The sequence below is a fragment of the Equus caballus genome, chromosome 11, assembly GCF_041296265.1.
Source record: "Equus caballus isolate H_3958 breed thoroughbred chromosome 11, TB-T2T, whole genome shotgun sequence".
In the NCBI taxonomy this organism is placed as follows: Eukaryota; Metazoa; Chordata; class Mammalia; order Perissodactyla; family Equidae; genus Equus; species Equus caballus.
The window spans coordinates 25,579,879-25,721,178 of record NC_091694.1 but is presented as its reverse complement, the minus strand read 5'-3'; the positions used below and the strand labels follow the sequence as shown (position 1 = coordinate 25,721,178).

General features: G+C 46.9%; 4 protein-coding genes and 1 long non-coding RNA gene across 14 annotated transcripts; 3 read left to right on the top strand and 2 right to left on the bottom strand.

Moving 5' to 3' along the window:
• The first annotated feature begins 15,526 nt into the window (after positions 1-15,526).
• TAC4 (tachykinin precursor 4) lies at positions 15,527-23,664 on the top strand. 5 transcript variants are annotated; one of them, XM_070225747.1, is made up of 5 exons: positions 15,527-16,034; positions 19,027-19,120; positions 20,776-20,808; positions 22,040-22,099; positions 23,273-23,652. In XM_070225747.1, the coding sequence occupies exons 1-5, from the start codon at positions 15,567-15,569 to the stop codon at positions 23,320-23,322; spliced, it is 705 nt and encodes a 234-aa protein (XP_070081848.1). In that variant the 5' UTR covers positions 15,527-15,566; the 3' UTR covers positions 23,323-23,652. The 5 variants fall into 5 exon arrangements, with proteins under 5 accessions (XP_070081848.1, XP_070081847.1, XP_070081849.1 ...); XM_070225746.1 differs by having other exon boundaries at positions 15,528-16,034; positions 23,385-23,652; XM_070225748.1 differs by having other exon boundaries at positions 15,532-15,993; positions 23,385-23,652.
• Positions 16,303-18,547, bottom strand: LOC138916150 (uncharacterized). The gene is made up of 2 exons (XR_011422953.1): positions 17,564-18,547; positions 16,303-17,026 (listed from the first exon to the last, which is right to left on the bottom strand). It is a non-coding gene; the product is annotated as an uncharacterized lncRNA (long non-coding RNA).
• Positions 23,665-31,308: 7,644 nt separating the features above from the next.
• Positions 31,309-61,689, bottom strand: KAT7 (lysine acetyltransferase 7). 3 transcript variants are annotated; one of them, XM_001502506.7, is made up of 15 exons: positions 61,453-61,689; positions 58,842-58,989; positions 56,353-56,529; positions 54,435-54,674; positions 50,503-50,585; positions 46,882-46,971; positions 45,357-45,455; positions 42,642-42,752; positions 40,951-41,142; positions 38,485-38,574; positions 38,111-38,251; positions 36,912-37,005; positions 34,748-34,894; positions 33,639-33,745; positions 31,309-32,991 (listed from the first exon to the last, which is right to left on the bottom strand). In XM_001502506.7, exons 1-15 carry the CDS (start codon positions 61,465-61,467, stop codon positions 32,890-32,892), a joined length of 1,836 nt encoding a protein of 611 aa, XP_001502556.1. In that variant the 5' UTR covers positions 61,468-61,689; the 3' UTR covers positions 31,309-32,889. The 3 variants fall into 3 exon arrangements, with proteins under 3 accessions (XP_001502556.1, XP_023508467.1, XP_003362448.1); XM_023652699.2 differs by lacking the exon at positions 61,453-61,689 and adding an exon at positions 60,316-61,115 and having other exon boundaries at positions 58,842-58,937; XM_003362400.5 differs by lacking the exon at positions 46,882-46,971 and having other exon boundaries at positions 61,453-61,586.
• FAM117A (family with sequence similarity 117 member A) lies at positions 61,157-118,664 on the top strand. Of its 4 annotated transcripts, none has more exons than XM_070226275.1 (9): positions 61,669-61,804; positions 101,003-101,172; positions 107,428-107,519; positions 109,452-109,547; positions 110,993-111,103; positions 111,545-111,679; positions 112,797-112,998; positions 114,186-114,336; positions 117,430-118,664. In XM_070226275.1, the coding sequence occupies exons 3-9, from the start codon at positions 107,484-107,486 to the stop codon at positions 117,728-117,730; spliced, it is 1,032 nt and encodes a 343-aa protein (XP_070082376.1). In that variant the 5' UTR covers positions 61,669-61,804; positions 101,003-101,172; positions 107,428-107,483; the 3' UTR covers positions 117,731-118,664. The 4 variants fall into 4 exon arrangements, with proteins under 4 accessions (XP_070082378.1, XP_070082376.1, XP_023508468.1 ...); XM_070226276.1 differs by lacking the exon at positions 61,669-61,804 and adding an exon at positions 77,101-77,164; XM_070226277.1 differs by lacking the exon at positions 107,428-107,519 and having other exon boundaries at positions 61,157-61,804.
• Positions 118,665-120,838: 2,174 nt separating this feature from the next.
• On the top strand, positions 120,839-127,594 carry SLC35B1 (solute carrier family 35 member B1). Its single transcript, XM_001502482.5, has 9 exons — positions 120,839-121,330; positions 121,986-122,089; positions 122,681-122,811; positions 123,101-123,131; positions 123,720-123,877; positions 125,102-125,228; positions 126,002-126,108; positions 126,263-126,416; positions 126,982-127,594. Exons 1-9 carry the CDS (start codon positions 121,122-121,124, stop codon positions 127,032-127,034), a joined length of 1,074 nt encoding a protein of 357 aa, XP_001502532.3. The 5' UTR covers positions 120,839-121,121; the 3' UTR covers positions 127,035-127,594.
• The last annotated feature ends 13,706 nt before the right edge of the window (positions 127,595-141,300 follow it).

Genomic DNA, 141,300 nt, shown 5'->3' with positions numbered 1-141,300 from the left:
ATACTCCCCACCTTGAAAGGATATTGGGAGAATTAAATTGATGATGTATGTGAAGTGCCTGGCATCCAGCAGGTCCTCAGTGCATGATGCTCCTATAATTGTCACGGAAAGCAGGCCATCCAGAGAACATGTGGGCCAGCGAAGATTTTCCCCAAGAGAAGGGCAAGAGAGTCCTCTTGAAGCAGAGAACATGCCTGGCACCTGGGAAGGGACAGAGAAACGATTCTTCAGGCCACCCCACCCATCTCCCACCATCTAACCTCCACAGGTCTTGTTACAGCTTCTGTTTGTGTCCTCTCATTTGAGGGAGCAGGTCAGGGTGTTTTTGACAGTGTCCACACTCTGTTGGTGTCACTATCAATTTCTTGTCAGCATGGCACCACCTGGCAGATGCCAGGCTAATCTCTGTGATTCTGGGCCCCTCCAGCGCTGACTAAATCTCAAGGAAAACTGAAGGAACAGCCCTAGACCCTCAGCAAGTCCAGGAACTTTTCCCTGACCCTAGGGGAGGAAGGGGCCTGCCAGAGAGCTGCAGGAGGATCCCACCCACTCTGTCTGCACTCTGTAACCACTGGGAGGGGAGATGCTGTCCTTCCCAGCATGGGAGGAAGGAAGACGATGGCAGGCAGAGAGGAGAGTCAGAGCTGAACTCCCAAGATGAGCCATCCCTGTGTGTATGACTGACATGTCCCCTCAGACTTCATAGGGGAGAGCCAAAACCTACCCCTGAATGTGACATAAATTGGGCTGCAACCAGCCAGAGTCTTCTAGATTTTTCCAAAGTATGGTGTCTCTTCATCAGTTCAGATGACAGAGCTGATCAAAACCAAGGTAGTCATGAAAAACTCATTCCCTATGTACAGCCTGTCTTCTAAAGCTCCTCCAGGCTCCCAAATCTCTGCCATAAATCCACTCACACACCTATCCATCCAATCTCCCATCCGTCTCCACCCTTCCATCTATCCATCTGTCCTTCCATCCATCCACTCTTCCATCCATCTATCCATCCATCCACCCATCCATCCTCCATTCACCTAATAATCTATCCATTCAACCATTCACCCATAGATCCACTTATCTAAATACCCACCCCCCTCATTCATCCAAACACCAACCACTCACCCATCCACACATCCCACCTGCTCACTTAACCATCCATCTATTCGCTCACTAACCCATACATGCATCCCCCAACCGCTCACCTATGCATTCACCCTCTTTTATATATTCATGCCCCCACTTACCACCGTATGTCCGTCTACATGGATTGATCATCTCTTACATTGAAGGCACAGAGCCAGATCTCTAACCTCCATGGCCTCTCCCAGTTATTGGGAAAGCTCAGCTTCCTTCTTGACTGCACACTCCCATGCAAGGGAGGGCCAGACCCTCACTGCCTGCACTGAAGACCAAATAAAAGGACACAAGCCTCACTTGCAGCAGGAGGGGACGAAACCTATAGAATAACATTTTGATAGAAAAGAATATGGAGGGGTCTTTAAGAACAAAGTAGATCCCAACCCATTTGGCAAGAAGAAGGGAGTTTCCATAAATACCTCCAAAAAGCACGGGATGGACTTCAAGAACTGTTCATGGCATGGGGCCCCAATTGCTTAAGGATGGGGTGTGACTCAGGGAGGGGCCAGGTCATCTCACCCAGCTCCCACTGGCCTGTCTCCATTCCAGAGTTTCCCAAGACAGCAGCCTCCTCAGGGGTGGTAGGGACAGGGTACTGAGGAGACAGGCCGGGCCACAGGAATTACCAGGGCTCCAAAGGGCCTCTCTGGACACTTACAGAAAAAGGCCCTGAGCTTCATCCTGGCTCTGTTGCTCACCAGTTATGTGACTTTGGGTAAATCCTTTACCTTGAAATGGGAAAAGTAGCAATACCTGCCCCATCTGTTGAGAAAATCCAACCAGAGGAAACGTGAAAGAACTTTGAGCATCATCTCTGGTTTGGCACAATACAAAGAAAGTGCTAGACTGAAAGCCTCAAAGGCATGAGGTAGCTCTCCACGAACAGCCTCCACTGAGCTCCACCCCTCCTGACCCCACACATCGCCTCTCTAGGGTGGGCTGAGCCCCCTACTTCCTTCTCTTTTTCTTTCTTTCTTTTTTTTTTTTTGAGGAAGATTAGCCCTGAGCTAACTGCTGCTGATCCTCCTCTTTGCTGAGGAAGACCGGCCCTGAGCTAACATCTGTGCCCATCTTCCTCTGTGTTATATGTGGGACGCCTACCACAGCATGGCTTGCCAAGCGGTGCCATGCCCGCACCCAGGATCCGAACCAGCGAACCAGCCCCCTTCTCTCTTGCTCTCAGTGCGCACCGGCCTAATCATGCCCTCCCCCAGGAATGCAAAGAGGAAGCAAGGAAGCTGCCATTAACAGTGGGGGAGGGGTGCAAGGGCCCAGAGAGAGATTCAGAGACCTCAGAGTGCCAACAAAGATGCACCTCAGCACACGCTGGAGAGACAGGGAAAGAGAAACCAAGGGAGACTGGGCCAGGCCAGCGGAGGAAGGTGTGTGCCTCAGGACCCACTTCTCAGTGGGCTGCACCTCTGCTTCCAACGTAGTGCTGAGGGCACGACACACACACACACACACACACACACACTCCGGAGCTGGAGAGGCTGTGGTGAGGGCGCCGCCCCGGGCTCCAAGGTGTTGGTGCCAGCCGGGTGGGCTGGCACGGGGTGGGGAGAGGGCGGCGCGGGCAGCTAATCCCCCCAGCGTCTCCCAGACGCCCACAGAGACCAGGGTGAGCTCTTTGTCTGAGCGCTGAGACGACAGAGGGGCGGCGGGCGGGCGGGCGGGCTCCCCTTGCTCTCCCCTGCCTCCCGCCCCAGGCAGGTAGAAGCCTGCCGTCTGTGGGGATGGTCGGAGAGAGTGGGGGGAGAGGATTAGGGGAGAGACAGGCACTAACAACTTGTAGGGCTCCCTCCCTCAGGCCCAGAGGGCCTGCGGCTTTGGGGTGGGGGTCCCCGGAAGGGCAATGGGGCGTGACCCTCCGCGGGAGCAGGTCTTGTTTGCAGCGGGAAGCTGGCAGGTGGCTGATAGCCCAGCTACACATTCACACACCCAGTCACACCCAGAATGACAATCCACACACACAGCCCAAACTCTGCATCCACACGTGTGTTTACTCGCAATCTCACACACAGAGACCAACGTCCAGGGGGATAATTACACAACCCCAAAGATCACAGCTGCACAGCTTAACACAGCTCCAGTCCCTCATCTCCCACCATACTCAGAGGCCGCCCCCCAGAGACATCATGATGGGGTCACATGCTGTCCTAGTCACTCACAATGGGGCAATGCCACGGTCACCCGTGGGTCGTCTCACACCCACAGACCACCAGAACCCAGCAACACATCACCCACACCGCACAGGGTCCCAGCCCACCAGCCGCCTCCCACCGTGCTCAGTGAGTGCCCCCTGCCCAGAGCATGAGGCGCTGAGTCAGCCCCGCGGGCACCTTCCGCAGACCCGAACACACCACGTAGCACCACTTGGCACCACGTGGTTGCCTCTCTGTGCTCCTGTTTCTTTTTCTCTTGCACGCATATACCTGCTCCTAACCCTCCCACCTTCTCCAAACATCGACGCCCAAACATGTCAGTCTCCTTAGAATAGAAAGGCCACCCCCCTTCCTATTCCTTGAACTCTGCCCCCTGCCCGCCCCTCCTGACTAACAACAGGCCCCCAGACTCCCAGGCAGTTGCTGAGACCCCAAGAATAAGCCCCATGCCATGGACATGCAAGGCTTAGGCTGGGCCTGGGCCCGAGAGGGCAGAGAGCAGGTCTCCCCCTGGGCCTGCCCTCCGATACCCATAGGAGCCCTCGAGCCTATAGAGACACACCCCGAGTGTGGCAGTCAGACCTCAGTTGCCCTGGCTGGCATCACCACTTTCCCCCTGCAGCCCCAGAGGTGGGCACAGTCACGTTTGCCCCTTCTCCTCCCTGACCCCACTCCCTGCCTGTCGCCTACAGCCCCTGAGCCCAGCATTGGCAAGCTGAGTCCCACTGTGGCCAGTGCCTCCAAGGATCAAAGACCTCTGGCTCCTCCAGAAACCAGGGCTAAATATACCCCTCGCCAGCTTTCTTGTGCCTAACTGGAAACAGCTGGGCAAGACCCGCCCTTCCGCCTGCAGGACAGGCCAGGGACCATCAGACAATGGACAGGCAGATCGTCCCCAGTTGGCTGCCTGGGAGCCAGGCCTGACAGAGTGTTAGGATCGGCACAGTAGAGCCTGGAAGTAGATGGTGAAGACAGCCATGTCTCTTGGCCTCCCTCTCCCCAACCCTGCATCAAAGAGACAAGGATGTTCCCTGAAAGCAGGCCGTGTGAGACCAAGTCTGGCGCATGAAAAATGGGCTACTCTGAGCCTCAGTTTTCCTATCTGTAAAATAGGGATAAAAGAGCACTGACCTTATAGTGTTGTACACAGTAAATGAATTAATACAGTAAAGTGCAGGGACAGTACTGGCACACAGTAAGTACTCAATAAATGCTGATCGTTATTATGAACATTCTGGGCACCCCTCTTGGGGTGACACTGTCCTGAAGGTGCTGGGGTTGCACAATCTTGGACACACAGAGGGATTTAGGCCTAGGGCTAACTGCATCAAATCAGGAGGGCTGGGGGCCCAGGGCAGAGGGATGGGCCAGCATGGGGCTGATCAGCAAGGGGCCCAGGGAGGGGTCAGAGGAGCCAAGACACGCCCCACCCCGTGCTGCCCCAGGCCTGGCCACGTCCTGGGCTCGCCTCCCCCCAGGACTCCGCCTCGGGCTGTGGTCTGCGTTGTGGCTGCAGCTCCCACGCTGTGGCCCGGTTTAGCGGCTCCAGCCCTCGGGCCCCAGGACAGCCCACTCTCCAGCCCAGTCCAGAGGCCTGAAATAGGAAGGAAGAGGGGCCTAAAAATAGCCCTAATTACAGAGGGGCCCAAGGGGGTGGGGGGTGGCGGCTCCTCTCTGGCTCCTGGGCACTGCCACAGCCGGCTCAGGATCCTGCTCAGGCCCTGGGGAAGGGACCCCACCCTGGGCCTCCTGTCCCCAGCCCACAGGCGGCCTCCCAGTGGGACAGAGTGAGGAGGCGGGGTGGGGGATGGGTCAGTAGGGGAGCTTAGCCCAAGTCGGGGCCAACAAGGTCCACTCCCCTGACTCCAGAGCTGAAATACGCACCCACTCTGCTCCCCACGCATGAGGATCACTGAGCAGCTCCTAGCCTGATAGCTGCCACAGCAGGCATGGCCCTTACTCAGCCTACCTTCCCCTAGTCCTGGCCCTGCCTCCTCCAGGAAGCCTGCCTTGACTACCTTCACCTGGCTGTGGCTCAGTACCAGTAGGGGCTCCCAGAAGGCTGCGTCTCTGTCTCCCCCATTCAGTTGGCTCCTGGGACAGGGTTGTGTTTCGCCATCAGCCTGGGGGCTCCCATAAGGCAGAGAGGGGCTGCTGCTTCTACATTTCAGCCTCACTGAAGAAACAGAGCATGAAGATTCATAGGAAGACCAACGGGGAAAAGGGAAACCAGTTTGAATAAAGATGCCTAAATTCGGAAAAGGCCCAGGCACTAAGGTAATCATGGGCATCTCCCTGGGCAAAGGAGCAATTTGAGTCTGGTTTGAAAGAAATGAACCAAGAGACATCCCAGGGACAGTGGTGGGGCCTTAGCATGGGAGAAAGTGCTCAAGTGCCCACCTGCCTGGGACTCCTGCCCCACCCCCTTCCTGCCCCAGAACCCAGGGTGGGTTTTGGAACCTAAAGCTTGGGTCTGAGTTCCTTTCCCCTACACATTTGCTGTCCCAACTTGGGCAAGTGACTTTGTTTCTCTGGGTTTCGTCCTCTTGTGTATGAAGTGGGGATGCTCAGTAGGACCTCACAGGTTTCGAGAGGTAAATGCTGTAACATGAGCCGATCCGCTCTGCGTGGTGGATAGTAGAGCACCTCCTGGCCCCCACCCCCGCCTTGCTCATATTTTGCTACTTCTGTTTTCCTCCCTGTCTAAGGCTCCAGGAAGGCGTGGACAGGGTGTGGGTGTTGTGAAGGAAGGGTTAAGGGCTGTTAATCATCCCCCGCTAGTTGGGGGGCAGGGGCAGTACCCCCAGCAAAGAGGGGACATGTGATGTGCTGGTGCCATCTGGTGGCTACAAATAGCAATGCTAGTTACCTGGGTTGCGAAGAGAGAGGGAGGAAAGATGGGGAAAGCGGGTGCAAAAGGGAAGGAGGGAGACAGAGACAAGCATGAGGGAGAAAGGGACGGGAGGAGAGGAGAAGGGACCGGGAGGCTCACAGCAAGAGGGGAGGTGCTGAAGCCTGGGCCTGGCAGGCTGGGGTGACAGCCCAAGAACATTTGTCTGCAGCCTCTCAGAGGCCGTTAGGGACCCCCCAGCACATGGGTGTGAGCCATGAGGCCTGAAAGCCAGGATGCCAAGATCCAGCAGGTCGAACCAGGTGTTGCTCAGACCCAGCCTTCAACTGTGGGCCCTAGACACCAGGGATGGGGTGAGATGGTCCCCATGAGCCGGGGCCAACCTGGTCCCTGGAAAAGGTAGGCCACTACTCCCCCAAAGACGTGTGTGAAGGTAAACACACTTCCGCACACATGACTCAGGTGCAAGAGTACAGCACATCCCCGGCAGGCCCCGTGGACACCTATGACATGCACCTGTGTTATGCAGATGGCTTGGGCTGGGCGGAGTGTTTGGGGGCCCCCACCTCCCCCTCTTCACCGCTTCCTCCCAGGCAGGAGGCAGAGGGTGAACTTGTTTACCACTTCTGCTCCGGGCAGTGGTGATGAGCTCAGACTGGCCCATTGCCCTCCACGGGCAGGGCCAGGCCTGAGTCATGGGGGTCAGATGACTGTGGAGGCTAAATGGGTCCCATCCTGCAGCCCCCAGGAGCTGCCGGACACCCCACCCTTCCCCCCGATGGTGGGCCGCCCATCCAAAGCAGTCAGGCACTCCCAGACAAACAGGGGGCGGGGAGGGTCCCAAGGTTCAGGCCACCACTGGCCCCTCCCGCCACCAGAGGACAACAGGGCAGATCCCCACCCCTCCATCTCTGCCCAGCCAGGCCCACTCCCCTGAGCGTCCATCTAGGAGCATTTCCTGCCCTCTGGGGCATCCTAGCTCAGGCCAACGCCTTCCCAGAATGCCAAGCACTCCTTCAGTCACATGCAAGGCCCCAAACACATCTTGGAAATAAATGAAAAGTTGAAAAAATGGTTGTGTTGGAGGTTATGTTACTTGTCCCTGGGCCTCAGTCAGTGCCACTGTAAAACGAGGACAGGGGATCCATCCACGTCCCCCAGGGGCACTTCCCAGTTGACCTCTGCTTATGTGTTCTCAGGGCTGCAGCTGATGAAAGCTAAGAGAAAGCCCTTGGCTCTGTCCCCCAACAGACACACAGGCCTCGGCATTATCTGCCGATCAGAAGATCCATGCTCTGACCCCCCGGAACAACTGAGGAACCAAGGTCAGCTTCAGACACACAGCAATAATCCACCTTCATGGTATATTTTTGTCTTTCAAAGTCTTTCCTAACGTACCGTGGGACATTTGATTTCCACTGAAAATAAATTCTTAATGGACTGAAATGCCTCTCCACTTTTTGGAGCTCCGCCAAAGCTACAGTTCCCATAGGACCTCTTCTCCCAAAGGCCCCAACTCACAGGAGGTCCACTCCACTGTTGCCCATGCAGATTTCCCCAGTGGTGTTACTGATGGCTGGGTTTGCATGTGTTTGGCCTCGTCTCCCCAACAAGACCACTGGCTCCCTTGGTCAAGACTGGAGCCCTTTGCTATTGGCAACCCCTCACCTCCCAGTTCCCCACCATACACCCCTCAGGTGTGGCACAGACATGGACACACAGGCAGGTTCAGTCCAGGTCCTGTCACTAGACTCACTGGGTGGCCTTGGAAAGACCAGTCCCCCACTGTGGGCATCATTGTCCCCACCTGCACAAAGAAGCGATTGGAAAAGGTGACCCCAAAGGGCCCTCTGAACCCTGAAACTCTAGGGTTTTACAGCTCACCAACAGAGGCATCTGTTCTTGTTTCAAAACACAGTGAGACCTGGGGAAAGAATAAGCACCAGGGCTGGGCTCCCTCGTCCCCCTAGTCCCAAGCTGGCACTGACTCCTTCCCATTGCTCCTTTGGCACTACCCACTTCCTCCCGGCCACCCCCTGGCTTCACTGATCCTCTAGACTCTGCTCCACCGCCACCCTGCCCCTGGTGGCCTCCAGCTTCAAGCCCTGACAGTGCCCTGGCCCTCCCCCATCCGCTCCTCTGATCTCCAGCCCTGGCTGCCCCCCTCCCCAGCTGGCACTGCATCTTTCAGCCACTGTCTGCCAAGCCTGGGCATCGCCCACTCTCCATGCCTGGGCACCGGGGTTTGGCTTTTGCCTCCCCAAAACTTCAAGCCTCAACACTGCCCTCGCCCACCTGCCCCCTGGGCGCCAGAGACTTGCTGACTCCTGCGGAAATCAGCATGGTCATCCCCCTGCCTCAGGGCCAATCAGTGCCTCCAGCAACTCTGATGGCAGGGCCACTGTCGCCCTTTCGGGTCCTCAAAGGAGTCTCTCCCAGGGTGACAACTCTATTTACTCTTTGGGGAGAGATGAGGACAGCTTCACTGTATCGTCATTAGCAACAGCAAAGACCCACTGTGCTCCCTCACAAGTCTCAAAGGAGGTGGGGGCCCAGACACAGTGGGAAATCCTCAGGGGGGCCCCTGGCTGGTAGTGGGGTTTTAGAGCTCTCCATCAGGACTCTCAGCAGGAAAACTGAAGCAGACCCTCTGCCTGTGGGCCCCGAACACTGGCGGGCACTCTCCTACCCCGGGGCATCCCAGCTCCTGCCCCAGCCCTGACTTCACTGCAGGACTTGCTGCCTCATTTCACACTGCTGACTTTCCCTCTTTCTTAAAACCCCTCTCCCCCAGGGTTTTTCAGATTTCTCTTCTAGTCTTCCTTTTTCAAAATGCATTAATTATATCAGGCACATAAAAATATCTAGATGATAGTAGAGCAAGCCTGAATGCTCATTACCCAGCTTAAGAAAGGAATCAAGGTAAGTTCTCTCCTGAATTTACCAATTATTCCCATGAGTATCATATACATTCACCACATGTGTCTGTATCCTTTTATAATATGGATATATGTTGTTCATGGTTTTCAATTCTACAGAGATGTAATCATACTGTAGTTATTCTGCTGCAAATTGCTTTTTTGCTCAACATTTTATGAGTTTTATCCACACCGATACACACAATCATTCATCCATTTTCATTGCTGTGTAGTATTCCACTGCCATGCCTGATTTATCCATTCTCCTGTTGGTGGACATTTAGGATACTTCTTATCTTGTTTTAAACTGTGAAAGTAATACATACACATATTCTCATTGTAAAATTTTTAAATAATATAGGATATTGAATAGATGACAGAAACCTCCCTCTACCTACCGCCATCTCCGAAGTAGCCTGTGTATTCTGCAGTCCTTTTTCTAGGCGTTAACACAGACGTGTCCGTTTATATACAAAAATATCTTTTCTCAGCACCTCCCACCTCCAGGTCTGCACCTCTCCTCTCTCCTGATGTGCCCATCCTTCCAATTTCTCCTTTTCAATCTCTCTCACTCCACCCTATTATCCATCACCTGCCTCCTAAATATTGAGGCTGCTCAGCTTTCCAGCTTCAGCCCTTTTATTCTCAACTCCCCTGGGCTATCTTGAGTCCCCTACCTTCCCCAGCCTGCTACACTGACCTTAAAGCTCCACCACCTCGTCCCCTGACCTCCGAGCACCTCCCGGTCCACCCCTTGGACAGTCACAGACATTTCAAACTGTCAGATTGTCCAAATTGACACTCACCAGCTCCTCCCCACCCTCTGGGAGTCTGCTCTTCTTCCTCTTCATCCCAGGCCTCCCTCTCTCTGTCCCTCCAGATCTCAGACCTGCTGTCACCCTCTGCAGTGACATCAACCCTGCCTCTTCTCCCCAGCCTCAGGCCCACCATGTCTCCTCTCGACTATCACAATTACCTCCTCAAAGGCTTTCCTGTCTCCAGCTCCGCCCCACTTCCAGCCCCTCCTCCTCATCACCTTGTTGAGGGGAGGAGGGTTTGGGAAACCATGAAGGGATAAAAACCAAAATCCCACATAACTCCTAAAACCTTGAGTGACTCCCCCGTGTCTGCTGGATAAAATCCACACTCCCCAGGCCGGCATTCAAGGCTCATCTCTCCCTCTCTAATTCCTAGGCACAGGCTTTTGCTGAACTCAGCATTCCTCCGGGAGCTCCGTCAGCCCAGGTGTTCCAGACAGGGGTCAGGGAGAGCAGGATGGGGGCTCGCTCCTGAGCCGCATGCCGAGCCCCAGCCAGCCAAGTTACCCAACCCGTGGGTGCTGTCTCCGAGTGGCTGGCTCCGGAGTCCTCCCCGACACAAGAAACAAACTGTTCTGCAGACAGTGGGGTCTGGAGGCTCCAGTTGGTAGACAAAGGACAGTGCATTATAATTATATTTTCAATTAGCCGGTCGCTTTTCTCCCACACTAGCTAACCAAGATCCAGGAAGGAAAGGCCCATCTGAATCATGAGCTTGTCTTCTCCCGCTAATGGGGTCAGACTCTGGGTGCCTTTATTGTACATAGGCTCGGAGAGAAGCAAGCACTCAGAAGAGACATTTCTTCACGGTCACGTTGGAGGCAGGGGAGGGCCAGAACCCACATCCCCCAAAACGGGGCTTTGCATGCTTCCCTCAGCCCTCAGGCCTGAAGCCTCTGACCCCTACCTACAAGGTCCAGCACACTGAACCTTGTCTAAGAGACCTGGCTGCAGGGAGCTCCTAGTCTGACAGGAAAGACCCAGTTTCTGTCCTTAGAAACTCTCACCCTGATGGCAAAATATCAGAGAATGCCTAAAATGACTTTCCTTAATCTGGGCTTTCCCGTAAAATATGGATGAGTGCTATTGTTTAATTATACTATTAATAGCGATAATAATTGGTACCGTTTATTAAGACCCACAGTGTGCCAGAGGCTGCATGAAGTTCTCTTATGCATTGTCTCATTCAAATGTCTCAAAGACCTTTTGAAGTGAGTATATTATTATCCCCATCTTATGGATAAGGTAAGTGAAGTTCAGAAAGGTTAAATAACTTGCCCAAGGTCACACAGATGCTAAGTGCTGGGGTCAGAATTGAAATGTGGAGTCTCATTCTTAACGACTCTGCTGTGCACTGCTTCTACTCTTGACTGAAATCCTTGAGGACAAATACCCCTAACTGTGCACGCTTGTCTTTCCTTATAGAGCCTAATTGCAAAAAAGACGTGGGTGAGCGGGTCCCAGGATGCTTTGGAGAAGGGTGATGGAGAAGGAAGGGAGACAGGCAGAGAAGCTCCCGGGGCCTGGGCCCCTGGCCAGAATGCGCCTTTGATGGTGGGGGAGGTGCCTGATGACAAGGGCAACATTAGCGACTGTTTTGAATCATTCTTAGGACTCTGAGAATTTCTTTCTGAAACTGGGCAGTACCTTCAGGCCCTTCCAGAGACACTAGGGGCACAGCTGAGAGGCTAGGAAAGCCAAAAGCAAGGCAGGCTTGGGCCCCATTGTCTGCCATGACTGTGGGCAGAGCACTCTGCCCACACAACCCCTGGGCACAGAGGGCAATGGCTGTTTGCTCCATCTGTGCTCTGGGGGTAGAGACCTGCTTTTCCAAAGCTGAAGTGTTCTGTCTGGGACAAGTGTCCAAAGTGTACCCACGCTATAAATGTGGGTAAAGGGAGTCCAGGATTCTTCATTTCTCCCCAAATGCCCCTGCCAAGGCACTTTTCACCCTCCTTAAAATAGAATGCTTGGTCTGATTCTTTTACCCCTGTTCTGAGGCAGCTCCCATGTTGTAAGGTGCTCCATAAATCCAGAGTCAATGGATGAATACATGAATGTAACCTCAAAGACTTGGGGGAGAATTGCCTTTTTCAGAGGTCTTAAGCCATTGCAGCTACAAGTACAGGGTGCAGACTATTGTCCCAATCAGGCACTCCAAGCGACTTTTACCCACTACCCTCCCCAGCCATTGGAAGGACCGCGCTGCCCGCCTCGAGGAGACTCCCCCCCCTCCCTCTGGCGGCCCAACACCTCCTTTACCTCCTGTCCCTCTATCTAAGGGACAGGCCGTCGAGTCCAGCTCTTGCCCCGCCTGGATCCGCCAACTCGGCGTTCTAGAGCGGAGATCAGGATTGAGAAGAAGCTTCCACATGGGGGCGCTGAAACGGCGCGGGAAAGCCTGAAGCAGGGCCCCCGCGGCGTCCTCTAGGGTGGCGGAACCCAGATCGCCAGCTGGCCCGCGGCGACCCCTCGCTGGAGCCCCTCCCTCCGGCCTCCCCTCCCAGCTCCGCTTCTTTCTGTCACCCGCCACGACACCCCTCTCCCGTTCCCGTTTGCGTTCTCGGTCAAGGTGAAGAACCTCGCAGGTGGGAGTCAGATCAGGCTCGAATCCCGCCTCTGCAGCTCCGCAGCTGGCGGCCTTCCCCGAGGCACCCAGCCTCCCCCAGCGGGCGGTGACATGGGGCCAGTCACCCCACCTACTTTGGACGGAGTGGGCGCCCAGGAAACGTCAGCTTCCTGCCCGCAACCCGCCTTCATCTCGTGTTTCCCTCTTCTCTGTTCTCCCTCCGCTTTCGCTTTTTTTTTTTTTTTTAAATCCCTCCCTCCTGCGCCCTTTCTCTTCTTGGCTCCGCAATCTTAGCCAAACCGCAGCTTTTAGCAATACTGCGCGCCCACCCGGCGCCCAGGGAGCCTCGCCACGGCAGCGACCCACCCCGCGGCCAGACCGCCACCTTGCCCAGCCCACCCGGGGGCGCCCCCCGTCTCGACATCCCTCGCCCGCCCCCAGCCCACCCGGAGGCGCCCCCAGCCTCGACGTCCCTCGCCCACCCCCAGACCACCCGGGGGCGCCCCCTGCCTCGACGTCCCTCGCCCGCCCGCAGCCAGCGAAGGGTCGCGCCCTGCCCCGCTCCCGTCTGCCTGGCTTCGTCCTTCCTCTGGCTGCGGAGCCCCAACCCGTCCGCCAGCAGGGCCGCGAGGACAGGGTGAGGCAGGGCGCGCGGCCAGGGCCGTGCCCGGGTGGCCGAGGGCATCGGGCGGGGCGGCGGGCCCGGCCGCCAGGTCTGCGAGCGCCAGCCCGACCGCAGCCCGAGGGCAACGCTGCAAATAGCCGCGGTTTCCAGCCAGGGCCCGGCCTCCCTCCCGGCCTTCCGGACCTTTGGGATTTTCTCTCCCTTCTTCCCGCCGCCCTCTCCTCCTGCCTCCTCCCCCCTGTGCACCCACCACATCCTGTCCCACGCGGGATGGTTCCTGCGCTGGCGCGTGGGACGTGCAGCCAGGGCCAGGAGACCAGCACCGAGGTCCAGCGTTCCAGAGGTCTAATAATCACGAAAATTAAATTAGGATTAATTGAGTGCATACTATGCGCCAGGCACCGTGCTGAGCGCTTTAAGGGTGGGAATTCATGAAATCTTTACCAATACCGGATGAGGGTCGGTCAGCTCCAATTTGCAGATGGAGAAATTGAGGCTCAAAGAGACTCCTCAGGTCCTAAGGTCACCCTGTGTGGACCTGCAAATTGGGAAACCACCTCCCCGGCCCAGAGGCCCATGCTGTTACTCTCCTCCAGCCCTGTGCAGCTTGCCCTTGTGGGCTGAGGCCTCAGTGGGAGGTAGGAAGCGGCTGACTGGGGGTCCAGAATGCTGGTCTGCCACCAGTTCTCAATGTAACCTACAGCAAGCCCAACCTGCCTCAGTTTCCACATCTGTAAAATGAAAGGGATGAAAAGCAAAACTCAGTTCCCATAAGGAAGAGCTTAACAATGGAAAACCGAAAATGGAATGGGAAGCGTTAAGCATCCGGCCCTGGGAAAGTGCAGTGGGAGGCTGTGTGCCCGCCTCCTGGAGTGCTGAGACAAACCCAGACCACGGAGGGCTGGGTCAGAACTGGGCTGCCGGGGAATCTGCATTTTAGCAAATGGAGGGATTCTGAAGCCATCAGGTTTGGGATCCACCAAAAAGATTCCTGGAAGGGGGTGGAGGTGGTATGTGTGTGAGGCGGGTGTCCTCCCTCAAACCTCCACACTTGCCCTCATTCATTTCTGGCTTTGCTGGCCTGGACTCAGAGTGATGGCACATTTCTTAAGGACCTACTGTGGGCTACGCACATATATGACAGCCCCACCCTCAGAGAGCTCATGGCATAATCAACTACCATACGGCAGACTGGCAGGGCTGCCCTCAGCCCAGCTGGCCCCTTTGGAAGAAATGGAGCAAAGCATCTTCTTCCAGGGGTGCACAGCCTCACAGCAGGCTGTGTAGTTTAGTGAGCAGAACGAGAGCCGGGGTTCACCTCCACACTCCCCGTCGGCAGCCACCTCTTTGCAGGAGATAGCCTGCATGACCTCTCACCTCAGCCTCTGCAGAGCTGCAAGAGACATATGTGGGAGATTTTGGAAAAGCCAGGAAAGGGGCCAATTAATTCTTGCTGGAGACAGGAATAGAGACCAAAAAGCTCTACTGAGGAGGCGACCGTTAAGCTGGACCTTTATGGATGGGCGGGGGGTTGCCAGGTGGAAAGAGAAGTCCAGGCAGAGGCAACAGCCAAGGCCAAAGCATGGGGGCAGGAAGTCTCAGCCTGTTCTGGGAGCAGGTAGGGCAGTACGTCCATGGGCAGGGAGTGGCTGCGGGGCAGACTGGGAAGGAGGCGCACCCTTCCCTTGCTCCCATCTCTATGCTGGCACATACCTAACAGAATACAGCTTCTCTGCCAACCAGAGGTCTCCTCTCCTGGAGACTGGGAGATGCTGTAAGACATGGATGGCATCTTATTCATCTCACTCAGTGGCAATAATAGTAACCATAATCATAGTTAACGGGTATTAAATATTTAACATCACCTACTGTGCTAAGTGCTCCACAGGCATTACCTCATTTCATCCTCAAACAACTTTGGAAATAAGTGCCATTATTAATCCCGTTTTACAGATGAGGATTCTGGGGTTTAGCTGGGTAAAGTAATGCACCTAAGGTCACACAGCTATTTGGTGGTGGAGCTAGAGTTGGAATTCAAGTCTCTCTGACCACAAGGCCCTTGTTCTATACCAACAAATGGACAGACAGATGGATGGATGGGTGGGTGGATGGATGAGTGGGTGGAAGAGAGAGAGGAACTAAGCAAAGAAGGGCCTTGAATGCTGTGCTGGGGAGCTTGAACTTTATTCCAAGGATGGTGGGGAGACATCAAAAGGCTGTAAGCAAGGAGAAACAGGTCAGGTTGGGGCTTTAGAGAAATCAGTTTGACAACAGTGGGAAGAGAGTTTAGAGCCAATGACACTTGAGCAGGAAGCCATTCTTCTAGCAAATGCCAATTCCCACTTGTGAGAGCCTCATTTCTCTAAGCACTGTGCTATTTCTCTTAGGGCAAGAAGTATTTCTATGTACACATGGAGACTATTGACAGAGGGGAACACTGAGGAAGGGGGACTCAGTGACGGGAAAGAGAGACAAGTGGTAGAATGCTGGCTAAGCTCTGGGGAGGAGAGCCCCAGGAAGGGAGGAGCCATAGAGTCAGTCTGCCTCCCCATTTCCGAGATGACAAGGCCCCCTCGGCTCCCAGCCAGGGCACACACTGCCCCATTGTGCACCTGGCACCGGAAGGAATGCAGCCAAAAGTGAGGCGGGTGTTGCATCAGAGTGCTAAGCCCTGGGATCAAGTGCTGGCCGGCAGCAGTGAAGGAATACGCAGGGTACCCGGGAGGACAGAGAACGGTGGAGCTTCCCCCACCTACACGAGAGGAGCCCGAGAGAGGTCCGCCCTGCAGGAGGCAAGCGTCTTCAGGCTGAGAGGGGCTCCCCGAGGGTCCCAGGACACAGCAGAGCTCACCATGCTGCTCTCCCTCACCCTGCTTCTCCTGATGGGGCTGTCTACGTGCGCCGTGGCAGGTGATGAGGAGCTGACACTCAGCGCCGAAGCAGGGTCCTGGGTAACGGTGACCCTGGAGGTACTTTTGGGGAGAGGCTCTGCCCAGAGCAGGGGATGACCCGTGGTGGAGGGGGCAGAAGATCCCCTCCATGGCTGCCAGGAGAGCAGGTTGTACACTGCAAGGCAGGTTGTCTGATTCCCCTCGGTGCGTAGGTTCAAGGCCATGGCACTTGGCCTGGCTGACCTCCAAAGGGGCACCCGCACATGGGAGTCACAGTGTGTGTGTGCATGTGTGTGTTTTATTTAACAAACATTTAACACATGCTATGTTTCTGACACTGTCCTAAATGCTTTATAAATATTAACCCATTTAATCTTCATATCAACCTTATGGGAAAGGTACAATTATTATTCCCATTTCACAGATGAGGAAACTGAGGCACAGAGAAGTCAAGTAGTTTGTCCAAGGTTACACAGCTTTAAAAGCACAAGTGCACACCTTGCCCAAGGTCTGATTCTGTGTTTCTGTGCATCGAGGAGATTTTCCAGAATTTCCTTTCAAGGGGATCACCTTGGGGCAGGATCACTGTTTTATCACACATGTAGAAACTTTTGTTTCCTGACAAGTACTGGTTTGATTGCCGGCCTCTTCTACTAAACTGAGTGCTGTCACTGGGGAGAAATCTAAACTTTAGAGCACGGCATCTGTGCCCCACCCCATCTGATCAGGGAGAAAAGGATCCTGACCTCAGGGAGCTCCCAATCTGACAGGGGGCAGACAAACAGGACCAGTGACAAGGAAGGCCTGCAGGAGGGCAGACAGACAAGGCCGAGCCTGGCTCCTTCCGGTCCTGGGAGGTGAGGACACAGGAAGAGCCATCAGATGAATAGCCATTTGTGGCGAGTCTTCTTCCTGGTTTGTCTGAACATGGAAATGTGTGCAGTTGAGAAGACGGCAGGCTGGGGAGACCCAGGTTCAACTCTCTGCTTCTCCACTGACTCCATGTGACCTTGGGAAGATCACTGATGCTCCCTGGACATCAGTTTCCTCACCTGCAAAATGGGGGGAGAGGGAACATGATCCCCCGCGTTCTTTCAAGCTTTGAGATGCTTTACGGGGTCCGTGCCAAACTCAGGGGACCTGGCCCAGGCACAGGGAAGCCGAGCTGTGTGACGGGGAGCTTGCTACACAGCCACACGGGAAACATCATCAATTTCAACTAGAGCTGCGGCTGGGTCTAATGCTTATTCTCCTTTCACTCTCATTTAGCATCCCTCTGCTTCCCGAGACACAGGGCATGGAACACAGGAACCACTAACATGAGTGAGGTGATGGAAGGAATGGTGGCACTGTCAGGGATGATCTGATTACTGCCCCAGATCTCAGGGATCCCCACCTGCAGTCACCCCTGGAGCTGCGGACTTGGGGTCACTGGATAAGGAGGGCTTCAGGTTGGGGCAGGAGTCCTTCCTGAGTGAAAGGGAATGAAGTCTTCTAAGGGGCCCCCAGAAACCCAGTGGGTAGGAGAAAAGGTGAGTCTTATTTAATTTATAAATAACCGTTCTTTCTAGCTTGCATTTGAAAGCTACCTTTTACCAAGGCAAAGTGGTTTTCATGAGCTTTTCAGAAATAGGTCCAAATCTCCAAGGAGACTTTCTCGTTCCTGACCAGGCTGGGTGACTCCAGCCCGAGACAGCTGCCCTAGCCGTTGATCTCCTGGAGAGGAGACAGATTGGAAGTGACTGAATTAGTCCAAGGCTTAGAAAACAATCTACTCCTGATCCCAAAAGTTGGGACAAGACGGGCTATGAGAGGCAAAAGGGTTTCCACTGTACCCCAGCCAGGCCTCTGGAGCTCAGCACCGCCCCTGGGGAAACTGGGGATGGAAGGACAAACCCCTGATCCAACACCAGCTCCCAGCCTCCGGGCAGGCGGCTTGTGTTACTCTAGGACTCTGTGCGCCTGTCCTCAGTCTTCCTGGAAAAGGAGACCCCATCCTTTTCCCTATCCCCAGACTGCCAGAGCAAGGGCCTTCATTGAGCATATGTATCCCACACATGCTGAGCTCCTGTGTGTACCAGACGCTATGCCAGGCACAGAGATAGAGAGATGTGAAGACAGTCTAATGAATGTCACTTACCGTACTCTTCCCACGACACAGCCTCTCTCTCTTTCAGCAGAGCTGAGCAGGCCCTTCTTCAGGGGCTCCAGTTAAGGCCAGAGAGGAAGAGGACTCTGGCCAAAGTCACAGAGGCTAATGGAAGCATGAGTGCTTAGACCCACAGCCCTTGGTCCAGAACATGTTCCCATGGGAGGCCCAGGCTCTAGGGAAGGGTAAATCTGGGACAATGAGGGGAGTGTGGGGGAAGAGGAGTGAGACCAGAGTCAGAGTGGGGTTAGAGGAGTAGCTGTCCCACCTTGCCTGCTGGGTGCCCACCCTAAGTCCATTACCTGCCCCCTCCTTGTCTATGTTAGAGACATTTCCTAAGATGGAGCAGAGCCCATGCTCTGGAGTCAGACTTCCCGAGTTTGAATCTTGGCTCTCTTACTTCCTGTGTGACCTTGGACAAGTCATCTAACCTCCATAAGCCTCAGTTTCCCCACCTGGAAAATGATGATAAATCACAATCCCTACTTTACAAGGTGGTTGTGAAGAGTAAATGAGATCATGACGTAGTGTTTGAGCCTCTGAGCCAGATGACCTGGCTTCAGGTTCTGGCTCCATCTCTCACTTCCTAGCTGGTGAGCTCAGACAAATTATTTAATCTCTCTGTGCCTCAGTGTTTCATCTGTAAAATGGTGACAGTTACAGTATTTACTTCACAGGGTTTTGGTAATGATTAAATGAGTTAATATATTCATGTGCTTCGAACACTGCCAAGAACATCGTAGGTGAAATTTAGCTATTATTATTATGCGCAGTATTGTGTAAAATATGTAAAAGAACCCAGTACCACCACACGTGTTATTGAGATTGTTATTGCTCAGGCAGCCCTGTCTCCTTGCCAACCTCCCCCCAACTCTAACTCTAATGAACTCTCTGCTTCTTCAGGAAGGCGTCATTCCCAGCATTCAGCTCCAGCTTCAGGAGGTGAAGAGGGGCAAAGCCAGGCAGTTCTTTGGGCTGATGGGGAAGCGGGTGGGAGGTGAGTTCTTTGGGCTGATGGGGAGGCAGGCGGGCACCCAGCAATGAGTGGTTCTGAGTGGGTTCTGTTATAACAAGCAGGGGCCCTAGCTTAAAGCCCAGGATCCAGGGTCCATTACTCTAGTCTGGTATGGGTTGCCCACGCAATGGGATGGGGTAGTGCCCATATAGATTATCATCCAAACCAGTACACTCGGAGAGTGTTAATTACACCAGGCAACAGCTATAAACCAGGCTGTCTCTAGCATATGGAGAGTATGGTCACCCTAAAGGTGCTGGCCGGTGCTTTGCACCCTGGCTGGTGCCCTTGCCTTCAATACTATGGACAACTTTGAAGAGCAGTGGTGAAGCTAGAGATCAGCATCTAGATGTGAGCAAAGCCAGGGGCCAAGCTTTCTAGTGCACTCTGTTTGGCTCACATAGAATTATTACAATGAACCTCTGTTCCCTGAGGGCACTCTCAGTGCGGTAATCACGTCCTAGGGGTTCAAGGAGACAGAGCAGTTTGGGGCAGAGAACAGTGTTCTCTTTTCTTATTGTCAACATTACATATATTTTTAAGTGGTGTTGGTGAGGGTATGAAGAAACTGGTGCTTTAATACACTATTTAGAGGACATGTTGACAATATCCATCCCAGTTGGAAATACACATACCTTTTCACCAAGAGCCTCACTTCAGAGAATTTATCAAATAGAAATGCTATTGACACATAAGCCCTGAGACAGTTGGACCAGAGTGTTCATTGCCAACTTGCTTATAAAGGTAAGAATTTGGAAACAACATAGAAATATCAGTACAGAATGATCAAAATATATTAGACACATCCATAGACTTTGTGGCCATTAAGGATAAGGCAGATCTGTGGAAAGATATGGAAAGATTTCCAAGATATTGGTTAAGTGGAAAAAGCAACTTATAAACAATATGTATGATAGGAGCCTACTTGTTTAAAAGAAAACTATATACTTACACATATATATATGCAAATACATAGGGAAAATCCTGGAAGGATAAATATCAAACTGTCAACAGGGGTTACATTTAGAATAGGAAGTGGAAGTGAGGGAGGGAGAGTAAAGACAGACTTTAATTTTTACTGTACTTCTATATTACTTGATTCTTTTTATAGTGGGCATGTATTCAAGGACTGCTTTTGTAATTAAAAAAAAACAGAGAAAACCAACCTGTGACCAAACACTTTTGGCCTTAGTTTCCTCCTCCACAAAACAAGGTTTGGACTGGGCCATTGCAGAGCTTTCTTCCAAATCCAACAACCCATGAGAAGCAGGGATGTGGGTATAAGAGAAATATTTCTTGAGCACCTACTATGCTCTCATCTGATTAGATCTCACAACAACATCCCATTTATCACCAGTGGGGAAACGAAGGTTCAGATTTTAAAGTACTTAACGAAGGTTAACCTTCGTTAACCTCAGGTGCCAATCACCCCAAAGTCTGTGCACTTCCCACTACTCCACACCGCCTCCTACCAGGAGCAGCTGAGTGGCTCAGCCACATGAGGACAAAGGGGAGTGACTGGAGTTTCCCTGAAGACCCACAAAGGCACCAAATCCCAAAGAGCCTTGAGCCCTTCCCATCTCACCATGCCCCTGGGGAAAGCCATACGGTCCTCATTCCTTCTTTCCTTCCCCCAGGAGTACCTCCCATCCAGCCAGAGAGAAGAACGGGTAAGTGTTGTTCAGACCTTCCCCTCAGCATGCTCCCTGGGGAGTACTGAGTTGTCTTGGCCACTAACAAGTCAGGGAAGTGAGAAAAGATGTGGTGTCCAGGGGCACACCAGGCTGGCATTGCAGAGGGTGGGGCCAGTGTGGTTTGGCCACATGCCAGGCTTCCGGGTTGTTGCCTGAGGGCAGTGGTCTATGATGCCCAGGGAGTAGCTGCAGAGATAAGGAGGAAATGGGGATGAATCTGCTTCTGCCAAAGGTTCAAGATTACCTCAGGTCTAAAGCATGGTTTGAGAAAAACTAATCAATCTATTTCCCACACTGCATCTGAAAAGATCTTTTTAAGGTTTGCTTTGTAGTCAGGAAGATTGGCCCTGAGCTAACATCTGTTGCCAACCTTTTTTTTTCACCCCAAAGCCCCAGTACGTAGTTGTATATCCTAGTTGTAGGTCCTTCTACTGCTTCTATGTGGGAAGCCACCTCAGCATGGCTTCATGAGCCGTGTGTAGGTCTGTGCCCAGGATCCAAACCGGCTAACCCTGGGCCACCAAAGCAGAGCGCGTGAACTTAACCACTATGCCACCGGCCCAACCCATGGAAGGATCTTAAAAGTGCAAATCTGAGTAGCCAGTACCTTGCCCAAAATCTTTCAGTGAAAAGATAAAATCAAAACAAACAACCTTTACCCACCACCCTTCAGTGCCCTCAGGATCAAGTCCAATGCCTGAACGCGACTCCAGCATCCTCTGGGGCTGCTCTCGCTGACTTGGCTCCCAGCCCCATCTCTCCTTCCCTGCCTGCCTGCCTTACCCAGATGGAGCTCGTCTCCATGGCCTGGGCACAATGCTGTCCTTGGCATATTGCACTGCACTGTACTCCTGGGTCACACAGCTGGTGTCCCTAGACTGGAAACTCCTCATGAGCAGGTACTAGGTCTGCCATCTCCTTTGTATCCCCAACTCCCAGCAGTTTCTATTAGAGGTACCCACTATGTGTTCATGAAAGCAAGGGCAGAAGGGAAGGAGAATGGAGGAGAAAGAGGAAGGAATCAATGAATGAATCAGTGAACGAATGAACCAATCCATAGTTTTTCCTCAACTCCCAAGATGATCAAGAAACGACTCCATTTACAACGCCCCAGCTCCGGCCCTGTCCCTGCCCTTCCTGTTCCCAAAGCAGCCTTCCTCTGCTGCACTCTGTCTTTCTTCTCTGTCTCTTCTCTCTCCATCACCAGGGAATCAGCGAGGACAAGTGGTCCCAGACCTCCTGGGCAAGGGAAGACCATCTACAGAAGGTAAGTGAGAGCCTCTAGTGGATTGCAAGGTATCATGGGAAAGGGGCCAGATACTTTGCTGCCAGTCTCCATAGTGGGGGCCATGCAGCTGGACAGACAGAACAGGCTCCCCACAAGCCATTAGGCAGAGGCCACAGAGAAGAGAGCAGTTGAGGGGCAGGGAAGTGGTCCCTCTGATGATCCAGGAGGGGCCAGCTGACGCCACAGAGAATGGTGTGTAGTTTTTCCGACCATGGCACATACTCCTTATTCCCTCACTAATCACTGATTGTTAAGAGAGTCATGCCTTTAGTCTTAAGATGTTTTCTGTCTTTAATAACTGTAAATAAGTGCAAATCACCCAGGTGAGTAATAACCTAAGCAGGTATCAGCTAACACCTTCTGGCAGGGGCCACAACCCCAAGAAGGCCCAACTATATGCTCAATAAATGGATGAACAGGCATGAAAGTAGATAAGTGAATCAGGCTGAGGGAAAGATCAATAGCTCAAGCCACCCAGCACATGAGGAAGGGTAGGGGGCGTCCCAGCTGGAAAGATGCTGAGCTCCAGTTTGCCTTCCCTAGTGCCTGACCTCTCCCCCAAGAGCTGCAGACTTCTGGACCCCTCTCTAGCTTCCCTGATGAACACCTGCTCCTTCCAACACAGGCTCTTCCCATAAAGATGGGAAAGTCCTCTATTTTCCCCCGAGATTTTTTCTAAGTGTCTGAGCCATTCCATTCAAAGGGCCATCAAAGTCACCCTAATACAAAATAGAAATGAATGCCCTCCGTGCAGTGTGGGCGGGAATCTTAAAGTCATCATTTTTCAGGGATGGAACACACCTTGCCCAAAGTCACGCAGTGAGCTAATAACAGAGCCAAGACTAAAAGCTGTGCCTACTGTTTCCCAATCCACGGCACTTTCCACGTCCCCAGGAGGGCATTTGGGATTGTGAATACAGGATTACCACTTCCCTTCCTTTAGAGAGGAAAACAGGGTTGGCTCGTTCCTGCTCTGGAGGCATTGACGATTGAGTAACAGCAGATACAGCACATGAACCTTCAATTTGATTGCCCAAGATATCTATAGCCGGAGAAACATGACTTAGGGACCTGGAGGGCCTCGGGAACAGTGACTAGGGAGGGCCTCCATGGGTGGAGGAGACAGACAAGACTCCCCTAACCACCGTCCAGGTACAGAACTCTTCCCAGGAAGAGAGGACGAGGACCACGGGTCAGAGTGAGAGCCCCTACCGCACATTTCCCAGTGGATGAAACCCCCTTTCTCCCTACCTGGACATTACAGCCGACCAGCCAGCCAGGCCAACCCTCTTCTCCGTGTTTCCTGTGCGTCCAACCTGGCCCTCTGAACTCACTGGGGTTCCCTCCAGGACTCTCAGTCTCAAGCAACGGTTGTGCATAAATATACTGTTCTCACAGTCGCAAACTGGAGTGATCTCTCCCTCAGCACTCAGAGCTCGCCTTTGACTACAGAGCAGGGTTGTCTCTCACCCAGTTCTTTGTCTTCTGTGCCCAGAACACAGTAGGGGCTCAATAAATGAATGAACAGTGAATGGCTTCTTCTCTGGTACAAGGCAGAGGGCAAGAATGTGGCCTGGCATGTCAGCAGGCCAGGAGGCCTTTTCCAGAATTGCAAAGGGAAATACTAAACAGCCTGGTCTCCACTCTCAGGTGGGAAAACAGGCTTGGGACACAGGTAAGGACAACAGCCCAGCCTGAAAACACTCTCCCTACCCGCAGCCAGGATCTCAAGGACCCAAACCCAGTGTCTTCTGACGTGGAGAAGAATCGGGTCCCAAGCCCTTCATCAATTCTCATGTATAAGGCGGCCCTTCGATTAACGGCTTTGCTTCTGGGACACAGGTGTCAGTCACTCCCTAAGCACCACTCGCCCTGAGCACCCACAGGAGCTGTTCCCACCCTCAGGGAGCCCAGTCTGATAGGGAGGCCACCGTCCCTGCCCCAGGGGTTTATGGGCAGGCAGGACACAGAGGCCCCCCAGATGCTTAGAAAGAGGCACATCAGCCAGAATGAAACTAGAGGGCAAACTTAGGTAAGAAGCATCGAGGTGCTGAACAAAGGACTGAGTTGGGAGGTGTGTGGGTTCATTAATTCACTAGGCTACAGAACATGTAGCTTCCCTGCGCCCCTCTCCAAAAAGAAGGAAACGCCTTCTAAGTTTTTTGGGGCAACTGATTCTTGGGGGCAGGGAGTGGCTAAGCTGTTTAAAAGGAGGGGAAGAAGGCATGGGTGGAGAGGGCAGACCCTTCATCTGGGTGCTGCGGAGTTTTAGCAGAGGCCTCTAAGGAGAGGCCAAATAGTGTCAGCACAACCAGCAAGGTTCTTCTATTCGACCTGTAGTGCAGGTCTCTGTCCTAAGGCTGACGGTTCATCCTGAGCCCTGAATAAACCTCAAGCCTCTCTTCTCCATGCTCACCCCTTACCCATGCCTAGTGAGAAACACGGGGGTGGGAGACGGTACAACTCTTCGCCACTACCACAGAATTTCCCAGTTAGCGTATTTCTCATTCCATCCACTCCTAACCTCTAACCCATTAGCATGCCCATTGTCTTCCCCACCTCACCGCACCCAGTGCTGTGATCTCAAGAGGTGGTTCACTGTAATAATCCAACTTGAAGGATCAGCAGAGGATTGAAGATTTTATTCTTGTGTTTGAAGTTTGGGACACTTAAGAAAAACTGAAGTCAGGGGCCGGCCCGGTGGCACAGCAATTAAGTGCACGTTCTGCTTCAGCGGCCTGGGGTTCGCCAGTTCAGATCCCGGGTGCGGACATGGCACCACTTGGCACACCATGCTGGGTAGGCGTCCCACATATAAAGAAGAGGAAGATGAGCACAGATGTTAGCTCAGGGCCAGTCTTCCTCAGCAAAAAGAGGGGGATTGGTGGCAGTTAGCTCAGGGGTAATCTTCCTCAAAATAAATAAATAAGTAAATAAGAAAAACTGAAGTCACCAAATATTTCATGAGTTTCCTCTATGTGCTGGCACTTCACTAGGAACTCAGATGGGACTGGGTGTATGAAAGCACGAGACTGGAATTTGTCCTGGAAGACCTAAGGACCTTAGAGGGGAGTCAAAATGTCCTTGCTCTGCGCAAAAGCCACACCCTGCTCTCCAATGATCCTTTTCAAACCCAGCATGTTCACTCAACCTTCTGGTTTTTGCACATGCCATTTTCTTCCTGTTCTGGTGAATTCTTACTCAGAGGGTCAATGTCTCTAAAGCTTTCCCAATCCGGCACCCGCCCATTCGTTCCCTCCTCCAAGTTCCCAGAGCACCTTGCACATTCTTCCATTACAGCACTTAATAGATGTTGTTATAATAGTTTATTTCCTCAACTTGAGAAACAGGGTTTCTAAAGTACGTGGACCTCATTTATCTTTACCCCAGTGCCAACGATAGTGCTCAGCACACAAGAGGTCTTTGGAGAGTTTTGACGGACTCACACTTCCTGTCCTCAGGGAGTCTCTCTCTAGAGAGCCATGAAGGAACCAAACTTAAATACAAGTAACTGAAATAATAGCAGCTACCACTCATTGAACACATATCCTGTATTTCTCAACTCGGCATGTCCAAACACTGAGCTCTTGACCTACTGCCCCAAAGCTATTCTTCACCATCATCAGCATCTCCACAAATGGCACCTCCACGCATCCAGCTGCCCAACCAGAAATCTGGAGTTACCCTCTAGTCCTTGCTCCTCACATCAAATATATCACCTGGTTTGTTGGTTCTCCCCAAATCTATCTCAAATTCATCTTCTTTCCACCTTCACTACCACTGTTAATACCAGCCACTGTCTTCCCTTGCCTGGAGGGCAGTTTCCTGAAGGCTTCCTTGATTCCCATCTTACTGCCAGACCAGCCCCATCCATTCTCTTCCCTGAGAATGACCCTTTAAAACGGGCAATCAGATCATGTCCATGCCCTACTGGCCACAGTTTGGTTTCCTACGATACACTGACATTGCTGTTGAGGCCTCCAAGGCCCTGTACTTTCTGGTCCCCCTACCTCCTCACCAGGCTTTGTCTTAGTCCGTCATGCACACCAAGTGCTTGCCTTCCTCGGGGTCTGTTCTCAGGCTCTTCCCTATCTAAACACTGCCCCAGCCCCTCCACTCCTCCCTTGGCCAACTCCTCACCATTCACGTTCCAGAATAAAGGTCCTTCCTCAGACACGGCTTCCTCAAAAACCAAGCTCAACTAGTTCTCTCCAGTTATGCTTACACACCTTGTCCTTTTCCATCCATAGTATTGCTCACAATTAGAAATCATATGCATTTAATACATCTCTTTCAGGAGACTGCAAGTTCCACATCTTTTATGTACAAACTATTTGTGTATGTATCAGCATTCTGCATGGCAACTTACCTTCACAATTATCCTCATTCTGCAGATGAGGATAGGCCACATGCTTGAAGTTACACAATGGCAGAGCCAGGATTTGAGCCAAGGTGTCTTCACTCCAAACACACTCAACCTCTACACTTACTTGGTCTATGCTATAGTCACATAGATAAATCTCAGGTGGAATTATGAAAACTTCAAGAGGAATTCCTTTTTAGCTGGGCCGTTTCAACAGGCAGGAAAGAAACTTCCAAATGGCCCCACCCAGCCCCGCGGCATTTCTGTCTCTCGAGGCTCCTTCCAGATGAAATCATTTTAGGAAGTGTTACATTCTGTGTCTCCCTCATGGGAAAATCCCAGGAGGGAGGTTTTGAGAAGCCCTGAAGTCAAGAAATACACTGAGTGTTCACTTTAACTCAGTATTTTCCAAGTTTGACTACAGTACCCTTTCGATCCACACTACTTTGTGTTTAACGGGACACACTTCGAGGAATGTTTAAGTGGAGGCTTTCCCAGTAAAAACAGGAAAAGAAATAGAGACCAATCCAGCTGCATGTTGAAGCTGTGTGGGGGAATGATGAAAGCTATGTAGGCTGAGTTAGCTTACGGAAAGACTTGAAAGCCAGGATAAACGTGAACTTAATGCAATCAGAAAACAGAAGCCACATGAATTCTTGAGCAGGGAAGTGATGGGCCTCAGTCTTGACAGTAGGAGACTCTCCGCTTTCCCTAATCCACTCCCATAAGGAGGTGGCTAAGAATGCCAAGGCCAGGCAGGGACCTCAGAACCAATTTGACTGACAGCTGAGCCAAGCTGAATGACCAAACAGGTGACCAACTGGCTCTGAGGGTGCCATTACGTATTATACGAATACTGCCCCCTGGAGTTACACAAGGTGGTGGCCCTCCCATGGGCACACCTGGCTTTCCATCACAGGCAATAACTGATGGGACCTACAAGGCCAAACTGAATTCTAGACCTTGAGTTTCAAAGTTCTTGTTTCACTTGCCCATTGCTGTGTATCAAACAACCCCAAAACAATTAATGGCTGAAAACAGTATTTTTCATGATTCTCTAGGCTGGCAGGATACCCACCCCTCACTATTCAGTTTAGCTCAAGATTCTGGTTTGGAAACATGCCAGCTGGTTTCCAAGAGCAAAAGTGGAAGCTGCCAGAATATCACTTCTGCTACATCCAATTAGTCAAAACAAAAGTCCAGTCCACACTTAAGGGAAAAATAGATCTCTTATTGGAAAGAGCAGCACACACATCCAGGGCTGGGAGAAACTGTTGGTGGCCATCCCTGATGACCCACCACACCTCTTTTTCTGTGAGGTAATAATGGAGTTTCTAATAACCTGGAATATAGTAAATACAAGGTGAGTTGTTTCCAGAAACAAATACCCGGTTAAGAAGACAGAGGGGTTTCTTGGAATGAACAGGAGTTCAAGAATAAAGGTGTTTACATCTCACATAGAACATCTGGGAGGAGCAATGGAGCCAAAGTCGTGCAACAGCACAGGTTATTTTCTCCACTCTTGGGCACAAACCAACCCCTAAACCCCAAAATGGCAGCAGCATGACCTGCATCTCCAGGTGTTGCACAAGACAGAGGATACACACCGATATTTCAGCGCCAGGGACATCTTTCACCACTGGACCGTCTTTTGCTCCCTGCTTAGTGACATTCATTGGCATTTTGCTGAAGACACCACAAAGGAAGTGGGCAATTATACTGCCCCCATCAGCAGGAAATAGTCTGGAAGAGGCAGTCATACAAGTTTGTAGCCAAAAGTACTGGCACAAAACCAGTGGAGATCCAATTCTTAATTCCATGGTCCCAATGAATAGCAAGAGATAGCTTCTAGAATTTCTGGCAAGATATTATTTAGCAAGGGAGTTTTCACTTTATTCTCAAAATATGCAAAGCCCTGCACAGCATTTTGTATATATATGTACCTGTGGGGCCACAGTGGGCCAGGCCTTCTCCTTCAGTTGTCATTGACCTCACTTATGGAAGCTGTTATCTGAACCTGTGACACAAAGAACTAGCCTAGGGCCCTGGCTCAGAGTGAAGGCAGGCAGAAGGCAGGATTCTTGTCTTCCCACTGGGGCTTTCTCAAACCAAGAGTTCTCAATTCATAGCCGCAGTCCAAGACCGGATTTCAAAGGCTCAATTTCCTGAACTGTAGACAAATGGGTGCATATTTACACTATGTGCATTAAAAAACACTCAGTGCTTTGAGGGGGCCGGCCCAGTGGCATAGTGGTTAATTAAGTTCACATGATCTGCTTTGGATCCTGGCTGCAGACCTACACGCCGCTTGTCAAGCTATGCTATGGAGGCATCCCACACAGAGGAACTAGAACGACTTACACCTAGGATGTACAACTATGCACTGGGCCTTTGGGGAGGAAAAAAAAAAGAGGAAGATTGGTAACAGATGTTAGCTCAGGGCCAATCTTCTCCAGAAGGAAAAAAAAGGAAAAATCTGCTATAAAAAACCTCAATGCTTTGAATAGATTCTCAAAAGATCAGAAGTAAAAAAAAAGGATAAGGATGACTGTGAGCTGTGCTGCTTGATCACAGCACCTCATAAAACCCACATGTCCTCAATGTCACTGGCTTACCAGTTGCTCTTCAAAGGGGCAGGGCATGCTTATGACCACGTTTGAAAGTTACTAATATACATCCAAAAAGCTGCTTTTCATGCGTTTCATATTCCAGAAGGAATGTGTACTGTAAGCAAGCTGTGGTCTATTTTTCTGTACTGGCTTTTCCTATGTAGCCCCCACCCTGATCTCAACCAACTGGCTTCAAATGAACTCCACTCGAGGCCATTCCTAACTCTAGCCAGGGCGATCTGCCCAGAACTACAGGGGCAAACCAAAGCTGAGGACAAGTCCAAAGCATCATCTTTCCATATAAAAGGTATACCATATTGTTAAAAATTACTTAACATGACTCACTATTCCCTTGTGAGAAATGGGAAAACAGGCACAGAGGCACCAGATGACTCAGGACAGCATTGTCAAAAGTGTGGGATTTGGAATCAGAGAAGCAGGGTGCTCTTTCTGTTTCTATAACCCAGCAGCGAGACCTCCGAACCTCAAATTTTCTCCTGTGGGAAGGGAGAGAATACACACGTTACAGTGGCGCTGTGGTGAGGACCGAAGGAAACGCCTAAGTGAAGGGACAGTGCTTCCTAAACAGCTTATCCATCAGAAGCACAGGCAGAACGGGGCACATCTGCCTCCTGCTTCAGGTCTCTGGCCCCCAACTGCTGCTTATAGGATCTACTATAATCCAGTCTTTTGTCTCAAAGTTTCCACCAATTTATATTTCTTGCAACAGAAGCCACTAGAAGCATGAGGGCCTGTGGCTGAAGCAAGGAAATCTAATCAGAAGGGAGAGGATAATTAATCATTAAGGAATCAAACAGCTGAGGAAGCAAATGGTAGAGGGGAGGGTGTAGGTTCCCAAGTTGAACAGACCAAAGTGAGATTCCGGCCTTGCTGCTCACTGGGTCACCTTGGGCTTCAGGTTTCCTTCTGCAGAACCAAGGTGAACTCCTACTGCACAGGCTAACACGAGGGTCAAACGAGGCAGTGTGGAAGCACCCAGCTCAGTGCTGAGCATAGAGGAAGCAACCAGCATGTGCTAGGGCTCGCTTCTTCCTCCACAAATAGAGTAGGTGCTTCCACTGACAGGGTCTCAGGAGCTAGTTCCAGGAATAACTCCAGACTTTTGCTCTTCTAATGAAGGAGGCTAAGCAGCTGAGCTTCTTTTGTGCAGGTAAAAAGGAGTCAGAGGGGACAGAGTCTGTCTTACTCAAAGTTGCCAAGAAAGTGAACACTGTTCCCAAACCTGTAAGGGATTTAAACCAGAGAAACCTTCCTTTTATTTTTAGGTGAGGAAAGGGGGCAGCAATCAGTGGAGGCTTGGGACCCAGATTGTGCACAAAATTTCAGGTGCCTTGACCTCTCAGCATTCCATTCCCGTGATCCTTATTATCTACTTCAATCTTTTCAAAAGGTGAGAGAGCAGACTTTCCCTTTGATGTAAATATTTAGAATAGAGATTTGGGCCCACGTTCTAAGATGAGTGTAAGAGGGGTCTTTTTATAACCTTCAGCTTCTCTCCATCCCATCCTCCACCCCCAGTAAGTGATGCACAGGACTCTAACCTTGCAAAGGAGGACCCTTAGCTTGTCCGCTGAGATAGGTTCTCACCACTACCAGCCACGGTGAGAAAAACCACCCCAGCAAATGATTTCCACCCTCCTTCCTTCCTCTATACAGGTAGGTGTCTGGCCTTCCTTTTCTTGCACTGGGTAAATACAAAAGGAAAATTACTTGCAGACATCAGCTACTTTCAGTAATCACCTCATCATTGACTCTCCCGGGTAGAGAAGTGGTATTGCTCCTCACTAGTGGCAGATAAGCTTGGAGATGAGAAGGGATATACCTGTTCCCACCTCCCACAACATCAATTGTACCCATCTGTCCCAACTTTCTGCTGGTTCCTTTGCCCTTTACATCAGAAGAAAAGGAACTTAATGAAAGAATGAATACTACTAACTCGTCATTGCTATGCGTACCTATCAGTTGAAACCAAAGTGAGGCAGACAGAATTTAACCCACCAACCAGCCAAGTTCAGAGCAAGAAGTCCTTCTATAGAAGGCCTGCATCACAGACAAAAAAATTCCACAGCCACAAACCACATACCTCAACAGTCAGTTTACTGCTAGGTAAAATAAATCCCCAATGCATTTACCATTAGTAGCAGGTCAGCTGCATCGTTTTCATACATAAATGAGAGCCCCTGGGTGAAACAGACTTGAGCAGAGAACATGCTTTATTGAGGAGTAGATATAGAACAGCACATTCTACCACATGTGGGGAAGGGTAGCTTCTGTAAAAGGCCTTTACCCCTTAAGAAAATCCCCAGTGAAGTTGCTTTTGGATAAATTTTAACAGTGACACTGAAAATGGCAGGGAGCAGCCATTGAACATGCTTAAACTTAGCTCCCCCCAACCCACAGTGAATATAAGTAGTGTACAGAGATGACAAGAGAAAGGCACAGATGACCAGAGGCGGGATTGTGGTGAGGGCTCCACATGAAGACGACAGTGTTATAGGAGACCAAGTTGGGAAGGGTGACATGTCATACATCAAAAGCTGCCCCAAGATAGCAGGTTATGATGGGCTAGAGAGAAATTAGAGGGAGCATCTCTTCCTTCACTCGGACACCAAAAATAGACCAGAGAATAGGGGGATGGTGGCAAATCCCAAAAAGGAAGTGGAGGAGTTGTTCTTGGAAGGGCATTAGCACTTCAGTCCTAGAGGGAGTGCGAAGCACTGCTGAAAAGAGAAGCAAACCTCGGCAGGGGTGACCGTTCTGCCTTGCTGAGTCATGGGCTGAGATACAGAAGTCATTTTCAATCATTTTCTACTTCTCCGAGGATGTTCAGACAAAATCAATGCAATTTATGTGGAAATCTAGGTATGCTACATCAGACTGGTACTGCTGAAAAGATTTCTGCAGTATAATTAACCAGTTAACACGCAGCATGAAGGGGAGAACTGGAAATTATTTTGGCACCTGCAAATGTAAAAAGGGGCAGGGAATAAAGAGAGAAGAGAACACTTACTACTGGACACTTTCTGGCAAGGCAAAAGTATTCGTTCCCTTCCACCAGAAGACTGCCCACTGCCCAAGGTGAACTCAAACCAAACACAGCATCACCACCTCTTAATTCTTCTCTCCATCTCGTCCAGATAGACTATGCGATGTCACCAAGACTAATCCCTGGGAAAATCTTCAAAAGAATTTGACTCTGGTCAGCCTGATACTGATCAAAAACAGGTCTTCCAATAAAAATGGAGGAAAAAATTTAAAGCGAGATGAAATCCAAAGGGAACAGACCCCTCCCAGTACACACACACTCAGAAGTGTTACCTCTGCCCTGTCCCTCCAAAAAGCACAGTAAGGAATAACTGGAAAGGTCCTGGTCACGGCAACCGTATTCGGAGGTCTGGTGACCGGGTGGCAAAAAGCACTATTACAAAGTTTAGAAGACACAACACAACCTCATGGAGCTAGAGAACATGAGGAGAGAACCAGTGACTGGACAGGTACAGTACCAAACAGAACACCTTGGGTCAGTGCTACAAGGGATCTGCACTCAAGTCTAATATAGATCCCATCCAGGCAACCTCACTGAGGCCGAAACAACAGTTCCTCAGAACCAGCGTCTGCAGTGTACATGAAGGTCGGAGCCAGGACAGTCCTGAGGGGGATGGCCTTCCCAAAGGATACTGTACTTGCCAATCACAAGAGCAACAGAAATGACAGACAGATCCCTAGGGTATGGATTCCTACTGCTGGGGTTCGCTGGCTCGGAGTAATAGGTCACTTTAAGTGCCCTTGGGAGGGGTCCATTTTAAACAGCTTGGATCCATGGTTTTATTGGAGTTGGATCTTTTGGCCTCTTTGGCTATCCACTCATCAATCAGGTCCTGAGGGAGAACAATGGGAAAAAATTATTATATATATTCAACTAAAATGTCTTTACACATGGATTCCAAAATGACTGGTAGCAAAGAAGAAACTGCCAAAAGTTTAACAACATATTAAGGCATAAAATAGGTGTGAAAAAATTATCTTTTTATTTACAAAATGCTTTCCTACCTAATCCATTTCTTTCTACCATGCCCTCAATAAGACCTGAAAATCATTATTCATCTTCCCTTACTACACATGAGTCAACTCAAAAAGTAAAAATGGGCATGAGTTGAAATGGCATTTGTTAAAGGAATTAAAACCACTTCCACAAGCCCTGGCGTTTAGAAGATTCCCCTCCACAGACGGGCCTCAAACGACAGAAGTGCTGGGAAACATAGAGCTGCTTAACTGCAGCTGCTTAACTTGTGTCATCCAAATCTGAGACAGGAGCTTACCAAAAGCTTCTGATAAGGACAAGGTAGGAGATAATCCTAACAAAGGCAGCCCTGCGCGCTAAAGAAATGAGAGCAAGTAGCAGGTGCATGGAGTAAAACTCCTTTAAGAAGGGAAGGTTACCTGTAGCGGGCTTAAGTTCCCGCTGTGCTCCACTAGGCCTCAAGGGGACACCCAGCAAGGAGCAAGTAGCTGATAAACACTTTACCTGTCTCTTTAAAACTAGGTGTTTTCCTTTCCAATACTTGAGCATCTGAAGGGCTTGCAGAGTGCTGACAATGTCCACAGGATTCACAGCTGTCTCCTGGCTAATTTCTGAAACAGAAGAGCCTCTGAGAACCTGGCCAAAGCACAGATCCTCACTCCTCTACAAGGCCCCCTTTTCCCTCAGAGGAAATCCAAACAGACTCCAAATGGTTGGAATCTTTGATACTCAACCCAATCAGTTCACAAAGTTTATGAAGCATTCGTTTGACCAGTCCAAATAGCTATAGAAGAGGGATATTACAGCAAGAAACCACTCTTAGCCTCCACAGAAATCAAGGTCAAGGACAGACCAAACTAAATTCTTCCACTGTTGCATAAATATACAGGGATATGGGGCCAGCCCCAATGGTCTAGTGGTTGAAGTTTGGTGTGCTCCACGTCAGCAGCCCAGATTTGGCTCCTGGGTGCAGAATCACACCACTCATCTGTCAGTGGTCATGCCGTGGCAGCAGCTCACATTAAAAAAAAAGAGGAAGGGGGCGAGCCTAGTGTAGTAGTAGTTATGTTCGTGCGCTGTGCCTCAGCGGCCTGGCGTTCACAGGTTCAGATCCCAGGCACAGACCTAGCACCACTCGTCAAACCATGCTGTGGCGGCATCCCACATAAAATAGAGGAAGATTGGCACAGATGTTAGCTCAGCAACAATTCTTCCTCAAGCAAAAAGAGGAAGACTGGCAACAGATGTTAGCTCAGGGCCAATCTTCCTCAGAAAAAAAAATACACACACACACAGGGATATCTTAGAAGCTCCTGTGTGTGCCAAAAGACTTGAAAACGCTTTTGTTCTTTCTTGACTTTTGCTAAAAACTGAAGTGTCAGCAACCCAAGATTTGATGAGCCAAATGCTCTGGAATCTTTAGGCACCTTTAGTGAGGGTCTCCGCAGAGGCCCATATTCAGTATGCCTTCATTTCTCCTATTTAGATGAAACACAGAATGGGGTATTATCTTTAAAGGTTACAAAGCATGCAAAGGGCCAAGTAGAAAAGTCAGGATATTCAGCAGAGTTAACATCTTGGGTAACAACTATTCTAAAGAGTCAAAAACCAACCTTTGATAGAAATCTCTTTGCCTTGGAAATTATGCAGGTAACGGAGAAGCACTTCTTTCCAGTAACTGCGATAGCTTATGAGCCCCAGATCTGAGAGTGGACGTTCTGGGGAGCCAACTTTTTCTTCCACTTTGGAAAGCAAATAACCTGCCAGGGAACAAAGAGACTTTTTCTAGTAACGCTTTATCTCATGCTAATAGCAAAGAACAATGTGCCAATATGGAAGGAGGTTTAAGAAGTGCAGCCCCCTTTGCAGTATCAGTCAGGGTTCAGTCATTCAGGCGATTGTTCTGTGGCTGTTGTAGAGCATGCTGCCTTTGTACACACAAAAGGGGAAGAATGTCCACTTGCATGGACACATAACAGATATTCAAAACCTCCGGAAGGCTTCACTAGAAACTTTAATAAACGTTACCTGTAGCTGTGTGCTAGCAACAGGATAGATGGGAACCAAGATGGAAGCCATTTCATTATACATAGCTTTTTACATTTTTCAAACGTTTGAACTTCAGAATAGATTATCTCAGTACCACCTATGGGGTGGGGGGGAATCGAATCTCATGAAGCCTCCAGTTCTAACATGTAAACATCTAACATTCAACACTATGGAGATGCAGTCAGCAAAATTCATACTCTGGGAAACTCTACTGGAAAACTAACCTGCTTTCTTCAACAAATAAACAGCAAGGAATAAAGAAAGATATGAAATGGGAACAGATTAAAAGTGATTTACAAGCCACATCTATCAATCCCAATATATCAATTCTATCTAGATCTTAGTAAAAATAACTTTTTTTAAAACAAAATCAGAGAAATTTGAACACCATAATTTATGATATTAAGGAATTTTTTGTTTTTTTAGGTGTAATGGACCTTATCTTTTAGAGACAGCAAAATAATTGAGGGTGAGAATATAGATAAAACAAGACCGGCCATAAAACGGTACTCATCACAGGGAGTTTTATTATATACTATTATTCTACTTTGTATATATGTGTATGTTTGAAAATTTCCATAAAACTAAGTTTATCACACAGGTGTTACCTATTCAAAGATATACAGTCCTCTGCTCCCCTCAGTGGATTATGCCACTTTCTGGTTCATCTTTTCCCAGGTGGCTTAAAAACGAAAGGACTGGAAGGCTAATTCTAAGAATTCTAATTTTGATTAAAATATGTCATATGACAGTGGACATTGAATAAAACACAGCTGATTCTCATATTTACAGTAGCTATGTTCTATAAAGTGAACACAAAATTACTGAACACTGACCAGTGCTTCCAGGGGAAACAGAAGGTTGGATTCCTACGAGCCTCTGATCACATTTGCATCAACCGATCAATAAGTAATCTTGTTTTATATATTTCTGTTTAACACCACCTTAATATGTAGTTGCCTTATTAACATTCAACTCATGGCCAACAGCACAATAACCTACGCCTAAACGAAGTCTGTCTAACACATATTTTCTCTGTAAGGCATATCACAGACTTTCCAGCAGTATTTCAACACTACACTCGGGCCATTTAAAATCAGCAAAAAAAGCATAAAAATATGAAAAATGTGGCACTAATGGACCATGAAAAGGACGCCCGCTTATACTAAGAGAGCTGAAACAAGGCACGTTGTTTGACCTCAGCCAGGAACGTGTGGTGACATTTTCTGCTGCTGTGCACGTGTCTGCGAAGGACTGCACAAGTGCCAAGAGTATTGATTTGAGGTTACAAATAAATTCTACTGAGTAGGCAAATTCCCAAATACACAATCCACGGTTAATGAGGCCTAAAGCCTCCATCAGGTATACGGATTGCCTCTAGACAAGTCCTTACACAACTGAAATCCCTAATATCCAGGAACAGATTTGAAGCCTTATACATGTACATGCTGTTCATAAGTCTCAAGCTGGGATAATCCTAAAACGCTTACCTTACTATCCTCTGTATCTCCTATCAGGTACCAACTCAGGGGCCTATATTCATTGAGTGTTCAACGCGTTACCAGGTCGGCAGACAACGTTCAGGTTTTTCCCACTTACTCATTCACTTAACAAAAATCAGTATACATCCACTACATGCCAGGAATTGTGGAGACCATAGGACAAAAAGACAGACAATATTCATACAGTTCCTGCCTGTGGAGCTTGTAACTTAGCAGTTTCACTTACTGAAATCAATGAGCATCTTGCCATAGCCCTGTCTCATGTACTGAGGCATGGTAAGGATGCAGGATACATTGTAGTTGAGGAATGAATTCTTTTCCTAAAATCAAGAGCAAATAAATGAGCAGGTCACGAGGGTTTGGAACCAAAGGTGTCAATAGTCCAACAGAGATAGAAAACAAGGCTGCTTGCAAAATATCTGGCTAACAAGTCCTGGGGGAGTGGCTATCAGGCTCAGAGCTATTACGTCCCCACCCTTTATGATGGCCAAGGCCATTAATCCCAAGGTTTCCCCACCTGAGACCTCCAGACTCATTTTAAGGGGGCCGACTCTGGAATATTTACAGTCACAGAGCAGGGCAAGAATGTTGAGACTGCTCAGTCAACCCAGAGCAATTCTATTTAAAAGCAATTTTTCAAAAGGGAGCTGCCTACTGGAGAAGTGAGGGATCCCAAACAGTAAGTCTCCATTCTGGAAAGGTGGGTGGGTGGGTCACAGAACAGTCAAATCACATATGGTATGATTCCATTTATGTAAAAGCCCCAGAGCAGGCAAATTTATAGAAAAAGAAGGGCTGGGAGGGGTTGAGTGGAAACGGGGAGTGTTGCTTACAGGTACGGGGTTTCTTACTGGGGTAACAAAAAGTGACTGCACGGTGGTTGCAGAATTCTGTGACTATACCAAAAACCACTGAATTGTACACTTTAAATGAGTGAACTGTATGGTATGTGAATTACATTTTAATAAAGCTGTTCTATTAAAAAGTCATAGGCAAAATGTGGCCTTGAGTCTTTAAAGGCACAGTGGTGTTATGACTGAAGGAACCCAGCTAGAAAACCAGGCAAAAGAATATATTCCTGGTTTTGAGCTAATAACAGAGAGGAGGGCAAAGCCAGGAGAGTTGGCTTGACTGCAAGATGTGAGCTTGTGGGTTAGGAGGCAGGGCCCTGGACAGTAATTAATAGGCAGCACCACCCACAAGTCCAGAAACAAATAAACCAGAAGCTTTTAATAGAGAACTGCACGTTTTCATTAAATAATCTTTGATACATGGATTTGCCCTTTTTTCTTTTTTTTTTAAAGGGAAGGGCTGTCATCATCACCCAGGGTACTGCCTCTTCCTGTCAGTGCTTTGAGTCCCCATGCGCCAGCATCAATCACCCTGCTCTGCCCATTAGCTTCTTAATCTCCAGATCCTGCTGACCTTGGAAAAATATCCAATGAGGTGACAGCCAGTGTTGTCTGCTTCTGTCATAACATAGAACAGGAAGGGTTCCACATCATAATATAACGTCTTGTGGTCCAGAAAAAGCTTGGCCAACAGGCACAGGTTTTGGCAGTAGATCTAGAAGCGGAGAAACAGAGCTCATGTGTGTGCCAGTGATTCCTAAACTTATCAGGTAAAGGCCTAAACTTAAAGATTATACCATTATTGTTAAGAAAGCAGAAATTGTGTATTTTGGCCAAGAGACGAGTTCTATCTTCTTTACCAGGTGAGATGGAGACAAAACAACCTCCTTCTGAAACCTGCGAATATACAACATTACCACCCCTCTTTCTACGGTCATCACTTTTTACCTTGTTTTTCTTGCCATCCACTTCAAACACGGAGATTGAGCCTTTGCGATATATCTCATCCCCAGGTGGGTGTTTCCACACACATTTAGCCTGCAACAGAAGGGAACCCACATCAGGGAAACACACTTTCCCAACAACACTGCTGCTCAAAGGGAGAAGGAATCATGGGGCAAATTAAACTAGCCGAGGCGACAGACAGTTGGACACACTTGAGAACATACAGCAAAACAGATTTTTTTCCCCCCAGTAAAACAATTAAAGGCTTCCAAAGTCACTGTAATATATTTAAGGTATTTTTATAGAAGTTTGGAACAAGTTTTCTGGATTATATTCTGGCAACGTTTCAACCCAGATTAAAATCATCTCTACGTAAAAGCCAGATAAATAAAAAATACCCTTGCTTATTATTAAAATGCCTTGGGCCAACAGGAAATTCTTAAGCAGCTTACTTGGAGCAGCTTAGAGTTGCTAAGTAAAGGCAGGAGTACTTTCCGCTCACCTTTACCAGTGACTGCTTGTTACCACCTAACCACTATGGTCTTCTTTTTTCAGATTAGAAAATAGACCTACAGTGATAAAAACCATCCCCCCGCCCGAATGTTCCCTTTGTTATACAAGGAAATGGGAGCGAGTTTTTCCATGGCTTAAAAAAATAAAAAATAAAAAGACAAGCCAGCTTGGTGGAGCAGCAGGAAGCCAAGAGGCACTTGGCCACAAGGGGGCACAAGATACCTGTTTCCTCACCCCGGATTACTAGTTAAGATTCAACGCAGCTAGACAGCCATTGCTGTAAATAGGTGAATTCTTGAAAAGTTTTATGCAAATACATTTAAAGCATACATACGTATACGAAGCATTTTCTAGTAAATTTTGTTGTGACTTCTGATCAACTCAAGAATCATGCCCCAATTTGTCACATGTAAAGCCAAATATCTATTAACTGGAATTGCTTCAAGAAAGCTCCACCTATAGTTTGTTCCTATCTCCACCCCTTTACTCATGCTGCTCTTTCCAACAATAACCAAACTAATGCAACAATTATTTGTTTAGAAACAGAAGCCAAACTGTTGGCCAAATGGCCAAAGAAAGCCCATTTCAGTGATTATTCCTGAAGCAAAAGGAATCAAAAAGAGGTATCGAGTAAAATAGGTTTTCATTTCCTGAAACTCAATTTCTGTGACTCATAACACAGGAGGATCCTCAAATATTCAGAATGTTTACTTGATCCTCAGACTTATCGAGACCCTTCGTTTTCTCCCTGTACTACTATTCCTCGCCCTTTTTCGCGATTTTATTGGTTAGCGCCACTAAATAACCAGAAACAAAAAGAAAAAGGCCATAAATGGTAAGTAGTTCACATCAATAAAAATACAAGTCTTACTTTCAAAAAGCAAAACCATATTTTAGTTTCGCTCCATGGTCTACAATCATGGGGACAGCCTTTCTGATACTATCACCCCCTATGCTCTAGTGTCCCCATCAGTCCCCGCCCATCACCTCCCCTCCAGCACTCTGTCCCCACCCCAAATAAAGCTGGAGTCTGCAGGGCTTAATTCACAGTGGTGGATCTGGGCCACAACGCTATACAGACTGTGTGCTCCAGAGCCAGGAACACAAAAAAGCAGCATTGCCACACCGGGGAGAAAGCTTAATGACAAAAAGCACAAGCCGCCTGGTTGTAGACGCGCAGCACATGGAAATCCTGGGAAATGAAGCTGTAACGGGAAGGAAGAAGAGACCTCCTAAAAGGCCTGAGTCAATTTATGTTGTGACTATAGAAACAAGAAAAAAAAGAGACTAATCTCTACGCCTTACCCTTTCCCACCCCTACTCCATGGCAGAAATTCCCTTTAAGACAAGACTTTTCATTCTACGACTAGGGAAAGAAAAATGGCTTAAAGCTGCAAAATACCTAGTAAGCCTATTTGTCAATAATAAAGTCAGATTCAAGTCTCTGTTTCTATTTTAACAGGAAGAATGTTCAGAACCAGAAAGCACTAAACAAGAGGGAAAGGCACCAAAATTTCATAATTTGTCTCCTTTAAATAAGCGTTCATTCAACACATATTTATTACCCATGCTAGTCGCTAGGGATACAAAGGTGAGTCACGTTGTCCCTGCCTGTCTAATGAAGTCTACCTAATGAAGTCCATTTATTTTCATCTAGTTTGGGACACAGAAAAACTATAGGCAGAGGTAATTCATATCCCAAGAAGAAATGAGAAGAGCAGACAGCAAGAAAAAAGACAAGGAGATGTGTATGACAAGATGTGGTAAAAGGTGAGTACTAGCCATGCCATACGCTGTATACTCTCCCCCTGAAATGTGGCTTTCAACTTCCTATGCCTTCATCCCATTACTGTGGACCACTGAGAGATGCCTGGACAGATATCATCTTGACAGACATCAAAATCTAGAGATCCCATAGCTTATCACCATCATGCTTATGGAACCCAGACAACTCACCATGTGTCGGCGGAGTATCGTTTGGCTCTTCATGTATTTTAAACAGAATTCACACATGTAGAGACGTCCCAGTCGTGCATATTCTTCAGGATAGGGAGAATGGTACCAAGTATCAAGCTCATAGCGACCAAAAGCAATTGTTTTAATCATATTGCTCCCCTCTGTGATTTGGCCTTGCAGCCTCAACTTCTCCTAATGAAGAGAAGAAATCAAGTCAAAGGAGAATTAGAATTGATCATCTTTGTTTCTAGAAGCCTGTAATAGGCTTAAATGCATGTCACCACGCTGGGCTATGGGGGGAAAAAAATCAAGACAGATTTGGCTTCTAACTCATGAAAAATCTGCACTGAAGAGGGCTACACGGGCACGGATAATCAGAAAGGCTTACGGAGAACTTACTATCTACACTGCCCAGAGCACAGGTCTCAACAGAAGGTGGCTTTTCTCTTCTCCCTACCACACTGGGCGCCTCATCTCTTGAAGATCAGAACGAGTCCTTGGTAAAATTTCGTTTTTATCAGCCTGAATCAAAGTGAATTATAAAAGGCAATCTACCACAAATAATACTCCCCATCTTTACAAAACATTCTAAAACTAAACAGTAAAAGATTACCTAGAATGTATTTTACGTATCTGCAGAAGCTTTTACAAAGCTGTGTAGATCTGTACGACACACCCCCACAGTGGGCACCCTCTCACCTTAGGTCCTTTAAAAAATATTTTTGAAATGTGGATGATGCTTTAATTCTGGAATCTAAAGTCTAGAAAGTAGAAATTATTTTGGGATCTCTATCCCCACTCAGTGGCTACGAGTTGGCTATAGAAATCGTTTTTAACACACCCAGGTGGAGAGTTGTGAAAGACTAGCCTAGGAAATGCTCGGTTCCAGAGTGGGACAGAGAAAACCACCAGTAACAGCCCATGTCAGCCAAGGGCAGCTATCAAACCCTGCCTCTCACAAAACTTTCAACGAGTCTATTCGAGGATTTTTAAATTAAGTATTCAACATCATTTGGGAAAAAAAGGAAGATGAGATTCACATTACAAACTAAGCTTCCCTGGAACACATTTAATCCATGAAATCAGAGGTAAACTCAATCACAAGTTCCTTAAAGCAAAACTGCTGAAAATTCTGCTAGGGTATCAAAACTAAATGTTAACTAACAGAAAACCATCTTAATATATAAAACTTGGCTGTGCTGTGTCAAAGATTAACTCTAAAATATCTGATGACAATCTTTCCCATCGTTCCTCCTCACCGTTCTTTTTATTCTTTTACAGCCGTATTGCAGGGCTGTGGCGACCCTGCAAAGGGGAGTTTCTGTTTGGGTTAAGAGGACAACAGAGAGGGTATCTCCCAGTCTCGAGGTTCTCAGAATTGCAAATTACCCAACTGAGACAAAGTGGCTCCTATTGTTTCATCCAGCTTACCACCTCCACCAAACAGGTCCTTCCAGGAGTGAAGGTGGAGAGGGAAAACTGTAAGGGACAAGGGAAGGGAGGAGGGGTAATTGATTTTAAATAAGAATGGGAAGGAAGACAGTCTCAAATAAGGATAGCTGGGAGAAAGGGAAAGAGATTCAAGCAGCAAGGCACATCCAATTCCCATCAAACTGATTGCTCGTCATTTTTCTTGGCGTTTCCAAGTGTCCTTCACAAGTGGTCCTCAGCTTGGAGGTTTTCATACTCACCAAATCCTCTGATGCCCGGGCTTGTGCTCTTCGGAAAAGATCCAAGTCATACTCGCTAGTCAGGTTTTCCAAGAGAGGTTCCCGAGTGTTCCCATAGGTCTGCCTGTGTTCCTAGGAAAATAACCAGAGCATGATACTCTCTGCTTCTAAGAATTTATCTATTTCATTTCAGTCTCTGCCAACCGGAAGGCCAAGCAGAACCATAAGCTATTTATTTAGTGCCAACTATATGCCAGGCATTACACTAGGCAACAGAGATTGAGCACAAGACAGACTATTTATCAGGCAGGTTAACGCCAGAAGACACCCACTACCTACCCTAGTGAATCTGCAAAGGAAATGCTCTTACAACTTCTCCAAAAGGGAGTTTCATTCTTCTATCTCTAAATGAGCACCTCAAGGATCAGAACTCTACGCCTCCATTTCTTCCTCTGAAAATATGCACGACAGCACAAATAAATAAAATATAACAAACCCAAAAGGCACTACAAATTCCGAGAATCTTGAGATCCGCAAGGAACCCTGGTAGATATTTCCCCACTTAAAAACAAAACAAAACAAAACACAGAGGCTGTAAGCCTTAAGTCTAAGATTTTAGAACAAAAGGACAATCTGCAGGTAGAAGGGGCAGTTGGACTAGGCAGTCTTCTGTAAATTCTCTCACTTGAATTGCTGCACCCACCATGACGCTGTCCGCCAAAGGCACTGTAATGCTACCACGTTAGAACTCCTCTAGCCTAAGTGCATAGAACAGGCTGGCCTTTTTGAAAAATGTTTTACTAAACATCAAGCAAGAACAAAAGAGGGAATAGTCACAGAAAATCAGAAGCATAAAAATAATCCAGTTTTAAATAATTATCAGATCTTACCATGGCGGCCACTACAGGTATCATTCTACAGGAAAGAAATTCCACAGTGGAAACTTCCCTTTTAAACCTTTGATTCTAGCCCTTCCCACTCCGTCCTAGACTCCACCTCCCACCCAGAGAATAGGAGATAATGGTGGTTAAGTGGAGTGGATGGCTCATCCCCGGGAAGAACATTATAGATTTCACACACATATTAGCATATGAAGAAACCATTCACCAATGCCTTTACCCCTAGTAAAATTTCTTTGAGTTAATCCGTGCCCATCTGATGGATATCTTGTTTAATTTGGACTCTCACCTAAGATTTAGGTTCTAAGCATTAATTATTTCTTCTAGTTTCATGAACTCTTTTTTTTTAAAAGCTTAAAAAAAAGTCCTATCCAGCATTTTTACCAGGAAGGCTGGGTCCAATAACCTAGCCCAAACTACTGGAAAGCAGATGTTTGGAAGACAAATTTCAGCTTTTACCTCAGACACTCTTTCTACCTATATGATTCTGGGCAAATTACCTCTCTAAACCTCAGTTTCCCATCTATAAAATAGGTGAAATACCACTCATCTTTGTTACAAAGATGATGAGCAACACAACCACAGTGTCTAGCATATGAGCACTCAATAAATGGTATTATCGTATTATTGCCCCTCTACCCAATCTGTAGATAAAAACACTGACCAAGACAGAGGAAGCATACAACCTTGCACCCCACAGCCCACTACTAGAGTCCTCCCTCTACACACCCAACAAATTCACCCCACAACACACCACCCATCTCACATTGGCCCATCTCCATTTACTCATAAGGTTATCATTTTCAAGACAGTGATGACTACCAAAAAAGTAAATACATAGTTTGGCCTATTTTTGTCTTAGGGAAGCCATGCTGACTAAGTATCCACAAAACATACTTTTCATAATTATTCTAATGACTAAACAAGCAAATGTTTTAACTCCATGAAAAAATAAAAAATAAAAATACACATCATAAAAAAGACAGATCACAAGCCAAAATGGTAACAGTGGTTTATATCTTGGTGGGTGGTTTTCCTTGGAATTTTTCTTCTCTCTTTTTTCCGTATTTTCAATAGTAAGCATTTATTAACACATTTATGACAAAACAAATCTCTACATAAAATTAAGTTTTACGCAAAAAATTTCTTGAAGAATTTTAATTGAAATGAGGAAATTAGTTCAAAATATTTAAGTGAAAACACAGAATTCAAAGTTGTACTTATAGTAATATTCAAATTATGTAAATAAGGCATTATGTAAAAAGCCAGAAGGATATATCCCAAAATGCTAACTGTGGTTATTTTTAGGTAGTAGAATTAATGTGTATTTCTGTATGCCTTTCTTAACTGTTCTATATTTTCTATTACAAATGTGCATTACTTTTAAAACTAGAAAAAAAAGTTAAAATACTACAAAAAGATCTATTATAGAACATATTACCCAATTAATACCTTTTATCATGTAGAAATCTTATTTTTTCTTAAAATAAGTGGACTACCACTTCACTTGAATATTTTTCCTTGCACAGACATCTCCAATATTTGTTGGAGAGGGTGAATTTAACCCTTTAAAGCTATAGCGAGGTTTACAAACAACTAGAGGATTGAATTTTTTTCATCTAAATTCTCACAGTATTTTGTTTTTCAAAGACCTCCTGTTTCTAGTCTTAACAACCCACTTTTGGGGGATTATAGTAAACTCTAACTGCCAGAGAAGAGTCCTTCTATTTATAGAGAATACTAAAGGGCAAATCTGAAAAGCAGAAGCTTAGAAACCAAAACGAATCAAACGTGAGAGCAAGAGTTCATGCTAATTAAATATTTAACTTTTTCTCACCATGTATTTTTCTTTCTGTTCTTTGCTCAGCCCAGAATTCCTTTTCTTCCTGAGTTCAGCCACCTTTTCCTTATATCGCAGCTGCCTCTCTGTTGGGGCCTAAAATGAAAAAGGAGAAAACTGAGAAGCTAGCTAGAAAACCCATTGTGCAATTAAGTTTCAAAATGAAAGCAACCAAAAAGCAGGAGGCGGGGATGCCAGATGTGTTACAACCACCCTGTAAATACTATAGCAATTTTAAAATTCCAAATTGGGCTCCCCCATCACCTAGACCACTACCTTTACTGTCAGTTAATATGAGTTCAGGAATGTACTTACTTTAATATTAACCCAAACAGAACATAAATCAAGGATGCAAGTTCCCATCAAAGCAACAGGAATAAAATAAAGATTGCTTCAATTCAATAAGCATTTATTGAATGCTTACCATTTTCCAAGTACAGATACAAAAATGAATAAAAATTTAAAAACTGATTATGAATAGAAAACAAGATAGACAATGAAGAAAAGTGTAGCTACCACTTAAAGAGTGCTTATTCCCTGCCAAGCACTGCAGATAGGTACTTTATGTGTATAATTTACCCTACCAGGGAGGTATTATTTACTCTTTTTATTAACAAGGAAATAATGTTTAGGGAGGTCAGCTGACCTGCCCAAGACCACACAGTTAGAATAACAGAGTCACGGTATTCAAATCCAGATCTGTTTGGCTCCAAAGCCAAATTCCCTCATCACCATGTTTCCTGCGCTATCCACCTATAATCTAACCACAACAGACACCCATATGATGAGCTAAGTATATATCACGTGACAGGGGCTAAACTAACATTCTGAGAACATCATAGTGGGAATACATGAGGAAGGAGAAGATTTGGGAAGAATTCCTACAACAGTGGAGAGTTGCACAAGACCTTGAGGGATAAATACAACCTCTTCTTGGTACAGGTATAGAGTCTTAGGCAGAAAAACAGCAAGAGCAAAGACCAAAGGCATTCAGAGAGGAATAAGGAATTAAGTGTAATCAACAGGCATGAATGTTCAAAGAAGAAGGATTAGAGCAAAGCAGCATCTTAGAATCCTAGTAAAGAGGGAAAAGGAAGACAAATGACATAATCAACAAGTGTCAAATGCTAAGGAAAAGCCACTGATGACCTTGGAAACATGCCAGCAGAGTGGAGGGGTCTGAAGGTAAATTACAATGGGTTAAAAAGTGGATGCAAAATGAAGAAATAAACCAGCAAGTGCAATCTTTCAAATAATCAGGATTATCCTTTATAATTATTCTCTTACTATTATTACTAAAGATAGCATGACTCCTTCATTTATGAGGTAGAAGTGTTTGTTTCATGAAAATTTACCATTTGGAAAACAAATATGATTCTGAGTTTATGACTGAAGACCAGTCATTCAGACATACCATAGGAAACAAGAGACATGGATATACCTAAAGACAGTCATGGGGCAGAGGAGAGCCAAGACTTGGCTCTCAAACTGTGAACGGCCAGAGCTTTAACGAGGCCCATACCTGGTGCCTGGTTGCATGCCTGTTGTTGTCATCTTGCCTGTGGGACAGCATCCTTTCTTCTATCTGCTTATCCCGGCTCTGTGCTCTCACCTGCAACCATCAATAATGTCAATAAATCCACCTGCTTCTAAGACTATGTTTACTTAAAGCATAAGAATACCATAGTAATCCCTTGAATTTGTGTTCTGCTTTTACTTTCAAAGGGTCTTCACACTTATATCACAATCTCTAGAAGAAACAGATAAGGCAAACTTCACATTCTGTTTTCTCAGCCATTAACTGAGAATCAGAGAAGTGAAATAATTACAGTCACGCACCACTTAACGATGGGGATACATCCTGAAAAATGCATCATTAGGCAATTTCGTCATCGCCTGAACATCACAGAGTGTACCTACACAAACCGAGATGGGCTAGCCTATCACACACAGGCCATATGGTATTAACTTTATGAGACCACCATCGTACATGTGGTCCATTGTTAACTGAAACATCATTATGCAGCGCATGACTGTACAACTAAATGATGGTCAAGCTAAGATTTTAATTAAGTCTGATGACTCTGAGCCTGGACTCTTTCCACTGTACAAGGGATAAGAAACAGTGTGAGGAAGTGCAAGAACAGAGGGAAGAGTACAAAGAAAAGGTTGAATACCTGTGGTCAAGTCTATAGGGAAACTTAAATCTGTAGTTATGTGTTCTTAAATTACATTAGCTCTCCAACAGTTTCAATTTCATCTTCTCAGAAGTGAAGAACTCATATCCAACTGCCTATTCAACTTCAACACTAAAACTCATCATGGTCACAAGAGAATGACTGATATTCTCCCACAAATCTACTCCACCCAAATCTTCCCTGTATCAATAAACAGCAACATCTTCTAAACAACTGTTCAGGTCAAAAACCTGAATGCCACCCTTGATTCTTCTCTTTCTCTCACACCTCACATCAAATTTATTAGGCTGCTCCCTCTAACATACATCCTGAATCCAATCAATTCTTACTATCCCCACTGATAGAACACTAGTCCAGGCCACCATCTATTACCTGAACTCTAGAGCAGCCTTCCAACTAGTCTACCCTGGGTCAACTCTTGCCCCTTCCAGTCCATTCTCCACATACAAGCAAGCTGTGATTTTAAAAAGTGTTTATGAAATTACATCACACCTGCTGAAGCCCTTCAAATGTTCCCCATTGCCACCAGAATAAAAACATACACCTTGTGCCAACGCCTATAGGTTCTTCATGACCTGGATCTTGCTTCCACATTTCCCATCATGCTCCAGCCACACAGGCATACTTTCAGTCCCCCAAACCCAACAGTTTATCCCCACCTCACAGCCTTTGCACTTGCTCACCCTACTTAGATCTCTTCTCTTAGATCTTGACGCAACCAAACTTCCTCTTTGCCATCAGTCATGACTCAGATCAAATGCCGACTCCAGAACGTCTTCCTTAACGACCCAAGCAAAAGCAATGCCATAGCCCCATTAGCCCCAGTCACTCTCTGTATCTATAGCCTGTTTGTTCCCCACAGGATTTATCACTACGTGAAATTCGCATTTACTGATTAATTCATATGTTGATTTTACCTCCCCCATGAGAATGTAAGCTCCTTGAATGCAGTCTTTCATCTCATTTACAGCATCCTCAGATACCTGTACACTGTTTGGCACATACAGTCACAGAAATGTGACTGAATAAAAATGGTAAAATCATTGATTGTAATTGTTTACCAGGAAACTCAGAGCAATCATGTACATGTAAGTACTTAAAAAATTCTAGAGCTTTTAATAAATGTGAGGAATTAGTCTAATCTTTCCATTGGGGTTCCAAATGTAATAAAAATATGTATCTTTCAGAAAATTCTCCTGATCCTCCAAGCACATGTTCCAGTGCTAAAGATGGATTACGCTGCACCTGATTCCCCTTGTAAAGAAGAGAGCACAAAAGAGGAAAAATTCAGGAAATGCTTTCCTTTCTTCAGATTTTTGTTGCCCAAACTGAAATTTTTCTTTTTCTTTTTTAAAAATAAATTGCTCAAGGTAACATGGTCCTATTCCTACAAGCCAACAAGCTTTTTGACACATTTTTTTAATTAAAGATTGGCACCTGCACTAACATCTGTTGCCAATCTCTTTTTTTTCTTCTTCTTCTTCCCAAAGCCCCCCAGTACACAGCTGTATATTCTAGTTGTGAGTGCCCCTGGTTGTGCTATGTGAGATGCCACCTCAGCATGGCATGATGAGGGGCGCGATGTCCTCGCCCAGGATCCTAACCTGCGAAACGCTGGGCCACCAAAGTGGAGCATGCGAACTTAACCACTCAGCCAAGGGGCCGGCCCCGCCAACAATTTTTAAAGTTAGACCTTACGAAGACTTTTACGTAAAACCATCCACAGTATCAGATGGTTAGATTTAAAGAGAAGTGTTGGAGAACAACTCTCAAAAAACAGAGATCACAGTCATTTTCAGAGAAAGAAGTACTTAACACCTTGTCAGCTTCTGATGCAGATGTCCGCAGAGCTGTTCCGTTTTATGTGGTCTCAGACTAAGGGAAGACAATGGGAAGCCCTACCACTTAGTCTCACACAGAGTAGAAGAAACTGCCTTGTTTACACAAGAGATTGGAATGAAGAATAAGAGTAAGTGTCCTCAACCTTAAAATCCACATAAGCACTGAAAATACACTACTTTGCTGAAACACTAAACACACAAACTTTCTATCACGGTGTCTACTTGTAAACAAGAGAACAAATTCCTGAATCAGGGAGAGTTGACCTTAGCTGGGGAATCTAACTCCTTGCAGGATGAAACTGGCTCAGACAGGAACAAACCCATGACCCTGGCCTTATTAGCAAAACAACAACCACAAAAAAAACAATTAATACTTTGGTCTAACCAGCTTGGATAACCTGTCCAAATACAACCCAAGCAATCCATTTAATTAATAACATTTTCAATTCTTGCTTCCCCATAATTAGTTTTTGGTTCTATCCTTGGCAGCAGCAACCCACACAGGAACATACACAATAGGATCTTAGGCTCTACTCCTAAACCCATTATTCCAAAAACCCAAAGGTTATCCAGGACTCTGTTTTTCAAGAATTTAAAACAAGAATAAGCCAAGAGCAGGTGTAATTGAAAGTAACAACAAAAAAGGAAAAGTATTCCGCAGAAATAAATGGAGAAAGAGAAGAATTATGAAAAACTTTTTAAAAGTAAAATGTCTTCATAGATTTATAAGAAGAGAAGCTAATACGTAAATATCGAGATCATATATTTATGCAAATTATTTCTTAGTGGAAAAGGTTCCTAGCAGTCTTTGAAGTTAATTTTCAATGGAAAGTATCAATGCACTAGAAGGTGATGCTGCAAATATTCCATATTTAACCTCCTTGTTAATTTCTTTCAAAGCACCCATTACATATTATAATTCTTTTATTTGTCCGTTTAACTGGCTCTTTAAAAAAAAAGTTGTTTTTTATGATGTTTTCTCCACTAGAATGTAAGAAAGACCTTGCCCATTTTGTTCACACTATATCCCCACGGTTTAGCAAAGTGCCTGGCAGATGGTAAGCACTCAATAAGTATATACTGAATAAATGAGAATACAATTACCTTGCATTCGTCAGCTGAGAGATTATGATAGAGCGGGCATCCTGAAATGGAGAAATGTCTCTCGTGTTTTCCTGTAAGGTGTCCTGTTAAAGGAGGGAAAAACTTAATCTCAAGATAGAACAAGATTTAAGCTTAGAAAGTGATATTTTCCTCCATGACAAACCTCTTTCTTTGCTCTATCATTTTTATCAAATATATGTCTGATCACAGATTGAATCCATCAAAGGCAACTGCTGTTAGGGCCATAACCTGCACCAACAATAAATTCTTTTCTTCCACAAGTTGGATCTGGCAATCTTTGAAGGTACTCGTGTATGTTCGATATAAATTGTAGTTCCTTCTGTTCGGATGATATATTTCTCAAATTCCAAAATATTATAAAGCCATACATTTATAAAAAAGGCACAAAATTACAAGCAGGATTATTTTCTTTTGGTGGACTTTAACATTCCTATGCTAAAGTGATCAAGTCATATGTATAATAAGTGTACTTTCCTTTCTATTCTGCAATGCTATTCAATCTGAATTGAACTTTTTAATAATCAAAAACACCTCATGAAAAATGGAAAAAGAAATGGCCTTTTCTATCATATTAGTAAATACATTTTAATAATTTTGGACCAGATGAAATATATTCATTTTGGGGGGAGGCAGGGCTGGTTTTGTTTAAAGATTTAGGCTTCTTCTATAATCAAACTTTTAAACAGGCAGTTTGCACCAGGCCCTCTTATGAGGGGAAAGTGTTAGGAGTAACAATAGAGAAAGCTCATTTTATCTAAAGGAGTATCTCTTCATTTTTTTGTTTTTCATGTGGTTTGTGAAAAGACAGAGGGAACTGAATAAACACACATTATTTCCTTTTTATATGTCTCTTCAACCAGCAGGTTTATAAAATACCTAAGATTGAGAGGAATGGTGAGACAATGCTAATGAGATAAGAAGATAAATTAGTTAACCTAAATTGCAAGTCTACAAAAATCTTCACATTTCTTTCATAGAAAAAAGACAATTTTGGATAAAGGAGACATTGGGATTTAAAAATTATACAACATGATTTATAGAGTAAGCTTTAAAGGGCAAAAATAATCCAAGCACTGAGGGAGGGGGGAATTAATATAGGATATACAGGCTGCCATTTCTCTGGGAGTGTATTACTAGAAACGTAATTTCAGAGATCCATACAATTGATTTTGGACACAAAAAACTACCCTCAGAAATCAAAGACCGCATGTAAAATGTAAGATCCCAGCTGCAGCACACCTTGTGAGGTATCATGCATCTACACTTCCAAGCACACTACTCCAGTCATGTCTTATTATTTTATGTAAGCTAAAACCGATCTAATGCATCTATATTAAAAGTTTAAAAAATGACGGCTGATCAATTGACCTAGTAATTCCACTGCTATGAATTTACCCAACAGATTTTCTAGAAAGACACCAAAATATGTACATACAAGGCTATCCATTACAGTATTGTTCAAAGAACTAAACATGAGAAATAATCAAAATGTCACTGAATAGGGACTGGCCCCATGGCGAGCGGTTAAGTTCGTGGGCTCCACTCGGGCAGTCTAGGGTTTCGCCGGTTCAGATCCTAGGTGAAGACCTAGCACTGTTCGTCAAGCCATGCTGAGGCGGTGTCCCACATAGCAGAGCCAGGAGGACCTACAACTAGAATATACAACTACGTACTGGGGGGCTTTGGGGAGAAAAAGGAAAAAAAAAAGATTGGCAACAGATGTTAGCTTCAGGGCCAATCTTTAAAAAAAAAAGTCAAAGAATATGGGACAATTTAAATAATTTATGAACTAGCAACATAATGGAATTCTCTATATCCTTTAAACAGATGGACCTCTAAGTGCTAATAACGTAAAATATCCAAGATGTCTAACCAACCATTGTATAGTTTCATTTTTATGAATAACAAAAAAGAAATATATGTATATAAACATGTGCTTATATATGTACAGAAAGTTACTAGAAGCATTCATAAAAAACTACCAACAGTAGTTTTACATCTGGGGCATGATTCTGAGCATGTGAGTGGAGAACTTTTACTTGTGCACTTCTAACCCTCCTGTAGGGTTTTAATTTATCAAAAGCACATGATACTTTTATACCAAAATTATCAAGAAAAATTAATGACATTGTTTCTCCTAAGATAAAGAGTGGAATAGGATCAAGAATAATTTTGGAAGGTCAGGTTCATACTTTTCAAACTTCACCAGTACATTAATACCAAAAGTCACAGTAAACTTTCCTCTGATGCAACAGATTTACACTTACCCTCTCATCTACCCCATTAAGGAGGCTAAGTCCTGGGCACAAATAACACACAACCAGGCCCCTACTCTGACCTCATCTCCATCTGCCCCAGGCATATTGGCACTAAGTATGCCTCAAACTGGTTACACATCCTCCTGCCCCAGATCCTTTGCACTTGCTGTCCCCTCTACCCATAATGCTTATCCCCCAAATACTCAAATGGCTCAGTCTCTCTCTTCTTCCACGTTTCTGCTCAAATGTCATCATATCAGAGTCGCTTTCCTAATCTACTGTGTGTGTGTGTGTGTGTGTGTGTGCACAATATCCTACCCTCTCTGCACTCCTTACTTTATTTTCCTTCATAGCACATATGTCTAGCTGATGTATCATGCATCTATCTGTTTTGCTTTCCCCAGTTAGACTGCAAGCTCCATGAGGGTAGAGACTTTGACCTGTTCACAACGACACCCCCAGGACTTAAAACAGTGTCTAGCACATGGTAAATATTCAGTAAGAATTAAATGACTGATTAAACATAGTACATAAAAGTAACAATTTAGGGATGCAGGGATAAGGCTCGTTTCCTTGCTCTGTGGCAAGTAGATCCCCTTGCCCTCTTAAAGCATACTAGCTATCTTTTGTACTAGTGTTTATACAATGAAGTCATCTGTTCTTGGTTTTTCATGATTTATCCCAAGGAAATTGACTTAGGTCTGAAATAAGTACCGTGAGTGATGACTGGCATGGCGTTCAGGGGAACTCCTACTCTATTTATGCACTTTGATGGGCTGAAATTATCTGAGAAACTGCTGCTAAGACCAGGAAAGGATCCAAATAAGTAAAATACAGGGGACAATGTACTGGTGCCCTGCAAAATAGCAACTTACTCTGTTCTACCTTTTTTCTGAGTCTGAGGACCACATTCTAAGGCTAAATTTGAGATGCAGACCCATAGTAAAAGGCCCCTTATCTCTCAATCACCGCCTTCCAACTCTAGACAAAAGCTCAAGCCCCACATTTGCACCTAAGTTTACCTAAGGAGCAATAAGGTTTAAACCACTACAAAAATCTCTCAGTAAGGGGGTAAAAGTCATAAGAAAACAATGAAATGTCCATTTATCTGAGACGAAACATTTATCTACTTGACACTTCCTAAGTACACAAAGCCACAAGACTTAAAGCTACTGAAGTCACAAAAGGCCAGGGTCTCGTCTGTACTCTTTCAGTGTCTTACCCTCTTGAGGAGAAATCTGTTTTTCTCATTTTCTCAATAGGTACGGCCAACTACTATTCTGCACTAGCTTATGCTCTATTAGTCCTCATTAAGCTTGAACTATGTACCATGCAATGAGGTATTTGGAGATAACTGGTCTTCTGCTTTGTTTTTGCTGGAAAGAGAATTTTTCACTGGGAAAAGCTCTCAATAAACTGAATGGTGCATCACAGTTAATTTCCTTGCACCCAGATCTATTACTATGGACAATAGGCCAATAAGCAGAAATGCTTTTATTCAAGCAGGCAACCCACTGTTACTCTGAGCATGTGATCACTGAAGAGCCTAAGAAGCTAGGTTGCAAGAGAACACTAAACATTTCTCGGTGATCCCAATTCCAGAGGGATAGAGAACCACAAAACACACGTGTCATAAAGCTGGGGCACACTTACCTAGAGAGTTACAGCCTGGTGTAGGACACTTCATATTGAAATTGTAGCTTTCATGGAAGCGACGACGCTTGGGGCGATGAGAGAGATCACTGCCTGAGTCTTTCAAGGACATGTCTTTGGCAATGCTCTCATCATGAGACACGTTGGGGCTGGAGATGTCAATGTCAGACTCAGAAGAAGGTGCATTTCCAGTTGGAGTTCGAGGTGGAGACTCATCATGATCAGCTGTATTTTTAGTTTCTATGGTAAAAGCAATTGGTAGAACTCACGAATGGAGTTCATTTACCTAAAGGTTTATCACTTAAAAGACGTTATGGGCTTCCCAGATCCTCTTTCTATCATATAACCAGTAACTTTTAGCCATTTATCTGCTCTAAGGCTAAATGGAAAAGGAACAGAAACTAACATCATTCCTTTTGTGCAAGTTTACATTCTGACTAAAATTAAATTTGGAGTTTACCTAATACATATTTCACTTATCTGTGTTTCTCCTAAGCTCCCAATCATGAGTAATCAAAACCGATGGAAATAAATTTTTAAAAAGCATTACCATCCACTTTCCTTCCAGGAGATACAGAGGATGGAAGACAACGCAAATGGTTGTCTTTCTGGATGACATTGAACACACTTGGTGTGAGAGTGTTGAACGTGCCTGACTCTTGAGTTAGCTGTGGTAGTCTAAGAATTTCGACTCTAAAGCAGGGATTGCAAACCAAATGCCTACAGGGACTGAGCAAGGCCAAATAGAGAGCTGACTGTCCATCTCCAGGTGACAACCACTATTCAGCTGCAAGCAATTATTACTGTGGGTGAAAGGCCACCTACTGTTCCCAGATCCTTCCACTTTTTAAAAGAAACTAGTAACCCATGTTTTTATATGAAATCGCTGTATTTTCAAACACTGGCAACAAATATTTCTTTTTTTTTTAATTAAAGATTGGCACCTGAGCTAACATCTGTTGCCAATCTTCTTTTCTTTTTCTTTTCTGCTTTATCTCTCCAAATCCCCCCCGTACATAGTTGTATATCTTAGTTGTGGGTCCTTCTAGTTGTGGCATGTGGGATGCCACCTCAGCGTGGCCTGATGAGTGGTGCCATGTCCGTGCCCAGGATCTGAACCAGTGAAACCCTGGGCCACGGCAGTGGAGTGCACAAACTTAACCACTCGGCCACAGGGCCGGCCCCACAATTTTTTTTTTTTTAATGTAAGTACTATGCAAGCAAACCAACCGACCATGTTGGCAGGCTAGAAGCTCACCAGTCTGTAACCTCTGCTCTAAGGCCTCTGATTCGGGCTTGCCATTCCCCATTACTGAAGGTCACTCTTCCTCAGAAATTCAGGGATGAATGAACTGATAAGCATGGCTGTAAGAAAATCTGGTTCAAGCCTTCTTTATCTGTGGGTGAGAGGTCCCACAGTCTCTTCTGCCTATTGCAGGTCCCATCTAATACACTCTAGCTATTCTGACCCTCAAGAATACACCAGTACCAAACTGTCCTCAGCAAGACATAAGAAAGGAATCAGGCAAACAGCACTCACCTAGCTGGATTTTGTCAGTATTAGGCATCTACCTGCAGTGGCCCCATGCCTTCCTTATGAGGAAATTGAGGGGCCGGCCCAGTGGTGCAGCAGTTAAGTGCGCACGTTCCGCTTTGGCGGCCTGGGTTTCGCCAATTCATATCCCGGGTGCGGGCATGGCACCACTTGTCAAGCCATGCTGTTTCAGGCATCCCACGTATAAAGTAGAGGAAGATGGACATGGATGTTAGCTCAGGGCCAGTCTTCCTCAGCAACAAGAGGAGGACTGGCAGCAGCTGTTAGCTCAGGGCTAATCTTCCTCAAAAAAAAAAAAAAAAAAAAAAGGAAATTGACCACTCTCTCTCTGTAATGGGTGCAAATCATACCATACCCACTCACCTCTATCTGAAAAGTCAACCACTTGTTCAGTTTCCGAGCCAGATGAACGAGTCTGCCGAAGGGGGTATTTTTTCGGAGTCACTGGGGTAGGCTGCTGCTGACTACGGGTCACTCTCCTGGTAGAATAAGCAGGCTCCTCAGTGCCAAAAGACTGCAAATTTCGAACAGGGCTGGAATCTGATCCCGATTTTAAAAAATAATAAAATAATTAAAGAAAAAAGAAGGGTATCTCTTTTATTTTCCAACCATATGATTTATCAGCATGCAGGCCTTCCTCTTTATATTTCACAAAATCCAACAAATTATTTTTATCGAATAAAGTATTAGTTACTATTAGCTAAATAAAATAAACAAATCCTATTTATTTATTACATAAAATATAAGCAAAAGAACCTAGATCAGGTGTAGAGATGCAATATAGTGTAGAATCAAAAGCTTAGGTTCTGGAACCAAGACTGAACGTGATTCAACCCCACTCCATCATACCAACTAGCCGTGGCATCTTGGGCAAGCTCATCCCTCCAAGCCTGTTCCCTGAGCTATAAAAACAGGAAAATACTACTAGCACATTCCTCATACATCTGTTGTGAGGAATAAGGGAGCTAATTCATGGAAGGCACTTAATGTAGATCTAGTGCTTTATAAATATTAGCTGCATCCTCTCTTTCTTCCCTTACTCTAATCCACCATATCACAGATATTCTACTACTAAAGGTGTAACAACATAAAAATAGTTCCTTTATTCAGAGATATCTTTTCTTCTTCCTGATTACCCTCTCTGACACCCCAAAGTAAAATCGTAATAGATTCACAAAGGGTAAGGCAAGAACATAGCTTTTTACAATTTTTTTGGATGGCAAAACCTATACTGAAGCGCCCAAGTAGCCTTTTTACATCTCCAATGTGATGACGCTTAAACAAAGAATAAAAGAAAATCGAAGCCAAAATTAAAGCATATTTTAAACAATAAAAAAATCTTAATATGTAAATGTTACAGATTCTCCAAAGAAAACAAGTGGAATCCTCAAACTTGTGTGAAATTAGCACACAGCTAGCTTGTCAGTACGCACACTCCAGGGGGCTCCCTTTATAATGCAGTCCACACGTTCGCTTACAGAGGGACCCCTTACACAGAACACACTGTAAATGGTGCCCCCAGGGGTTGTGTAACTCTGTGGTCATGAAGTAAAATAACTAGAAAGAGACCCAGAGCTCATGTATTTCCTAGACATCCTAAATATTTACAACTTTCAGGTGTCCAGAGCCTGGTCAATTACACTTTCTAAGAACATTATGCCCCTTCCTTTGCATATACTGTTCCCTTTGCCTATAAGAACATTTTCCCATCTTTCACCTTATACATTCCTACTAGATTCTTTAAGATTTCCATCTGGGAGATCTGCCCTAAGTTGGCTGCCCCATCTCTGGGCTTCCATAGTACTCTATGCAAACCTCTCTCAGAGCCCTTACCACAATGCATTACTGTGATCAGTTTATATTTCTATATCTCGCACTAAACTGTGAGCTCCTTGAGGGCAGGAACTATGATTGTTCTATCATGGCATTCCAGTACATAGCACAGTCTCAGAATTATAGTAGCCATTTAATATTCCCATTGTGCTAAAAAAATTAAAAAAGTTGAGAAATCAAAAGACAACAGCTATACTTTAGCTGAAATGTTAAATTCAAAAATAAAGTTAGAAACAGTTGTTGAGAGACAATGTTATCACTTTCTTGCTTGAAAAACTGATGTTTCTCTCTCATTTTGCAACATGTGCACACAGCAGTAACCAAAGCAGCACTATTTAAGAGCTCAAAGTATATTACACTTTTTTCCCCTTTAATCCATTATCACCTATTGATTACCATCTTTCTGTATTAACTGCAACCTTCTTTCCTCCCCCAGGGAATCCCAGAGTGAAGCCAGGAGGGGACAGGGGTACCCTCCAATCTAAGCCCAGATGGCCAATTAGACTAGAGAAACCTCCAAGAGACCGAGACTCTCTATTCTTTACTACCAAAGCAAAATTTGGGGTATTTACAACTGATAGTTGGCTCAACTATTTACATCTACTAATTGTGTATCTGACTATATTACAGAATTAAACATAGTTTTAGAAATATTGGGCCTCTTCCAATAAAGTTCAAGAGACTAAGTCTCTAAGCCTAAACCATTGTAACAGAAAGTGAAAAGGTAACATTCCCATTTTACTGACAGGAAAACTGTAATCTAAGAAAAATTAAATGACTCAAGACGTACATGTGACACCCATCCATTATACCAGACATAGCTCCTTTGGGTCTACAAACTGGACAGCACTCCCATTATTTTGAAAGACCTGATACTTCTATAGTCACTCATTCTGCATTTTACCAGATTCTGTCATCTACATCGAGGCAAGGGATCAGTTTCCATGTTAACTAGCACAATAATATGATGACCAGTCAGTCAGCTATGAGGCACCGTCAGGAAGAAGGAAGACTTTTACCTTGGGAACTCTGGCTCAGCCGGGCTGAGGAGCGGGTGACTCGGGCAGATCGCCGGGATGTGCCATCACTCTCTGAACTGTCTGTGTGCTCGAGATCTGTAGAAAAATCGGAATCTTCGGTTCCATCTGAACTACTGCCTGCATTCCTCTGTAACACCATAGATCCAGACATTAGCACAGAAGCATTTACTCTGCGGGTTTGTATTAACACTGGAAATATCAACCATGATGCTCAAAACACCAAGTTCAAACCTAAGAAGGATTCCACAGCCAACTTCCCTTTACTGAGAGCATTTAAATGGAACAACCTACAAATAATGCACCTTTATTAAATAAATGAAGAAAGAGAATTAACTTTTACTGTATTATCACTAATTCTGAAACAAGTCCATTTGAAGGTGAGTACCACAAACTGGAAATAAAAGTATCTAACTCCAAATAGTCTGGCTGACGGTAACCATGCACTTTATATAAAGTCCAAGGTAGTGAGAAAAATGTTAGTGCTAGACTCCATTTAACTTTAGGGTAGCTTTTGTTCAAAGTCTCCATAAACAGCTATCACATTTTTAAAAACCATACACAAACTCAAAATATCATGGTCCACAACTCTGATCACAAAAGAACATAAGCAGAAAAACAGTAAAATTCTTTCTTACGTTATTTACCTTTGTAGTTTCTCTACATGAATACTTTAAAAAAAAAAAAAAGCTCGCACATGAAGACTCGTAAGTATTCAAACACAGAGGGCTTTTTTATTTTCTTTTTATTAAAAATTATTTGTCAATTATTTGCCTCCCGAGGCATGATTAGCCAGAAAGATAACTTTTACCAATTGAGCATTAACACTATACTCTTTACTAAACCAGAAAAGGAAGAGTATTTGCTAAAAAAACAATACAAAGATTCAAACCACAAGTCCCCTACTCTTTATTCAAAAACCCTCAGAGCCAGTTGTGGTTAGAATTCATAACTTTTTAGGTTTTTGGAAAGAAAATACTCTGCAAATAACACCCAGAATCAAACATATTACTACTTCTGCAGCAAGATTATAGAAAGAATCACAGTAAATGAGACACACAAAAACTCTAAGTAGCCTCAGGACAGTTTAGAATAGGTTTGGCCACCAAATAAATTACTAAAGAAACTTACATTTTCAAGAGCTCTTTGTAGTTGGGAATTGCAGAAAGGGGACTAGTGGACCTATTCCAAGGCACCAATACTATTCCTGCATTTGGTGAGCCTTAATAGAAATACCACCTACCAGTGTAGATCATTTTAAGAGATATTAAGAAGGGTAAATATTTTTTTGAAAACCTCTGTGAAGAGAAAGATTTCTGTAAAAATGAGCAAGACTACCACCCAGCTTTCCAAATGTCAAGAGTAATCTGCCCAGAAATTAGCAGAGGCCCCAGAAAGAGTCACAGAAAATTGATAGGATGAAGGAGGAGTCTTAAAGGTCACCTAGTCCAATTACCCAAATATTTGAATCCCCAATCATCTCTGACCATCTCTTCCAGGCTTGACTCTCAAACTCAGCTCTTCTCTCAGGCTTTCACCATCTACTTCCCGTCTTACTCCAGAACAGACCATCGCTCCCTCACTTCCCTCCCATAACGCTATGTATACATACTTCCAAGGAGAAAATTTACTAGATCCTTCCACAGCTATTTAAATGTCTGTTTTCTCCATGAGACTGTGATTTCCTTAACCCAAGGATCAAATCTAATTTTTGAATCCCCAGCAACCAGCACGTAGCAAGAAATCAATAAACATTTGTCGAACTGAATTAGATTTGTTCTGTAGTCCTGGCTCTGCCATTGCCTAATTGAGCGGCTTGAAGCACTCCATTAGGCCTCTGTTTGTTTAGCTGCAAAGAGAAGGGACGAGGGTGTCCCTAGGTGATCTCATAAGTCCCACCCAATTCTAGAAAGTTGCTGATTTTACGAACTGCATTTCTCTAGGCGCTGTCCAACCAAGCAAATAAGGAAAAATTACTGCTTAGGGGCAACAGGCCAGAGTGGGATCCCTTGGGAGTGGGCGCTGCTTCCCTACCACCCGGTCCTCTGCTTTGTTGTACCCCCTGCCCGGAAAGGAAGGATGCTCCAAAACCCCGCCCCTCCACCTATCAGCATCACCAGCCGGAAGGGCCGCGATTCGTGCCACCCAATCGCTGTCCCGCGAAACCGCGCCCCCACGGGACAGACTGCCAAGCGCAGCCAATCAACAAGGAGGGATCGTTCTCTACAGCCAGTCCGAGCGCCGCAGGGCCGGGCCGAGACACTGCCCCCGCACGCGGGGAGGTGACCGTTGGGCCCAAATGGGCGGTGTCACCAGCCAATCAATATGCTCCTAGGCGTTGCAGCGACCAATTAACAAGAAGAACGCCTCCTAGCCAGGCAAGCAGAGGGCGGGAATAGTCGCAGGCATAGGCCGAGGCCAGGGTCGGGCCCACATTTTTCCGTTGGGTACGGACATAAGAGAGGCTTGCTGATCTGGGTTCCGGCGAGCGGGAAGTTGGAACCCAACCAGCGCGAGGCGTGGCCAACTGCGTCACGTTGCTCAATCGACCGTCCTTAGAAACCCGCCACCCCTCCCGTCCCGTTCCTCTCACCTTCCTTCGCGGCATTGCCGGCGGCTGCGGCCCGACGGTTCCGATTCGGGCAGCGGCGGCAGCAGCAGTAGGAACGGTGGCTCCGGCGGGCTCCGTGGCGGCCTCTGTAGCAGTCCCAAGCCTGCGGACGATCCCAAGTGCCTCCTGCTTCACAGCGTCTAGAGCCTTCTGCGCAGGCGCCGCGGGCTGAGGCGCTTTTTCCTTCACTTCCGGCTGGGGCTCGCGTCACCTGACGTTACGGGCCAGAGAGGGTGCTGGGAGGTTTGCTCCTTCGGGTGACGCCAGTGAGCGCCATTTTGGAATTGGGCAGAAAGTGGCACCGATTGAAGAAACCCGGGCCAGCCATTTTTAGGTAGGGGAATGGCCCTTTGTGGGCGTGGGTAGCCATTCTTGTTTGGGGCAGAAGCCTGACAGTTGAAGTTAACGGTTCTCATCTTTACCTTGGGCAAGAATTCCCCTTCCCGGTCGTTTTGATTTCTGAAGTCGAGGAAAGAAACCCCCAGAATCCATCAGGTTGCTGAGATTTAACCCATTCGTTGCCTAATTGGCTAAAGGACGTCTCCGTTTATCATATAAATTCTAAGTTGGGAAGGGATGTTTTGCTCAAGAAACTGTATTTTAAGAACCATCCTGTGTCTCAAAGTGGTGGGAATGGGGGCTTGTGAAAGGAACGAAAGGGTAGTGTCCATCATCAGGAAGTTTCCTGTCTGGTAGAGGAGACATTGTCCTTGCCCTTAGCGAACAGCAAGTAAGTTCGTCGTTCGCATTGCGGAAGGAGGCAAAATCATTCTCCAGAAGCCGTAGCTCCAAAGAATTCCCAGTTTAGCTCTGTGGAAAGCACCCACCTCTTTCCCCCATTCTGTGTGGGTCTGAGAGCCCTGGGCGGCCCGCGGGGGTGGCGGTGGGTGTCGTACCAGAGTCTGAGAAGCATTGAACCCCATTTAGCCCAAGTGACCTCGGGAAATCCAGATGCTTGAACCAGGAGTTGGGGGAGGGAAGAAGAGGAAGAAATATTTTTAGTGAAGCTGCAGCTAAAAGAGGCACAGATAGGGCCTGCTTTGAGAGGACCTGGGAAGGAGAGGTTAGTCAAGGAAATAAGGCCGGAAGAAGAGCCATAAGCAAACGTTGGGAAGTGGAGAGCAGGCGTTCAGGATTTAACCTTGCTGGAGGAAAAGCCTTGAGAGGACCAAAGCTTGGCCAAGAGCCACTGGGTGGAATCCAGGCAAGCTCAGTCATTAAGTTAGGATCCTAGACCCCAGTTCCACCTGAGACCAACTAAGATGGAGATTTCCCCCTGGAGCAGAGCTAAAGAGCAAAGCAGCCGAAGGTAAACATCTGATTGATGTGCTAAACAGAGACCTCTGAAGAGTTAAAGTTCCAGACTCGTAGCCAGCACTCTCCTTGGGGATATCCTGGGCTGGTGTTAACACAAGCAGCTTTTACTATTTAGTATTTAGCTTTTAGTGTTTAGTATAAATAGCTTTGAATAACCTATTTAGGTTAAACTGCACCTAAGAACTTCTTTGAAAAGTGTTCACATTTCTTCTTCCGTATTCCTTCAGCACTTAAGCATTTAATTTCACACTATTACTATTATTTTGCACTTACTGGTGTATTCCTGAGGGCACTCTTGGATGTTCTGGCTCCTCGACTAGTGGTAAGGGGCTCTTACGTTAAGAGCATGGATCAATTCTTTCATACCATCCTTAATAGCACCCAGACCGTGCTCTACCCACAGAAAATGCTTGCTAGTCAATCAGAATATGTTTCCCATTTCACAGTCTCTGAGTGTATAGCGCTCAAAGATGGTTAAGTATCCCTCCCTGGAAATTAGTATTTTAGAATCTTATCCCCACTTAACCATTCATCAGACAAATACCAGCATTACAAATGTTCAACACTGGTTAATCTCTTACACTGGATTTTCAAACACTGCAGCTAACGCTAAAAGAGTTTATAGTTTCTTTTAAACATGGTTCTTGTCCTTGGAAAGTGTACACTCTGGTGGAAAGATGAAAAAACTAACCAATAGGATAGAAATACGATCATAAGGAACGCATATACTTAAGGTGAAAGTAAAACAGCTAGGTATATTTAGAATGGGAAAGGGGGACTCCTAAAAGCTTTTTTCTTTCTTTCTTCCTTTCTCTTTTTGAACCAAATATAATCTTTACTTTGGGTGTCATTTGCATCATGACACAGTTAGCTCTGGAAGCAGGAGCTGATGTTGGTTTCAAAGCCTTTGACCCGTTGCCCCCCTACCCATCCTCATCCGCCAAGACTTCACGTGGGTGGCTCTGCTGTTCTTCTTGCCTTGATGCTTTTGCACAGGCTTTTCTTCCTGCCTGGATGCGTCTCCCAACCTTCTTTAAAATTTACTTTCTTCCAAAAATCTTTCCTGATTTATTCTTTCTAAGGTAGAAGGGCATAGTGACACATTATTTTGCAATTACTGTCATATTTATACTTTTCCTTATACAATTTAGTAGATGTCCTATTCCCCTCTCTCCTTCCCAAATGAATAATAGAACATAATTCTTATTTATTTTATTCGTCAGTTCTACTAGTGTCGTGTACAGGGCTTTGATGTCAGATCTCAATGTGAATTTCAGCTCTGTCGCTTTTTATCTGCACTGCTCTTGGACAAGTTTTTAAATTTATCTGGGCCTCAGTTTTCTCATCTATGAAGTGGAGACACTAATAACCCCCTCACAGTGTTGTTGTAAGGATTAAAGGAGATGATTGCTGTAGAGCCCTTAGTACGTTTCCTGACAGAGTAAGCGTTCAATAAATGGCTGTTGTTGATGTTTATAATTCTAGTCCCCCTGGCCATGGCTGGGGGACTAACAGCTTAATGTTTGTGAATATATCTTTACATTGTCTCAGTAGTGGTTTGCTTCTGTCTGTTCACCTCACTTCTGCTAAGAGACACAGAATGATTACCCAGGCATTGTATACCAGGCATTGAGTCACACCAGTATGCACAAAACACTGTGTTTCTCCAGGCCAGTAAGCTCGTTGTTCCAAAACACCGTGGAGTATTAATGGAAAGATAGAAGGAAGAGCAAGGTTCAGAAGTGATACAGAGGAGGAAGTGGAGTATTTTGTCTGGAAGGTTTAGGGAAGGATTCATAAAAGAGGTGAAATGAGTGGAATTTCATAGGACAAATAAGTTTGCTAGTGGACAAGGAGAATAAGGGCTTTTCACACAAAAGGAACAGCATGTACAGACGTGTGGAGCAGCATTGTGTATGGGGGGTGACTAGTGGCATGGTGGAGTTCGGGTGGTGGCCAAAAGAAGAGGCAGGAATGGTTTAGGGAAGCAGTTCATGCAGAGACTTGAACACCCTGCTAAGGAGCCTGGGCTGGAGGGGATGGGGAATCTCTGAAGGACTTTAAGCAGAGGAGTCCCATGACCAGACTTTCACTTTAGAGATCTCTTTCTGGGAGCTGTGTGGGGCACTGATGAGAGTGGCAGGGAGACTGGTAATAACCTTACCCAGAGTTGAGGAGGAACTGAACCGGGTAGGGATAGTGGGAGCAATCTTTTGTGTATGTCCCTGTGCATTTTCTTTCTTGTAGCTGTATCTTGTCTCCTCACTTACATTTGTAAGCTCCCTAAAAGATCCCTTCATTTCCTTTAAAATGCTCCCCTTGCCAGTAAAATGATAGATACTCAGACACAAAGTGTAGTTGTCCGTTGTTTGCTTCAAAGACCTGAGAGCTCCCAGAGGTTGAGAGCCTTGCCTGGCTGACCATACCATCTCCAGCTTCTCCCTTGCTGCCTGGCATCTAAAGGGCTCAGTAAATGGGATGGCCACTGCCAGGTGCTGGCTCAGTTAGGAACGACTTGCACAGAACCCGCCGTCCTCTCTCCTCTAAGCCTCTTTTTGACCCGTGATGTCCTTGGAGGGGGGGTGGTCAGGGACAGCAGTTTCCTCTGTGTGCAGATACCTGTCCTGTAAGGCGGGGAAGCATGTCTTGACCTTTTTAAGACAATGCTAGCGTAGCCAGGCCAGTCTTATAACTTCTGAGTAAAAGTATTGGCCTAGTCTTTGGGAAAATCCCTTGGGGAAAATCTGAGAGGTTGCTGATATGACCACAATTCATATTTAAATCTTTTTATTTACATCTGCTTTAAATATAGAGTCAGCACAGTCACTAATGGTCCCTCCTTTCTTACTCTTGCTTAAGATAGCCTGGATCTTCTCTTACCTTCTTGGCCACTTGTTCATTTGGTTCTTGTGTCACCCTTATCCACCACCCACCCCTCGCCCCTCCCTGGGGGAAGGTATTGGACAGATCCCAGCAGGCTCAGGCACAGCTCCCTGCCTCTGCAGCTGGGGTTATAAATAACCACAAAAACTAAACAGTCAAATAACCACATTTGAAAATTGCTTAAAAAAAATTCCTCTGACCCTGACTCAATAGCAGTTCTTCTCCCGCTCCTGCCCTTCACCTCCCCCTTCCTCCATTTATCTACCTCTTCTCCCTGATGCAAGCTCCCTGGGGAAGTCAACCTGAGCACAAAACCCTTGTATGATGAAGACATCCTTTTCCATATTTGACGGGGCCAAAGCCCTCCAGGGCTGTAGTTATAGTTACACAATGTTGTTATGGCAGCAAAGGCCTCAGGGCAACATATGTTCCTGGGTGGTAATTGGGTTTGCTTTAACAGACTGTCTCTCCCTGGGTTCTCCATGCCCACATTCACTTGTCAAGAAGACCAAAGAATTGCCATTATGGACGGGCCCTCATTTCTTTATTCCAGCGAAACCAAATTCCTCTTTATTCCCCAGGATAGAATGTACCCAGTGATCATGGGTTGGAACTTTTTAGACTGCAGACATTTTCATTTATTCATTCAACAAATATTTATTGAGCATCTGATAAGTGCTAGGCATTGGGCTGGGAGCCGAGTGCCCACGGTGAAAACACAGACGTGGTCTTTCCCCTCTAGAGCTGATGATGTAGGACAAATGTATACCGGAGGGAGCTAGGGGAGTATGACTTTCACCTGTCCCACCCCTCTCCACTTTTTCCAAGATTATTAATCCGGTGAATAACACTAAATACATTTTTGAGAAAATAAAAGACATCCTTAATCTTACTGCTGCCACAAAGTTATTTCTATCTTTTGCATATTGCCTTCCAATTTTTCTCCACATGCATACGTTTTATTAAACACGCATGATTTTGTATAGATGCACTCATTCTTTACATGAAGTTTCATGTTTTTTACACATTCTCAACATTTCCCGTGTTTCTCTGTAGTCTTCATAATTGTATTTCTAACCGCTGTGTGACATTGCATTGTGGTACTGTGACATGATGTGCTTTCATTCTCATATTGGGGTCACTGAGGGTCTTTTATGTCAGATAATGCTGCACTGAGCGTCTGCCTGCTTCCATAGCTCTCTCTTGTCTTTATTTATACCACTTCTATATGGTTTTATTTCTTTCCCCAAAGACTTGCCCAAATTTAAAATGTCACCATCATTGTGTGATGGTGCCAGTTTAAAGACATTGTTCCCAGAACTAACTATTACTACTTAATAAAATATTGCAATTTTAGTAAAAATGAAAACTCTCCCTCACAAGTGCTTTTGATTTTATTTCTAGTTAGGACATACTTCAGTCTTCCTGTGTTTATTTACTAGTTCTGTTTCCTCTTCTTTGAAATCTTATTTGTTACGCATTTCTCTAGCAGGGTCTTGATGATTTTAAGTTTAAATGTGAGATAGATAGATAGATGCTTTGTCTGAGCCACATTCAGTTATAAAGTCAGTGTTATTAAGAAGGCAGAATATTTGCTTCATAATTATTTCTCCAGTATTTCTCCTCACTCTCACTCCAACTCCCCAATTACGTCTGGTGGTAAACTCTGTCAGGTGTAGGTGCTATTGACAAAGAGAATGAGATTGTGAACAGAATGTGGAGACAGGTTGTATCCTACCTTAGCAAGAGTTGAGAGGCCACTTTAAGAGCTTTAGTCACTCTTGCTGCTAGAGAAAGCTCGAAGATGGTTTGTGGACACTATTTTCTTAGTGACCTAGGAGAAACTGAGTTCCCGAAAAAAATTTCCCAAATCAACTTCAAGAGGATGAAAACTGACACTGTATTGTGCCATTTGTAAACTGCAGGTCATTTTCTTTGTTGGGAGATGCTTTTCAAGGAATGGGGGCTAGGAATGGGTCCCTCTGAGTCATTTACACGTGCTTACCCAATCTCCCTTGTGACTATCTGTACCCAAATGTTAATCAACTGACCAAGGTGAGGGATGCAAGCTACAATGAGGAAAAACATTTCTCTGTTTATGGCAAACCAGTACATACGTGGTTTAAGCCCACAGCCTTGGACTTCATAGTCTTGCTCTAACCAACAGAGGTTACCAATCCCAACCCAGTCTTAGGGGGTAAGGATGATTTCCTTACTAGTCTGGAAATTACGTGAGGATGAGTGGGCATCTGCTCATTTTCTTACCTGCCTAGCCTTGCCAGTAGATGTCACCACACCAAACCACATTCTCCAAGGGCCTGGAAGGATGGAGAGGGCTTCAGAAAGGCCAAGGCCAACCATCGTGACCCTCTTCTCCCATGGCTTCCATTAATACCCCTGGCAAACTATCAAGGATAGGTAAATACACATGGTTCCAGACAGTACTAAGGCCTGAACTCAGCAGGTCAAGACCCCAGGTTCTGGGCAGAGTCAGAGTTATTATTCAGGGGCTTCCCCAGATTGGGTGGGGAGCACAGCTGCTGAAGGAAGGCGGCAGAGTGAGCAGGCCATTTAAATAGGGGGCACACATGATAGAGTTATCTAGAACAAGAGCCATCGTCTTGGGGCTGTTCCAAATGTCACTGTGGCGCTGATACTCAGGGAAAGTACTCCACCCAACCTCCACCCCTGCCCCTCTGTCAATGCTGGTGGGGGCCATCTCTCACCTGAGGGCTGCTAGGCTGGGGCTGGCCTCCCAAGTGCCAGCCAGACACAGCCACATCATGCTGGGACACTGGGAAAGTTCCGAGCCGTTCAGACCGTTGTAATTGTTCTCCTTCAAGACAAGTATAAGCAGCATTAGTAATCTGGGGAAAAGAATCAAAGAATCATTCTCGGCTCTTCTGTAAAGACTTTCATTCCATGTGTTTCTGTAGGATGAAGACTGAAATCCTTACCTGGCCTGCAGTGTCCTTCCTGATCTGTCCTCTGGCTAACTCTCCAGCCCATCCCACACCACCTCATTCTCTGTGCTTCAGCCTCATTGGCCTTCCTGCAACTCCCCAGAAGTGTACTGGTTCCTTCTATCTCAGGACCTTTGCACATACTCTTTATTCTGCCTGGAATGTTCTTCCCCCATACTCTTTTTCACCTATTTCCAGTAATCCTTCAGATCTCAGGTCAAATGTCATTTCCTCAGGGAAATGTTCCCTGAGGCTTCCGGACTAGATCAAGGCCCTCATTCCTACACTCTGATAGTACCCTGTACTTTTCTTCATAGCAGTTGTCTCAGTTTGTAACTATGCATCTATTGGTGTGACATTTATTTGGATTCTTTACCTTCTACAGCAGTGTCCATTTTACTTTACCACTGCACCCTCAGCACCTGGCACAGTGCATGGTGGTCGGTGTGCACTCAGTCACTACTGGATGTATGAATGAATGGCGAGTAGATAAACAAAGTTAGAAAACATAGTGTTACTCTTGTACACACATTCATACAGCATTTGTATATGAAATACAGTGCCTAGTTCTGGTCACTTAGCTCCAGAGGAAGATGTACCAGAGTCCAGAGAAAGTCATTTAAATTGGTCAAGGGAAAAGCAGCGGTTAGCAGATGAAGCAAAATTTAGAAGATTGTAAAGATGGAGGCTAAGGATATGATCCATGCATACGAAAATATAAAGGGGCTAGATGCAGATTTGTTTACAAAACGCCAAAAGGTCAGCGTGAAGGAAAATCTTTCGAAAACTAGACTGTGGATTCCCCAGAGAAAAGACTGTGTATTATTCACCTCTGTATCCCCAGCACATAGCCTGATACCTGGCACATAGTTGGAGCTCAAGAAATGTGTGTTGAACTCTTTTGTTGTTGAAGCTTAAAGGAGGTAGAGTTGGGTCTGGAGATAAGGTAGTATGTAATTATTCACTTAGGAAACCACAGAGGCAAAAAAAGACAAGTATTCCTTTCCATGTAGAGACAATAGCTATACAATAGACCGTTTCAGGGACATTAGGGCTATTCAAGGCCCATCCCTTGACCTTTTGAGACCATCCTTACGAAGGGCAATTACCACAGGCTCTCACAAAGCACATCTTCTTTCTACCAGCAGGGATCAAATTCTAAACTACGTATATAAAGCATTGGTCTCACCCTCCCTCACGGTGTTATCTCTGTCAGTGCCCTCCAGACTCTTGGGCAGATGCCCTGTTGGTCCCCTGGGCATATTCTACTCTGGTTTTCACCAGAGAAGGGAAAATCCCAGAAGGGGGTGCCCTTCAATCAGAAGTAAAAATGGCTGCATCTCTCAGGGCAACCAGAGCCCGGGCCTGGTATTCCTGGGCCCACAGCAGGGAGGCCATTAGCCCGGGTCCCAAGAATCCCTGCAACCAGCATCCCTGGCATTTAGCCTACCATCCCTGGCACTTAACCCCCTGGCCCCTTAAGCAGGGACATTTCAAATAGTTTGTCATGGAGCCATGGAGGGTTCAAAAGAATTCTTGTACTTTAAAAAAATAAATCCTCCAAAAACAGCTATTGAGCTGCTCCACCTCACTTATTTCTTCCCTCTCCCAGCAGTGCGGGGCTTAAAGAAAAGGGTGACGATTGGGATGTGTGTCCGTTAGCCTCACTCCAGCCAGCTCCACTGGGCTCATCCTAGACGATACCGTGGTCTTGGGCCCCAGGACGGGTGAGGGCGATATCTTGTCCCAAAGCTGTGCTTGAAGGCACAGACATCAAGAAAATACTTTGACTCTTGTCAATGGTGTGCTGATGCGTCATGGAAACTAGTCCCAGAGGCTTCCCTTCTCTGGCTCCCCACCTCCCTTTCCAGCAGCCTATAAATCACTGAGTATTAAACACTGTCTGGAGGACCCTTCCTCCCCATCCCCTACTCTGGGGCTCCCTGCCAGGGAGAAGGCTGCAAACTAAGCAGGGAGAAAAGAGAGAATGGGCAGCAGGCAGGGGTGCCCATCATTTATCAACCAAATGCAGCGGTCAGTCACTTTCCAGCTGCGCTCTCACAGGCTGGGCAGGCAGTGCAGCCAGTGTTTTCTGGCAATGGAGAGCACAGTACAGGAACAGTCTCCCTTATTTAGCTGCCCTCTCCCTACCAGAGGTGAAGAGACAGAGTCCAGGGGTGAGTCTCTATTTTTTGATTTTGGTAGTTTCAGAATTAAAACACACTTTCAATCCTGGATAGATTCTTACCTCCTAGCCACCCTCTTCTGCCAAGTCCTTCCTCCTCTTGTAGCTTCTCTTGTGACCCCACAAAGAGGTTTCTCACTTTACCTGGCACACTACAGAAGTGTCTTAAGAGTCCTGGCTCCAGAGCTCTGGCAGGCTTCCTTAAAGGGCAGTATCATCCTTCTACCTCCTCGAATCTTCTCTGGTTTCTTCTTAATGGAAATCCCCTAGCTTCCCCATCTCTCTGTCCTCCCCCAAGGTAGGAAGCTCGGAGAGAGGGAATGGTTTTGGTCCTAGGCTACTCCACTGAAGGAGAGGCATGCTTTTGCGAAGGAGAAGTTCCAAAAAAGTTCAACTCCCGCACCAGGAACAGCTGGAACCTGCCAGACTCACCTCCATAATTTCTGAGCACTGCTTCCTTGCAATATAAACAAAGTCAGAGTTCTTGAGAGTGTAGAGCTGGGGGAGGTGACAAGGAGGCAGAAGACTGGGTTGTGGCCTTTATTCTTAACCCTGACCTTCAACCTCTGGGTAAGGAGTGGACCCCTAGGTCTGCATCCCTCTAACCTAGTCCACTGAGCCCCCCAGCAGTGGTTAGACACCCAGTCTTTGAAAGCAGGTGGACCTGTCGCCTCTGGCTCTATAACCTTCAACACATTTCCTAACCTCTCTAAGCCTCAGTTTTCTCACTTGTGAAATAGGGATAATTATACCCTCTTATAAGGTATAATAACCATGACTGAGGATTAAATGAGATTATGTGTGCAAACTGCTTAGGCTATAGTAAGCGCCCGGTCAGTGGAAGTTTTCTTCTATGCTGTATAGAACGGACACATAGCATGTAGCATCCTGATTATATTACTTCCTTCCTGGGGCCCTGGTGTTACTGTCTCCACAGGTGGTGCAGGCTTCTTGGGCATTCTGAGGAATGCAGACCCACCACGGGTTCAGGGATCCTAGGATTTCTAACCTGTTTGGGGAAGAATTCAGAATTGGGTGTATAGGGCTAAGAAATCGAGAGAGTTGGTATCTAAAGCCTCGCTTGACATTCTGGGCAAACACCCAGGAGGTCAGAGAATTGGAGGAGCTTCTGGGTGAGACTTCCAGGGAGGGTGCCAACTGGTGTGATATTCTCAGAGTAGCATGGAAGGAGCAAGGCCAAGCTGCTTCCTACCATACCCTTTATTGTTAAGGATGAGGAATCTTCTTTTGAAAAAGGCTGCAGTTTAGCAAGAAAATTCAATTCCCACTGAGAGGAAAAGAAGAGTTAAGGGGTGAACGTCATCCAGTCTGAATGAAGGAGAAAGAACAAGTGAGATAACGAAGCCAGAAGACAGAAAGCGGTGGGCCGCAGCAAGGGACAAAATGTGTCAGACAAAGTACCGAAGGTCAAAATCCAGGCCATCTGGTTACCAGGGGAGTAGGAGGGAAGGGATATAGGGAGAGGGAGGACATGAATGGGAGAGATGTTGAGGGCTAGGACCCCCTCCCTACTCTGTTCTCATAACCTCATTCATTCCCTCAACCCTCCTTCCTGATCCCTCTCAGGCTGCTCCGCTCTTCAGTTCTGACCCCATTTCCTCAGGATCTCGTTCCCTGAGGAGCCGGGCCTGACATTTCAGACAGAGGCTGAGGAAAGGAGGTAGGTCGGAAAAGAGATGCTGTGCGTCTGCGTCATCTTATTTTCTGTTTTTTTTATTTTGGAACCCAGGGGTCAAAGATGTAAGCATTTAGACATTTACCAGGAAGTTCAGAGAGAGTCCCCCGGGTACCAAGGAATATTAAGACTTCTCTATTCTCTGCTGGACAATTGCTACTGAGTATCAGATTCTGGAGGGTAAAAATGGTGATTTGGAATTCCCAATCTTGTTGGTTATTGTGGCATAAATGCATAGGACAAGGGTCAAAGTGCCCTGGAAGTAGGGCCTGGCAGCACCGTCAGAACTGGAAAGCTTCTCTCAGCTATGACGACCCCAGCCTTCTCTTAATTCAGTAGTCAGCAGGATAAGGCCTCCCTGCTGATCTTCTGATCTTCTAGAATTCCCCAAGCCTTTCCTCCTTGGTAGTCCCCCAGTTTCCTGCAGCTTTTAAGACCCCAGGCCTTATAGGGACTGCGTGGGGAGTGGCTATACCTCTGACTCACATCTATAGGAAAAATAACTCCAATCCCTTGGGTCCTCATGTATTTGTGACAGTTGTGGACATCCCAAGAGCAGGCTGGGATCGAGGGACTGAGCATTTGCTATTGGAACCCTCTCAGGCAAATAACTCTCCTATAGATGAAAAACAATTTATTGATATCCTTGGTGTATATAATCCTCCACTTTTGATGTTTTTGAGTGCCTGCCTTTGACCCAAAGTCCCTGCCCAAAGTCCCTGAAAGCAGGAACCAGGTTATGTCTCAATTGGAATAGCGTCTAGCCCAGTGCCACTTCTGCACACAGGCTTCAAGACCTGCTGGGCTGTGAACTCCAGGGTAGGGAGCATGTCTCTGAACAATATTGTCATTCCTTAGTGCCTAGCTCTGTGTCTGGCACATAGTGGTCATTTCAATAAATTTGTGACGAGTGAATTAATTAATGACAATCACATTGATAAGGATGACGAGGGGACAGCAACAAAGGTTTTCCTGCAAGCTAGAAGATGCTTCGTAAGCCAAGGCATCTCCCCTTAGCAGCACACGGCGTCCCCAAAGCCTTGGCTTCTTTTATTGGAGGAACAGACAGGAGTTGATCTTCAGATGAGGTCTTTATCCTCCCATATGTCCATGCCAGGAGAAGCTATCAGTGATAGAGAAGGGAATAAGAGACAGCTGGTTGGGCATGATACCTGGGTAAGGAGAGGACAGGGATTTCCCACGCATGCCTGCCTTCTCACTCCTCCAGCTGGGTCAACTTTAGTGTCTTTTGCCAGCAACTTATCAGGAAGGACCATGACTCTCTGGGCTCAGAAGATCCAATTCTTCAGCTGTGCTACCTCCACTGGCTCTTCTTCCACTGTCCAAGCCCTCAATTCCTGGTACCTTGGCTTTCGAACAAAATTTAAACACCATGTCCTTGAGACTAGCCACATTACCCTTCTCTCCAAGGGAAGAATGCATCTATCCAATAATACGCCATTTTATCTTTAGAACAACTCTGTGAGGTTGATGGAGCAGAGATGATTCTGGCATAGAGAAAGGAAGCCACTTGCCCAAAGTATTTCAAGTTTCCTCATTCCAGGGCTTTTACCTGTAACACATGCTGTATGACCCAAGCAATAAAAATCACTTGTCCTCTCCTAAGACTGCCTGAGAATTTACATGTTGAGGGGTCCTAAAATGGAATAAGTTGTCAGGCAAGAATAGATTTCAAGAGACCAACTAGTTCACCCTTTGGCTGTCAGGTAGGCCAATGGTCTAGAAGTTGGTTGGGAAAGTACTTGAATCTGGAGTCAAAAGACATGGGATGTAAGTCTGGGGTCTGCCATTTACTAAGTGGACAATCTTGGGCAAGTCATCTAGCCTTTGTGACTTAGCCTTCTGTAAAATAGGGTCAATAATATCTGCACTTTCTACCTTACATGCCTATTGTGAAAATTAAATCAGATGACATAGGTGGAAGCTATAAAGTACTAGACAAGTGTTAATTTTAACATCTCAGCCAAATTTGCATCTTTGGAGACTATGTAAAATATAAATAGTAATCCTTCTGTGTTTATAAGAAAGTTTTATAAGAATAGAAATTAGGAGTTTAGCTCTGGAGTCAGGCTGCCTGAGTAACCTAGGACATGTTACTTCTTTCTGAAGCTTCCTTAAAGAGGAGATGGTAGGGGCCGGCCAGCAACATAGTGGTTAAGTTGGCATGCTCTGCTGCAGTGGCCCAGGGTTCATGGGTTTAGATCCCAGGGACAGACCTACATACCACAGTGCATCAAGCCATGCTGTGGTGGCGTCCCACATACAAAATGGAGGAAGATTGGCACAGATGTTAGCTTAGCGACAGTCTTCCTTAAGCAAAAGAGGAGGATGGACAACAGATGTTAGCTCATGGCCAATCTTCTTCACCAAAAAAAAAAAGAAAGAGAGAGAGTGATAAGAGGAGATGGTACCCATCTCATAGGTGTGGCCATGAGCATTAAATGAGATAACATATGCGTAGTGTTTAACATGTACCTGGCATGGAGAAAGAGACTCAATGAATGTTAGCTGCTACCATTACTGATTTTATTAATGAAGATGTGAGACAGGGAGGTCCAAGAAGATCTGATAGAGATCTGAGCTGGGAATCAAAAGGCCTCACCTTTTTGGGCCTCAGTTTCCCTACTTGCACCATAATAAGAATCATGGTTTTCTTCTTCCAGATTGTCACCACAATTTGAAAAAAAAACAAAAAAAGTAGATGAAGACTTTGAACTAATTGGAATGGAGGAATGTTGTAAGTTGTGAGATTTTTAAACTAAGTAAAGTTTATAAAGACTGAGTTTTTATTAATTTGTTAGTTTTTGTTCGTTCCTATCTGCCTTTGGTAAAGTTTTCCTCTTCATGGAAAAGGAGTACAGCATTTCCCAGTCAATAAAAAAGATTTCAAATGTCAGATCTTTAAGTAAAGTCTTCAAATCTGCAAGAGTACACTCTTTGCAGACAAAACTTCTCTTCAGGATGTCCCATTACCTCAACTCATTCTTTGTATGTAGGCTGAGTTTAATATACAACCAACTCCTGAATTTCCACTTTGGGTATTATCTGCTTTCACTATTTAATCACAGAATGACCTCTCCTTGCCTTGCAGCACGCTCCCAGAATACCTCCTTTTCTCTGATTAGTTAGTATGGCTTCAGGGAATACCTTCATTTTAACATTAAACTGGGCAAAATAGAAATAGAACGATAAATCTGTAGCAAGATCAAAAATAGAATTCATAGCTAAATATAAATCTGAAGGGAATTATCCAATTATTTGGATGGTCCCTTATCGCAGACAATCCAGGGTTGATTGCCTTTTGCTTTTTCCATATATAGAACAAAATGGTTAATAAATACCATAAGTAATAATTTTTTCTTTTGAAGAGTAATAATTTTAAATAGCAACTTAACTGCTCTTTTCTTTCCCAAATGTCTTCATATATATTATAGCATTGATTTTCACAACTGCATGCATTCTCTTTGGGGACCACCCAGTCTCATTTTGACTTGTAGGCCAGGGAGCATTAAACTGGGAAGACCAGGATTTACTAATGGAGTCACTGCAAATTTGGGCAAGTTTCTCAGTCACTTTGTTCCTTCCACTCTGCTGAGCTATACTTGGAATGGGCAACTCGGAAGGGAAATTCCCTGCTCCTTTTCTGTCTCAATTTAATTTACAGGCTAGCAGCTGGTTTTTTTGGTTGGACCAGTACCAAGCAGAGACTTGGAAACGTGGAGAAAAACAAATGTGGGTGTCACATGAGGCACGGTAGCCATTAAGTGCACGAATATAATGCAAATAGCATGCAAATATATGCAAACTTTCTATTAATTTGTAGAGTCTTAGTTTGGAGCTTGCAAGCAGCACTGAGATCCCATGAGGATTCAAAACCAATGTTTTTAGGTTTAACCAAAAGTAATGCTTTTGAAGTTATCGCTTTCTCCGTGCTTGCCGGGACTCAACTGCTGAAAGTTTGACACTCTTCCCTACCCCCATAATGATTTCACTCATGCTTGTAGGATGGAAATCTTACACCGGCCCCGCCCCCGCTCAGCCTGACGTCACGTGACAACGTATTTGCATACTACCTGGGACTGGGTGTGACGCTCCCCTTTTCTGCGTGTTCTCATTGGTGGCGCGGGAGAACCAGCCCTCTTCCGGATGGGCCAATCAGTGGCCTCTCGGACAGAGGAAAGCAGGCGGGGGTGGGGTGGTAGATGAAGTCTTGGGTTGGATCGCTAAGCATATTTACCAATCACCTTCGGGAAAGAGAAGAGCAAGCCGAGGATTGGTTGGGAGGAGGGGTCTGGAAATCCGTAGGCCAATGAGAGCTCTGGGCTGAGGGGGCCGGTCTCCGCCCCGTAGGGCAGATAAGCAGCCGCAGCGGGGGTTGGGGGGCTGTGTGGGGCTCGCTGTGGGGCCGAGGCAGGCAGGCGGTCGGGCGGGCCATGGCGGGGGCCGCAGCGGGCGGCAGAGGCGGAGGTGCCTGGGGGCCGGGGCGCGGAGGGGCCGGGGGGCTCCGGCGGGGCTGCTCTCCCCCAGCCCCCGCCGGCTCCCCCCGGGCTGGGCTGCAGCCGCTCAGGGCCACGGTCCCCTTCCAGCTGCAGCAGCCGCACCAGCGCCGGGACGGGGGTGGCCGCGCAGGTGAGCCGGGCCTGGAGCGGGTGCTGGGGGAGGAGCCGTTGGGGGAGGGGGGTGCGCGTGACGGGGGGGAGGGGTACGGTGAGAAATATGAGGGTGAAGAGGATGGGGGCGAGAGAAGAGAAAGGGGGTCGCACAGAGTCTGCGAGAGCGGAGGGAGCGAGAACGAGGAGCTATGAACGTGGGGTGCACTGTCCGGACAGTGTGCAGGGAGTCGGGGCCAGGAGGTGAGGGGAGGGTCCTGGCAGATGGAGGCTGGCTTTAGGGGCGTAACCGAAAAGTGGGCAGAGGTGTCGTGTGGGGTTGAGTGGAAGATGCAAGGGTGGCAGCGAGGTGTGAGGAAGGAGTGAGTGGCGCCTGATGGGGGCGCGCTGTTCAGGACTGGCGCTCGAGCGAGGAGCCGGTGGGCGCTGGACGTCGGCACGGGGAGGGGGAGGGGCATGGAGCGGAGCCCCGTGGAGCCATGTGTTACTTCTCCAACTTGAGGTTGGCTCCAGCATCCCGCTCTACAGCTCTGGAGTTCCTTTCCCCACCACTTCACGTGCGCTTCCCTTTATGCCACCTCCTGGAGCTGATTTCATCTCAGTCGTTGGAATAAGTTAGTTTAACGGCTTTTTCTGCGGTACAGACGCTCCGCTCAGATTCCCTACGTTCCTCTTGGTGTAGCGCAGAAGTTGTATGTTCCCAGATCATTGATTTGCTTAATATGGCTGTCTCATTCCAACCATAGTGTGTGTGTGTGTGTGTGCGCGTGTGAGCGTGTGTAGGACCTGGGCAGTTTGCCCCCTGCCTTTCCCTCCTCCCCCGACCTTGGCTGTTTTGTGCTGGGCATTGCCAGCCAACGTGGCAGTGGGGTGAGGGCTTCAATCAAGTACACTGTCGCAAATACCCCCACTTTCTGAACAGCTTTGAAACGGTGTCTTAATAGCAGCTTGATGTGGGTGTGGGGGAATTAGGGAGAAGCAAGCTTAACTTTGCTTTCATGCTCAAAGCTGTGATGGGTCCCCCACAAATGCAGACAGTTGGGAATGGGAAAAGGAACCTACTTGCATGAGGAGGTTGGCAATAAGTTGAAAGTGAGACTTGCATTTGATTCACACCAGATGTGAAAAGATCATTGCACACTTCCACAAAGCCTCAGAGTCTACCAAATGTACAAAAGTCATGGTCCTTGCCATCTAAGGGTGAATGGCATTCTCTAAGCCAGAGTTTCTTGAGCTTTTTGTGATTACTAAGCTTAGTTACTGCACATCCCCTTCCTGAAAGTATAGCTACTGCTGTGCCTTCCTAGGTAGGAATGGAATTAAGACGGTTTCTGAAGCAGAAAGTCCAAGTCTACCTGGACCTCATTGTAAATGTTAGCATCGCATCCTGGAACACAGAAACTTGGTCAAATCTGGTAGCAAGATGGTGACCAACTAGTAAAAGTCTGCCTAGGGTCTGGTGGTGTAGCGCAAGGCAGTGCCCAGACAAACTCGTGCTTATCATGAACTAGAAAGAAAACCGCAAGACTACAAATCTGTTGGTTTTGTTTGTGCTTCCTTGGAGCCCAGCGACGTTAGTAGAACAGCAAGCACCAGAACCTTAGTCACTTTTAGTAGAAATCGACAGAAATCCTGTCTGTGTAGTAGCTGTAAATCTATTAGCAGTCATATTTTAAGAGCAGTTATTTTGTGTCCACTGTAGAACTAACATTAAAAGGACAAAGACTGGTGGATGCTGTGGAAAGGAGAAGAGAGTAGGTTTGGATGACTGGGTTCTTTACATGGCCTGTTCCTTTTATAGGGCCAGGGGCCCTAAGATACTGATAAAACCATAGGAAGCTAGAGCTCTGCATAACTTGTTGGATGATTTAGGGCAAACTGGATGGTCTCTTGTTTGTGGCTTGGGTCCATGGATTATTTCCCCACCTAATAGTATCCCAGAGGCGTTAATAAGGCACTTACCTGGTATGTAGTGGGATTATCGATAGATTTTCAGTAAGGCAAGAGAGAGGAAAGAGTGGCCTGAGCCTGTGGACTTGTTTGTGGCCATACATTAAGGGAAGGTACCTGGCTTTTGGTTTGGCAATGCTTCAGGTCTTCTACATGTTGACTTTAACCTTTATGTGCGTTCAGATTGTTTCCATTCCTTGGCCTTGAGAAGTGGCAGAAGCGGTTTCCTCTAGGTCAGTAGGGTATGCGTAATAGAAGGAAATGCCTTGCACTCATAAACCCTTAAGAGAATGGCTTTGGGTGCCAGAATGCCTGGGTTTCTAGTCCAGGTTCTGTGATTTGCTAGTTGTGTGGCTTGGAAAAGCTACTTAACTTCTGTGCCTCAGGTTTCCTCATCTGTAACAGGTGAATAATAATGGCTACATCAGAAGAGTCAAATGAGTTAATAAAATACTCAGAATAGTGCCTGGTACATAGTAGGTGCTATGAAAGTGTCTGCTGCTTGTATGATTATTCTCTCCACCCGGCCAAGGTGAGAGCACTGTTGGCCAGAACCCATTGCCTTTTCAGGCTTCAAAGAGCAAACCCAAAGAGCAGCACCCATCTGAAACTGCAGGTTTCAGAATTTCAGGGCCTCCCTTTGCACTTTTATTCCCTCATGTTTTAAAATGAGCTTTCTAAACAGGCCTCTGAAACCCAACTGTTTGAAAAGGCATGTGAGCGGGGACTGGGTTTCGGGAACAATGAAGTGTCGTCACTGTTTCTGTCTCCCATCTCAAAGTGATGTAGTGCTCAGGGCTGTGCAGTTCTCTCGTCACCACACACCCTGTTGTGTTCTTGACAAGATATATTAGACCTTGTAAACAAGGGTTATGGTGTAAAGAGCAAGATTTACCTTCTGTGGCCGTTCATCCATAAGGGATGTCTTCAGAAAGTGAGGAATGGCTTCATTTTTATGACCCTGGGCTAGGGTTGTGGAAGGCAGGAGAGAATGGGGAGAAAAATGAAAGTCCATTCTAAGAAAGGTAAGAGCCACTAGTGGGTCATAGAAACCCAGGATAAATTTCTTACAGCAATTCCCCCTTTAAGTAAATTCTCGTTTGTGTCTTATGTCAATTGGAGGCTGCTAACTTTTATGTTCTTTCAGGACCACTGATGATGGGCACAACAGGACTAGGAGGTGAATTGTTCTGGGTTCCTGTCTTACCCTCCTGTTTAGTGTCTCTGTCTCTATATCCCTAGAATGAAGATAATGTTTAATCCAGTTGTGCAAATTCTTCTGCAGTGGACCAGCCCCACTGGGGCCACCTGGGTGCTGGGGGAGCCAAATTCTGCCTCTATACCTCCTCTGCCCACCAGAACCTTCTTAAACCAGGGGTTGGCAATTACAGCCTGCACGCCACATCCAGGCCTCTGCCTGTTTTCGTAAATAAAGTTTTATTGAGACACATACTCCTTCATTTAAGTATTGTCTGTGGCTGCTTTTGCACTACAGTGACAGAATTGAGGAGTCGCAATAGAGACCATATGGCCTGCAAAGCCCAAAATATTTACTATATGGCATTTTACAGAAAAAGTTGGCTTACCTTTGTCTTAAACAATGTTCCTGACCATTATTCCTATTTAAAGATCAATTTCAAATGTGTGTAGGATACACCTCCTCAGAAAATCCTAAGGGGGTAAAGAAAGCTAACAATTCTGTGTCCCCACTCATATTTTAGGGGAAAAGAAAAGGGGGTCATCAGGTTCCAGTCAGTTCTCAATCTTTGTGGAAGATCAGCACATGTGAATCCAGGCTACCCACCTCACTGTTGTCAGATGGCATGTGTTCGGTAGACATAAACTAATTTGGTTTTACAGAAAAGCTTAACTGTTAGGCAAATTTGCACCCCTCCCTGTTACCCTCCTCTTAGACCTAACAACCCACAATTGCAGTGAACACATTTCAAAATCAGGTGGAAATTACTTTAGGCTTATCCCCGGTTTTGGACTTTTCTTGTTACCTGTTATTTTTCTGAACAGATCATTGAGAGCTGGCAGTAGGCGTGGCTGCCCCAAAATACTGGCTTCCTCACAGGGACATAGGAAGGGTTTATTTCACATGTCAATTAGGTTCTCCAGGATGGCTGGTTCAATGAATATAAGGCAGCATTGTTATTAGCAATGCTATTGGTAATTATTAAACTCCTTTCCTTGCAATGCTTTGAAAACTTGGTCCTTGGGGGATGGGTGTTTAGAGAGTTTTGGAACCACATGAAGGAGGTTGCTTATTAGAGACCCTGAGAGAAAGCCCTGATCAGACTGTGGTCCTTCTGGACCCTGGTGCCAGAAACAGCCTGGAGATTAGAATACAGTGCAGCTTTTCTATGCCAAGGAGCCATTTTGATATATTGAAGCTTGGGGGTGCAGTTAAAATCCCTTAGCAGCTACCGTTGTCCTCCAAAAACCTGTGATTGAGGCAGCTTCTATTTGGGAAGCATTAAACACCAAGCACTTCCCAGCCTGACTCTGCTAACTTGCTTTTGACAGCTTTGCTGGCACCAGGCACATGGTCAGCAAAATGCACTGCTGAAGTATCTGACTCTTAAATGTTATCACTAGTGATGGCATCCTTGAAATTGGGGGCCACAGTGCCTAACTACTTTATCCTTTTGGTACCCAAAGGAGTCTGAGTCCATGTGTTCTTCAATATTTTGGATAGCAAAGGATTATATATATGAGAAGTTCTTCACTTGTGTAACATAGAGCTAGATATTTTAAATCATTTGAGGTCGGTGGAGGAAGGGTGAGAACAACAGTAGGGTGTGGTGGTAAGAGGACAGCATTCTCTCTGGTTCCAGATGCAGATAGATCTCTAGACAATTTGAGGCAGGATTGCAAAACTTTCGTAGTTATGGTGGCAATATGAGTGTTGCCAGAGTGTTTGGTGGGTTTTAGTAGCCAGGGGACTACTTACCTGCATTTTCTGCCAGTTTATACTGAATGGGGTCATGTGCACCAAGGCCACACTATTCCTTGATCTTAATGGAACTGTTAGAAATCGAGGGGCCTCCTCCAGTTTCTTAAAACTCTCACATAGAGCCTTTGTGCCAAAGGATTCAAACTTTAGGGTGTGAGATATTCTGGGGGCAGGTCTGGTTTTTCAGTTCTTAGTGACACTATCATGTACGTCAAATGTTATTTGACACCAGCTCAAATGCTTTACTAGACTTACCTGGGCTTACTCCGTTCCACAGGTGGTCTGGAGCCCCTTAAAGGGGCTGGAAGGGACAACTCGGTGTTTCCTTTCCAGTTCAGAGCAAAGGTGGGTGCCCACCAGCAAGTTAGTTTAGTGAGAGTGAACAGTCTCTTCGTGGGTTAATAGAGTTACCTAGCTCTGAAATAGATGGAAGAGGGAGCAGGGAAGAGGGGAAGCAGAGGAGAGGTGAGTGGGAGATCTGGTCAGCTTTCCAGCCCCGCCTGAGTTGAATCTTCACAGAGGGCTCCATTATTTGGTTTGCAGGGTTATGAATTAACCAAACATTAGCTGAATCTATTCACATTGTTAGGTCAAAAACAAATCCTGATCTCAGAGAGAAAAGAGTTTTGGATTATATTTGAAGTTATGAATTATCTGTGCTCCAGTTCCTCTCCAGTCGTGTGAAGCTCGTGAAGGGGCCGTTGTTCCTGGGAACAGCTGTATGGTGGGAGGTTCTGCACAGCTGGCTGCTCACACTCAGCCCTCCAGCTCTTGGTTCCCCCTGAACCTCCTGGTCTGGAAACTCTTCCTTTGGCATTTTGCAGTCTCCTCCACACTTTTCCTCCGGGTCACTACAAAGCTGAATGCCCAGCTTGGAGTCATTTAAATGTTTATCCTCAGGCCTGAATAAGCCTCAATTGACTTTTACTGTGTGGGAGCACCACAGCCAATCAAGGGTTGCTTTAACGAACTTAAAAGAATGCTATCAAAGTATTTCATAATAGGAAAACTTTTAACTCCAGCCCCTGGGGAACCTGGAACTGAAGTCCAGGCTGTGTACAGACACTTACCCTGCCCTGCTCTGCTCACGAGCCCCAGACAGCTGACACTGGATGGATGGAGCGCCTTGGGCTCAGCCCTGCCTGCACATTAGCAGTTCTTGCTTCCAGCTCCCTAGTAAAAGGGGTGGAGGTTGGGGAGGGCCTGGGAAGACTCCTCTGAGGGCTTTGGTGTATCTGCAGCAGTGGGTCTGTGATCAGGAGTGGGGGAGTTTTCCCTCCGAGGCTGCCTGAATGTGGCTTCTAAGAGGACAGGTGGTATTTGGCAGGACAGAGATTTAAGTGTGGGATGCATCTTCTCCGACCCTGAGCTCCCCATCTTGTGAATGGTGGGTGACTTTTGGCGGGGAACTATGTTAATAAGCATAGATCTAGTCTATCAACAGCTCTGCTACCTGAATCCCTTATCATCTGATCCTAAATGAAAACAAGCAAGAGAGCATTGAGGTCTAACCTCCTTAAGAGGCAAAGGTAGGATTAAATATCCAACTCCAAAAGTGAATTACTAACATGTGCACAAGTGGATAAAATATAAATTCAAACTGGAGGAGGCGTAGAATGAAGAAATAGTCAATGTTAGTAGACTTATTTAGAGAATTACTAGGATGTTTCAAATAGGCTTTTTTTTTTTTTTTAATTGGCCAGTGTATAATTCTCCCTAAGGTTAAGTTTTTATTCTCTCCCTTCAAGTTCAAAAGTGGCATTGATGAGTCCTTATCTGGTCAGCTGTTTTCTTTAACTTTCTCAAATCTCTAGTCTCTTCTGCCCCATGCTGGAAATTGTGTGCCTGCCTTTTTAAAAGGTAGGCACCTCATGTTTCAAGTTCAAGTGCCATGGAACTCACCCTGCAGCTTGAACAGATTTGAGTGTTTTTGCAGAGGGAGGGCCAGGGCAGATGGGGAGTGTCGTGCTCAATAAATACTTGTTGGATTGAGTTGCTGGAAAGGCAGCAGGGGTGGGGAGAGTGAGCTGCACTTCCCCCAGGCTCACCTGAAATGGTCTCTCCCACTTCTGGTCCCCACACACTGTGCCCCCTTTATAATACCTCTCTGCAGCTACTTACTAGGCAACCCCCCCCCCCCCCGAAGTGTTAGTGTTCTCTCTCTCTCTTTAAATCACTGGTCTCCTATTCATCGTGGTCATTGGGCTTGAAGCCCAGCTGGTAGCAAAGACGTGGCATTTCCATGGATGTCATTGCTAGGCCTGTAGGTTCTCTTCCCCACATACTTAAAGCCAGAGGGGGAGCTTGGGCAGTTAGTTACCAGGTCGAGCCATGGAAACAGCCAATGTTTAGGATTTTGTTATGATTTTGTAAAAAAGCCAGACTACCTGGCTTTAGGCTTAGATGTGGATATGGGTGAGAGGCCAAGGAGACCGAGATGAATCCTGGATGTCCTTACACTCCAGACAGATTTGCAGCGAATTCCCAGTGGTGCTATAATGTATAGCAAAGGCAAGCAGGCAAACGAAATTGGACCCAGCGACTTTTCTAGGCTAGGGAGGAGAATTGTCTATTGGCCCCAGGGTGGCTTCAGAGGTGTGATCAGCCTGGAAGCCCCCCTCTCCTAAGCCAGGCACCATCCTGTGATACGAAGCACTGGTGTTTCTCCTTCTCTTCCCCCCTAGAATGGGGAAATGCTGGGAAGAGATACTCATTATCATTCCCCAAGCCCTGGACACACACATGTCATCCATGGAGTCTGTGTTCCTCTGCCTTTAAAGTTGCCAACCCCAGGCCTGGTAGCTTAGTCAAAATGGTTTTATAAACCTGCCTAGCTGGGGGTACCTTTGAACAGAGTAAAAATGTAACTGGGAGGAAAGAAAGGCAGCTTCTCTTACCTCCTCCTCCCTTCTCTCCTTCCCTACCCCACACACTGTCTTCCCTTTAGGAGTTTTCTGTGCTCTGTGTGTGTTTGATCGCCCACACGGCTTTGAGAGAACCACTGCTGATAACACATGCGCTCCCTGCCCCACACCTGCGAGCTGGCTGAAAACCTGCCGCAAGGCCCCTGTTTGGGGATTATCTTTGTAACTCATGCCCATCAGATATGACATACAAACTGGGGTTGAGGGTGGAGGTGGATAGCGTTTGGCATGACAGAGGGGATGCAGCCAGAGAGCTTTCACAATATTACGGAGTCTGCCTTTAGAGATTGGGGAGAGGAGGGCAATATGAGTCACGTCATGGGGTGTGTGCTCATCTTAGTGCTGAGAGCAGCACCTGGACTTTTTCTCATTAGAACTGTAATCCTGAGTAGCTCTGTGTTCGCAGCAGAAGACTAGAACAGCTACATCCGTGGAAGGAAAGAGTCTGTGAATCCCAACTCTGGTAGGCCCCAGAATTCATCTGTATTTTTCTGGGAAGTTGAGAGTATAGATAGGTTTAGTTTTGACAGTGTGTTGCATTTGTTTAGCTCTTTGTTGCTCATAGTCAGTACTCTCGAATATTTCTCACTCATCTTCACAACAGTCCTGCAGGTGCAGGTGGCATTTGCTCGTTTTTGCAGATAAGGAAACTGAGACCCACAAAGGAAGTGGCTTGCCCGAGACCGTGAGCCCATCCCAGGGCTCTTCCCACAGATGTGTGGAGAATCCGTTGTGAATTTCCTCCCAAGCTGGCATCCTCTGTTAACTGCCCAGCGCATGCCCAGCCTTTGTTTCTCTCTGCTTGTATACCTGTATTCCAGGAGCAAGAGTTCGTTTTTGTTCAGTTGACCAAAAGAGAATTGGAAAGGAAAGTGGACTGCAAAGAAGTCTGTTCCTTCAGCACCTCTTAAGTGACTATTCACATGGTGTGGCTGATTGGAAAGTGATGGTTATTACATTATATGTATGATGTGGTGGCTTTTGAGTGTTTCTAACTGGTTTGAGATATGCAATTTCCATATGGAATGAGAAGCTAATCAGGGATAGCTAGAGCCCAGGAAGCTGGCAGAGTTTTCCTGTCTCTGTGGGGTCATGGTCATGGTTACTGAGCTTTGGGCCATGTCAGGGAGATGCTCTTAAGATGGAGCTTATAGGAAAGGGTGTCTTTCTTATGTGGACTATGTGGAACCCAAAAAAAGCACCTGCGAATAAATGTGGATGGTGAATTCCTGTGGTAGGGAGTAGGTGTAGGTGACATTGCGTCATAATGACAACTTCGTCCTCCGTGTAGGGAACCCCTGGTGCAAAGCTCCCCCCAACTCGCCGTCATGCTCTACCTGGCATGTCTCCCTCTCCTAGCTTTAGGTTCACTGGGAGTGGCGTCATTGTGATACATGATAGTGCCTTCATGAGACAAGCATGTGCCCAATAAGGGGAATAGCGGGGACTTGAACTAGGGAAAAATCTCCATCTAGGGACTTGGTATCATCGAGAATTGCCTGGCCTGCTTCACGGAGGTTACCTAACCCTCCCGAGAGGGTTATGGGCAGCTCTTACCTCCTTACCTGTCTTACAAAACCAGACGTTGTATAGAATTCCTGAATGTTCTAATAACTAATAATATGCTTACATGGAACCTCTCTTTCTCAGTTACTCCCAATTTCATAAGGTAAAATCCCATTATAACAAATATTATGCAAATGATTCTGTATAATAAAGCTATTTACATGGTTCATATAAATGGTTTGTTGTTGTTTTTTGTGGTTTTGTTTAAAGAAAAAGAAAAGAGTAACCAACTATCTTATGTAACAAGTACTTTTTCTGGTCCCTGTCCATGTAATGGTTCATCTCTAAACCAGAATGCTTGAGTGCTTGCTGTTTGCAGTGGAGGCAGGGAGAAGGGAGAAGAGCGGTGGAAGCATCGCCAATCAACAAGACCCCCTGTGCTTTCTCTTCATCTTGAACCTTCCACCCTCCGATACTTCCCTGTTTTCAAACAGAACACCACACAAAAACCCAACAAAGGATAGTATGTGTGTGTATCTGAATGTGAGTGTGTGTCTTGAGTGTGAATGTGGGAGAATGTGTGTGTGAAAAAAGTGCATGTGAAAGAAAGCAGGTGAATGAAGCACGTGGGGCAAACGTTGAACGATAGGTGAGTCTGGGTAAAGGCTACATTTGTTCTATGTGCTTTTCTTGTTCTTGCATCTGTACGTTTGAAATTATTTCCAAATAAAAAGTTTAAAAAATGAACATATATGAAACTAATTTGACTGTACCAGGAGTTCTTTAGCATGGCAGTTTTCTTCTGTCATCCTTATAACATCTCTTATTCTCCCCATTTAACAGACGGAACAACTGAAGCCCAGAGAAGTTAAGTGACTTGGCTGAGTTCATGTAGCACATTGAGGCAGAGGCAGAATTTGGGCCCAGGTATTGACCTTATAGTAGGCTACCTCACAGGAGACTGCAGCTTGTCCTTACTGCTCGAGCTCGACGAGCTTGGCCTCAGATTCTGAGAACGATCGGTGCCCGCTGCTGTGTGTCCGAGCCCAGTCTCTGCCCCACACTGACCCAGCAGAGGGGTCAGCGGGGCTGCAACCGGCTGCTGAAACGCACTGAGTGTATTCAGGATGTCCAGGTACCTTCCAGGGAAAACTGCTTCCTTATTCTAACAAACGCTCTTACTTTGCTGTTCACTCAACTCTCTTCATTTCTTAAAATACATGAAATTGGAAGGCTCTCTTGTGCCAGAGCTGAGGAGTCATACTACTTCACGTTTTTATGGTAGAGATCTGAGGGGGAAAGGAGTTGAGTTAGGTTTAGAAAGTGATGCCAGGTTATGGGCCGGGGCCAGACAGCTGTCTCAGCTGTGGGCCAGTCGGGTGGTTGTACCGACCGCCTCGTGAATGTACAGGAGCCTGAAGAAGGGCGTTTGTATGGTTTAGTGTGGCACGACTTACAAGTGGACAAGAGTTGCAACTTCATCCACAAAGGGAGGGCTCACTCTTTGTCAATGAAAACTGTCCACTAAACCACAGGGCCCAAGGAGGGGCGGGTCTGGTGATCACCACTCAGCAGGCAGAGGTGGATGTTCAGACACTGCTGTTGGTTCTTGGGCCCTTTTCTCTCACACGAGAAAATCTGTCTCTGCTCCTGGAAGGCACTTGAATTATTCCTGACATTTTTGCTTACTGATAATTTCTCCTCATCTTCCAGAACTGGGGTAAGTGAATGAGTCCTACTCTACTTCTTAACAGAAAAAAACCAATTTTCTCAAAATATTTAGTTTTAGCATGCATCCTTTATCTGAAATGCCTCCCCGCAGCTACCCTACAGCCTTAAGACTGGTTAAGTTGACATCAAAAGAGTTTTTTCATGGGCTCCAGCCAGTTATGTGAAATAGACCAATGAGTATTTATTATATTACTTTGTTGTTGTTAGTGCCGTTGAGTTGATTCCAACCCCTAGCGACCCTGTGGACAGCAGAACAGAACCCTGCTGGGTCTTTTTGCACCATCCCCTCACCTTCTAGTGCTATGTTAGACAATGCTTTGCTAGACCACAATTACTATATTAATACCCCAGCTTATATACTTAAATTGTTCATCTTTGGCATTTATCAAGCTATATAGGCTATCCCCACTATTCTCTGATTCTTCTTGGCTCTGTCCTACCCTAAAATAAGTGCCGAGTGGATGACATCCAGAATCAGGACAATATGCAGGAGGATGAGGAAAGCCTGCCCCCAAATTCCTGTTGGGTTGTCTGCAGCTTAGAGGTCTGTGTTGGAGCTGCTGTGCAAATGGCCAAAGCTGTCTGCCTAGAGGGGACCATGACAACTGAGCCTTTACCTTTCTGTTCTTGGTGGCACGGATAGGATGTCTTGGTAATTAACATTCCAAACTGTTTCCCTGGATTGAATTCTCCTTTTGCTTCAGGAGGATAAGCCTTTTCTTTACCTGACTTATAAAAGCAGGTGACATTACTCCTAAGCAGCTCTTGATTTAAGAGCAGATACAAGGCCCATCTTATTCTGGGGAGATGGTATAACTTACCTTCCAGCGATGTGTGTTGCCATGCCCTCCTCTGCCTCTGGAAGCTCACGGGGAGAGGTGACCTGACAAGGTATGACCTTATGCTATGAAGTCGTCAGTGGTCTCAGGCATACGTTGATAGTAGGAAAAATCGTCCCATTGTCATACGTTTTGAGGCTCTTTCTGGAGGAGCCATCTAATCTTGCTTTTTAGACTAGGTTTGCCCTGGAGGCACTATATAACCTTTGAGCCTCCCATAGGAGGTCTGAGCAACCAGCAAGACCAGAGCTTCAGAGCAGGGGCTGCCCTGGAATGTTGCCCAGCACACTTCAGGGTTTTTCCACCGATAGGGCGCAACCTGGGAATTTGCCGCTGATAGGAGGTCAGGCTGGGTCAGTTCCAGAATGTCAGAGGCCAGATGGGGAACCACTAGATGGGATGTAGTGGTCTCCTGGGTGTCTCCTCTTTGAAGCTGGGGGGGACATAGTAGAACTTGAGTCAGGAGATGGAGATAACCAGAGAAGACTCTCTGCAAGTGGAACAGAATGGTTCGTGCAGGTTTTCAAGGCTGTGAGCATTGAGTAACCCTAATAGGATTTTAGACCCTGAAGGTGAAGCAAACTCTGTGATTATAACTTCCTGGCCTTGAGGAACATAACTCAGCAATTGCTCTTTGTAAGCCCCCTCCCTGCCCCCCAGCCCAGAGCAAACTGAACCAGAGTTAGGGTTAAGAGCAGAGGTCCTGACAGATTCCAACCTAGTGAGGTGTAGCAAGTGAGCAAACCTGCCCTCTGAGCTCTGATGTCTACTCCGTGGTTACTCCCAGCTTGCCCAGTCACGTGACCAGACCTTCTGCTTGTGGCTAGCCACAGGTAAATTGAACGCTATTTATACCCTCCTGCTGGGGGGAGGAGGTGGGAGAGATCATCTGGGAGCCCACAACACAGCTGTCTGATCAGCCTAGCTAAGGCAAATCTCCCTTTGACTTTGTCCTTCCCCTCCCTGAATTTATCTTGCCCCAGATAGTAGCACAGGCTCTGAACTTTCAATTTAGCTGAATTGATCAGTAGCCCTACCTTATTGCCCGTTAATAGTTGGGGAATTCTAGAACTAGAGGAGGCTAAGACTCTTCTGGTGTAACCTGCTGCCTTCCGGGCGGTGAATGTTGAGACATCTAGGGGTATGGAATTATTTCTCCCTGGATCTGTTCAGGGGCAGACTCTGCAATCTCCCTCATTCAATTCCGATGAGCAAGAAGTTCTTCCTTTTATCTAGCTAGACTCTCCTAACTTTTTATTGCCCTTCATTTTTGCGCTACACAGAAAAAGACTGATAAATCCTAATTTATTTCACCTTCCTCCTAGGATCTAGCTACCTCCCCCCTAGCTATTTTTACCCATCTTCCCTGGGATCTCGCTGGTTTCCACATTCCTTTTGAAGAGCAATAATGGCAAATGAATGGCCGGGGGTGACTTGGCTGGAAATAGCTGAGGTTATATCCAACACCAACTGTGTTTCTGGACCTATCGGAACCCCTTCATTCTGCCCGCAGTTTCGGTCTTGCTCCTGGGATGACTAGATACTTCTTAATTTAAAATCGTCTTCGCTTAGTGTCTTTATTCTACCTTGTACTGATTTACATCTTTCGATTCCTTGCCTCCAAGTAAGCCTCATTTACTGTTTCGTTTCTTCTTGCCCACCTTCTCTTTCCCCAAATTAGAAGTCCAAAGCAGTGACCCAATTGAATTTGACTACAGCCTGCCAAGATGGAAGCGCTAAAGAGTTTAGATCCTTGCTGAGGAGTGAATTGAATTTCTGTCTTCCCAAATCAAGCCAGTTGTTTTTTTTCTCACAACTTTATTTTGGAAAAATTTCAAACCTACAGAAAGGTTGTCAGCACAACGCACACACGTTTATCTTTCACCTAGACTCTGGTGAATCCAGGTGAAACACCACAATTTTCTGATCTCTCTTCTCTCCTGTGTATTATGTATATGTGTGTTTACATGTATACACATATGTGCATCAATAAGCACTTTTTTTATTGAGATAACGTTAGTTTATGGCATTATATAAATTTCTGGTGTACATCATTGTATTTTGACTTCTGTTTAGATTACATCATGTTCACCACCAAAAGTCTAGTTTTCATTTATAGCCGTATACATGTGCGCTTTTACTGGCTTCACCCGCCACTCAGCCCCCTTCCTCCGTGGTAACCACCAGTCAGTTCTCTGTAGCTATGTGTCCGTATGCGCTTTTTCTGATAAACAATTTGAAAATAAGTTGCAAATATCATGACACTTCACCCTTCAGTGGCATCTCCTGAGTATAAGGACATGCTTCTACAGAATCATAATATCAGCATTACACCTAAGGAAATTATCCCATAATTCCATATCATCGAATATCCAGTTCGTTTTCAAATTTCCCCTTTGGTGGCTGTTTTTGTTTTTGATCCAGGATCCAGTCAAAGGTTCTCATTTAGTTATGTCTTTTTGAAAAGTCTATCTAGAATTCCCTTCCCACTCCTGTTTTTTTTCTTTGTTTTTTTTTTGGTTTTGGTTTTTAATGACTGACTTTTGAAAAGTCTGGACCAGTTGCCTTCCAGCTGTCTCACATTCTGGATTTTTCTGACTTTGCTCTTGGTGGCATTTAACTTGTTCCTCTATCCCCTGTGTTTCCTGCAAATGGGGAGTTAGAGATGGAGCCTGATTCAATTCAGGTAAAAGATTTTTGGCAAGAACATTTCATGGGTGAAGTTGTGTACTTCATAATATACCACTTTGGGAGGCACATAGTGTCAGAATGTCCATTGCTAGTAATGCTAAGTTTGGTCACTTGAGGTGGTGACCCCCAGATTTCCCACTGCAAAAGTACTTTATTCTTCTCTTAATAAGTGGTTTATGGGTGATACTTTGACATTATTTAAGTATTTTGTTCCCCACAATGCTTCTCTTGGTAGTTTTGGCATCCACTGATGACTTCCTGATTGGGATATTACTTTGGGAGTTGGCATAAAGCAAGTTCTGAATTAACACTAGTGGATGTGGGATTGACACGAGCAGTTCAAAAGAGGAACAAAAAAATTTTTCTTTTGGGTTTTGGAATCATTGGGGGGAAGGTATCAAAATGGGGCCACCAAATTCAGTCAAAGTCTAGGTATTTTTTGGGCTGATATTAAATTGAGTATCAGTTGTCCTGGTTCCTAGCAAGGGAAGGGAATGAACCCTCCCAATGGGTGGAGTAGTTGCTGAACCAAGGCGGCCAGGCAGTCACCACAGTTGCGTCTGACAATGAAACACAAGGGTGGGAAATGTACTTTCAAGAGTCTTCTTTTGAGGAGAAAAGGCCGGCGTCTCAATTTGCCCTGTGGCATTGCAGAAATCAGTTCAACTCTATGTGAGGGCATGTCATGGGCCCACCAACCTGTAATGCCTTGGAAGCTCTGTCCCCTCTTCCATAGGAGAATTCATGAGAGTGTGTGGGGTGACACGTTGAGAACAGAAATCAGGATAGTTTCAATCACCGTTGTCCCCTCACAGGATTTATTGTAGATGAAGCTCCCCAATCTCTGGTTCTTCCTTCACCTCACTTATCTTAAAAGAGCTGACTGGATGTCGTGATTTCTTCTCTGCTTGATAGGAATCAGATTGTTGTAAGAAGTGAAGATACTGAAGGGTTCATGCCTGTCCTCTGAGCTTATAGGCCACCCAGAAACTCATTGCTCCCAAATCCCCATGGGGTGAGGATTTTGTTTAGGGAGAGAAGTCTAGGCTATGTGCTATTTATGCTCTTCTGGCAAAGGCCAAGTAGATCCCAAAGGAAGGCATGCTCCAATCAGTAACTGCTGGTATTTTGTTTTATTTTTAAAATGTTGAAATCCTATAGAAGTCCTCTTCAGAAAATTCAGATAAAAGGTGAAAAGTTCACACCACTTCCTTTTCTTCTAACTGCATTTTCTTGAGAATTGAACAAATGTCTAACTGCTGTCTGTTCTTTTTATACCCCTCCTCTCTCTCTGTGGGAATCACTTTTTTCCTCCTTGCTGATGCAAAGAGTTAGCATATTCCTTATTTTTTCCCCACGGTGTGACATCTCCAGATGGGTTTCTCCTGGCTCTTCCTTCGTGCTACCTATGGATATGGTCTGCATCCTGGGCAGTCAGACACACAGCCAGAATTGCTTTTACTTGGCTACCCACTTAAATATGGAGTTAGTAATTAATTGAGAGCCTGGCCGAGAAGTTTTTCCTGCATGCACAAATATCACCACTCTTTTTCATTTCTCTTTAGTTAACCCTTTATGGTTAGGAAAATAGGATGTTACTCTTTTTTTTTTTCTTCTTTCTTTTTAATCTAGTTTCTTCTCCCTTCTTTGGCTGAAATGAGCTATTGCTTGGTGTTGAAAGAAGTATTCAAAGCCCTGGGTTTAATTTTCCCAGCTGGGATTGATGGGGTCTCCTTGGGCTTTCCAAAGAGGGCTTCTAACTCTTGTACAGTCATATAGGGGATTTCGGTTTGACCACAACTTCCCTCCAAAACCCACATGTCCCTGAGTTAAGCAGTTAAGCAGCGCTGGACCACAGGGAGCTCAGAAGACTGCCTGCACTGTTTAATCCCAGCACACATACTGAAATGGAAAAATAATCCCTGTGAAGCTGCTAGGAGGAACTTCCCCTGCTTACTGCAAATCTCTTATTGGGGAAATGTTTAGAAATTCTGAATCCCTGTTTTAGTTTGCTCCTCTCCAGATTAACATTCCCCCCAACAAAAGCACTGCATCACAGCTAGGAGACGGGGACGGGGCGAGCCTGCTCCCTCCATGTCCAACTGTACACCCTGCCTCAGCCTCCTGGGTAGCCCTGCCCCTGCCTGCTTCTCCTTCTTAAGTGGAGATCAGTGACTGAAAATAGCAGATTGTAGGAAAACGTGTATAATATGATCCCATTTTATGAAAAATACATATGTGCCTGGAGAGAGAGCAGGAAGGATGTGCACCGTGGTGATCTCTGAGTGGGGGCATGCATGGTGTTTATTTTTCGGTTTTTGCTCATCTGCATTTTCTTATTTCCTCCAGCATATGTCTAGCTTCTGTTATAAGTTATTTTCTCTTTAAGAGGGGAGGCGGGGAGACTACTGCTAATAATGCTTCAAAGCCCAACGCCATGAGAAAATGACTCAGAGCTTGTTTGTTGGACCAGCTAGTTGTTGAGTTTCTGCCATGTGTGCGATCTCATTGGCTGCCTCTCTCTCCTTCCTTCTGTAATCCTTCTTAGGCATTTTGGGATTACTGGGCATCCTGCTAATGGAGGATGTGTGGAGAGTAGCCTTGTCTTATTTCCCAGGCTTCTCTCTCCTACATTGCCCCAAAGATAGTAAAATAAGTGGCCTCCCTAGATGCCCAGCTGGGACCATTTTGTCAGGGGCTGGTTTCTCCTTGTAAGCTGCTGAGCCTCCACCCCACACTCTGTCTCTGGCCAAGTTGAGAAGGGAAGCCACAAGTGCCTCAATTCCTGCTTCGTCTGTTGCTTTCCTGTTTCTAAGAGCTGTCACCCTTCTCCTTCGGGCTCCTGGGGGCAGCATTTGCTGGTGTGGTCAGGCCTGAGCTGATTTCCAGACAGGGATATGAGGGAATATCAGAGACAGATTGGTGATCCTTCTGAAGAGGCATTGGCTGGGGGTAACTTCAGGTGCTTAGGGCCTCTATCAGCCTCCCCCTCTTCAACTTTGCCAGCAACTTCTTGTCCTGCTTCTCCTGTATCGCCAGTGCTTATCACAGCTGGCTGTGGTGGGCACTTAAAATCTGCTTACTGAAGGAATCAGTTTACTATGGAGTACCGGGCCCCTCTTGGCCACTCTTGGTTCAGTGTCTTGTCTGCTGTTTGTATGCTTCCGCCTTATTGACTATCCCCCAATGCACAGATGCTTGACCCCTGGCCCTCTGCACTCAGAGCCCCCTCTCCCCAAAGGCATACAAATGCAGCAGTTGGAAGACAGAGCCACGTGGCTCTGGAAGATAGAACCTAAAGTTTCTTATCTCTGGTGTGTGCTGTTGTGTTTTGTTTTTTTCCATTTGCTGTTGCCCAAGAACCAAAGCATCCGCCACTGCTCAGCTGCATGGTAACACGGCCTGGCTCTATGCCAGGATACTTCGCCAGGTGGTTGGGCTGTGGAGGCTGCTGCATGCGATGGGCCGATAATACCCCACAGTGCTGTAAACAGGACACTCCACCCTCCTGCAGCCACCCTGCCAGTGGCCCGGCAGCCTGCTGCTTTGTCATGGCCTGTCATGATATGGGTGTCTCTTCTCAGATAGGGGAGCCGATTGTCCTATATCCCGCCCCTCTGTTTCCCAAATCTGAGAGGGGTACTTTCCAGAAATGAAACCAGTTCATCTTCCAACCACAAGCAACCGTTGTGACTTCTCAACACTTCTTCTCCTTTAAGCATAATCACACAATTGCAGGGCAGAGCCCAATGCCCAGATCTTTCCGGTATGCCCATGAGGGAGGGATAAGCCATGAGCCTCTATTTCCACTATACTCATTTGTGAGATTTCTTGGGGAAGGTTTGTGACTGAGGTAGGTCTCATTGGCTAGCACAACTTGAGTGCCGACCTGCAGCTGCCAAGACCCACGTCTACAAGCAGCTTAATTCTCCCTGCACCATTTATTCAAGGTGGTGTCCATGCTGGGTCAGACCATGATAGGAAAGGAAAGGGCTTTGACACAAAAGATGTGCACCTTCCCAGGGGATGGTGGTGGCCAGAACTCACACTGTACATCTTTTCTAGATAGTCTCCTCTTTCTTGGCTCCCTCACTCCCACCTTCTAGGGATTGTGGTTGGGGGAGGGATTAAGTGACAGTAATTGGTTTGACATAATCTATCTAATGAAGACCTTAAAGCGTTTTTGTTTCTCGTCTTCTATTCTTTATAGCATCTCTAAGAGGTAACTTAGACCAAGACTGTGCTCCTGCTTGTCAGATGGGAGAGCAGACCCAGTGAGGTTGAGTGGTGGCTGCAGTCACTCTACAGTGAGGGCAGAGCTGCAATCAGAACTAGGTCTCTCACCTCTCAGCCGCTCCCAGCTGACCCCTTGGTTTAGCCCTTAACCAGTTTTGATGCCCAAATTAGCAGGTGCTCCCCAAACCATTAGGAGTGAGGATTTTGAAATAAGTGGTAGATTTTTTTCCCTATCAAACTCTAATCTTTTTTTTTTAAGTGCCCCCCCCCCCCCCAATTTTCTGGGCATTGAAGGAAACATGGCATTTTAGTCTCCTCAGAGGGGCCCAGACATGCCAAGAATTTGGGAGTTTGGGAGGGGAGAGGGACCTTGCTGAGGGCTCTGTGACGGAAGGTAATTCTGTCATCTTGTGGCTAGCTAGTGGCTGTGCCAGCATCCTAAGCTAGGATGGGGTCACTGTAGAAATAAGGCGGAGGCTCAGCTTTCTCATTTAAGGAAAAGAAACAGGCGAGTCCTCCGGTTTGACTTAGAGTCAATGGGATCCTTGCAGGTCTAGCAGAGAGGAGGGGTCAGAGGCTGCTGCTTCTGGATGGGGGTGCTTGGTGTCTCCGCATTCCCATCTCTTCCCCCTTCTCTCCCTTCTTTCCTTCCTTTTTTGTTTGTGTGTGGGTATGTGACTTATGGATGAGGAAGTCAGGACTCAAGGACCTCAGAGTCTTTGTGAATAACTTTGGTCAGAGGTGGCCAGAAAGCATGTAGAGTTGACCAAAATGGGTGGTTGGATTCTCACACCAAATTCCAGGATTCTAGGTTCTCCCTAGCCATGGGATTCCTGGGAGTAAAGTACCACCTCTGATTACTGCCCTTGAGATTGGACTCCTACTATAGCTCATGAATGGGGTGGGACGTGAAGGGCACTGAGAACTGATGTAAAATAGGGCTGTGGTGATAGTAGAATGCTTTACCCTGGATTTCAAAGACTTCTTCAAAAAATAAACCCAAAAAACAGAAGAAGGTCATTGCAGACACCAGGGTCCGGCCTGCCATCTCTTGCCTTATTCCCTTTTCCTAAAAAGGAGCTAAAGAAGCAGTCCTTCCTCAAGGTGTTGAGGCAGGTATCTCTGCAACCTCAGAGGGTTTTCCTGATCTGATTCAAGAGGGCCTCAAGCCCCTGTGAGTTGATTCAGGAGGTAGGAGGCTTGGATTTAGATGTCAGACTGCTGCTGACTTGCTGGGCGACCGAGTCCAAGCAGAGATGGGGCTTCTCTGTGCCTTAGGCCCCTTAGGAGTCTTTCCGAGCCCTTCTTAGAGCTGACAGGAGAGTAAAAGATTACGCACATGAAAGGGCTGTGGGGATGGGGCAAGAGGTGAAAATACAGTATAATCACAAGAGAGTATTTAAGGTCTCAGTACGGAAAAAATCTAAAGGAGATTTTGTGGCAACCTCTGCCGAGGGGCTGGGAGAGGCAGCTTCAAGAAATCTTTCTCCCCCTCGATTCTTTCTCAGCCCTGGAGACATAGCCCTTGTCCTTCACACTGTTAGGACGCAGCCTTAGGAGCATTGCATTCTAGCCTTTAAGCCAATCTCTTGCTTGTCTAGTTTCCACCTGCATCTTTACTTCTCTGTCATGTAATGTTGTAAACTTACTTTCCAGGGCCCCTGCCTCATCGGTGGGCTCTTACAGACAGGTTGAGGGCCCCAGGACAGCATTTTGATGTCTGACCTGGCTGTTGGTGTGAGTCAGAAGCTCCCAGAAATATCCAGTTGCCTCCTTTGATCTTAAACCCAGGATAGGAAAATGAATAGTTGAAATGATCATATAGGAGATGAAATTGGGGCTTGAACCCGGCATGTCTATCACCAATTTACTGGGCGACAAGGTACAGGGAGGGAAAGAAAGAGGTTGGGCCTTCCTGAGCCTCAGAAAAAGAGACAAACAGCTCTGAGGGCTTTACTTGTGGGGAGCAGGAAGAGCCTGGATGTGCAAAGTAGACGAGCTTAGAATCCATGGTATGATTGGAGCAGGTCTACCCTTGTAGTAACAGTTCTTTGTTTTTGTTCAAATACTTAGGCACCTCCCAATCACCAGCCCTATGCTTTAGGCATTGCAGGGGGTACAAAGACAAGTTAGAGACAGTCCTTGGCCTCAGGTTGTTTATTATCTAGAAATTGCAAATGCCCGTAATGACAAGAGAGAGGGTGGTAAGTACTTGAAGAGTACAAAGTGTTGGGTAAAATCAGAGAATTCTGAGACTTTCCTTCCAGAGGATCCAGGAGACTCTGTGGAGTCAGAGGCTCAGATTTCAACCCTGGACACATCACTCAGAGGAGGGAAGGCCCGGGACATGGGTGGGAAGTGGCGTGTAGTGTGGTTTGTCCAGGACATAGAGACCTTGAAGAGGAGTGAAATATAAAGGTAAGCAGGACCGGAACATGAGGCCTTTGACGACCATCTTTGAAAGGGAGCCTTTGAAGAGTTTTAACAGAAGTGTTAAGATCATTTAAAAGAGGTCTTGTAGTTCAATATATATTGATTTGGAAAAGTGTTTATGTCATAATGTTAAAACACCTTGTGAAATGATATGTACAATATGATCCCAATTTGTATTTTAAAGCATGCACACACACATAGACATGCAGACGGTAAGACTGATAAGGATATATATCTCATAGTATCTTCAATGATTATCTGTGGATATTGAGAGTTGAGGGTTTTTTTCTTTTTGTTTATGTATTTCTTTTCCACAACTCACACTTAGTACTTTTATAATTGTCATTTTTAAAAAAATATTTTATTTTACCTTTTTCCTCCCCAAAGCCCCCTGGTACATAGTTGTATATTTTTAATTATGGGCCCTTCTAGTTGTGGCATGTGGGACACTGCCTCAGCATGGCCTGACAAGTGGTGCCATGTCCACGCCCAGGATCTGAACCGGTGAAACCCTGGGCCGCTGAAGCAGAGCACGCAAACTTAACCACTCAGCCATGGGGCCGGCCCCTAATTATGTTATTTTTAATTTGTTTTAAATGAACACGTATTATATGATAGCTGAGGGAGATAACTTAGAAATATACCAGGAATTAGATAAAAACTGAGACTAAAAGTTGTCCATGCAATAACATTTAGGGTATCCAAATTGGGAGGGGGAAGACCCCTCAAATGTCCAATGATGTGGGAGTAGCTAAGCAAACTGCTGCATATCAACCTGGTGCAATATTTTTAGTCATTAAAAATGACAAATATGTAGATTGTTGATGCTTGGAAATGGGTGTATGAAATGGGTAGAACAAAGCAGAACTTAATGTAGTACATTTTGTATTGATTACAAGTATGTCAAAATGTATGTAAATACTTGAATGGATTTGGAGAATGTAGATAGTGTTGTTAGTGTCTCTTTTTTTATTGTGGTAAAACATACATAGCAAAATTTACTTATTTTATTAATTTTATTTTTTATTTATTAATTTTTAAAATAAAAATTATTTAACCATTTTAAGGTTACAATTCAGTGACATTAAGTACGTTCACAATGTTGTGCAGCCATCACCCCTCTCCATTTCCAGAACATTTTCACCATCCCAAGCAGAAACTACGTGCCCATTAAACAATAACTCCCCACTTCCTTCTCTCCCTAAGCCCCTGGTAACCTCTCTTCTACTTTATGTTCCTATGAATTTGCCTATTGTAGGTACCTCCTATAAGTGGAATCATACAATATTTGTCCTTTTGTGTCTGTTTTATCTTGCTTAGATAATGTTTTGAAGTTTCATCCATATTGTACCACGTTATCAGAACTTCATTCCTTTTTAGACCAGCATCGCATTGCATGTGTATGCCACATTCTGTTTATGCATTCATCTGTCAATGGGCACTTGAGTTTCTTCCACCTTTTGGCTATTGTGAATAATGCTGCTGTGAACACGGGTGTACAAATAGCTCTTTGAGACCCTGCTTTCAGTTCTCTTGGGTATATACCTGGAAGCAGAATTGCTGGATGGTGTGGTAATTCTATGTTTAACTTTTTGAGGGACTGCCAACTTGTTAGTGTCTCTTTAATATAAATCTCTTCAAGTTTATTTATACCTACAATCCCCAGTTCCTTTGCTGTGCTTAATGCACACATGAATTATCAAGGGCTTGGTACAGACGTGAAAGCATTTTGCTGTGTTTAAAGGAAAGAGGCTTGTAGATCTCGAGAGAGTAGAGTGTTCTGAAAGTGGCCGTAGAAAACATGGCCAACCCAGATGATTGAAACTTACAGATGATTCCAGAACCCTTACATTTTATCAACAGTTTCAACTCTTACCTCCTCCCAGAAAGCTTTAACCAAGAAAAAAAGTAAAGGGGTTAGATTTATAATTGCTTTATTTTTGTCCCATGTAGTCAGAAGTCAGAGACAGAGGAGAGAACCAAAAGACTTGGATATTTTCCTAAACTGGATTCCTCAGCCCTGGGTAGTCAAAAGTAGTTGGATTGTGCTCTCTGTCTCAGTCATCTTGGCTCCCTGAAGTTAACTACTCTTGAAGGAAGTATGAAGAGGCTTTCAGTTAACTGGGTAGATTGTGTGCAGTGTGTAGGGATCCTATAGTGGGTGCTGGAAGGAGGAAGAAGGACAGGAGATAAAAGATGAAAGAAAACTTGGGTTTTATCCACTTAGAGTTCCCTCTTTAATGATAGGAAACAGACCTGCTCTCGGGAAACTCAGTGTGGAGACCTAGGAATTCACAGTTCATAGTCCATTAAGAACAGGAAAAAGATAGAGAACGTGTATAAAGTAATCCCAATCCAAAGTAAAATGGCGTAAATTGTTTCCAGTGATAGAGGCCAGCTGGTTAAGTCAGGAAAGCGCTCGTCAGACTGTATGTGCTTTATGGGCCACTTCAAATTCTTTTAGGAGGGAGGTGGATATGAGTGAAGACGTGGCAGTCAGGCGAGGCTTCCTAGAAGAGAGAAGGTTGGTTACCACGTCTCCTTCCTCCATACTGATGTCAAGGTGTGCGGGCTGTGCTCTCTTCCAGCCAGTGTCCCGTGTTCCGTGGCCCCAGAAAAGTCAGTGTGTAGGCCTCAGCCACCCCAGGTCCGACGTACATTCTCCCTGGACACCATCCTCAGCTCCTACCTTCTGGGCCAGTGGCCACGAGATGTTGATGGGGCCTTCACCTGCTGTACCAATGACAAGGCCACCCAGGTAATGAAGCTCTCTCCTAATGGGATAAGGGATAAGGATGGCGGGGAGGGCTGGCTGAGGAGGCCTTTGATCTACGTACCAACTCTTGGTCATTGAAATGACTTGTCCTGGGTTTGGGCTGTACGTGTTCACCATGTAACTTTTCATCATCTAATGTTTACCAGCTTGGTTTTCTTTGTAAACTTACACGAACATGAGTTTGCATTCCACCTGACTGGTGGAAGAGAGAAGTTAATCGGGGTTTTTCAGTTGGCTTTGAGGATTCATGTGTGGGTAAGCAAGAGTTGACTTTGGAATTTATTCTAGGTTTTAAAAAATGAGACTTACCTTGCTAAAATTAAACTGAGCCCAACGTTCAATTGAGTTTGCATTCCCCAGACAACTGCAAGAGGGGCCCAAAAAGTGTGTTAAGCCTGAGTAGATCTCACTGGAGCAATAGGAGTGGAAAGTTCTCAGATAATGGAGAGTTGATCCCTAGCCAGTCCTGTGATCGAGTCCTGTGGAGCCCAGGTCCCCTCCTTCAGGATTTTTCTTCACAACAATCTTTTCATTAAGAATCCTGGACTTGGGAGAACTCTTCATAGACCATTCAGTTCATTTGTCAGTTTTTGAATAAGATAGTGTTAGCCTGAGCAAGAAGTCATCTCATATGTGAAATTACACAAAGATATTTCTTAATCTGATTTGGGACTTCAGCATTCTTAGCAGTGAAGTTGTTAGGAGTCGGATCTTCTCTTTTTTGATGTAGTTTGAACCCATTCCTATTCAACTTCAGAAAAAACGAGTTGTTCTCAGGAAAGAGGAAACAGGCTGGGAAGAACACAGGCTGGGAGGCAGAGTGGCGTCCCGGGGGTGCTGGGCAAGACAGCTCTTCCTCTGCGAGCTGGGGGGGCGTGCGCCCGCTCTGCCTGCTCACAGACAGGGTGACGGCCAAGTGGGAAAGTGTTTTGTGCGCTCACTTACCCCTGCCTCCTCCTCTGAGCGCACCATGTCGGTCCCTGTCTTTGATATATTTTTTAATGAGATCCATTTTCAAATGTTATTAGTGAATGTTTGAATGCCCAGTACTGTTCTTGGCATGTTCAAGTGAAGAAGAAGGAAATGAGAACATGATTTGGCCTCTGCTAGTCTGGATGCCAGTTCCATGAAGGCCAGTAAACAGACAGCCAAGGGATGAGAAGGGGCCAAAGTCTGGCACAGCTTAGAGGAGGAGGATTCTCCTGGGAATACCCCACCTTGAACCAACAAGAGTGTGCTGCACTTAAACTCGATGGCCTGCTGTAGCTCTATGAACAGAATGTGGGGGGAAAACAACTCCAGGGAGCAGACAGAGTAGGTCAGCTTCCTGGGAGCCCTGGGCACTGGTGTTCCCTATATCCTTTGAAAAGGGCAATTAGGATAAATTATGCTTTCCCTCACAGCCCTGGAGCACACACCCCTTTCTCTTTTGAGAGGAGTGTTTAGTCCAAATAATGTGTCTAGTCAAGGAGGGCTTCCTGGAGGAGCAGGACTTGAGGTTGCTTCGAAGCGTGTAAGCTCACGACTACATCCCCCTTTGTCAGACTGCAGGCTTCTGTGTAGCCCACCTATCCCCGTCTCTGCCATTTCCTGCTACCAGCCTTCGAGGAAGCCTCCATCTCATCCCTCAGATAGCATTCTCTGTCAACTCACAGCCGGGTTGGCCTCAGATGGTCCCCGGCCGGATTTAGAGGCATGGGCTCCAGGCTGTGTGTTTGTGCTCAGGCTCCAGCTGCAGGCCAGATCTTTTATATAACAAGTCTGGGCTTCTTGCCACAGCAAGACAGAGGTCAGTGATGCGCCTCCATGGGTCTGGCAAGGCCGAGCTGTGCAGCTTTCCTCTCTCCCCGGGATGGGCTCCAGCCCTCGAGGAACTCTTAGCAACCTGTCAATATTGTGGCTGCAGTCAGGAGGTGGGAGAACTCTGATCAACGTAGGCATCCAAACCAAAACATGCGCTCTGCCTCAGTGTCGTTCCTGGCCTTCTGGGAATTTTCTGCTTCTAGGTTTTGGCCTCCATTCAAATTCCTACTTAAGCCCCCTGGCCTGGCACAACCCACCTTCTTCAACACTGGTATTACACCATGAAGACATCTCCCTAAGTAGCTGGTGTTCCTTTCCTCCTGAGCACAGGGGTATCAGCCAGAAAGACCTGGACGTGAGGGAGAGGTTTGACTGGGGACATACGAGGGAGTGTGGAGAAGATAGAGGAAGGTAGGGAGGCAGGGTGTGCCAAAGTCCTTGAAGGCTTCTAAGTTGTTAAAAACAGATTGATCCCAGAACCTGTCCCTAATTCCTTTGAGCTCGAGGGGGGCTGTTCCCACCGCTGCCCTCACCTTCAGCCCTTTCTCTTCTAGCCACACCAGTGTCGCACATCCACCGTATCCGGCAGGCCCTCACGTCTGCTCTCCTACTTGTCCCCCACCCCCACACCTGAGCCAGCAGCCAGAGCATGTGTTTGGAGCTATGTCGGCCCTGGCATTCCCGGGGGCATGCCTTGCAGTGAGGGCCGCAGCCATCGTGATGGTTTAGGCTGAGCAGCTCCCCTCTCTGAAGCCCCTAGAGCCAGCGAGGGCCCTGCCCGTTCCGAGCAAGTTTCAGACCTGGGCAGCAGACACAGAACACCTGCCATTTAGATAGCGAGGCATGCTGCATCCTCAAGACTTCTCACAAGACAAAACATGGGGTTAAAAGCTCTCGCTTCTCGAACATAGCAGGTTGCCAACAGTCCCAGTATTCCCTCCCTGGGCTTAGCTGTGTTTTAAGCTCTTAGGCAGGCACAAAGGATAGCACCGGTAGCCCCTGGGCAATTTAAAGTCTGACAGAGAGATCTGGGTTACCCAGTGGTTTGGGGCAGGGAGGAAGACAGGTGGATGGATCTTACTTGGGAAACAGGTAGTTCTAGGAAGCAGGAGGAGGTGTGAAGATGGTCATCGGGGAAGCAGGGGTGCTTTGGAGCTGCAGCATGTTCTGAGCCAGGATGGGAAATGGGAGAGGGATGACCAGGTCTCCCAGAGATCAGCTTGGTGAGCACAGGAAGAGCTTGGCTGCAATGGGAGCTGGACACAGAGCAGCCAGCCAGGGAGAACTAGGAAGGCTTCTGTGTGGGGTCACCATCATCTGGAGGAGGTTTCTTTGTGTCCTGGAGGACTTTGTCAGGATTCTCCAGGTCAACCTGAATACGTTTTCCCTTCTCTGGACCACCCTTCCCCCAGGTCAGCTGGTAAACCAGAGCCGGGCACCGCGGGCTTTGGGCTAGCCCCTGCTGGCGGCTGGGCCTGGGCCAGGGCGGGTGATGGCAGCACATGCTAGTGGTTGTGGTCACCCCTCTCTCTTGTTGTGCAAAGCATTTGAGTCTTCTTGCACTCTTCTATAGGGAGGAAGTGGCCTCACCACAGCTGGGATGACTGTTTGAGCAAAGTTCCCCACTGATCTTCTCATCCTGCAGACAGATGGGACCCTGGGTACCTGCTCTGCCTGGCCTCCCTGTCTGCTCCTCCCCAGCCCTGTTTTCTCTGTATCCTCCAGGTGTGGTGAGGAAGCCTCGATGGTAGGCCTGACTTACTCTTTGGGGAAAAAAAATGACAAATCTCACGGAGTGTCTTGCAGGCCAGAGGCGGAGGTGGCATGCTTTGGGGAGACTTCTCTTTCTGTGGCTTTTCCCTCCTTACCTGTGTACTGTCCTCCTCCTTTTCCCAAGCCAGTGCCTCAGGATTTAGTGATGATCCACAATTCAGCTGCCTATCACGGGCCTTCCTTTGTGGGTGTGGGGGCCTGGGCACTGCGCCTATTTTCCAGACCAGCAAGCAGGGTCAGTTGTTCAGCATATGGTTTGACAACAGCACAGACTATTTGCCAATGGGTCCATGATGGAAAATCTGAGGGTTGCGTAGTAACTGTAGGGCCAGAGATGGTGGCCTTGGCCACCTGCAACCAGAGTTCTCTGAGTTAGTGGGCAGACCATCCTCAGAGGCTTTCCTGCCTCTTCGTCTGGCCAGAGACCCAGGACACTGATTCCCTGCTGAATTTCAGTTCAACACACAGTAACTGACCACCCATACCAGGCCAGACACCACGCTGCTCTGCACCTCCACACAGGTATGCTGGGTTATGTTCCCAGGAGCCAGCCAGGCTCTGCCAAGGTCACTGGAGACAGCACGGCCAGGACTCTTCTTGCCTCAGAGTCCAGACAGAAACTTAGTTGAGTTGTCCACAGAGAAACAGGTTCCAGTTTAGAGGGTTTTCCGCTCCATCCCTCCCGTCGTGTTGTTATATCGGGCTGCTCTTTAGAGAGCTGTCCCCCACCCCCATGCCCAGTTATCCTTCCACATGTTGCTTTGGGATCTCCGAATCCCAGGCCAGGCTTCCTTGGGCTAGGCCTCATTCAGTTTTGCATAACATGAGCATCATCTGCACAGTCGGCTGATTCCACTCATGGCTAGTAAGTAGCCCTGTTCTCCCCCAGCTGTTCCCTCCGGGCCAGGGTGTTAAAATAAATCTGTTCCAGTGTGTGCGTCCCTTTGACAACCACGACTTTTTTTGGTCTGCTGAGCTCAAGCTGGCTCTACCCTGCTTCTGAAGGATCATCTGGAAGGACCACTTACGGTGCAGTCACAGCATAGCTTGACCCCTATTGTGCCATAAAGGGTCACTCTTTGAAGGGTAGTCTTCCTTAGCTGTGGCCTTTCTGTGCTCCAGGAGACCTTGGCCCAGACATCTGTGGTGAGACCCACAGGGGCCCTGGAAATAAGGGGCAGCACATCGTCCCCACTCTTGATGCTCCCAGTTCAGTTGGAGGGGCCGAAGCCCACACCTGTGCACATGCCCACCTTCGGGAAACTCAAAGCCAGCATGTGAATGCCTCAAACACAGGATAACCTACTGTATTAGGTTCTTGAGGCTGCTGTAACAAATTACCTCACACTTAGTGGCTTGAAACAGCAGAAATTTATTCTCTCGTCGTTCCAGAAGTCCAAATTCCATTCCACTAGGCCAAGATCAAGGTGTTGGCAGGCCTACACTCTCTCTGGAGGCACTCTCTCTGGGAGGTCATTCCTTGCATCTTCCAGCTTCTGGTGGCTGCCAGCATTCCTTGGCTCCTGGCCACGTCACTCCAATCTATGCCTCTGTGGTCACATCATCTTATCTTCTTCTGAGAGTGTTTAATCTCCCTGTGTGTCTCTCTCATGAGGACACTTGTAATGGCATTTAGGGCCCACCAGGATAATCCAGAGTAATTTTCCCATCTCAAGATCCTTAAATTAACCACATCTGCAAAAACTTTACCATATAAGGTAACATTCACAGGTTCCAGGAATTAGGGCCTGATATCTGTGGGAGCCATTTTTCAATCTGTCACCCTACTGACCTCATCTCCTGCTACTCTGCCCCTTGCTCACTCTGCTCCAGCCACACTGGCCTCATCATTCTGCTTCAGGGCCTTTGCACTTACTGTTACCTCCGTCCCGACCACTCTTACCTCAGATGTCCACATGGCTCCCTCCATCATCTCTGGTTTTTCTTTAGATGTTATCTTTTCAGTGAGGACTTTCCTGACATTTAAAATCCTGTTTCCCCACCCAGCATTCCTAGCCCCTTTGCTGTATTTTTCCCTTAGAACTTATCACTGTTTAAACTGTGCCCCCATCTAGAATGTAAACTCAAAGAGGACGAGGACTTTTGTTGTTTTGTGCCTTTATGTGTCCCCAGCACCTGGAACAGTACCTGACTGACACACAGTTTGCATTGGTAACTGTTTGTTGAATGTATGAATGATGCTTACTCTGAACCCATCTGAACAGAGGAGACCCAGAGCAAAGGAGCAGTCAGCATAAGGTGGACAAGTTAGGAAAGGCTTGCTGATGGGGATGCTGGGAAGAGTTGGCAGGCCGTCCTAGATGGGGAGACCAGGCTTACAGGTCAAGGGGCAAAGTAAGAAAAAGGAGAGGGAGCTCAGTTTGCCTGGGGAGGACAGAGAGCCAAGTGTGGAGAGCCCATGGAATGGAGGGTAAGAGGGTGATATCTACCGCCAGGGGTGGGGGTTCAGGCAAAGCGATGGCCTTAGCAGCACAGCTGACACAGAGGAGGCAGAGGTTACTGGACAACGTCGCTGAGCAGAGAGCAGTGGGGTAAAGTGGAATGAGAAAGGAGGTGATCCTAGCTGCCCCGAATTTTCACATCCCTTCTAAACTCCGGTGCTAGCCTACACTTCTCCTTCCACCCCCTCACATATCTCAGAAGAAAGAAGGGAGTTGAAGAGTTTGCGGGAGATGTTAGAACCGGTGGCAGCCTGAATGTGCCTGCTTTTTCCTACCTCTCACCACCCACCTGTGAGTACAGAACCTTCCTGGAGGAGGCGCCGTGGGCACCCTCACTTTATCCTCTCTCACCCCTCCTCTAGAGTCTCTGCCACCTTTCCAGGGATGACAGCCTTGCGTGGGACCCAGAGCTTTGATTAGCAGAGCTGTCACTCTATAGGGTTGGCTTTGGAGCCCTGGGAGGGGAGGAGCATTTGTGTGCCAGCCGGCGCAGGGGCCACCGGAGAGATGGACTTCCTTCTCACTTCTCGGTCTGTGCAGCAGCCTTTTCTGAGCCTCTGTCTGCCAATACTCTGGTTTAGAGAGATGTGGGCATTTGGAAGTAAACCAGCTGCTTGGTTGCCATGTGCTGTCAGACCAGCTTCACGTCAAGGGCTTTGGGGTACGGCCTGAAGGATGTGTTGTGGGCCCTTTTCCTAAAGGAGAGAACTGGGGCGGAATGGCTCTCCGGATGTCTCCCTTATGGTGCTAGTATCAGGAAAGGAAGTTAGGGCATCGTCCCACCCTGGCTGTGTTGCACAGCCCAGTAAAGGTCCTGATGGGTGGGCAGCTGGGAGAAGGAAGAGCCAGGCAGAGCCAGCCCCCTGTGGCCCCTCTCCACTGCAGCTGTCGCCCAGGCAGTCTGCTCCCACAGTCCCCCTCAGACTGCCCGCCGAGCTCTTCTTAACAGCTGTTGGGTGGTGAGTTGTTGGTTTTTTTCCCTCTTATCCTCCCCCTTTTCTGTTTGCAACAACCTCGGGGGAGGTCAGCAGATCTGCTGGAGGAGACGGTTCCCAGGCCCTCATGGTTTTGGCAGCTTGTGCAAAGAAGTTAGAGAGGAACTGGTTCCACTGGAGCGCTCCCCCTTGGGCCCCTCCCTTGGAATGGAAGTAGGGATGTTGGTGGTAGGGAGGGATCTTGTCCTCCTCTGCCTCATGCTTCGAGCCAACAGCTTCCTCCCTTGTGTGGGGACTCAGGAAGTGGGTCCGCAACTCCCTGTGCCTCCATCTTGGGCCCTCAGTCTTCTGTGCAGCGGGGGAGGGAGGACAGCAGGCAGACTGAGAGCCCTGTTCTCGCGGGGGGCAGAGCAGGGCCCAGGAGAAGGAGCCATGGTAAAGCCAAGAGGGGTCAGGAGTCAGGGCTGAGTTCAGCACTCTGGCTCCCTTGTCCCTGAAAATGCCCCCCACCTGCTTGCATGTTCAGGAGGACTTTGGGGCTTAACTGTTCATCCAGCCTTATGTTTCAAAGAAGAAAGAAACAGTTATACTTTCCCAAGCACTTTTTCCTGGCTCTCCCTCTCTCTCAGGAGGGCTCCTCTTGTTGAGGTTGAGTAGAGAAAGCCAGAAATTGGAATTCCAGGGCTCCCAAACCAGCTCTGTCTACAGGGAAAACTCGCAGAACTAGCTCAAGGCACCACACTCCACAGAAGGCTCCTGCTTCGGTCAAGGATGGGAGGCGGGGATCCATGCTGACCTTTTTCCTACTTGACCAATTCATGATTCCTTCACAGAGTCCGGTCTAGTAACTCACTTCCCTTAGGCTCCCAGGAACCTGGGCCTATGCTGGCCACATAGAGAGTGAGAGAGTTGAGGGTGCCAGTGGTTCCCTGAGTCTGTGCTCTCTTGGAGCTGGTTGGGGTGGGGCGGGGTAATACTTGTCCTCACTGCTGGGCACACCTGGAATAGCTGGGGCCATAATCCACGTGTAAAAGTCATGAGAGTAAAGAGCAGGTTGACCTTATTGGCTCATCGGGGAAGGTTTCCTGGAGGAAGTGGGTTGGTAAAGAGGCAGTGCAGGTGGAGAAGCCTGAAAAGATGACAGAGGCTGGCAGTGTTCAGGAAGCTGATGAGCAGATAAGAGAGAAGGCTTCAAAGAGCTACCAGCTCTGCCCAGGAAATGGTGTGCCTGCTTCCCCAGAGCCTGCCTGAGAAGCTGCCCTGCCTCACTGGGTTTCTCTCCCTGCAGACCCCCCTGTCCTGGCAAGAGCTTGAAGGTGAGCGAGCCAGCTCCTGTACACACAAGCGCTCAGCATCCTGGGGCAGCACAGACCACCGAAAAGAGGTAACTGCCCCTCTGACTCCCTGGCCAGGGCAGCTGCCTCTTGGTCTAGCCCAGCACCGTGGATGTGTCTGCTCCAGAGTGAACTCACATTTCCAGTTTAATTTGCCTTTTCCTAATGAGATGGCTCCTCATAGCTGCCTCCCAGCCTCCTGGTGGCCAGGCCTTAGGAGCCCAGATCCTCCTGCTGGCAGGGGCTTGGCCAGCCCCTGCTGGTGCCCTCCAGCAGCCAAGCAGAGGGTGGGAGCTGCCAACGTTCTCACTTTACTTTGAGGCTGGATCCAGAGAAGCGGTTCAGAGACTGGTGAAAGACAGAGTGAGTTCCTGGGAATTGGAAGCCCCCACCTCATGCTTAACTGTTCATCCAGCCTTATGTTTCAAAGAAGAAAGAAACAGTTATACTTTCCCAAGCACTTTTTCCTGGCTCTCCCTCTCTCTCAGGAGGGCTCCTCTTGTTGAGGTTGAGTAGAGAAAGCCAGAAATTGGAATTCCAGGGCTCCCAAACCAGCTCCACCTGCCATGCCTTGTGGCAGCCCCTGAGAAGCCCAGCTCAACCTGTTTAGAAGGGGAGTAGCTTCTGCCTTCTTGGTTGCAAGGAGAGAAAAAATTTGAAGTGAATGCTGTACAAGTTTAAGGCTCTGGGAAATACAAAGTGTTCAAAGTTTGTAATCATCAGAGCAAGCAAGTTATTGACACTAAGCATGGAGTCATGTCATGAATGATCCCCAGCAGCAAATCAAAAGCACTTTCTTCATGGCCGTCATCATAAATTGTATGGCTGTGGGTAGCAGGTCTGCTCTCTGAATTCCATTTAATTTAGGCCCATATTTCAGTAGCTCTGCATCTCCTGAGCATTTCCTAGCCGAGGGCAAGTAGGTGCAGCATTACAAATGTGACAGGGATAATATCAGAATTGTTGCTGATAATTCATAACTGTTAGAGGATATGGATCAGGACAAAACCTGATATTCCTTCTTGAGCACCTGCTCCTTGCTCAATGCCGTCTGCTTGAAAATGGGGGGAAATCCTTCCATCCTTCCTGTCTCAGGGCCTTTGAGATAGCTGTGAATGTACTTTGAGGAGTGAATTAAAAAACACCATTTCCCATTTCTATTAATAGAATAGTATTCCATGCCTTTGGAATCTGTGAGAGACAAAAATGGTTTCAGCGTTATTTTTAATTTTTTGGAAACTGATCCATCTATGGAACACATGGTAATTTAAAAAAAAATCAAATCCTCTAGTTAAGAAGGTATCCAGCTTGCCCAATGAACCTATCCTTGTAGTCCTGAACACCACTGAAGTGTTGTGAGATGGAAGATTAACTTCCATCCCCCTTTGATGTATTGTCATGGCCTCTGGCAGGAGCCACCCCCCAGGGAGGAGGGACCCAGTACAGTTTTGCTTTGCTTCACCTGCCTCTCCTCTCTCCCTCTCTGGGCTACCAGATTACCAAGTTGAAGCAACAGCTACAGAGGACGAAGCTGAGCCGCAGTGGGAGAGAGAAGGAGCGGGGCTCCCCACTCCAAGGGGACCATGCTGTGCGGGGAGCACTGAGGGTATGTTTTCCCCTCCTCCTCCCTCTGTCATCCTCCAGGGCAGGCCCCCCGCTGTGGGCAGATCCCTCTCAAGTCGATAGCTACTGAGCCCCACCACATTGCATATGGTCATGAGGGTGCCAGATGAAGTCTTAGTGCAACCTTGGACTTGCCAAGTAACAGTGGAAGGGCTTCTTGCTGCTCTGAATTTCTCTCTCCTCCAGCCCAGCACCCTCGACAGTAGAGGCAGTGATGCTCCTGAGATAATAAAACACACTCTCGACCTCTCAAAGCCCTAACTGCTAGAGAAAGCCCCCCTGAATGAACCTGTTGCAATCTGTGACTGTCCCCAACTCCTCCTTTCCTCTCTTGGTTCTGCTGTGCAGACATGACTGTCACCCCCTGGTCAGAACTGATAACTGTATGGGGGCTTAATGATCGCTTTGTTTGCCTCCTCCTCAGGCATCCCCTCCCAGCTTCCCCTCAGGGTCCCCTGTCCTGCGACTCAGCCCCTGCTTGCACCGGAGCCTGGAAGGGCTCAACCAAGAGCTGGAGGAGGTGTTTGTGAAGGAGCAGGGGGAGGAGGAGCTTCTGCGGGTGAGTGGGGGCCGCGTCCTGGATGCTGACGGCAGCATCTTGCTGAATCTGGATGTGGGGAGATGAGACTCTTGTTCTCTGAGGCTCACAGGCTGTGGCTACTTCCACAGAGCAACATGCACACTCCACCCTCCGGAGGGAACCCAAATTAAGCTTCTTAGACTTGAATTATTAACCACCAGAACAGCAGAGCTGGGTGGGTGTAACTGGGGAGGGCTTTGCGGTGGTGAGTAGAAAGAGAAGGTCCCCAGCTGGGAGCACTGGGTGAGGCCTCACTCTTTAGCTCAGCACCAGCTCACTGTTCCTGGCGTTCTTGGTGCCATCACCCTCACCCACCTGTGCCTCAGGTCAAGCGACCCCCTTGCCTTGTTACCACTTCCTTTTCCTCCATCTCCACCTGGTGACACGCCTTCATCCTTCATGCCCAGTCTCCTGTGTAGCCCTCTCCCCTCCCCACTGCCAGGCAGAATTATTTGCTACCTTTTCTGCCGCCTCAGGCACATTTTTATACTGACACAGTGCAATTGGGAAATGCCAGTTGGGCAGTAGTAATATAATTCTAGCAGTCACACTCCTCAGTTTATGATTTACTTCCTAGTTGATTTTTAATTTGCATATATGTAGGATTTTATACCCATCCAATCACATGCATACAACTTGGTGAGCTGTGAGTACAAGTATCATTGAATGTTACAAAGGGGGAGGGGGTATTTAGTCCTGATACTAATCTGCTTACTTGTCCTGCAGGGGCCTACCGTGGTTACAGAGCCGCTGTGTTATTCATCTTTGTGTTCAGAAGGTCCCTGCTCTCATGAGGCTTACAGCCTGGTGGGGGTAACACATTGGTGGAACCATAAAATAAATATGTAATCATAAGTTGGGCTGCAGGTGCTATGAGGGAGAAGAACGAAGTGCTATAGGAAAAATAGGAGGGGTTTTTCTTAGATTGGGGGGTGGTCGAGAAAATCAGAGACTTGAGACAATGGTGTCCTGTGTCACTGTATGTTATGAATCGAGGACAAGAACAACAGCATGCGGCAGACCCTAAGGGTCACTGCGGCTCTGCCAGCCTGAAGGGACAGGCCTGAGCGTCGTGACCCACCCTCTTCCCTGGCAGATCCTGGATGTCCCTGATGGGCACCGCGCCCCAGCTCCCCCTCAGAGTGGCAGCTGTGATCACCCCCTCCTCCTCCTGGAGCCTGGCAACATTGGCAGCTCTCCCTCCATGCCCCTAGCATCCCCCCAGCCTTCTGGCCAGAGTGGCCGTGAGGAACACCGGGGTGCAGTGGAGGAGCTGGCAGCCATCCCCAACGACAAAGGTGAGTAAGCGGAGGAGGCCGAGGCGGCAGGGCCGACACAGGGGATGGGGGTCTCCATTCCCTTTTCCGCCTCCGATCAGTTTCAGGCCTGGCATTTTTATTTACTAATCAACTACAATATCTTTAGGAGTCATCTTTATTCTGTACATCGTGCTAGTAATAATAATGGTCCTCAATATAGATTCTTACTTACAATTTATATAAAGTCTCTGCACCTATACTTTTATTTAATCCTTTCTGTAATCCAAAGAAGCAATCCCTCCCATCCCCATTTCTGGTGGAGGTTCAGCATGCCGAAGTGAAAGCCTGTGAGTCTGTTCAGGTGTTTGCGGTACCCTTTACCAGCAGTACCTATTGAGGTGTTGTGAATGACATAAAAGAAGAGAACGTGGTCTCTGGCTCAGGGTCACAGGGTTTGACCCAAATGGAAATCCAAGCTTTCTGACTCCAAATCTCCACTTTGTCCGGTGCCCTGCCTGCTTCACTGAGAGGGCGAGATACAGCCCTCCCTCCGCGTAACAATGATCCTTCCATTCTCTAGCGCTGTTGCCTGCATCGCCGTGAGGTAGGCTGGTCCAGGGCGTGATCTAACAATACACAGAGGCAAATAGAGCATGGAGTAACAAGGAATAAATGTGAGATAAATACAGATAAAGTCAATATTTGCAACCTAGGCAAAATGTATTCGCTGTGTGGAAAGCAAGAGGAATTTTATCCCACAAGTGGGGTTGAGTAAAGATTGCTTTTCTGAGTCAGTACAAGAGCTCTTCCTGGAAGAAGGGATAGATTTTCAAGACTGTGGAAAGGAAGAAGCTGTGGTATGTTGGCAGGCAGGGCGGTGCAGTCTTGGAAGAAGGCAGAGAGAGACAGAAGTTAAGACTCCTTTCAGTTTGAGACTGGGAGTTCCAATCACAGTCGACCTCCTGGGAAGATAGCATTGGTATTAGACCTGATTTTCCCATCAATTCAACTGTACTTTTTTATCCTGTATAAGAGCATATGTATTTTTGTGAGCTGTTTCAAAGATTTTTTTAAGGTAGAGTATATACAGACAACCTGGATTAGCATAACCGCTGCCCCCCACCCTACTGTGTCTCCCAGTCTCTCCCCTTCACACCAAGGCCTGCCCTGAGGAAAGCAGACACCTTCCTTCAGCCCCACTGGACTCAGCCTTGCTCTCTCTGCAGCCTCCTCTCCAGGCCACCCAGCCGTCCCTGAAGATGGCAGCCCATCTCCAGTCCTTGTCTTTGCCGCCTCCCCTCGGCCCAATCACAGCTACGTCTTCAAACGGGAGCCCCCAGAAGGCTGTGAGAGAGTGCGTGTGTTTGAAGAGGCCACGTGAGTACATCAGAGGGATGGGGCATGCCAGGGAGGGACGAGGATGGGGGGTTAGCCCGTGTTGTCCCACCTGACAGGCCCTTCTTCAGTCTCGGACTCTCTCTCGTCCTAGAGATGGTGTCAACTTCAGATTATCGGTATTGCAGTTTTTCCATGATCAAACTTGTTGACATTACCTACTCTGAGCACTTAAATCTTTGCTTATCATTATCTCCATAGAAACCTGCTCTCTGCCCACATGCCAGCCACAAGCGCAGCAAGAGCTGGAAAGGAAAGAGATTTGAAACCTAAACCCTTTGTTTCTTCTATTTTTTTCCATCCCCCAGGAAGGTGTGAAAATTTGCTAGACCATAATCAGAGAGAGAGAACACACTAGTTCTCTTCAGGCAAAGACTAGAAAGGCCTCGTCCCCACTAGAGTGGCAGAGGGAGCCTGAGCAGCTTTCTGGTTGCTTCTGAGTCAAGTCTTCAGCCTGCAGCTGCAGTGGCTCAAGTGTCATGAACCCCTGGACAGAAATTTCCAGTCCTTGCAAGTAAGGACTCTGGAATATTCCCAAACCAGATTGGACAATTCAGAAGTCATTCTTCTGTGGATTTCTTTGCTACAGTTCCCTCCCATTAGCAGTGAGACTCGAGAGCCAACCTTTCCCAGTGCCCACACAGCCCCTCTTAGCAGGCACTCTGCTAAGAACTCCTTTCATTCCCCCTGCCACTTAATATTCATGGGGGCAGAGCCACCGTGGAAGTTGTGGTTTCGATGGCAGTCAAGAAGTTTAGTCATCTGTGTGCATGGAGAGTTAGCTAGGACAGGGTTTTGGGCCTCAATGGCTCCTTTTGTACCTCAGATGAGGGAGAAGTCCACCCAGGGTAGTAGCAGGTGGTACATATATACCCAGAGAGGGAGGTCGGGGGAAAACCATGGCCACCGAGCATCTCCAAGTACGCTGGGTCATCTGGGATGGAGTTGGGGGGAGAGGCCAGACTTTGTAGCCTAAGCAGACTCCGGGCTCTTGTACCCCTCCCCAGTCCACGTTGTGGTTGAGTCATTACAATCTGGAATTGCTTGTGGAAATCAGGCTGTTGCTTGTCTTGATTCTTTTGTAGACTCATAATGCCAGAGGAGGTCTGAAACCATCTCTTCTAGCTGCCTGCCCCCATGTTAACCCTTAAGAGTGATGGTGATCTGTCAGTTACTTTCTAAGATTTCCTGGGGTAGAAATTCTCGGCTCATTGGGATCTGTTCATTGTATGAACTTTCCTCTTGGGAAGTTCTTATGTTTAGTGGTTCTTCTGTCACATTTTCCTCTTCCTAGCTGCCCACCCTGTAAGATGGCCTGGATTTCTCAGGGAGGGAATCAAGCTGTTCAGGGTCATGCTGGTTGCCCTCATGTCCTTCGAGCGTTATATGATCCCCTCTGGGTCACCTTCCTCATGTGTGCATGCACACACTGAGAGCATTCCCTCTCCCATGCATTCATTCTCCATCCCTCCATGAAGTGGGATTCTTTTTTATTTTTTTAAATTATTTTTTGTTTTGTTTTGTTTTGTTTTTTGGTGAGGAAGATTGGCTGAGAACTAACATCTGTTGCCAATCTTCCTCTTTTTTGCTTGAGGAAGATTGTCACTGAGCTAACATCTGTGCCAGTCTTCCTCTATTTTGTTTGTGGGATGCCACCACAGCATGGCTTGATGAACGATGTGTAGGTCCGTGCCGGGGATCCAAACCTACAAACCCCAGGCCACTGAAGTGGAGCATGCAAACTTAACCCCTAGGCCACTGGGCTGGCCCCAAAGTGGGATTCTTTAAACCCTTTTCAGTCAGGGCACACCTGCCACTGGAGTCCTCTGGCACCCCAGGCCTTCACTTCTTTATATTTCTCACTCTGTGCCAGCCTCTGCCCTCATCCTCATGCCTTGCTCTTCTTCCTGGGTTTGGAATTATTAGAATGCTACAGTTAAAATGGCTATCAACTTATCAAGCTATACACTAAGTATATATATTTTCTGTATATATATTATACTTCAAGCAAAAGTTTAAAGAAAGGTCATTGGTGGGAACCACTGGTAACAGCTTCCCCGTCTTCCTGCACATTTGTCTTCTCACCTGGAATCCTCACAACCAGCACTTCTCAGGGCTGTTTCACCCTCGAAGTGTGCCAGACACTCCTCATCTTTTTTTATCAAAGTGTTCCTTACTTTAGAACTCTCTGACTTAACCTCCTGTCATTTCCCCTACATGATCAGAAAGTCAAGGATGAGTCTGTCCACGATAAAGGTGAGACAGGTCAGGCCAAGAGCACATGGTAAGTTAGAACCGTGATCTCCTGATAAGCTCTGGCTGCCTTTCTCACAATGATTGCTATCCTTTCCTCCCAGCGAGGGTTTTGAAAATCACACCTTTCAAATATGCTCAAGAATGAGATTCTTTAGGCCAGTAGATTTCAATGAGGGATAATTCTTCCCACCAGGGGACATTTGGCAATGTCAGGAGACATTTTTGGCTGTCACAACTTAAGTGGGGTTGGGGGGGTGGGGCTAGTGTCGGTGCTACTGGCATCTAGTGGGTAGGGACCAGGGATGCTGCTAAACATCCTAGGATACACAGGACAGCCCCCCACAGCCAAGAATTATCCAACCCAAAATGTCAATAGTGCTGAGGCTGAGAAACCCAGCTTTAGGCCATAAAAAGTCTTAGAAAGTCTTTGCCTGAGTCTCTGCTTTCAGGTAAGTGGTCTGCCCCCAAACACTGTTCACTGATGAAATCTCTCAAATGAAAAGATCCCTTGGTTTCCTCTTCTAGAATCACATTGTCAGAAAGTTCTCCTTCCTGTCTAACATCAATCCCTCCTGTTCCTAGCTAAAGTAGATTTCCTGTTGTTTAGCAATATTTCTAACAAATGGGGAGCTGAGGGGCCTCAAGACTGGTTGTTGCTCAGTAGCCTTTCGTTTTTTGCTCAAGTTACCATCCTGTTTGAACAAAGACCCAGCTCCCTACTCCCTGATGCCATGACATCTCTCATCCCTTCTCACTGGCTGTTTCCGTGTGTGTGTGTGTACACATGTATGTCTATGTGTCTCTCTCTCCATCCTCCAGGTCCCCAGGTCCTGACTTGGCCTTCCTGACTTCCTGTCCCGACAAGAACAAAGTCCACTTCAACCCGACCGGCTCGGCCTTCTGCCCCGTGAGCTTGATGAAGCCCCTCTTCCCCAGCATGGGCTTCATTTTCCGTAACTGCCCCTCGAGCCCGGGGTCCCCCCTGCCCCCTGCCAGCCCCAGGCCACCACCTCGGAAGGATCCAGAGGCCTCCAAGGCCTCCTCGCTGCCGTTTGAGCCGTGGCAGCGCACCCCGCCATCAGAAGAGCCCGTGCTTTTCCAGAGCTCCCTGGTGGTCTGAGGATACCACCCCCGCCACTTTACTGTGGAGACCAGTGCCTTGGTGGCAGGCCCCTCCCTAGCTCCCCTGAGGAGGGGGATGAAGGAGTCCTTCCCTCTCGGCCTTCGAGCACTTTCATTTATTGTGTCAAAGCCCCGGGTCCTCTTTCCGATGGACACTGGCCCCTCCAAATGTGAGGGGACCTGCCTTCTCCACTAGCAGCTGGGCAGCTCACAAGTCACACCTGTGTTCTTGCCACCTCTCTCACTTGGTGGAAAACTCACCAGGAAGATCTTGGGTCCCCCACTCCTGAGTGTGAGTCCAAAGGACTATATATAGGCCCCTTGTCCTTGTCATGGAGCAAGCTGACCATGATGGAAGGAGAAGGGACACCACAGATTTCCTCCCCTCTCCTCCACAGACACAGCAGAGGAGACGGGAAGATAGATAACCCCGTCCTCTCAGCCCTCACCCACATGCCTCCCTCTCATTGGAGGAGCTGACCAAAGCAGCCCTAAAGGGCCCTAACACTTGACCAATCCAGCTGCTGGCAGAGGGGGAACCAAGTGTTTTCCCAAGTGGCATTTTCATCTCGCTTTCACCCTGACTAAGATTGTCTTAAGCAGCAGCCCAGCCTGCCCGGCCCCAGGTGGGTAGTAGGGGAGAGGGAGAGCTGGCATTCCTCCAGGTGGCAAGTGGCAACTTGACACCCTCCACCTGCCCCAGGACTGGGTTGGATTAGAAAAATGCCTATTTTTCTTGTATCGATGTAGAAACTCTATTTTCTCCCAAAGACACTATTTTTGCAGCTGTTTGAAGTTTGTATATTTTCCGTACTGCAGAGCTTACACAAAATTGAAGAATGTTAATGTTCAAGTTTTCTTATCCTGTGTTTAGAAGTTGTTTTTTGCAGATTTTGGTGTTAATAGACCAAATAAATAAGTATTCCCAGCAACTTGAGGTTCTGTTAAATTTTTTGAGGGGAGCGGGAACAGGATGGAGATTGAGGGTATTATATTGATCACTTCATCCTTGTCTTCAAGAGGAGCCTTTATGTAACACATAATGACATGGGTGTGGGTGTTGTGTGGATGGACAGAGTCCCTGTCCGCAAGCCACCAGGCCTGGATTCTTTACGTGGACGTATAAACAGTGGGTCCATGGAAAAGCTGTCCAGAATGAAGAGTGTGTGAAAGTGGGGGAAGGAGTCAGTGGGGAAGTCTTCCATTCTTGGGGGAGTCTGGAAAGGTTCCCTAGGGAGACTGGATTTCAGAGAGGAAATGAAGGTGACTGAGGGGGAGACAGGTTGACATTGTGGTTGTTCTTGGCACTGGCAAAGGGAACAAGACCAGGGAATGGCGTTCAGGCTGAATCTCTTAAGCACAGTTTTAGGGAAACTTTAGCTCCTTTTGAGTATTCTTTCCATCTCAGTGAGTACTCACAAAACAGAGCGCAGAAGAAACTGTTCTTGTCCTTTTGCAGGCACTCAGTTTTATAGTGCCACACCTGTAAGAGCTCTCAGGCTCTGGGGCAAAATGGGAATAACCATCCCAACATTCTGATGGTGCTTTGCAATTTACAAAGCATTTTCACAAAAAGACACATTATCCCCATTGTATGGGTGAAAAGCTGACTACCTCAAGGGCAGTCATAATAACTACAATTGCACCTATCTGCTGAGACCTCAAGAAAATTCCAAAGCCAGGCTATCCCAGCTACCATTTATTGACTTGGTAAGCATCAGATACCTTGTTAAGTGCTTTACATAAAATGTCATTGAAATAACAGCAACCCAAAGAGAAATGTGGTAAAGCCCTCTGTACTAATGAGTGAAGGACAGAAAGATAGAATTGTGTCCCCCACAGACACAAATATGAAGTTGGGGAGCTAGGATTGGGAACTACATTATTTGAATCCAGTGCCCATGCTTCTAATCACAGCACTCTCCCACTTGTATTATATTCCCATTAATTTCAGATGAGGAAACTTGACTCAGAAGTCAAGTGAATTGTTTGAAGTCCTAGCTGGTAAAGAGGCAGAGGTGGGACTAGAAGCCAGCTGCTGCTTGGTGTCCTGAAATCATGGGCTGATTCAGTGGAGTGAGCCACTGTGCAAGAGAGCAAATCTGTAGGGGTTCCCCCTCCCCCACTAATATGAAGGAGACAGGGGGTTGAAGACAGACCTTGTCTTCTATCTCCTACCCCTCCCCCAAAAAGATGTTTGGCCTACCCCCAAAGCCTTAGTGACTCAGGCCCGGAGTGATGGGTGTGGTGCGGCCCCGGGTTTCCTTCCTTAGCTTGAGGCTGTGCCAAAGGAGCAGGCTGCTGGAAGGGGAGAAGGAGCCTCTACCCAGCCAGCAGCCCAGAGTGCAATTAAATGGGGGCTTGGGGTTGGTAGTGGGAAGACCTGGGGTCAGTCTTGTCCTAGCTCTTGGTGCCAGCAGGAGGAAGCCCTTGGATGAGGGAGGGGTCCAACAAGGAGCTCATTAATGGGAAAGAATCTGCAGGGCAGCAGAGGGTTTGCTCCATTGTTGGTGAGTTGTAAGACCTTGAAGAAAATTCACATCACTAAGCTTCTATTTCCACCTCCAGGATGTGAGGAAATAAGATCAGCGTTGAGAAAGAATAACGACTAATAAAACCTTGAACTTGCACAGCGCACTACAGTTTATAAAACACTTTCACAAACCTCAGCTCAGTTGATCCTCAGAATAGTCAAGAGGCGACAAGGTGGCTATCATAAATGATCTATCCCTAGTTTACAGACTGGGAAAACTGTGGCTCGGAATTTAGGTGACACGAGTAGATTATCCTTCCTTTAAGTGACAGAGCTGGGACAAGAACCCTGCGGCCCTTGGAAGCCTAGTGATCTTGTGCCCCAGAAGGACCGCTCTCGAAAGTTGCGCCTTGGACCCTCTTCTGTTAGAGAGGGTAGAGTGCCTGACGCTCGGCAGCGGCTAGGGGGCACTAAGGCTCCACTAAGAGGGTCTTGGCGTTAGGACCCAGCAGAAGCCTGACCGCCGACTGGGGAAAAGCCTGTTGGATCTGCCCTGCCGGCCGCACCTCCTCCTTCCCGCCCACCTGTCTATCTTCGCACAGCGCAGCCAATTGGTGATCTCCACATCCTTATACGTCATCACTCAACGCCCGTGTATGTCCAGGGCCATACAGGCGAGCTCTGGGTTTCAGTTGTCCTCGGAGTTGCCTGATCGGAAGGTCTCGAGGGCGAGGCGTTAACCTCGGGGCATGTGGCTCCCCTGGCCACCAGGGACGAGGTCAAGGTCCTAGGGCGGGTCCCTGTTCCTTGGCAGCGGTTGCTGGGTTTTGAGGGGTTTCCTCTTTGGCCGCCCTTGAGCTGGCGGTTCTGGCGGTGGCTGCAGGGTCCTGCTGCGTGGCGGTCGCATGCAGCTCCTATGAGGTCCCTGTCGCCGGTCGGCGATGTCCGGCTGGAGCTGTCGCCGCTGCCGCTGCCCCTGCCGGCTGTGAGCGGGTCTCCGGTCGGGTCTTCCGGGCGTCTCATGGCCGCTAGCAGCTCCCTGGTGCCCGACCGGCTGCGCCTGCCGCTTTGCTTCCTCGGCGTCTTTGTCTGCTATTTCTACTATGGGATCCTGCAGGAAAAGATGTGAGCGGATCCCTGGGGCCGGAACGCAGACATCCCCCTTTTCCGCCCCATCTCCCCAACCTTGTTGCCCGGTTCGCGGTCCTCTTGACCCCGCCCTCCCAGCACCCCGACACCTTTGCAGCCGCGGCTGAGCCTCCCCAGATTTCCAAAACGCGAAAGTTGGCTCTGGATTCTCGAGACCTGGTTATTTTTCTTCTCTTAGTTGCTCTTTTGTTTGTTCGTTCCAAGGGCCTGGGTTTTACGGGCTGAGACTTCTACCCTCACACAGGTTTCCATGATCTGTGCCGGCTCCTCTTTGGAACTCTCAGATGCTTGCAAGACAGCTGATTCTTTCGCCCTCGGCCTTGCTGCTGTAACCCAAATCCCTTCTGCCGGGGTACCTCGTTTCACCATCTAATTTTCCGCATTTTCTCTAGCTCCATCCTTTACGGATATTCTTTCCCAAAGGTTGGGATCAGCAGGCTGAGATGTCTAGTTTCTAGACCCAGTAAAATTAGCCTCTTTTGTAAATAAGCCCAGTGATCCTTACCAAACTCTCCCTACATCCAGAGAGGCAAGATAATTTCAAAGCTTTCAGTGGCTCTGGACATGCTGGATGACACTAATGGAAATATGCTAATTCCTCCTCTCTCTTTCTCATACATTTAATTCTTAGAACAAGAGGAAAGTATGGGGAGGGAGCCAAGCAGGAGACATTCACTTTTGCCTTAACTTTGGTCTTCATCCAATGTGCGATCAATGCTGTGTTTGCCAAGATCTGTGAGTACCTGGATAGTAATCTGTTGTGTTCCCCCTCTGTTTCCTGGGCATTAGGCAGTGATCCAACCTGAAATTGTAACTCTCAAGACCCCCACCCCCTTTAGTGCTTACACAGCCTCTCTGTTCAATGTATAAAACTAATGGCTTTGAAAGGGGGTAAAACCCTATTTTCCTTAAATTAAACCAGCTTCTGAGTCAGAAATGTGCAGAGAATGGGTCTTTTGTGTTCCAGATCCCCGCTGAGAATACTTAAATTTTTTTTCGTGGTCCCTTTGAGTTTCCTTTATGTGTTAGCTTCAAGCATATTTTGAGCTTTCTCTCTTTATTCTCTGGGGACTAGCAGCAGGGCTAACTTGTCCCTTGAACTGAATGAGCCCCCACCCCTGCGCGGCATGTGGTCTTGTGTTAGGCTTAGGTGGGGTTGGAGAGTTGAATAATCTTCAGAGACTTCGCAGTCTAAGAGAACAGAAATAGCTTGTGCTTCTTGTCTCACTTGACAGACGGGTTCCTTTCATGTGGCTTTGACTTTTGTTCAGTGGTCCATCCTAGGCCCACCAGGTTTCCCTTGTGTGTTTTTTTGTCTTTTCCCAGTGATCCAGTGTTTTGACACTGCCAAGGTGGATCGTACTCAGAGCTGGCTCTATGCTGCCTGTTCTGTCTCCTATCTGGGTGCCATGGTCTCCAGCAACTCAGCACTACAGTTTGTCAACTACCCAACTCAGGTGAAACCTCAGGGTGGGAGGAGGGTTGGCTGAGAAGTTGTTTGAAAAGGCTTAAGTATTCCTCCCTCAGGTCTGTGACATAAATAAAAAGAGAGTGTGTGTGAGGACTTCACAGTGTGGAGAACCACAGATCTGAGGTGTAGTGGTGGTGGGTTGGCTGTAATCGGGCTGTATTCTGAGGCTGTGGTCTCTGAGGCAGGCCCCACACTTACTCATCTTAACACAACACCTAGCACAGTATCTGGCACATCACAGATGCTCAGAAATTATTTGCTGAATTTAATTTCAGGTCCTTGGTAAATCCTGCAAGCCAATCCCAGGTAAGCAGAAGAAGATGGTCTCCGTCTTCCATCCTCTTCCTGTAGTGCGCTCTGTCCTCTGCTAGAGCACTGTATCCCTCCGGGCATTGTCATCCCACCATAACTATCTTCAGGGACTTCCCCCCATCTGTTCCCCCTGCCCATCCTGTCATCTTTGTCACTTCCTGTGGTGTTGGGTGTGCATAAGCTGATAATCCTTACTAGGAGCTAGAGGTTGACCTAGTCAGCTTCATGGGGTCAATCATTTTGGTGGTGTGTGTGTTTATATTGTCATTAGACACCCCAAATCCCATTTCGATTATCAGTTTCTTTCTCCCAACCTCTCTCTCTTTCCTGCTGTCCCCGCCCTTGCCCTGTTCCTTCCTGGACCTTTCACCGTTGTTATTTCCTTTTCCCTGTGTTATACTTGTTGTTCAACCCTATTGCTCAGTTGTCTTTATCTAGATGCCACCCTTGTACTCTCCTCTTGTCCTCTATAGGCCTTCCTTCTTGGACATTTTTTTTTCCCATGAGTCTCCTAGGAGCAGAGTGTTGGGCTCATCAAACCCTATGGATGCCTGAATTTTCCACTCTGTTTTTTCCCTGTAGTCATGCTCCTTGGAGTGACCCTCTTGAAGAAGAAGTACCCAATGGCCAAGTACCTGTGTGTGTTGCTAATTGTGGCTGGAGTGGCCCTCTTCATGTACAAGCCCAAGAAAGTAGTTGGGATGGAAGAACACACAGTTGGCTATGGAGAGCTGCTCCTGGTATGTGATCCTGTGGGAAAGACAACCTTTCCCAGTGATCTTAACCAAGGAACATCCCCACTGAGGCAGGCAGAAGACCAGTTCCATGTCTTAAGGGAGATTGTAATGCTCCTTGCTGCTCATTTCTGGTCTTCATCTCTTTCTGCATGGCTTCTGGCTCTGCTCATGTCATAGTGGGAAGCCTAAAAGATTTAACTACAGCTCAGCTCTCCTTCTGAGGAAGGGGTGACTCTGAGGCCTGTGTCTAAAGCTGGCGTGAGATCACAGAGACCTGGGGCCGGCCCCGTGGCTGAGTGGTTAAGTTCACGGGCTCCACTTCAGTGGCCTGGGGTTTCGCTGGTTTGGATCCTGGGCACAGACATGGCACTGCTCGTCAGGCCATGTTGAGGCAGCGTCCCACATGCCACAACTAGAAGGACCCACAACTAGAATATATAACTATGTACTGGGGGGATTCGGGGAGAAAAAGCAGGAAAAAAAAATAATAAAAAGATCACAGAGACCTGAGAGCAAAAAGGGCAGGAGTAGTGTGTCTCTCACTGTGGCTTTCCAAGAAACCTGGAAGCCAGAGTTAAAAAGAATACCATAGTAGCTATTGCTTACTATGTATTAGGCACTGTTCCAAATGTTTTACATGTTAGTTGGTTAATTTTTACAATAACTTCATAACATAGATAGTATTATCTCCATTTTACAAATGAAGAAACTGAGGCAAAGAGAGGTTAAATCACTTGCCCATGGTCACATGGCTGTTAATTGGCAGAGTTAGTGGCTAACTTTGCCCAGGATTCTAATCTAGGCAGCGTGGCCACAGAATCCAGTCTCTGGAGCACTCTATTCCAAACCAGGAGGCTAACGTGCTGGGGCTGCATTTTCTTTTCAGCTCTAATGGAAGAATGTGTGTGGCTCACTTCAGCCTGTTCTAGGCCCTGCATGCCAGGCTTCCTGGCGTTGTGTTGGGGAGTAGTAGGCTTCCTGTCCTACTCAGATGACATAATGACTGCGTGGTTCAGATAGCCTGTCATTCCAGTGCCTGGGGGAAGAGGGGGCTAGCATGGTCTCTCCCCACCCTCCACATGTGACCGATTGGCAGCGTTTTGGTCTGAGGACTCTGTCTTGTGGCAGCGGCTTTCTGAGGCATCTCAAAAGTGAGAGTCCTGTGTGCTGGGTTAAGGAGGGGCCCTGTTGGCCTTCTCACTGCAAGCTGTACCCTTTCTTTCTCAGCTATTGTCTCTGACCCTGGATGGACTGACAGGAGTTTCCCAGGACCACATGCGGGCTCATTACCAAACAGGCTCCAACCACATGATGTTGAACGTCAACCTTTGGTCGACATTGCTGCTGGGAGCTGGTAAGGAGCAGTTCTGCTGTTCTTTCCATGTATCACCAGAGGGCACACTGCCCTCATCCAGTTGATCCCTAGCCCAGATGCCAGTTGCTAACTTTGCCCAGGCCAAAGGCCTACCTCAGTTCTAAGATGCCCTTATGTCCAAGCCCCTGAGAAACCTTCTTGGAGAAACCTTCACCATCAGGCTCTGCTTGTTACTCGTTCCTGGCACAGTCAGGGGTAGACCTGTGCCAGGTGTCACAGGAGAACACAAAGCAGTAAAACATGGGGTGCCCTGGCAACTCGTCCTCTTCTGAGAGAGCTGAGATGTTGGCATGTAGTGTATACTGAGTATAGTTTGAACCTGAATGCATTTGCTTTTAAATCAGTGCTTCCTGACCTTATTCAAATCTGGGATAGTAGGAAGCAGAAGTATTTTTTGTACAGCACACTGGGGTTAACGGAGGAGGCCGCTGATGGCTAGAGGCGACCAGTGCTGGGGGCTGCCTTACGGTAAGGATGTGTGGATCATTAGCTCCACAACATCTGAGGATCTCTGCTTTCAATCACTGTAGCAGAAGTAACTCATTAACTTCCCAGCCTTTCTCAGAAGAGTCTTTAGTTAGTTTCTTTAATCAGAAAAATAGGGACGCCTGATGGAACAATACAAACCCACTCCATACATTTTCCCATGCCCCACCCTCCTTCAGAATACTTTTGCGGGCCCTGTGCAGGGGGGTGTGTGTGAGTATGGGCACACAGGATGCACCATTCATCTCCTGACAATTTCTTCGCAGGAATCCTGTTCACTGGAGAGCTCTGGGAGTTCTTGAGCTTTGCCGAAAGGTACCCTATCATCATCTATAACATCCTGCTCTTTGGCCTGACCAGTGCCCTGGGTCAGGTAGGTGCCTTGAGAGGGGGTGGCTTGGCTTCCCCAAGAGACTGGCCTGACTAGAAGAGGGGTGGCAGAATGGGTCCTGATGTCCTGTCGCAGACTTCAGACCTTGTGCAGATACCCAGTGACCAGCCTGACCCACCTTTTTCTCTCCCTCTAGAGCTTCATCTTCATGACAGTTGTGTATTTTGGTCCCCTGACCTGCTCCATCATCACCACAACTCGAAAGTTCTTCACCATTTTGGCCTCTGTGATCCTCTTCGCCAACCCCATCAGCCCCATGCAGTGGGTGGGCACTGTGCTTGTGTTCTTGGGTAAGTTCCATCCAAAGCAGGCATTTCTGGGCCACACAGAGGGACAGTGACAGAGCCTTATGTTTTTTTCCCTAAAATTTGCTTATATGTTTATAAAATTTAGTTATTTTAGGGAAAACTTTTTTAAAAGAGAAAAGGAAGCATTACCTCTAATCCGGCCTTCCTAATGTGCATTTCATTTTAGTGATTTCCTTCCAGTAACTTGATTTCCCCAGACGCTGAGCAGGATAAAATTATTATACTTACTTTGTACCGATTAGTGTTGCTATAGATGAGCTGAGAGAACTGGCTTATAAGTTTTGACTCTCAAGTTTCTTTCAATCTTGCTGTATTGTATATATATATGTAATCAGTATCTTACAGTATATATTAAGTATGAGTGATTTTCTTCATTTGATGCCGTTCTCTTTTTTCTGAGGGAGTTTTATAAAACCAGTGTTTAGAAATTAATTTTATTTAAAACCCCAATTTTGGAGAACCAAGGCTGACACTCCCCCCCACCCCCAATCATTGATAGGTTTCATTTTCCCCCATAAAACTAAGCCTGTTTTCTCGCCTTCCACAGGTCTCGGTCTTGATGCCAAGTTTGGGAAGGGGACCAAGAAGACATCCCACTAGGAAGAGAGAGACTACCTCCACTCCAAGAATATTTAAGTTATTATCTCCAACAGTGACATCTCTTGGGAAAATGGACACAATAGGGATAAGGGACTGTATTCCAGTCTTTTTTTTTTTTTAAAGGAAGCAAAATCACATATTCTAAAAAAAGGACTTGGATTTTAACAAGACAGAGTTGGCAGTTTCTGTTCTTGGTGACCTGGAGCACAACCTAGTGCAAGTAAAGAGAGAAAGAGAGAGGGAAGAGGCAGAACTCGCTGCTCATTGCCCAAGCTGCTCCCTCTTGGGTGTGGCCAGTTTGGTTGGATGGCTAATTCCCCAAGAGCCTAAGCATTATAGGGAGGAACTTGGATAGACTGTGTAGTTATGCTTGCAGCCTCTGTTCCCACAGGTGAGGGTCTAAATATGCCAGGACAGGTAGCTGGCTGTTAGAGCCAGAGAATGTAAAAATCACTTTCTCTCTTAAAGCTCTGGTGGGTTAATATTTCTTTAAAAACTACAGGTATATTCTCTCCTCAAGAAACTTCCCTTGAGGTTGGGATAAATGAGCCCAAGCCAGAGTCTGTTGTGTTTTCACATTTCCCCACTGCCTCCCCTTCAGCCAAAACTCACCCAATGGCCCAAGTGGACCCAGTGTATATGTCATGAGCGGCTTTCGAAGGTCTGATTCCCTCCCTCCATCTCTGTGTCTGTTCTCAGTCTACCCAGCCCCCTCCTGGGGAGGCTAGGCTATTCCTCTGCCCCCTTCAGCTACTGAAGCCTTGCAGTCCTCTGCCATCCTGGCTGTGCCGTGGTGTCACCATGCCAGCCTCTGCCAGTTGAAAGGCATGCTGGTGGAAGGCATGGCGGCTGAGTCCTGGCGTAGAGCCACTGTTGAGTTTTCTGGGTGGCAATGGGGGGAGAAGGCGGAGCATGGAGCAGAGCCACCTGCCCACTGCTGCCTTCAGAGCTGGAAGTCGCAATCCTCCACGGACCAAACTTTACACATGAAAGTGCATTTCCACCAGCTGCAACTTTCCCTCCATCTGTTCAGCAGCCCCAGCCGTGGCTGTCCAGATGGGAGCGCAGCCTCCTTCCTGAGCGGCTGCCTTACCACCCCCCGCCCAGCCTTTCAAGCCCTGCCTCACTTACACTCATCTCACTCTCCAGGGGCCCAGGTGTCACTGCAGCTCTGCCCCTAAAGGCCTGCTCTCATTTTGAGCTCCTTGAAAGAAGAGGTTTTAAGTACCTGTGGCTGAACTTCCTTCCTTTCTCCACCCTTTTTCCTCGGATTTTTTCATCCTGAAGGCTGCATCAATTAGCTCCTTACCTACTGGCCTGATAGTTCTCCCACACTGTCTCCTGTGGCTTAGTTAGGTGGTCAGAACATGTTGCCAGGGCCGGGGCCTACAGGCAGTCCACATCTGGGCCTATGCTTTTAATGAGACATTTTTCAGCTATCAGACCAGTCCCCTCCACCTCTACCCCCAGCCATTCCCAACTAATGCCTGATGCTAGTCACCAAGAGCAGGACAGAATTTTCAATGGCTCAGCTTGGCTCTCACCTGATACTAGAGCAAGCCTGTCCCACCCGCGGTGGTGGTCTAGGAGCCCAGTTCTGGTATATTCATTTAGTCTCCTGTCCATTCATCTAACACTGCCTTCTGTGTTCCATGTACTGTGAACATGCTGGGAGTTCAAAGTTGAGTAGGACCTATGTGTACCCTCTAGGGGCTTGGCACTCTAATCGGGAGACCGATAGACGAGTCACTGCATCTCAGAAATGCAGGGCTAACAATGAAGGAAGTTGTCTGGGCAAGGTGAGGCTTGAGCTGGAGAGAGTGGGAAGATGAAAGGAGGAGAGAATAGAGCTGTGGCTCCACCACCAAGTGGGAAATGGGGTTTTAAACTGCCTGGCTTGTCCCCATTCTCCTGCCTCCAGTCAGTCAAGTGAGAGCACAGGGACGGAAGAGCGGCTCTGCAGTGAGGCATCGCTCAGCTCAATTGGAAGATATTTAAAAATGTGTAGGCCCCCAGTTTGCTCGGGGTGGCATCCTTACGTATGGGATCAGAGGAGCTGAGAGTGCCAAGTGAGACTAAAGTCAGTAAGACTGTTAGGTTATAATAGGGTTGATAAATGGGAAATACCAGACAAGTTCAAACAAAAGTGTTGTTGATCACTAACCCTGGGCAGCCTGATGCCTCAGGTTTCTAAACATCAAAGGACTTCCATGTGCAGCTAATTCGCAGCTATGTGCAGAAGGGAGGGAACCAGCACACTTTCTCCCAAGCACTATGTTTTTAGTTTGGGTGTATTGTACTTACATCTATTTTGGTCAAACCATCAGGTCCACCTCAGCTGTTTGTGCTAAGGCTCATGGTAGAGTGGTTTTTCCATTTCCTGTCCACCTCTTAGCCTAGGACAAGGGGAGTGACCCACAAATGTGATTTGGGATAAAACTAGAGGGAAAGCTATTCTGGAATTGAACATTAAAAGGCAGCAGAGTTACGCATTGTTTTTCGAAGGATTTAAAGGGGCAGGAATTAAACATTCACTGTGGATAATCTTTAAAGGGAGGGTTTAGGAATGGATTGTGTGTTTTCTCACAGCCCTGGGACACCCTTGTAAAGAGGACCGAGCAAGCATCTTCACCTTTTAGAAATGGAAAAACTAGTTAGGGAAGCTTGGGTGATCTGCAGTAGATCCCTGGGTGTGTCCCAAGAGATCACCCAGAACTCGAGGCTCCCCGAGGTCTAGTGTGTCTTGGACCTGTTCCCTCTGAGGGAGAGAAGCAAAGCTCCTCAGGAGGCCCTTTGCCCCTGCCGTCTGGTCCCACTTGTCAGTGGAACAGTTTGCACATTTTATGAGTGGTGCTGGTCACTTTCCCCAGATGCCCTGGCAGAGAAATTGTCCTGGGTCTCTGTGGGATCATTCAGCCCTTCGCACTGAAAACATACCAGCTGTCTTTAGGAACAGCTATCTCATCTATTTATTGAGCTCCTCCCTTCCCAAAGCTCTTTAGTTTGTGACATTTTATCCTTGCAACACTCCTGGGAAGAGCATAGGCCAGAAACAAGTCTCCCCATATTTGAAATAGGGAGCCTGAAACTTGCCAAAGTGTATCAGCTAATAATCACACGACTCCAAGGGAGGGCACAGCCCAGAAGGGAGTATCTGCTTATCACATGTCAGAGGTCAGCGAGCTAACCCAGTGGTTCCTGGCCAGTTCTGGGAATTCGTGGTCCAGAGAATTGCCATGTAATTTAGGAGGTTGACATAGGTGTTCTGGCTTTTAATTTTTTCGCAAAAGGACATTTGAAAAATCTGCTATCACCATATGACTTACAAAAGAACATTTTAGGAAATCTATCCACCTCAGAATAAAGGACTCTTCTTCCAAAGAAATTATAGTTGGAAATCATACCACTATATAGATAATAAGATAAATTAATTTTTTAATTGCATAAAATGTTCAACATAAAATGTTATCCAATGATAATACATTGTAGGGTGTATTATGATGGTCGACTTGTTACAACTTGTTTGGGGCTCTATTCTGAATGCAGTCCACTGGAGCTGGAATCTCACATGGGCCTGCTGGCCAAGATGGAAGCAACCTGCAATGAGGTTTTACATCATTTAGAACATTCTGAGAGTCTGAAAACAGCATCCCCCTGACCTGGGCCACTTCTGCGTTCCCTCTACAGGACCAGAAGGAGGGCAGGCTGTGGGGGCCAGAGGGCTTTCCAGTAAGGGCACCCCTGCTCCAAGATCTACTCCCAGGATGTGCGGGCCATGGCTTTGGTCACCTAGCTCAGAGCACCCAGAATTTATTCTGGAAGGTTTTCACCTTCTGGTGAAAGCCATTTTCTAACAGGCACAGTCCTCAGCCTGGGAACGGGGTGGCTATGCCTGCCATAGCAAGAAGGGTCAGAAGGGGAACCAAGAGGGTGTTGGAATGGGAGAGAGTTCATCCAGTGCCTTCCACTTGGCTGAGGCACAAGTCCACGGGCGCCGGTGGGTTTTCTGTCTGAATATGCCTGATTCTCTGTCATTTCTGGGAGAGGTGGAAGAAGGAAGAGGTTCAAGGCGTTTACCGAGGCATAGAGCGTTTCTTCCTGCCCACTTCTGTGTTTTGCCATAGTGTGTGGGTGGCCAGAGCTAGCAGGAGCACCATGTTTCCACTTAGGTTCTGACTGGACACCATTTCCTCCTACTCAGGACCCTAGAACTGCCACAATCAGACCATACTAGGGGGAATGCGTCACTCTAAATGAAGGCTGGGAACTCCCTGAAATTTTATGTAAAAGTGTGTGTGTGTACAACAGCACAAGGGCTCACACGTGTGTCAAGCTTGTAGGGTCATTTTTCTGTGAAAATGGTCCACAGTCCTCTTCACATTCTCAAAGGGGTCCATTCGTAGGGTCCCCCACAATCATGGGGTTCATTTAATTAAAAGAGATTGGCCATATAGAGTTGTATGACTGGGCACCACCCCAAAATATGAGCAAGCATCATCTCCAGTTCTGCTTAGATGAGGGGTGAGGTTAAAGTTGCAGAGATACCCAAAGAAAGTAACCATTCAATTTCATTTCTAGTTCTCTCCTGGCCCCTCCACACTCTTTATCTAGAGTTGTCAGATTTAGCAAATAAAAATACAGGATGCCCAGCTAAATTTGAATTTCAGATAGACAACACATAAGTATTTCCCATGCAATATTTAGGACATACTTATACTAAAAATTATTTGTGCAATATTTGAGACATACTTATACCAAACAATTGTGGTGTTTGTCAGAAATTCAAATTTAGCCGGCATTCTGTATTTATCTGGCAACACTATTTGTGGCATTAGTCTTTATCACACATGTTCTCATGGGCCCCTCTTTTCCTAGGAAAAGGAAGGCACTCTCAGATACATACCACCTTGCAATTCTGTGCACAGGGCTCCAGGTACTTCAGGGCCAAACATTTTATAATTTCCCTTTTGGCCCGGGGAGGTGCAAGCCCAGATGTAGTCAGCAGGGGGCACCATTTTCTTAAAATAGATCCCCAGCGGAGTTTCAGGGGCCTCAAAGGGGAAGAGGAGCATTGCATTGAATTCTGATTTGCTGCTTCTGCATTCCCTCTGGAGCTCACTTCTCCCACCCCACCACCCTGCCAGAGTTATCTCTGTGAAACAAGAATCTGATCCCGTCACTTCATTCCTTAAATCTCTTTCAAGGTTGCATAGTTACCTTCTTCATGCGGCATAAAATGTGCTTCAGGATCCACTGACGTCTATTTTCCCTGCTTCAATTCCTGCGGCTTCCACCCTACCTGATCCCACTCCGCACTTCCGGCACCCCCTTCACCACGAACTATTTGCAGTTTCTCTGTACACTATCTACTGTCCTGCTTTTGTGCCCACAGTTCCCTCTGCTGCTAATTCCCTTTTCCACTAGGTGCTTCTTGTGACTCCAGTCATTCACCCACATTTCATAAGTATGTCTTAAGACCGACCGTGTACCAGGCACTATGTTGTGCACTGGAGATAGCTGGAGAAGGCGACGACTAGAACCTTTCCCTTGTGTATCTCAGGATGGGAGAGGGGAGAAACAGTTAACAAGTAACCAAATCAACGGGTTACGCGGGCTTAGTTCAAGGGTTAACCGATCTGACTTCCTCGAGCAGAGTTGATGGTTCCCTCCTTTGGGTGCCCTGATGGATTTTCATTTTAAGGGTCCCAAAATCTAACTCCTGCACAACCATTGCAGGGAACATGGATGAATGAAGTGAGCCAATTGAAGTTAATAGGGAAGGGGCTGGGGTGGAGAGGTGGGGGAGTGTGGCCTGTGACAAACTGAGAGTGCGTGTCCCATCTAAAAGGGACAACGGCTTTTCACCTCCTCCCAATTGTTGCCAGATCTGTTATTTCAAAAAAACATGGAAATACTGATTTTTACATAAACTCTCCCAATTTTTAAAATTCTTTCCAGCTAAACTAAACATGCCTACAGGTCAGATATGGCCTATGGCCACCAGTTTGCCACCTACCATATTGCAACACTATATCATTGTCTTGCATCAGATTAATATTTATGTATATTTTCTCCCCCAAGACTGTGTTCTTGCGTCTTCAGCCCCTAACATAGTGACTGACACATGGTGGGTGCCAGTCAAACATCAATAAATGTTTGTGGAAGGGAGAAAGGAAGGGAGGGAGGAAGGAGACGAACTGGGAACAACAGTTTGTGGATGGAAATTCTTATTACTGCTGCTTTGGGGGTGGGACAGATGGAACAAGAAAGCCTAAAACAATTTATTGCTGAGTGTGCATGTGCACGAGTGTGAGTTTCAATGTTAGCAGGTGTGACAGCTGGAAAATGTGTTTAAGAATCATAGGCTCCTTTCTTGGTGGACTCCCAAGCCATCTCTCCCCATTCTCGGCGGATGAGGGGGAGGAGAAGAATGCAGGGCTCATGGTGGACTTCCTGGCTTCCTTCCAGGACCTGTAGTCACTGGCACAGAGATCAGAAAGAGCTTATATAGGCTTTTGGCACCAACTGACACATCCTCGGGGGAAGATGTCTGGCAGCTGCTGCCACCCACCGCCTACCCGCTAGAGTGCCCACTGCATAGCAAGCAGTTGTGGGTCAGAATAAAATGCTTTCTCTTCTCACTTGTCCAAAGTGAGATAATCAAAATGACCCGTCACCCTGCATTGGGGGATGAAAACTCCCAATTTAAAGAGAGGGGCGGGGGTGGCTTAGACTCCCCATCACGGCCCCCCAGAGACAGAGCAGGAGCTTGACCTCTGGAGCAGCCTGCCGATTTCTGTTAATGGTATGCTGTCCTTTTTAGCAAAAGGGGATGCTGCCTTGTGCCCACACGGAGCATCCCATGTACATTCTTGCTGGCCCGATGAATAAGGACATATCTTTGGAAAATAGACATCTGAGGCTTAGAAAGTATATTTTGTCTAATTTTCAAGAGAAGTAACTAAATCATTCAGGAATCAGAGCCTCCATCTTGGCCCTGAAATCCTTTGTGAAGCCTGGAAAATGTGATTTTCTGAATCTGAGAAGGTGGAGGGTATTGGGGCAGCCTGAAGTACACTGGAGTCACTCTTTAAGCTGGACTATGGAAATTTCTATCTCATGAATCTCTCTCTGGTGGGAGGTATCTTGAAAGCCAAAGCCACCTCCAGCCTCCAGGGTGCTTCTTGCTCCCTACCAGCACTTGGCCAGCCAGAAGCTTTGAAGCAAGACTTTCCAGGAAGCAATCTCTCCCACAGGCACTGCTGACTCAGCCCAGACTCCAAGCTCTGAGTCTGGTTCCTGTCCCAGAGTAGCCAGCAGAGGCAGGGGTGCACAGGGGCTATGGTTCTGGGCTGTGCCCATGCTGCCAGGAGGGAGGAATTGGGGGGGAGGGCGGGTGCAGAGATAGCGGGGCATGGAGCCTGAGTTGTTTAGTCTTTTGCTAAGGGAAAGGGGAGGGAGAGTCAATATTTGCTTGAGTCCTCCAAGTTCTGGCATCCTTTGACAAAATCTATCTTTCCTGAATTCCCAGAGGCAGGGATAGCGGCAAATTCAGTACCTTGAATCAGGGAGTGAGAACATTCCTTGATATGTTCCCCTGCTCTTGTAGTCAATCTGCCACGGGGGATGTGACTGACCATCTTTCTAGGGTCTCCACCTGACTCTCCGACATCCTCTTTCCCCAGATTACCCCCATTGGATTAAAGGAAAATTTGTGTTCCTGCTCTCCCCTTCACTTTCTCCACAAACTGCCTATGATTCCTTCCATCTCTGCTGCTTCCTGCTTCCCTCCTGCCCACTCTCCCTTGCTTCTTTGGTCCTTCACTGTCATTTTCCTCTCTCCATACTCCTCCCTTCTCTCTCTCTCTGTGGTTCTGACAGTGAATCCTTTCCCTGGCACAGGCCCTTGACTTGCTCGCCAGCCCTGCTGGGTTACTCTCCTCATTTCTGTAGCTTCTGTCCAATTATCTCTCTGGCCAGGCTAGTTGGGAGCCCTCCCCTCTGGCCACCCTGCCTCTTTCCTTCCTGCTGCTAGCAATGCTATCACCCACGATTCGTTTCCATTTGGGGTGGGGGTGGAGAGCTGGCTTGAATAAACTGGGAGATGCTTGGCAACCCATTCTGTGTTCGGCTCTGAGAACCCCAGTAGAGTTAAGAGAATCTTAGGGAAGAGGACACCATTTCATAGACAATTAAGGACTGCAGGATCTAGTTTTAACAAACATGGGATCAAAAGCTTTTTAGAGTCAGCCAGTCCTTAAAAACAAGGGCCCAGGGATGGGAAGGAACAGAAGCCCTTGCCACAGAAAACAAACCTGTGACTCAAAGGCATCACGTAGATGCTTCCTTGCTCATCCACGTTCCTGAGTTTAATGTCTTTGGCTTGGGAATTAACTTTGAGACTTTTCCAACAAAGATAAAAATAGAGCTCATAAATGCCATCACAGGCACTTTCCGATAAGGTGGCCTTTTAAGGGAAGGCTGGGCTCCCAGAAAAGAGTGTGAGTCAAGGAGCAGTGTTCAGGGTTCTCACAGGCTGCTGACCAGCCTGTGGCCAAACAGTGGATGCAGGAAGAGAAGCTGCTGGAAGCTTCTGTGCCTGAAACTACAGGAACCACATCCCTGAGAGGAATGTTTATTTCACTCATTCATTCATTTATGCATCACACAAGCATTAATCTGAATGCCTATTATATACTAGGAATGCTGGTTGGTGCTGGAAACATGATAGAAAGAAAAAGGGAATCCCTGCCCCTAAGGAGCTTACAGACCCAGAGAGGGAATCAGGCAACCATGAGACTGGGGGATAGTGCAGTGGAAGGAGAATATGGGAGACGTAGCTCAGGGTTAGGCAACACACACAGCTTCCTGGAGGAACAGATGGATAAATGGAAGCCTACAGAATCAGCAGAGAATTAACCAGGGGAAGATGGGGGTGGGGGTGGGGAAAGGTGTGGAGAAGACTGTTCTGGGAAGAGGTAACAGCAGGCACAAAAAGAGAGAACTTGGTTTATTCAGGGAATTGAAAGTAGTTCTGCCTGTGACTGGAACCATATTGCTCAGTGGAATGAGAAGCATAAAAGAGCCCCAGAGACAAAGGCACAGGTCACTGGTAAAGAGCATTTTACCCCTATTAAGGAGCATGGGCTTTATCTTGAGGGCAATGAGGAGCCATTGAAGGGTTCTATACAAAGAAGTGACTTGATCAGATTGACATTTGGGAAAGTTCACTCTGGCTGCAGAGTGGAGAAGGAACTGGAAGAGGGAAGACCAGAGGCTGGAGACCAGTGAGGAGGCTGCTGTGATCCAGGGAAGAATTGGGGAAGTGTCAGTGAAGATGGAAGGAAGTAGGCAGAACTGGGAGAAAACTGAAGTTGGAATTGTCAGAACTTGGTGTTGAATTAGATATGGGCTTGAGGAGTCCAGATACTTCCCAGTTGTCAGCTTGAGCTAATTGGTGAGACAGAGAACACCGGAGAAGAAGCAAGTTTTAAATCTGCTGGTGCCTATGGGACATTCAACCAAAGATATCAGGTTGGTAGTTGGGTATTTAAATCTGGAGCTCAAGAGAAAGACCTGGCTCAAGATAGATTTGGAATATTCTTTAGCAGATGGATGGCAGTGGAGCCGTGAGAGTGAATGAGCCATCTCAAGGCAAGTGAGGACAGTGTGAAGAGGAGAGGAACTGAACAAAATCCAAGGAAAGGCGATATTCAAAGGATGGCTAAAGGAAGAGCCCATACAGGAGACTGAGAAGGAGCAGCCAGAGTGGTAGAAGGAAAGCCAGGAGTAGGGGTCTTCTGTTGTTGGCCTCAAGCATTTGTTTCTCCCTTCTCCTGCCAAGAGCGCACTGAGTTTCCTTCGGGGAATTCGCTCCTCCCCTGTTCTCAATCTTTTGGTTTTGATCCTAGGGGGGAGATGCTGGCTGGCTCTGCCTAACCCTCCTGACCCACCTCCCACAGCTCTCCCACTTGCTCTCTGGACTCCAGCCACATTAATTTTCCTTGAGTGTCTCAAAAACTCCATGCTCTCTCTGGCCTTAGGATCTTTATCTTACTGGAATGCTTTCTTCCCTCATTCCCCTTCTCCACAGCCTTTTGCCTACTAACCTTCTAACTATGCTTCCAACCTCTGCTTAAGCCTTCTCTTACATTCCAGACAAGACCAGGGCTTTCCGTTTTACATTCATTCATTCATTCATTCATTCATTTATGCAGTATGTTCTAAGCACCTTCTGTCCATGTGTCAGCTCTGTGCTGAATGCTGGGACATTATGGAGAGCAAAACAGACAGGTCCCTTTGGAGCTGACAATTGAGTAGAGGAGACCAACAATAAACAAGTAAATATTCAAAACAATTACAAATTGGGGCTGGCCCCGTGGCCGAGTGGTTAAGTTCGCGCGCTCTGCTGCAGGCGGCCCAGTGTTTCGTTAGTTCGAATCCTGGGTGCGGACATGGCACTGCTCATCAAACCACGCTGAGGCAGCGTCCCACATGCCACAACTAGAAGGACCCACAACGAAGAATACACAACTATGTACCGGGGGGCTTTGGGGAGAAAAAGGAAAAAATAAAATCTTTAAAAAAAAAAAAAACAATTACAAATTGTTGTTAGCGTTGTAAACGAAGTAAACAGAGTACCATGATACCAAGAAGTTCCTTATTTTGGATAGGGTGGGTGGTCAGAGAAGGTTCTTTGAGGATGTGAAAATTAAAGTGAGCCCTGAAAGAAGAGGCAGAACCAGCCATGTGAAGAGCTCATAGGTGGCCAGTGTGGCTGAAGCGAAGACAGAAAAACAACGCCACATGAGATGCCGTTGAATGCGAGACTTTTCCAGGCAGTTGCACAAAGTTTGCATTTTATTCTTGGTACAATGGGACACCATTCAAAGGTTTTAAGCAGGGTTGCAGCATGATCTGACTTAAATTTTAACTAGATTGCCCTGGTTTCTGAGTGAAGAATGAATTAAGGGCCAAGCAAAGAATTAGGAAGACTAATTAGGACCCTCTGGCCATGGTGCAAGCAAAAGAGGATGTTGGCTAGAACTTCAATGGGACTGAGGAGATGGAGAGAAGTGGACAAATTCAAGGGATACTGTGAAACTGGAACATACAGGAATTCTTGATGGATTAGATATGAGGTATCAGGGGAAAAAGAGTCAAGGATGATGCCTAATTTCTGGCCCGAAAGGGTGGAAAGAGAACCATGCTGGCTTGGCTTGGCCTGCCCCAGCGGAATTTGCTACCCCCCCCCCATCCTTTCCTTGGAGCCCCGGGGGGCCCGGGAATCTTCAGAAGCCCAGAGCTTGCAAAGCAAGCATCATTTGAAAACCACTGGGTTGGAGAATCTTTACGGTCCCTTCCAGTTTTGAAATTCTTTTGTTCTAAACTGAAAACTCTTTGTGAATAGGGACAATATTTCTATGTATTTTGACTTCTCCTGGAGTTACCTTGGTCAAGCTCTGTATCTGGGGAGCGTTCAGTAAGTGCTAGTTGACTGTTCACTTTGGCACACACCTTCCATAATTGAATTTTAGATTAAATTTCTTTTTTAAAATAGGATTCTAACGTAGAGTAAACTTTCGATTGAAATCAGTTCACCTTGATAAAGTAGAGCCACGGATAGGATAATCTAAAATTGTAATATCTGAAGTAATTTCTATTTGAGTCGAGGTAGAGAAAAATGTGTTTTTGCTAAACCAATTATCTACGTTTAGGTAAATATTATTTTAGGGTAAATACCAACAGGTGGTGGATCAATCTCATTCAGAATAGGACCAAAAAGCCACTGAAAGTAATTCATAATAGTGAATATAATCTATATTTGGTAACACACTCTTCATTGAAAACAAATATTAACTCTCTCAAACTTCTTTTGAAGCAATGACTTCTGGCAATTTTTAGACCCGTTTTAAAGATGAATGAGATGAAGATGGAGTTGTGTGGCCAGTCCAAGACAAAAATCAAAATAAAGCTAGCACTCAAACTTGCCATTTCCTCTCCTCTCTTTTCCACCGCTGCTTCTTTCCCTGGCACTGCACCCTTCAGATATCGTGTTTCCCAGCCCTCTTTCCAGGTTAAAAACTCAGAACTTCAATACCTATAAGCACATCGATCAAAGCCTCAGATAAGTACACCATTCCAAGCCTTTTGTTTTATTAAAGAGGGAAGTAAAGTAACAGAATGCCTTTTATGTGCCAAGCACTTTAGAACAAATACCATGTCGTTCCATGCTGCTTATTACTCTATGATGAATACCCCATTTCATGGATGAGACAGGAGGGTTGGCCTTCCAGCATCTGATCTGCTTCCTGTTTGGGATGAGTCCCCTGCTGTGGATGGCGTCAGTGAGAAGGAGTGCCGAACATTACACTGTGGACATCATGGCAGTCAGACCTTTCTTCATTGCCCCCCAATCGTGGTCCGGGCCCAGGATACGGCCTAGGATTGGCCAACAGGGTGCTGCTATTTGGGCTTTGGGTTTGCAGCATGAGGCACAAAAATGGAAGGAAGGTTAGACATCCTTTGCAGTGACAGCAGTAGTGGCCGTGTGTCTGGTGGTGTCACTTTGTGGCACTACCCAGCAACTGGACCTCCTGGCCAGAATGTCTTGCTAAAGAAGGTTGGTCTTCCTCCACTGACCCTTGGTTTCCAGTCAGATTTCCAAGTCTGATTCTTCAGCTCTTTGTCAGTTCTGAGAGCCAGAGATATTTCTTCAGTAAATTCCAATTTGGGTTGATATAGCCAGAGTTGGTGTAGTTCCTGCAACCAGAAACCCTGAGTGATCTGAAGAAACAGATTCTGAGGTCAGTGAGCTTGTTCAAGAGCAGTGTTCTGGCTGAGAAGCCTGTGCTGTTTCCTTGATTCCATACTTCCCGAAGAATTCTAAAGGGCATAGAGAAAAGGAGCATGGAACGCAGTTCAGAGTGGGGCTTGAAGACCGCTAGGCATATGAACACTTACTCCAAAAATCTACCTTCAGTAACACATCTGTAAACAAGTAGGTTCTACTCTATGCTGGGGACTGTGCTATGTTCAAATATTATTTCAGTTATTCTCACAACAATATGATATGGTGGGCATTATTTTCTCCATCATTTGGATGGAAAAACAGGCTCAGAGAGATTTGTCCAAGTTTAGTGTTAGTGCCGGGTTTGAACTTGAATCTCCAGACAAGGAGGCTGGTGCTCTTTCATTAAGCCACAGCTGCTTCACTATGAAATTTAATCAGTCAAAAAAAAATTTCTCCACTGCCAATTTTCTATTAACCCCATTGTGGCCCCAGTACAACCTCATCAATGTGTTCTTGTTGGCATGCTTCGTGTATATCGTCTTACATCTGGGTCCCAGGGTGTGTCATCTGTCTCTCTTCCTTTAACTGCTGCGCCATTTTTTTTTTTTTTTTTTTGAGGAAGATTAACCCTGAGCTAACATCCGCCACCAATCCTCCTCTTTTTGCTGAGGAAGACTGGCCCTGAGCTAACATCCATGCCCATCTTCCTCTACTTTATATGTGGGACGCCTACCACAGCATGGCGTGCCAAGCGGTGCCATGTCTGCACCTGGGATCTGAACCAGCAAACCCCAGGCCGCTGAAGCAGAACGTGTGCACTCAACCACTGCGCCACTAGGCCAGTCCCTCTCTCTTCCTTTAGACTGAGGACGTCCAGAGCACAAGACCATGCCCCCACTAAGGATCTTCCTTTCCTGCATATCCATCTCCCATGTTCACACAAGGCTCTACCATGGCAGGCCACTGGGCCAGGGGGTTTTACAGGCCACCTGAGTAACTACAGAGGGGAGAGAAGGACTTCATTTTTATACAATGCTAACAACCAAAATTGGAGCTTATACTTATCTTCTATTCATTCATTCCTGCCTGCTTCCACCTCCCATACAGCTTCAAGGGGAACCATGCGTTTGCTCACTGGACTGTAAAATGGAGCCGAAGATCCTTGTTAGCAGAAGAAATAGTAGATGTCTTGAGGTCTTTTGGGACAGAGCCCTTGCCCAGACCTGGCTCATGATGGCCAATGAACACTTTGTTGTTTGTGTTTCAGATTAAGAAAATGAGTTGTGCATGTTTCCTACCATCACAAGGAGCAGTGAATTGAATTGGTGCCATTGTAAACTTGATTGTTGTCACAGAGATAAAAGCCTCATTAAGTCCCTCAGGAAGAGAGAATTTTACTTTGAGCATAGAGGACTGAGGGGGGCTTCTTGCTTGTCGTGGTTACAACAAGAAAACAGTAAATGGAAGAAATAA

What these genes read in the sequence shown, in the direction of transcription:
- TAC4 (XM_070225745.1), top strand. Translation starts at nt 15,567, where the DNA reads ATGCTGGCTAAGCTCTGGGGAGGAGAGCCCCAGGAAGGGAGGAGCCAT. An exon ending in GGGTAACGGTGACCCTGGAG is followed by an intron (nt 16,053 to 19,026) that starts GTACTTTTGGGG and finishes CTGCTTCTTCAG; the next exon opens with GAAGGCGTCATTCCCAGCAT. An exon ending in CCAGCCAGAGAGAAGAACGG is followed by an intron (nt 20,809 to 22,039) that starts GTAAGTGTTGTT and finishes CTCCATCACCAG; the next exon opens with GGAATCAGCGAGGACAAGTG.
- KAT7 (XM_001502506.7), bottom strand. An exon ending in CCCGGGCATCAGAGGATTTG is followed by an intron (nt 41,143 to 42,641) that starts GTGAGTATGAAA and finishes TCTCTTCATTAG; the next exon opens with GAGAAGTTGAGGCTGCAAGG. An exon ending in CAAGATGCTCATTGATTTCA is followed by an intron (nt 34,895 to 36,911) that starts GTAAGTGAAACT and finishes GTTCCCTGGCAG; the next exon opens with GTTATTTGCTTTCCAAAGTG.
- FAM117A (XM_023652700.2), top strand. Translation starts at nt 76,969, where the DNA reads ATGGCGGGGGCCGCAGCGGGCGGCAGAGGCGGAGGTGCCTGGGGGCCG. An exon ending in CCAATGACAAGGCCACCCAG is followed by an intron (nt 101,173 to 109,451) that starts GTAATGAAGCTC and finishes CTCTCCCTGCAG; the next exon opens with ACCCCCCTGTCCTGGCAAGA. An exon ending in GGGAGGAGGAGCTTCTGCGG is followed by an intron (nt 111,680 to 112,796) that starts GTGAGTGGGGGC and finishes CTTCCCTGGCAG; the next exon opens with ATCCTGGATGTCCCTGATGG.
- SLC35B1 (XM_001502482.5), top strand. Translation starts at nt 121,122, where the DNA reads ATGAGGTCCCTGTCGCCGGTCGGCGATGTCCGGCTGGAGCTGTCGCCG. An exon ending in TTGTCAACTACCCAACTCAG is followed by an intron (nt 122,812 to 123,100) that starts GTGAAACCTCAG and finishes ATTTAATTTCAG; the next exon opens with GTCCTTGGTAAATCCTGCAA. An exon ending in TGACCAGTGCCCTGGGTCAG is followed by an intron (nt 126,109 to 126,262) that starts GTAGGTGCCTTG and finishes CTCTCCCTCTAG; the next exon opens with AGCTTCATCTTCATGACAGT.